Genomic DNA, 118598 nt, shown 5'->3' on the forward strand with positions numbered 1-118598 from the left:
TGCACTGTCATGCAAAGCTCCCTTCCTGGTGTTTCACCAGGACAAGGTGGTTCTGCGTCCGGTTCCGGAATTTCTCCCGAAGGTGGTATCCCCTTTTCATCTCAATCAGGATATCTCCTTACCTTCTTTTTGTCCTCATCCAGTTCACCAATGTGAAAAGGATTTGCACTTGTTAGATCTTGTGAGAGCACTGCGGCTCTACATTTCTCGTACGGCGCCCCTGCGCCGCTCGGATGCGCTCTTTGTCCTTGTCGCTGGCCAGCGTAAAGGGTCGCAGGCTTCCAAGTCAACCTTGGCTCGGTGGATCAAAGAACCAATTCTTGAAGCCTACCGTTCTTCTGGCCTTCCGGTCCCTTCAGGACTGAAAGCCCATTCTACCAGAGCCGTGGGTGCGTCCTGGGCATTGCGACACCAGGCTACGGCTCAGCAGGTGTGTCAGGCAGCTACCTGGTCGAGTCTGCACACTTTCACGAAGCACTATCAGGTGCATACCTACGCTTCGGCAGATGCCAGCTTAGGTAGGCGAGTCCTCCAGGCGGCGGTTGCCCACCTGTAGGAAGGGGCCGTCTTTCGGCTCTATTACCGGGGTATTCTTTACCCACCCAGAGACTGCTTTTGGACGTCCCAATTGTCTGGGTCTCCCAATGGAGCGACAAAGAAGAAGGGAATTTTGTTTACTTACCGTAAATTCCTTTTCTTCTAGCTCCAATTGGGAGACCCAGCACCCGCCCCTGTTCCCTTCGGGCTGTTGTTCTTTTGTGTACACATGTTGTTCATGTTGAATTGTTCTTGGTTCATGGTTTAAGTTCTCCGAACATCCTTCGGATTGAATTTACCTTAGACCAATTTATAAGTTTCCTCCTTCCTGCTTTTGCACCAAAACTGAGGAGCCCGTGATGCACGGGCGGGTGTATAGGCAGAGGGGAGGGGTTTACACTTTTAAGTGTAATGCTTTGTGTGACCTCCGGAGGCATAAGCTATACACCCAATTGTCTGGGTCTCCCAATTGGAGCTAGAAGAAAAGGAATTTACGGTAAGTAAACAAAATTCCCTTCTTTTGCTTTGATTTATTTTTCTAGAAATTACACAAGTCTCCTGATATTTTCTCCCCATTCAGCATGATTGTCTTCTGGGCTGTCTTATTATTATTATTATTATAGCGCCATTTATTCCATGGCGCTTTACAAGTGAAAGAGGGTATACGTACAACAATCATTAACAAAACAGACTGGTATAGGAGGAGAGAGGATCCTGCCCGCGAGGGCTCACAGTCTACAGGAGGAGAGAGGACCCTTCCCGCGAGGGCTCACAGTCTACAGGAGGAGAGAGGACCCTGCCCGCGAGGGCTCACAGTCTACAGGAGGAGAGAGGACCCTGCCTGCGAGGGCACACAGTCTACAGGAGGAGAGAGGATTCAGCCCGCGAGGGCTCACAGTCTACAGGGGATGGGTGAGGGTACAATAGGTGAGGACAGAGCTGGTTGCGCAGTGGTCTACTAGACTGAGGGTTATTGTAGGTTGTAGGCTTGTTGGAAGAGGTGGGTCTTCAGGTTCCTCTTGAAGCTTTCCACGGTAGGTGAGAGTCTAATGTGCTGAGGTAGAGCATTCCAGAGTATGGGGGAGGCACGGGAGAAATCTTGTACGCGATTGTGGGAAGAGGAGATAAGAGAGGAGCAGAGAAGGAGATCTTGTGAGGATCTAAGGTTGCGTGCAGGTAGGTACCGGGAGACTAGGTCACAGATGTAGGGAGGAGACAGGTTGTGCATGGCTTTGTATGTCATGGTTAATGTTTTGAACTGGAGTCTTACATCGCATCTCCATTGTTTCTTCTTTTTCCTTCAGGTCAGTTCATCCGTATGAAGTCTGCGAGGTGATCAGCGTGCCCATAGAGCAGGGGAACGCTCCTTATCTGTCCTGGGTGACGGACACCGTCCCGGAATAAGACTCTCTGCCATGTCTTCGAAAATGGAGGAAAAATGTCTGATTTAGAAATAAATCTTTTTTTTTGGATGAATTGTTGGGTTTTTCATCTTTTACTTAGTAGATCCTGCAGCGCTGTGATCTCTGGAGATCTCTGCGGCACATGTGGTGGGTTCCTCGCTGCAGTACATCACCACAATCACCCAGATGTTACAATCGTATCAGTGCAAGTTTACAGCTTATTTTTCAAAAACATAATTTTTTTTTTGCATAAAAATAGTTTTATTATGGTAATAAAACTGCAAAAGTGATATTGTGGCATTGCCTTTGTAAGATAATGCAGGAATTGCTTTTGTCCATCCCATCTCCCCAAAAAAATAAGAATAAAAGGAAATTAAAAAGTTGTCTACACCCTATAACTACACCAACGACATCCGTGTTTCCTTCAAGAATTGCTGTTTTTGTTAATTTTTGCCAGAGCTGTATATTCTTTAAGAGACCACTAGAAAATTTTCACTTTTTCTGATTTTTCTCTTTATTTTTTTTGAGTAAACTGTAAATTGTTCTTTTATTCTATAAACTACTGATAACGTCTCCGAATTTCCAAGCAATAAATTTTGTATTTTTTTTTTTTTTATAACTGTTTTATTACATTTTTTTAAACAGACACGGAAAAAGTACATGAATGCATAGATATGTCTCACAACCATATGAGCAATAACTGTAAACCGAGAATCAGTATACATATCATACTATCACTAATACAATAAAAACAGGGAATGTGACAAGACAAACAAAACAATACGAGACAAGGAGATATAAGGAGCGGGGGGTGGATATATCGGGCTTCCATCAAAACCATACCTTACTATTATTCTTTATTGGCCCAATAGGTGTCCCAAAGTGACCAAACGCTCTCAACATGATCTACCGTGTTTAAATTTTGTATTTATTTTCTGAAAATGAGAAATGCTTTCAGCCCTGAAATAATGCAAAGAAAACAACATCATATTCATTTAGAAACAACAATACTAATAATGTTTTATCGCAGGAAGATTCAGAAATCAATATTTTGTGGAATAACCATGATTTATAATGACAGCTTTCATGCGTCTTGGCCGCTTTCCACCAGTCTTCACACTGCTTTTGGGTGACCTTATGCCACTCCTGGTGTAAAAATGTAAGCAGTTCTTTATTTGATGGCTTGTGACTATCCATGTTCCTCTTGATTACATTCCAGAGGGTTTTCAATGGGGTTCAGGTCTGGAGATTGGGCTGGCCATGAGAGGGTTTTGATGTGGTGGTCCTTCATCCACACATTGATTGACCTAGCTGTTTGGCATGGTGCATTGTCCTGCTGCACAAACCAGTCCTCAGAGTTGGGGAATAGTGCCTGAGCAGAAGGAAGCAACTGTTTTTCCAGGATAACCTTGTATGCGGCTTGATTCATATGTCCTACGCAAAATTTAATCTGCCCAATTCCAGCCTTGCTGAAGCATCCCCAGATCATCACTGATCCTCCACCAAATTTCACAGTGGGTGCACGTCACTGTGGCTTGTATGCCTCTTCAGGTCTCCGTCTAACCATTATGCGACCATGTGTTGGGCAAAGCTGAAAATTAGACTCATTAGAGAAGATTACCTTACTCCAGTCCTTTATGGTCCAATTGGGCAGATTAAACTTTGCTAAGGATGTATGAATCAAACTGCATAAAGGTTATCCTGGGAAATCAGTTCCAAAACCCTGTCATGGCCAGCACAATCTCCAGACCTGAACCCCAGTGATACTACAGCTAATGTTCCAAAAACTGAAAAATCACTATATTTACAGAGACAGGAGAGCAGTAATCCCCTATGTTTGTGAGTGCTTCGTATGGGAGACATCATAGCCGCTTGTGTCCACCAGTCAGCTCAGAGGTAACTGAAAAGTTGATATAATGTGGAGTCTGCAGAGGGGAACTGGTGAAAATGCTAGCTGGAAGTCATCTATTGTACAGAAATAGTGTTATACTTATTCCAAAATAACAAGCAAATGTCCGTAATTATTTTTTATTGTGAATGTTGGAAAGAATATAGTTCAATATATTGTGTGCAAGGAGAATAGACTACAAATATTGTCCCTGAAAACTTACATCAAGCTGCTGTAGCTGCGCTGCCGGTGACGATGGAATCCAATGGTCCCCGGGCTGTAAAGGGTTAATGACGCCGGTCCACTGTGTATCCTTAGAATGATCCTTGAAACCGATGATCAATGTCAGTACAGAAACTTGTGCCTACAACATATATCCAGTCATCCCTGTGTTCACCACTAGATGGCGCAGTTGCTATTTTAATATTTATTTAATTTAATAATCACCTCTGCTAATGGGATTTCTGAGCAATTTTAACCTCTTCAGCTCTGATGTATTTTGAGCACCAGACACCGTGCAGCTATTTGAAGTGTTTGGGCGAGCACCATGATTTTGCTGCATATTTAGATATTTCTTGCTTTTTAGAAAAAAAAATAAAAAATGTGGTACTAATATTGTGTATTTCCAAATGATAGTTTATTTTATGGTACTAATATTGTGTTACCCTAAATTGTAATTTTTTTTTTTTGTTGGTGTTCATCACTGTTCACCATCATATTCCTATATTACATGTCTATTTTACAGAATCAGTGACATTGCGACCGGAAGAATATTACCGAGTGTGGCACTTCATAGGGTCGTACATCTAAACACGTAATACACAGTGGCTTACCGACAGGTGTACTGCTCCCGATAGGCACAACCCTATCATATAGCATCAGAGGTGATCTAGATTGTGCGGCTCCTGGATCCACAACTCTCCGAGGATCGAGCAATGAATTCTACTAGATTAAAACCTTTTTTTACTTCTGGTCTGATGGCTGAAATCTCCCAAAAACCTATGATGGGTCAGAACTTCTCACCGGGAGGTTGTAGGGAGGCGTGAACAATCTATATCGTGTTAATATGTATTAGGAGTTTCTCAAAAAAAAGGAAAGGAGAACCTTGCCTTTAATAAAAAATGCCACGTGAAAGGTAAAGCACTGTATCGCCCTTAGAGGACTGCAGAAGGGCCCATACACCCTATCATCTGGCATAAACAAACAAACAAACACAAAGGCCGGTTAATTATAACAACTGAACCAGGAGCACATGATTAAATTGGTATAAGCAGAACTCCAGACCTCAGGGTCATCTCACCCTAGTACTGCCTGCCTACAGAATTATACCGGACCACATCCTCATATACCTGGTAAAGAGGATTGGTACACCACCACCTGTAAAGGTGTTGGAACAATCAAAATAGTGCTCAAAGATTCAAATCAACAAAGCTTCAGGGTTAATAGTCAAAGCCCCATTGTATCTTTGTCTGATTAGTAAAATGGAACGATCTCACCCATGTTGGTGTGTTTTGTTTCCATACAAACAGTTTGCCACCATCAACGACGTATCCACGGACCCTTCCACTCTGGATCCGGGACCCCTTCCAAAGTGACAAGAGCTGTTTTTATCCCCAATTCTCCTTCTCCCGACGCGTTTCCTATATGCTATTCTTCAGGGGAGTACAGTACGTGTACAGCGAAGAGGATTCTAGCTGTCACCATCTGTGAACCCTCTGAGGTTTTTTCATTAAAACCTGCATCTCCTTATATAGACTCCCCTGAAGAATAGCATATAGGAAACGCGTCGGGAGAAGGAGAATTGGGGATAAAAACAGCTCTTGTCACTTTGGAAGGGGTCCCGGATCCAGAGTGGAAGGGTCCGTGGATACGCCGTTGATGGTGGCAAACTGTTTGTATGGAAACAAAACACACCAACATGGGTGAGATCGTTCCATTTTACTAATCAGACAAAGATACAATGGGGCTTTGACTATTAACCCTGAAGCTTTGTTGATTTGAATCTTTGAGCACTATTTTGATTGTTCCAACACCTTTACAGGTGGTGGTGTACCAATCCTCTTTACCAGGTATATGAGGATGTGGTCCGGTATAATTCTGTAGGCAGGCAGTACTAGGGTGAGATGACCCTGAGGTCTGGAGTTCTGCTTATACCAATTTAATCATGTGCTCCTGGTTCAGTTGTTATAATTAACCGGCCTTTGTGTTTGTTTGTTTATGCCAGATGATAGGGTGTATGGGCCCTTCTGCAGTCCTCTAAGGGCGATACAGTGCTTTACCTTTCACGTGGCATTTTTTATTAAAGGCAAGGTTCTCCTTTCCTTTTTTTAGAGAAACTCTTAATAAAAGTTAAATTTTATAATCTGCTGTTTTTGACATTTGATAATTTTTTCACCAGTGGCTGTATTCTATTAATATGTATTAGGCTACGACCGCACTTTGCATTTCCAACTGCGTTTCCATTGCTTTTTGGTTGTGTTTACAGAAGCACCTTTTTCATGCCAAAATGCATGCGTTTCCATTTTCCATTAAAACCAATGGCAAAAGTAGTTTTCCCGACCGCACTTTGCGTTTCTAAACACTAGTTAAAATTTGCATATTTTGTGGCAAAAACCATGCGTTCAAAGAAGTAACTTGTCAATTGTTTTTGCCATTTTCGGTCAGTTTTGCTAACATTGAAGTCAATGAGAAACGCATGAGTTTGTGTCTTTTGCGAAAATCCAGCGTCTTACATTCGTTTGGATTGCGTATCAAATGCGTTTCCAAAAAAGTAAACGCATGAACTTGCTTCCTGTTTGTGACCTCAGCTAATCATGGCTGAACGTCACATCCTTTTTTCTATAAAGATATCGTTTGTTCGTCCAAAACTCATCGTCCGCATTGCAAATCCATTTTTCTAGTCTATAAACCAAAGAAAACGTGACATGTCTTGGTATAAGCGCCTCAAATTAGACGTTTCAAAGCTAATAAGTCTGGTAAGTTTTAGTTTTATTTTTTATAATGTATTAAATTATTTGGATATTTTTTTCGTTTTTTTTTTTTTAAATATTATTTTTGGCAAAAAACAATTTTCATTTTATTTTGCTATTTTTTTTTTATTTTTTTTTTAAATCAAATTTAACTAACATAAATTATTTTCAAATTTTTTTTAAAACATTTACGAGTTGCATTTTATAAAACATTTTAAATTAAAAAAAAAATATTAAAACATATACCGTAATGTCACAATGAGCCTCTCCTCTGAACTTATTGCCTGTCGCATGAAAGTATCCTCATGTTTAATATGACTTCGCACTAGTTTCAGTAAATTATCGAAGGCTTGGATTGGTAATCTGCAGAAACTCATGAATTTATCCTCATACCTATATTCAATAGAAAATTAAAGCATGAAAAATAATAATTTAATAATTTTATTGTTAAAAAATTTTTAAAAAAATAAAAGTAGAAAAAATAGTCAAACTATTTTTTAAAAAAAAAAACCCTGACAATTTTTAAAAAAAGGTATTAACATAAAATATAACTCACTTCCTCAAATCTGCATATAAGACGTTAAAATGGCCTTTTTGATGTCTCTCCGCTAATAAAGGGTGCACCCACATTCTTCTAATATTTTCAAACTGCTGTGTAAAATAAAATTGACAAATGCAAAATTTTTTAAATTTTATATTAACATGAATTAAAAATATTTTTAGAAAAAAAAAATATAAAATTAATAAAAAATTACCAGATATCTTCTCCGACGATGCATCAACATCAAAATCAATAATAAACGGTTCCTTTGTGATCCTCGCAACCTTAACGCCAATCTATTATCTGACATGTTGCAAACGATTTGAGCACAACCAAATAACAACCAACATGTGTCGGGAAGGAAATGACATCAGTAAAGAACTATTTAAACTTTTTTTCTAACATGACGAGGGCAAGACATACAAAATAAATTAAACTTTATTGTGTCAAAAGCAAAAAGGAAAAACGCAGATATTTGGAAACGCATTATGAACGCACATACGAAAAAAGCAAAACGCAACTTTTTCCCGTTGAAAACGCAGGAGAGAAGCAATGGAAACGTTTTCATGACTATTTTGGTTAAAAACAACAAAAAAGCAAAAGCATCTTGAGCATCAATTAGCCATAACACTTGCGTTTTCACAAACGCAAAGTGCGGTCGTAGCCTTATACAGTCATCGTTGAAAGTGTTGGCATCCTTGAAAGTGTTCTAGAAAATGAAGTATTTCACCGATGAAAATTATTGCATTTACAGTACATGTTTTGTTACACATATGTTTATTTCCTTTGTGTGTATCGGGACAACCTCCCACCAAGAATACAAACAAAAAAACCCAGAAAATAAAGCAAATTCGACATAACTTCACACACAACTCCAATAACGGTCAGGACAAAATTGTTGGCACCCTCAACTTAATATTTGGTTGCACCCTTTACCCTTTGGAATAAATAACTGCAATCAGTCGCCTCCTATACTTGTCCACAAGCTTCTTCTTCCTCTCACCTGCAATTTCGAACTCTTCTTTATAAACGTCTCCAGGTCTCTCATATTTGAAGGCGTCTTCTCTTCTCCCAACACCAATTTTCAGATCTCTCCACAGCTGTGAATGGGATTTAGATCCGGACTCATAGCTGCCTCTTTAGAACTCTCCAGCGCTTTGTTTCCATCCATTTCTGAGGTTTCTTGAAGTGTTTGGGGTCATTGTCCTGCTGGAAGACCCGTGACCTAGGTGCACTCCCAGCTTTATGACACTGGGTACTACATTGCTACCCAAAATCCTTAGGTACTCTTCAGATTTCATGATACCTTGCACACAGTCAAGGCTCCCAGTGCCAGAGACAGCAAAATATCTTTCCACCTCTATGATTGTAGATACTGTGTTTTGGTTTTTTTTTTCTTTTTAGGCCTCATTTTGTTTCCGGTAAACAGTAGAATGATGGGCAAAAAAAGCTCTATCTTGTTCTCATCTGTCCACAAGACGCTTTCCCAGAAGGATTTTTGCAAACTGCATTCTAGCTTTTTTCTGTCTCTGTGTCAGCAGTGGGGTCCTCCTGGGTCTCCTCCATATCATTTCATTTCATTCAGATGTGGACGCACTGATACTGATGCACCCTGCTCCTGCAGGACAGCTTGACTTTCTTTGGGGCTTGATTGGGTCTTATCCACCATCTAGACTATCCTGCGTTACAACCTTTCATCAATTTCTCTCTGACATCCAGGGCGATTTAGTTACAGTGCCATGGGTTGTAAACTTCTTGATTATGTTGTGCACCATGGACAAAGGAACATTAAGATCTCTAGAAGATGGACTTGTAAGCTTGAGATTCTTGATATTTTTCAACAATTTTGGTTCTCAAATCCTCAGACCGTTCTCTTCTCCTTTTTCTGATCTCCATGCTTACTGTGGCACACTCAGACACACAATGCAAAGATGGAATCAATTTCTCTCCTTTATATTTGGTTTTCAGGTGTGATTTCATATTGCCCACTCCTGTTACTTGTCATAGGTGATTTCAGTTATTTCTTCCAAAGGGTTGGCAACCAAATATTAATCTGAGGGTGCCAACAATTTTGCCTGGCCCATTTTTGGAGTTTTGTGTGAAATGAAGTATTTTTCCTTTTTTTTTTTTAATGTTTTTTTTGTATTGTCCTAATGCACACAAAGGAAATAAATGTGTATAACAAAACGTGTGTAACTGAAATAATTTCCTAGGAGAAATACTTCATTTTCTGCAACCGGTTTAAGGGTGCCAACACTTTAGGCCATGACCGTATGACGTTTTTTGAATTATGTGTGGGCGGCACGGTGGCTCAGTGGTTAGCACTGCAGCCTTGCAGCGCTGGGGTCCTGGGTTTGAATCTCACCAAGGATAACATCTGCAAGGAGTTTGTATGTTCTCCCTGTGTTTGCGTGGGTTTCCTCCCACACTCCAAAGACATACAAATAGGGAATTTAGATTGTGAGCCCCAATGGGGACAGTGTTCCTGATGTATGTGAAGCGCTGTGGAATATGTTAGCGCTATATAAAAATAAAGTTTGTTTTTTTTTTTTATTTATGTGCAGTTGTTATACGTATTAATTACATTTGCCCCCTGATGGGTGTTAATATGTTTATTCTTTACTCCATTTTCAGATTTGGGAACCTGCTTAGAAAAAAACCAACATCCTATTTAGGATCACAAGCCACTCATTGGTTAGTGAGTTGTGACTGTAATTGATCCCTGCGCCGCCTCATGACTGGAAGTCAGCGGCTGCAAGAAGAATATATATTTTCATTTTCTCTCTGTAACTGCACTTCCAGTAAACCGGCTAACATGTCACAATTTAAAGCAAAGCTAATGCTATATACAGTGCCTACAAGTAGTATTCAACCCCCTGCAGATTTCGCAGGTTTGATAAGATGCAAATAAGTTAGAGCCTGCAAACTTCAAACAAGAGCAGGATTTATTAACAGATGCATAAATCTTACAAACCAACAAGTTATGTTGCTCAGTTAAATTTTAATAAATTTTCAACTTAAAAGTGTGGGTCAATTATTATTCAACCCCTAGGTTTAATATTTTGTGGAATAACCCTTGTTTGCAATCACAGCTAATAATCGTCTTTTATAAGACCTGATCAGGCCGGCACAGGTCTCTGGAGTTATCTTGGCCCACTCCTCCATGCAGATCTTCTCCAAGTTATCTAGGTTCTTTGGGTGTCTCATGTGGACTTTAATCTTGAGCTCCTTCCACAAGTTTTCAATTGGGTTAAGGTCAGGAGACTGACTAGGCCACTGCAACACCTTGATTTTTTCCCTCTTGAACCAGGCCTTGGTTTTCTTGGCTGTGTGCTTTGGGTCATTGTCTTGTTGGAAGATGAAATGACGACCCATCTTAAGATCCTTGATGGAGGAGCGGAGGTTCTTGGCCAAAATCTCCAGGTAGGCCGTGCTATCCATCTTCCCATGGATGCGGACCAGATGGCCAGGCCCCTTGGCTGAGAAACAGCCCCACTTCATGATGCTGCCACCACCATGCTTGACTGTAGGGATGGTATTCTTGGGGTCGTATGCAGTGCCATCCAGTCTCCAAACGTCACGTGTGTGGTTGGCACCAAAGATCTCGATCTTGGTCTCATCAGACCAGAGAACCTTGAACCAATCTGTCTCATAGTCCTCCAAGTTATCATGAGCAAACTGTAGACGAGCCTTGACATGATGCTTTGAAAGTAAAGGTACCTTACGGGCTCGTCTGGAACGGAGATTATTGCGGTGGAGTACGTTACTTATGGTATTGACTGAAACCAATGTCCCCACTGCCATGAGATCTTCCCGGAGCTCCTTCCTTGTTGTCCTTGGGTTAGCCTTGACTCTTCGGACAAGCCTGGCCTCGGCACGGGAGGAAACTTTCAAAGGCTGTCCAGGACGTGGAAGGCTAACAGTAGTTCCATAAGCCTTCCACTTCCGGATGATGCTCCCAACAGTGGAGACAGGTAGGCCCAACTCCTTGGAAAGGGTTTTGTACCCCTTGCCAGCCTTGTGACCCTCCACGATCTTGTCTCTGATGGCCTTGGAATGCTCCTTTGTTTTTCCCATGTTGACCAAGTATGAGTGCTGTTCACAAGTTTGGGGAGGGTCTTAATTAGTCAGAAAAGGCTGGAAAACGAGATAATTAATCCAAACATGTGAAGCTCATTGTTCTTTGTGCCTGAAATACTTCTTAATACTTTAGGGGAACCAAACAGAATTCTGGTGGTTTGAGGGGTTGAATAATAAATGACCCTCTGAATAAACTTTTCACAATTTAAAAAAAAAAGAAAAAAAGAAATAACATTCTTTTTTGCTGCATTTCACACTTCCAGGCTGATCTACAGTCCAAATGTCACAATGCCAAGTTAATTTCAAATGTGTAAACCTGCTAAATCTGCAGGGGGTTGAATACTACTTGTAGGCACTGTATCTGCAGAAAGAAGGGAATTTTGTTTACTTACCGTAAATTCCTTTTCTTCTAGCTCCAATTGGGAGACCCAGACAATTGGGTGTATAGCTACTGCCTCCGGAGGCCGCACAAAGTACTACACTTAAAAGTGTAAGGCCCCTCCCCTTCTGGCTATACACCCCCCCGTGGGAGCACGGGTCCCTCAGTTTTAGTGCAAAAGCAAGAAGGAGGAAAGCCAATAACTGTTTCAAAAACAAATTCAATCCGATAAACAATATCGGAGAACGTAACTTATCAACATGAACAACATGTGCACCCGAAAAACAAATACCCTATGAAAAAACAGGGCGGGTGCTGGGTCTCCCAATTGGAGCTAGAAGAAAAGGAATTTACGGTAAGTAAACAAAATTCCCTTCTTTTTCGCTCCTAATTGGGAGACCCAGACAATTGGGACGTCCAAAAGCAGTCCCTGGGTGGGTAAAAGAAATACCTCGTGGTCGGGCTGTCAGGCAGCCCTTTCTTACAGGTGGGCCACCGCCGCCTGCAGGACTTGTCTACCTAGGCTGGCATCCGCCGAAGCGTAGGTATGCACCTGATAATGCTTGGTAAAAGTGTGCAGACTCGACCAGGTAGCCGCCTGGCACACCTGCTGAGCCGTAGCCTGATGCCGTAATGCCCAGGACGCACCCACGGCTCTGGTAGAATGGGCCTTCAGTCCAGAAGGAGTCGGAAGCCCAGTAGAACGGTAGGCGTGAAGAATTGGTTCCTTGATCCACCGCGCAAGGGTGGATTTGGAAGCTTGCGACCCTTTATGCTGACCAGCGACCAGGATAAAGAGTGCATCCGAACGGCGCAGAGGCGCCGTGCGGGAAATGTAGATCCTGAGTGCTCTCACCAGGTCCAACAGATGCAAACCGTTTTCAAGTTGGTGAACTGGATGCGGACACAGAGATGGTAAAGTGATATCCTGATTGAGATGAAAGGAAGATACCACCTTGGGAAGAAACTCTGGAATTGGACGCAGTACTACCTTGTCTTGGTGAAACACCAGGAAGGGAGATTTGCAAGATAACGCCGCCAGCTCTGACACTCTCCGAAGAGACGTGACCGCCACCAGAAAAGCCACTTTCTGTGAAAGCCGAGAAAAGGAAATCTCCTTCATAGGCTCGAAAGGTGGCTTCTGGAGAGCAATTAGAACCTTGTTCAGATCCCAGGGTTCCAATGGCCGCTTGTAAGGGGGAATGATATGACAAACCCCTTGCAGGAACGTGCGTACCTTAGGAAGTCGCGCCAGGCGCTTCTGAAAGAATACGGATAGCGCAGAGACTTGTCCTTTAAGGGAGCTAAGCGACAAACCTTTTTCCAACCCAGACTGCAGGAAGGAAAGAAAAATAGGCAATGCAAATGGCCAGGGAGAAACTCCCTGAGCAGAGCACCAAGATAAGAATATCTTCCACGTTCTGTGGTAGATCTTGGCGGAGGATGGTTTCCTAGCCTGTCTCATGGTGGCAACAACATCATGAGATAAACCTGAGGTCCCTAGGATCCAGGACTCAATGGCCACACAGTCAGGTTCAGGGCCGCAGAATTCAGATGGAAAAACGGCCCTTGAGACAGCAAGTCTGGACGGCCTGGTAGCGCCCACGGTTGTCCTACCGTGAGATGCCACAGATCCGGGTACCACGACCTCCTTGGCCAGTCTGGAGCGACGAGAATGGCGCAACGGCAGTCGGACCTGATTTTGCGGAGCACTCTGGGCAACAATGCCAGAGGTGGGAACACATAAGGTAGTCGGAACTGCGACCAATCCTGAACTAAGGCGTCTGCCGCCAGAGCTCGGTGATCGTGAGACCGTGCCATGAAAACCGGGACCTTGTTGTTGTGCCGTGACGCCATCAGGTCGACGTCCGGCATCCCCCAGCGGCGACAGATCTCCTGAAACACGTCCGGGTGAAGGGACCATTCCCCCGCGTCCATGCCCTGGCGACTGAGAAAGTCTGCTTCCCAGTTTTCCACGCCTGGGATGTGAACTGCGGATATGGTGGATGCTGTGTTTTCCACCCACGTCAGAATCCGCCGGACTTCTTGAAAGGCTTGCCGACTGCGTGTTCCCCCTTGGTGGTTGATGTACGCCACCGCTGTGGAATTGTCCGACTGAATCCGGATCTGCTTGCCCTCCAGCCACTGTTGGAAGGCTCGCAGAGCAAGATAGACTGCTCTGATTTCCAGAACATTGATCTGAAGGGTGGACTCTCTCTGAGTCCACGTACCCTGAGCCCTGTGGTGAAGAAACACTGCTCCCCACCCTGATAGGCTCGCATCTGTCGTGACCACCGCCCAGGATGGGGGTAGGAACGACTTTCCTTTTGACAATGAGGTGGGAAGAAGCCACCATCGGAGAGAGTCCTTGGCTGCCTGAGAGAGGGAGACATCCCTGTCGAGGGACGTCGACTTCCCGTCCCATTGGCGGAGAATGTCCCATTGTAGAGGGCGCAGATGAAACTGCGCGAAAGGGACTGCTTCCATTGCTGCCACCATCTTCCCTAGGAAATGCATGAGGCGCCTCAAGGAGTGGGACTGGTTCTGCAGGAGAGATTGCACCCCTGTCTGCAGAGAGCACTGCTTGTCCAGTGGAAGCTTCACTATCGCTGAGAGAGTATGAAACTCCATGCCAAGATATGTTAGTGATTGGGTCGGGGTTAGATTTGACTTTGAAAAGTTGATAATCCACCCGAAACTCTGGAGAGTCTTCAGTGCCACGTCCAGACTGTGTTGGCATGCCTCTTGAGAGGGTGCCTTTATAAGTAGATCGTCCAAATACGGGATCACGGAGTGACCCTGCGAGTGCAGGACAGCTACTACTGCTGCCATGACCTTGGTGAAGACCCGAGGGGCTGTTGCCAGCCCGAAAGGTAACGCTACGAACTGCAGGTGTTCGCTTTCTATAACGAAGCGTAGAAAACGCTGATGCTCTGGCGCAATCGGCACGTGAAGATAAGCATCTTTGATGTCTATTGATGCTAAGAAATCTCCTTGAGACATTGAGGCTATGACGGAGCGTAGAGATTCCATCCGGAACCTCCTGGTTTTTACGTGTTTGTTGAGCAACTTTAGATCCAGGACGGGCCGAAAGGACCCGTCCTTCTTTGGCACCACAAACAGATTGGAGTAAAAACCGTGACCTTGTTCCTGAAGAGGAACGGAAGTCACCACTCCTTCCGCTTTTAGAGCGGCCACCGCCTGCAGCAGAGCATCGGCTCGGTCGGGCGGTGGGGAAGTTCTGAAGAAACGAGTTGGAGGACGAGAGCTGAACTCTATCCTGTACCCGTGAGACAGAATGTCCCTCACCCAACGGTCTTTGACCTGTGACAGCCAAATGTCGCCAAAGCGGGAGAGCCTGCCACCGACCGAGGATGCGGAGAGAGGAGGCTGAAAGTCATGAGGAAGCCGTCTTGGTAACGGTTCTTCCTGCTGTCTTTTTTGGGCGTGACTGAGTCCGCCAAGAATCTGAGCCTCTCTGATCCTTTTGAGTCCTTGGACGAGGAGAATTGGGACCTGCCTGAGCCTCGAAAGGACCGAAAACCAGACTGACCCCTCCTTTGTTGGGGCTTGTTTTGTCTGTGCTGAGGTAAGGATGAGTCCTTACCCTTGGAGTGTTTAATGATTTCATCCAAACGCTCCCCAAACAATCGGTCACGAGAAAAAGGCAAACTGGTTAAGCACTTCTTGGAAGCAGAATCTGCCTTCCATTCTCTCAACCACAGGGCTCTGCGCAAAACCACGGAGTTGGCTGACGCCACCGCCGTACGGCTCGTAGAGTCCAGGACAGCATTAATCGCGTAAGACGCGAATGCAGACATTTGAGAGGTCAATGGTGCCACCTGCGGGGCAGATGTACGTGTGACCGAGTCGACTTGTATAAGCCCAGCTGAAATGGCTTGGAGTGCCCATACGGCTGCAAAAGCTGGCGCCAACGACGCTCCAATAGCTTCATAGATGGATTTCAGCCAGAGCTCCATCTGCCTGTCAGTGGCATCTTTAAGTGCCGCTCCATCTTCCACTGCAACTAAGGATCTAGCTGCAAGCCTGGAGATTGGAGGGTCCACCTTGGGACACTGGGTCCAACCCTTGACCACGTCAGGGGGAAAAGGATAGCGTGTATCTTTAAGCCGTTTAGAAAACCGCTTCTCAGGATAAGCGTGGTGTTTCTGGATTGCATCTCTAAAGTCAGAGTGGTCCAGAAAAGTGCTTAATTTACGCTTGGGATATCTGAAATGGAATTTCTCCTGCTGTGAAGCTGCCTCCTCCGCAGGAGGAGCTGGCGGGGAAATATCTAACATCCTATTGATGGACGCTATAAGATCATTCACTATGGCGTCACCATCCGGTGTATCCAGATTGAGAGCGGTCCCAGGATCAGAATCTTGATCAGTTACATCCGCCTCATCACCCATAGATTCGTCCCGCTGGGATCCTGACCAGTGAGACGAAGTTGAGAGCCCCTCATAACGAGCCCGCTTAGGTTGTCTGGGACTGTTGTCTGAGTCAGAATCGTCACCCTGGGGTGCATGTGACACCCCCGGAGCTTGGAAGTGTTCCAGCTGAGGGGGACCAGGGAGCAATGATGCCACAGTGTCCATGGTCTGAGTTACTGGTCTAGACTGCAATGTTTCAAGAATCTTTGACTTGTCATAGACAATCTGTCAGCAAAAGCTGCAAACTCCGTTCCTGTCACCTGGACAGCATTCACAGGTGGTACACTCTGGGTCACGTCCAGCAGAGGCCCCGGCTGTGCAAGTTGCACAGGGGCCGAGCACTGCACACAATGGGGGTCAGTGGAACCTGCCGGTAGAGCAGCCCCACATGCGGTACAGGCAGCATATAATGTCTGTGCCTTGGCACCCTTGCGTTTTGCGGACGACATGCTGTTGCCTCCTTGTAATCTAGGAGGGTATATAGCCGAGAATCACCAGCGACCGTACAGTACAAAGTATTTGCAAACACAAAATACTCAGTATACAAACGGCACAAGTGGGGGTGAGCCCTTGAGGGCTACTTACCGCCCGCTGAACAGCGGGTATGAGGCCGTAGAATCCCGTGTCTGGGTCTCCCCGTCTCCCCTCTGCAGCTCAGCGTGCAGGCAGGAATGGCTGCCGGCGTTCTGTGAAGAGGGGCGGACCGTGGGCGTGCCACAAACAAAGTGCGGGAAACTGCGTCCTACTGTGCCTGGTGTGAGGGCTGGAGTATGTAAAAAAGACTCCAGCCCTCAGCGCTGATGCTCTGTACAGCGTCCCGCCCTCCTCCTGACTGGCAGGTGCGGAGGCGGGAACGAACGAACTAGGCCGCAAAAGCCGGGGACTGTAGTAATAAGCGCGGCCGTGATATATGCACGGTCAGCGCGGAAGTCCCCGGCGCACCACAAGTCCCAGCCGCGTCGCAGTCCCAGCGGCCGGCGCGACCGTTCTCCCTGAGTCTACCCACTCAGCTAAGCTGAAGTGAGGAAATGGCACAAGCGCAACAGCGCTGTTGTCCCCGGCGCACTAACACACCCAGCAATGCTGCGGTGTGCGCGCGTATGCACGGGGACACAGAGTACCTTGACGGAGCAGGGCCATGTCCCTGACGATACTCAGCTCCATATCCAGCGGCTTCTCCAGGGGCTGCGGATGGAGCACGGTCTCAGTGCCTGGAGACCGGTAAAATCCCACTTCGCCCAGAGCCCTAATGGGGATGGGAAGGAATCAGCATGTGGGCTCCAGCCTCCGTACCCGCAATGGGTACCTCAACCTTAACAAGCACCACCGACAGAAAGTGGGGTGAGAAGGGAGCATGCTGGGGGCCCTGTATGGGCCCTCTTTTCTTCCATCCGACATAGTCAGCAGCTGCTGCTGACTAAATAGTGGAGCTATGTGTGCGTGTCTGACCTCCTTCGCACAAAGCAAAAAACTGAGGGACCCGTGCTCCCACGGGGGGGTGTATAGCCAGAAGGGGAGGGGCCTTACACTTTTAAGTGTAGTACTTTGTGCGGCCTCCGGAGGCAGTAGCTATACACCCAATTGTCTGGGTCTCCCAATTAGGAGCGAAAAAGAAAGGTTGTAATCTTTAAATAGTGACAGATTCTGCTCGTTCACATGCAGGTTTTACCTTTCAGACCTCAGGTCTGAGTCTATCATTTATGGGGCTTTAAACAAAGCACAACCTTGGTTATTCGACATGCTTTGGATAAGCCAAAGGTTTCTAAATTATTTAGATTTTTCTCTGCTCCTGGTTTCCAGTTGTGGCCACCAGTTTCCAGTTCATTTTCTATTTTAGGGTGATGGGTCACAGCTAGTGCTATAATAGCGTTTTACCATAGGGCGGTCTTTTTTTTGGTCTGTCGCTCAAAGAATGTCAGCGGCTTCAGTTAAAGGGGAGATCGGCATTGCTGCAGTGACAGGTGCTACTGTCGGGGGCGAGGATTGGTGGCACCAGCCTCTGACTATTGGCAATCACCACCAATCACTGCCTCATTGAGAGCAGAGAAGATGAGCAATGAAACTGCTGGCTTGTTCTGGTCACCAGCTTATACCAGTGCTGTATATATCTTGGTGTAGCCCTGGCATCACTGCCGTGGCCAGGTCGCGTCCTCCCCTGCACTCCCCGGCCATCCACGTGTGGCTGCCTCCTTCCCCTCCTGGGGCCTGTGTATGCAGCCCAGGTGTTACGTCACCACCGGAGTCCACTCCAGCGACTTCTGCTCCGATCGCCAGGCGACGCCGTGTTCCTGCCGTGGATGGTGCTGGTGATGGTATAGGAGTCGATGCCAGCGGCATCGGTGAGCGCAGGCTCCGATCATACACTGGGCTGGGTTATCTTGGGATCTGCAGTACCACTGGCTGACTGTGGGTGGCGTGTGTCTTCCAGCTGAAGTTGCCAGCGTTCAGCTACAGCCAATGGGAAGACACCACACCCTTCTTAGTTCCCCTCCTGTCTGCTGACCTCTGCCAGAGATAGTTCTGATTTCCTGCCTCCTGGGCCGCCCTATTCTGTTTTGTGATTCCTGTGTGCTGACTTCTGCGTGTTTCTGACGACCCTTCTGCCTGCTGTTTTTGTACCTCGCTGCCCGATCCGGATTTGACCTCTGCTACGTTTTCTGATTACGTCCTTGTCTGCCGATTCTGTCCCTGTTCTGCTATTCCTGGTTTGACCCTGACTGACGACTACTCTCATCAGACTGCAGCCTTCCACAGATAGTGATCTCCAGGGCCCTGTGTAATTCCAAATCCCTGTATAGGGGTTAATGGGTTTCAGGGTTCTGGGGGTACTGCTTGGTGAGTGGCTTCCCTCTCGCCTGTCCATTACATCCCATCTGAGTCTGTTGTTCCAAGCAGGCGTTACACCAGGTCTCCCAGGAGCATGCTTAGGGCGCGCACGCATGCACACTGGCCCTCTTCTTAAAGGGTCGGTGTGCTATTTCAAGGAAATGCCTCTCAGCCTATGCCTGAGAGGCACAATGTATTCAAGGCACCCTTCCACTAAAGGAGGTACCTGCACAATGCTCCTAGTTAGTGAGTGTTTTAGTCTGCTAGCTAGTTATCAGGTCCTGTTACCCTTGCCTTCCTATAGCTGTCTGTCCCTGCCGTGCCCACTATTCCTGTCTGTACCCGCCGATTCAGCCTGCCTCAATCACCCTACCTAAACCTGTCTATTCCTGAGTCCGTCACCAGCTCTGGGGGTCAGCTGCCATAGTCCTGGTCGCTGCCCTGGGAGTGCTACCTGGCGTCTTAGTTAAGCCCTTCCCACTAAGGGGTAAGCCCGGGCCCCCCCTGTGGTCCAGTGGGTCCACTAATCCCGCTCGCTGCCTCTACATCGGACCTGAGTGTTACACTTGGCTTAGAGAAAAGGACCAGGACTGTCTGTCGTCAGTTTACGGCAGGATGTTCATTACAGGCAGCTCAGAAGTATCTACATGATCCTCCATCACATTTTAATGTGGCCCCAGATCAGCCCTGTTCCCGTCTCCTGTATAGCCGCACCTCCGACCTCTTTCTTATCACACATTTACCTTTTTTTTGCATTATTATATTTCCAAGAATATGCACTTAAAATAACTGCAGGCAGTTGCATAGCAACAACCAATGTGGCAGCGGGAACAAGAGAAAGCGATGATTTTTCACCATTTAATGGAAGGAGGGTTATTGCTGCATTTTATATAATGCATTGTGCTCACGAGATTAGCAGTCGCTCCCTGCAGGCGGCTGTGGAAGCAATGGACGGTTATACATATATGGCACTGTGGACGCACCATGAAAACCAAACACAAGCGCTTTTTTCTTTTTTGGTGAATATTTTTTGACCACTTTATGATGTTTTTCAAAAATTGTGCCTTGTATTTTTTGGTGGCGTTTTTAACATTCAATCTTGTGATCCTACAAGGAATCTCGGAATCACAGATCCTAGGGGTCGCACGGCTTATATTGTGGAAAATACAAAAAAAAACAAAACACTAAAACAGGGATGTCAAAATTGTGAAAGAATCAAGTGTCGTAATGTCAAAAACTCCACAAAAAAACCCTGTAAATACAGTATACCGTATATCACAGATAACAAGACTTCGGCTATCACCGGTGATTGCATACATTATTGATAAGACTTTGGTCTAAGGCCATTTTACCATCCGTTACACTTTGTCACGGCCTCGCGGAAATGCAAAAAAAAATATTAATAGACGTCTATAGAGAAGAGACCCAAAGTAGGAAAAAAAAACAAACAACACATCATGTCTACAACATGCAAAAAAAAATATAGAAAAGAAGGGAATTTTGTTACTTACCGTAAATTCCTTTTCTTCTAGCTCCAATTGGGAGACCTAGACGATTGGGGTGTATAGCTACTGCCTCCGGAGGCCACACAAAGCATTACACTAAAAAGTGTAAGGCCCCTCCCCTTCTGGCTATACACCCCCCGTGGGATCACGGGCTGCTCAGTTTTAGTGCTAAAGCAAGAAGGAGGAAAGCCAATAACTGGTTTAAACAAATTCAATCCGAAGAAACATCGGAGAACTGAAACCGTTCAACATGAACAACATGTGTACCCGAAAAAAACAAAAATCCCGAAGGAAACAGGGCGGGTGCTGGGTCTCCCAATTGGAGCTAGAAGAAAAGGAATTTACGGTAAGTAACAAAATTCCCTTCTTCTTCGGCGCTCCATTGGGAGACCCAGACGATTGGGACGTCCAAAAGCAGTCCCTGGGTGGGTAAATTAATACCTCAAGTTAGAGCTGCAAAACAGCCCTCCCCTACGAGGAGGCAACCGCCGCCTGCAGGACTCTTCTACCTAGGCTGGCGTCCGCCGAAGCGTAGGTATGCACCTGATAATGTTTGGTGAAAGTGTGCAGACTCGACCAGGTAGCTGCCTGGCACACCTGTTGAGCCGTAGCCTGGTGTCGTAATGCCCAGGACGCACCCACGGCTCTGGTAGAATGGGCCTTCAGCCCTGATGGAACCGGAAGCCCAGCAGAACGGTAGGCTTCAAGAATTGGTTCCTTGATCCATCGAGCCAGGGTGGATTTGGATCCTGCGATCCTTTGCGCTTACCAGCGACAAGGACAAAGAGTGCATCCGAGCGGCGCAGGGGCGCCGTGCGGGAAATGTAGATTCTGAGTGCTCTCACGAGATCCAACAAATGCAAATCCTTTTCATACCGATGAACTGGATGAGGACAAAAGGAAGGTAAGGAGATATCCTGATTGAGATGAAAAGAGGATACCACCTTAGGGAGAAACTCCTGAATCGGGCGCAGCACTACCTTGTCCTGGTGAAAAACCAGGAAGGGAGCTTTGGATGACAGCGCTGCCATCTCGGATACCCTCCGAAGAGACGTGACCGCTACCAGAAAGGCCACTTTCTGTGAGAGTCGAGAAAGTGAAACATCCCTCAGAGGCTCGAAGGGCGGCTTCTGGAGAGCAACTAGTACCCTGTTCAGATCCCATGGATCTAACGGCCGTTTGTACGGAGGGACGATGTGACAAACCCCCTGCAGGAACGTGCGTACCTGAGGAAGTCGTGCTAGACGCTTTTGAAAAAATACCGATAGCGCTGAGACTTGCCCTTTAAGGGAGCCGAGCGATAAGCCTTTTTCCAAACCAGATTGCAGGAAGGAAAGAAAAGTAGGCAATGCAAATGGCCAGGGGGACACTCCCTGTGCCGAGCACCAGGATAAGAAAATCTTCCACGTTCTGTGGTAGATCTTAGCAGACGTGGGCTTCCTAGCCTGTCTCATGGTGGCCACGACCCCTTGAGATAATCCTGAAGATGCTAGTATCCAGGACTCAATGGCCACACAGTCAGGTTCAGGGCCGTAGAATTCAGATGGAAAAACGGCCCTTGTGACAGTAAGTCTGGCCGGTCTGGTAGCGCCCACGGTTGGCCGACCGTGAGATGCCACAGGTCCGGATACCACGACCTCCTCGGCCAGTCTGGGGCGACGAGCAGGACGCGACGGCAATCGGACCTGATCTTGCGTAGCACTCTGGGCAAGAGTGCCAGAGGGGGAAACACATAGGGCAGCTGGAACTGCGACCAATCTTGCACTAAGGCGTCTGCCGCCAGAGCTCTGTGATCGCGAGACCGTGCCATGAAAGTTGGGACCTTGTTGTTGTGCCGGGACGCCATTAGGTCGACGTCCGGCCTTCCCCAGCGGCGACATATTTCCTGAAACACGTCCGGGTGAAGGGACCATTCCCCTGCGTCCATACCCTGGCGACTGAGGAAGTCCGCTTCCCAGTTTTCTACGCCGGGGATGTGAACTGCGGATATGGTGGAGGCCGTGGCTTCCACCCACATCAGAATCCGCCGGACTTCCTGGAAGGCTTGCCGACTGCGTGTCCCGCCTTGGTGGTTGATGTATGCCACCGCTGTGGAGTTGTCCGACTGAATTCGGATCTGCTTTCCTTCCAGCCACTGCTGGAAGGCTTGTAGGGCAAGATACACTGCCCTGATTTCCAGAACATTGATCTGAAGGGTGGACTCCTGCTGAGTCCACGTACCCTGAGCCCTGTGGTGGAGAAAAACTGCTCCCCACCCTGACAGACTCGCGTCTGTCGTGACCACCGCCCAGGATGGGGGTAGGAAGGACCTTCCTTGTGATAATGAGGTGGGAAGAAGCCACCATTGAAGAGAGTCCTTGGCCGTCTGGGAAAGGGAGACTTTCCTGTCTAAGGACGTCGACTTCCCGTCCCATTGGCGGAGAATGTCCCATTGAAGTGGGCGCAGATGAAACTGCGCAAACGGGACTGCCTCCATTGCTGCCACCATCTTCCCTAGGAAGTGCATGAGGCGTCTTAAGGGGTGCGACTGGCCTTGAAGGAGAGAGTGCACCCCTGTCTGTAGTGAACGCTGCTTGTCCATCGGAAGCTTCACTATCGCTGAGAGAGTATGAAACTCCATGCCAAGATATGTTAGTGATTGGGTCGGTGACAGATTTGACTTTGAAAAGTTGATGATCCACCCGAAAGTCTGGAGAGTCTCCAGCGCAACGTTCAGGCTGTGTTGGCATGCCTCTTGAGAGGGTGCCTTGACAAGTAGATCGTCCAAGTAAGGGATCACCGAGTGTCCCTGAGAGTGCAAGACTGCTACCACTGCTGCCATGACCTTGGTGAAAACCCGTGGGGCTGTCGCCAGACCAAATGGCAGGGCTACGAACTGAAGGTGTTCGTCTCCTATAACGAAGCGTAGAAAACGCTGGTGCTCTGGAGCAATCGGCACGTGGAGATAAGCATCCTTGATGTCTATTGATGCTAGGAAATCTCCTTGAGACATTGAGGCAATGACGGAGCGGAGAGATTCCATCCGGAACCGCCTGGTTTTCACGTGCTTGTTGAGCAGTTTTAGGTCCAGAACAGGACGGAAAGAGCCGTCCTTTTTTGGCACCACAAACAGATTGGAGTAAAAACCTTGACCTCGTTCCTGAAGAGGAACAGGGATCACCACTCCTTCTGCCCTTAGAGAGCACACCGCCTGCAGAAGAGCATCGGCTCGGTCGGGATGTGGGGAAGTTCTGAAGAACCGAGGCGGAGGACGAGAACTGAACTCTATCCGGTACCCGTGAGACAAAATGTCTGTTACCCACCGGTCTTTGACCTGTGGCAGCCAAATGCCGCAAAAGCGGGAGAGCCTGCCACCGACCGAGGATGCGGAGAGAGGAGGCCGAAAGTCATGAGGCAGCCGGCTTGGAAGCGGTTCCTCCGGCTGCTTTCTTTGGGCGTGAGTGAGTCCGCCAGGAATCTGAGCTCCTCTGCTCCTTCTGAGTCCTTTTGGACGAGGAGAATTGGGCCCAGCCCGAACCTCGAAAGGACCGAAACCTCGACTGTCCCCTCCACTGTTGAGGTTTGCTTGATCTGGGCTGGGGTAAGGAAGAGTCCTTACCCTTGGACTGTTTAATGATTTCAGCCAATTGCTCACCAAACAGTCTGTCTTGAGATAATGGCAAACTGGTTAAGCATTTTTTGGAAGCAGAATCTGCTTTCCATTCCTTTAACCATAAGGCTCTGCGTAAAACCACAGAGTTGGCGGACGCCATTGACGTACGGCTGGTAGAGTCCAAGACCGCATTGATAGCGTAAGTCGCAAACGCAGACATTTGCGAGGTCAAGGACGCCACTTGCGGCACTGATGGACGTATGACAGAGTCCACCTGCGCCAGACCAGCTGAAATAGCTTGGAGTGCCCACACGGCTGCGAATGCTGGAGCAAACGACGCGCCGATAGCTTCATAGACAGATTTCAACCAAAGGTCCATCTGTCTGTCATTGGCATCTTTAAGTGAAGCCCCATCTTCCACTGCAACTATGGATCTAGCCGCAAGCCTGGAGATTGGGGGGTCCACCTTTGGACACTGGGTCCAGCGTTTGACCACGTCAGGGGGAAAGGGATAACGTGTATCCTTAAGACGTTTGGAGAAACGCTTATCTGGATAAGCATGGTGTTTCTGGACTGCTTCTCTGAAGTCAGCGTGGTCCAGAAAAGTACTCAATTTACGTTTGGGATACCTGAAATGGAATTTCTCCTGCTGTGCTGCTGCCTCCTCCGCTGGAGGAGAAATATCCAGCAGTCTATTGATGGCCGCTATAAGATCATTCACCATGGCGTCACCATCAGGGGTATCCAGGTTGAGAGCAGTCTCAGGATTAGACTCCTGATCACCTAGCTCTGTCTCATCATACAGAGAATCCTCTCGCTGAGACCCTGACCAGCGTGATGACGCCGAGGGTCTCTCCCAGCGAGCTCGCTTAGGCTGCCTGGGACTGTCGTCCGAGTCAGAGCCTTCAGCCTGTGATGCCTGGGACCCCCTTGGAGCACGGATTAGTTCCAACTGAGGGGGACCGGGGAACATTGAATCAGCAGTGCCCATGGTCTGAGTGACCGGCCTGGACTGCAAAGTTTCTAGAATTTTTGTCATAGTCACAGACATCTTATCAGCAAAAACTGCAAACTCTGTCCCCGTCACCGGGGCAGGTTTCACAGGCGTCTCTGCCTGGGCCACTACTAGCATAGACTCCGGCTGACGAAGTGGCACAGGGACCGAACATTGCACACAATGGGGGTCAGTGGAACCTGCCGGTAGATCAGCCCCACATGCGGTACAGGCAGCATATAAAGCCTGTGCCTTGGCACCCTTGCTTTTTGCGGATGACATGCTGTTGTCTCCTCAGAGCAATATAGGGGTATAAGCCAAGAAGCGACCGTACAGTGCAATATATAGGTACAGACAAAAGTACACAAAACAACACTGTGGCACTAGTGGGGTCAGCACCTAGGTGCTGCTTACCGCCCGCTTAACAGCGGGTGTGTGGTTGCCAGAATCCCCTGTCTGGGTCTCCCAGGGCTATGTCCGTTCTCCAGCTCAGACTGCGTGCAGGAATGGCTGCCGGCGTCCTGTGAAGAGGGGCGGGCCGTGGGCGTGCTGCAGACAAAGAGCGGGAAACTGGCGTCCCACTGTGCCCAGTGAGAGGGCTGGAGTATGTAAATAAGACTCCAGCCCTCGGCGCTGACTATTGTACAGCGTCTCTCCCCTTCCCTGACTGACAGGGCTGGGGGCGGGAACGAAACGTAACTAGGCCGCAGAAGCCGGGGACTAGATTTATAAGCGCTGCCGTCGTAAAAGCACGGTCGGCGCGAAGTCCCCGGCGCACCACAAGTCTCAGCCGCGCCGCAGTCTCCGGGGGCGGCCGGCGCGGTAGTTCCCCACACATAAACTCACTCAGCTAAGCTGCAGTGAGTATAACCCAAGCGCGTAGCGCTACTGTCCCCGGCGCACTAGAACACCCAGCAACGCTGGAGTGTGTCTGTGCCTGTCTGTACGGGGACACAGAGTACCTGAATGTTGCAGGGCCTTGTCCCTGACGGCACCCTAGCTCCGTATCCAGCAGGATCTCCGGGTCTGTGGATGGAGCCCGGCCTCAGAGCCTGGAGGCCGGTAAGATCCCACTTCACCAGAGCCCTCAGGGGGATGGGGAAGGAAAACAGCATGTGGGCTCCAGCCTCCGTACCCGCAATGGGTACCTCAACCTTAACAAACACCGCCAACAAGAGTGGGGTGAGAAGGGAGCATGCTGGGGGCCCTTTAGCATGGGCCCTCTTTTCTTCCATCCGATATAGTCAGCAGCTACTGCTGACTAAACAGTGGAGCTATGCGTGGATGTCTGACCTCCTTCGCACAAAGCTTGAAAACTGAGCAGCCCGTGATCCCACGGGGGGTGTATAGCCAGAAGGGGAGGGGCCTTACACTTTTTAGTGTAATGCTTTGTGTGGCCTCCGGAGGCAGTAGCTATACACCCAATCGTCTGGGTCTCCCAATGGAGCGCCGAAGAAAAAAAAAAAAGTACAAAAACCTAAGATTTTTCTAGTGACTTGCAGCAACAGAGGAAAGGCAACGAAAGACGCCGCATGCTTTAAAAAAACATGATAAATATAATGGAAAGACTTAGCTTAGGGACACGCAGTGTTCATGGCCACAGGCCGGACCGATGACTAGAGATCTGTCCACTGTGTGGATCCATTGTAAAAAAAATAATTATGACCCCCTATACTGCATGAGATCCATCATTTTGTGGTGGCCTCTGTAATTGGAAGCACAGTCTGGTGCACTCCCCTGTACAGTTAAACATTCGATGTGCAGCTAAAAAAGTCATCCTCAGTCGACAGTGTAAGCCGTCACCTCCTTCGTGTACTGAGGATTCCCGGCCGTGTCCCTGCTCCCAGCCGTATGGTCTCCTGACACTTCTCCGCTTACCAGCGTGTATAATGACATGACAGCCGGCAGCGGTGACGTCTCGATGGACCGCAGGCTGAGAGGTGACTGAACACAGAATTATATTCCCAGAAAACCGTATTTCATGTATAATGTTACTAGAGGCAGAAATCCTGGCCCGGGGCACGAGCGCATAATCTTCCTTTCAAGTCTCCACAGTGGACACCGATCTCCATGTGCACAGTTGGGTGGATGACATCTTGTGCCCCTCCACTGAGATATTTTCAGTATCAGCCTGTACTATGCGGTCATCCATTACTGCCAAGGCAGTCCCTGCAGTGTTCAGCAGATTGCAATAAAGAAGGGGTTAATTAATCCTTCAATTCACTATATACACCATCCTGAGGTCTTTAAAGGGAGCCTGTCACTAGGTTTTTCCCTTATGAACGTAAAAGACACCTTTATTATACTCACCTGCAGGGCTGTCCAGTATGATGGGTGTCGCTGCTCTCGGTCCGGCACCTCCTCCCGTGAGGCTATGGATTCTTTCATGTACAAGCAGGGAGACTATAGATTTTTTTACTGTACATGAAGGGAGACTGTGGGTTCTTTATTGTACCAGCAGTGAAACTATGGATTCTTTACAGTACCAGCAGCAATACTATGAATTATTTAGTGTATGAACAGTCAGACTATAGACTCCTTATTGTAACAGCAGCGATAACATGGATTTTTTATTTTACCAGCAGTGAGAGTATGAATTCTTTACTGTATGGTCAGTGAGACAATGGATTCTTTACTGTGCAAGAAGTGAGCCTAATGATTCTTTACTGTACAAGCAGGAAGACTATGCATTATCTATTGTACAAGCAGGAAGACTATGCATTATCTATTGTACAAGCAGGGAGACTATGCATTATCTATTGTACAAGCAGGGAGACTATGCATTATCTATTGTACAAGCAGGGAGACTATGCATTATCTATTGTACAAGCAGGGAGACTATGCATTATCTATTGTACAAGCAGGGAGACTATGGATTATTTACTGTACTGGAGGAGAGACACTGAATTCTTTACCGTACTGGCAGCAAGACTATGGATTCTTTACTGTAAGTGCAGAGAAATGATGTATTCTTTAGTGTTTCAGCAGTAAGATTTTGATTTGCTGCATAAGCAGTGAGATGATGGATTTGTTACCACAAACTTGCGACACTGACAAGGGGGCCATCCTCTACATCTAATGGTTAGAAGGTTTCGACATTTTACATACAAACAATGGAAGGAAGAACAGGGGTTAAAACCAGTCCAGATGATGTAGATCAAATATGATTTTAGATACAAATTCTTCAGTGCACGAGCAGTGAGAGTATGGATTCTTTACTGTAAGAGCAGTAAGACTCTGGAATTCTCAGCTACACAATGTTGGTATAATCGCTTCAGTGCACACGTTCTATAAGGGTTAAGATGCTTGTCTTGATAAATATATTACAAATTCTGATTACTAGACATGAGACATTGATCCAGGGAAGTGGTCTGATTGGCAGAAGGAAGGAATTTAGCTTCTGTCTCATGGTGTTTCTGCCTTCCTTTGGATCAACATGTTAGCATTTAATGTTGGACCTGACGCATCTCTGTATTTTTTTCAAACTTATCAACTATGTAGAAAATAAGTGATGAGCGAATGGCGCAACACGCAACAGATCAGAACAGAGAAGGAAAGCTTGTGTCTCTTTTTTAATAATCCCAGACAGACATGTATGTGATTTTCCATGAAGAGTCTAATAGACAAAGAACCAAACAGACACCATCTTAAACCAGAGCCTAGAACGGACAGAACATCGGACCTTCAATCCCACATAGTAAATTATGAAATACAAAATAAAAAGCTCAGATTTCCTTCATGTCGTCAATCTGTCCATGTGTGATGTGATGCAGCCTCGGCGAGCTGACGCTGTATAAACACGTGACACGACGAGAATCACAAGCAGCGCTATGTACACGCGTGTACAGAAAGTTCAGGATCGGCCTTGGAGAACTGTATATACAATAAGCCAAGATCGTGGGATCCTCGCAGGTAGCACATGGTTGAGTAGAGCGCGTGATCCGTGTGGATTTCCATGATACCGAGGAATCAGAAGATTTCCCCTTCTTCCCTTTCCACTAAATATTCAATCGCCCCCTCCGCAGTGACCCTCCGGGCCAGCACCTTGGTGCCCTGCTCTGGTGACCCTGACCACTCGCAGCCATCGGAGGAGGATGAGGATGGAGGTGCGGGAGGCGAGGACGGTTCTGGAACAGGAATCTGTGGCTCCACCACCTCGGGGAGCAGAGGAGACACTTCTGAGACTGCAGGAGACACCTCACTGAAATACAGAAAACGGAGAACTGTGAGAGGCTCACCCACAATGGCGTCAGCGGTCTGAGACATAGAACCCGTCTTATCATCATTACGCCACCTCTTGGACGGCTTACTCTACTTCAGTCGTTTGCAATGCGGCGTATCGGTTTCTGCATTTCAAACATTTGATGCGATTTACGACTTTTCATAGTCACGTACCCTTTTTTCTTTAATGAGGTATGAAACTGTTTACCGCATATAATAAGCTGCATTTGCGGCTTCTACACCGGTTTATGGACCAATGTGAGACAGTTTTTGGTGCATTTTGCTTAGTAAATTCCCTCATTATTTTGAAGGTTAGCAGAGAAAACATTCAGATTTCACCAGAGATCGCCTCGTCATTAGGATCTAGGGTGCTGGATGCTATTTTAGATGTTAATTTTAGCAACATTTTTCACACCGGTCTTGTTTAAAAGGAGCCTGTCAGGTCCCCTATGCAGCCAGGACCGCGAGCAGTTCCGGGTGCATATTGCTAATCCCTGCATAACTGTCCCTGTATCTAGCAGCACTGATAAAGACATTTTAGGAAAAAGTATTTCTAAAGATCCTTTATGAGATGCTACTGAGCGCAGGGACTAGTCACACGGGTGTCAATTCCTGCACTCATTCCACCCTTTTAGCATGTTCGCACGCCCACAACATGCTATTAAATGTCCATTGTCATCAACAGTGACGAGCGCATCTGTCTCTGTTAACCAGAATATAGAATCCTGTTCACACTAAATAGTCAATAGACAAAAATCTTTCCAAAAAAAATTGTATTTATTGTGGCACATTCAAAGAAAACTTTAAACTGACGTTTCAGCAAATTGCTTTCATCAAAGTTTTTATCTAAGAATGTAAATCACCGTATAAACGCGATAAATGACAGAAAAAACTTGTTATGCCGATACAAGAACAAAATCCGTCCAAATGACTTAATGAGACCATGTAGCGATGTGGACAACGCCGCAATCAGGATAAACGAACCACATCTAAATAGGCAAATACAGAATAACTATTATATTCTGTCTCTGTTGTCACCTCTTGAGAACGCCAGGCTTAGGGTCAGTGTGCGCATGTTCTGAATGCCCGGCACTTTCGGTCATGCGCACTAGACCTCTCTGAATCCGGGACGCGTACACCCCGCTTCATAGGAAGTGCTGGGCATTCTGATCATGCCCACTGACCCTAAGCCCGGCGTTCTCAAGAGGTGACAACGGACACAGATGTGCATCACCGCTGATGACGCTGGGCATTGAATAGCCCTTGTGGGCGTGCTAACATGCTAAGAGGGCAGAATGAGCGGAGGAACTAACAACCTTGTGACTAGTCCCTGCGCTCATTAGCATATCATAAAGGATCTTTAGAAATACTGTACTTTTTCTAAAGAACTCTTTATCTATGCTACTAGATACAGGGACAGTTAGGCAGGGATTAGCAATATGCACCCAGAACTGCTCGGGTTATGGGTGGATATTGCACCTGACAGGTTCCCTTTAATAGGCGAGGATCAGTCTCAGTATGAACAGTATCTAATTAAAAGGTATTTTCCACTAGTTACTAGAGAATATTGATACTTATAAAATAAACAAACCATACCAAACTGCCAGACCAGAAGTGACCACCAGTGACCGGACCAGTGAGGCCATCCATGTTCTGTAGGGTGCAATGATGGGTGTCGTCTCTTCTGGTCTAAGGCTATGTGCGCATGTTACGATTTCATGCATTTACACTGCATATTTCACTGCAACGTAAACGCATGCATCCTGCATCCCCAGCACAATCTATGAAGATTGTGTATAATTCATCCGCACGTTGCATTTGAGCGCAGGGATTTGCATGCTGAAATTTTGATCCAAATCGCTGCGCTCAAAAAAGTAACATGTCACTTATTTCGTGTGCTTTGGATGCTGCTCCCACTCGGTCTATGGTGGGGGCAGCATCCAGAGCGCATGAAATCGGCATCTATTCTGCAGACACACTGCATCCATTACGCAGTGTTTCTGCAGCGATTTGAAGCGCACATGCACTGCCAAATCGCAGCAGATTTTTCAGCATTGACACTACACAACGTGCGCACATAGCCTAATGGAGACAGTTAGAGCACAGCACTGGACCAGGATCAGATCCCAAGGATAAATGTGGCTGGATTAGTTCTTTAAGTATCTCTATTCTCTGGTAACGTTATAAAAAAAGAAGTGGAAACTCCCTTTTAATATCAGATGCGAAATAATAAAGTTGTAGTCCTCAAATTCCTGTCCGGTCACTGAAAACTGACCGCACGCACCTAGATTGGAGGGAAGCAGCCACAGTCCCAGAAGTGTTTGCTGACGGATGGAAAGAGGCGAACATCCTAATTGGAGGGCTGGAATAAGAAGAAGACAATTAATGGATGTTTCGCTGGTAAAAAGAGACAAAAACCAGGAAGCGGTGGTGGATCAGTGACTTCTTTTAAATTTTCCAAGCTATTCTAACCCATTTAATAAAATAAATAAATATTTCGCACATGGGCAATCCCTTTAACAATGTACAGTATGTGGAAACATACAAGCAGACGATGTTATATTGCAGCATAAACTGCCATTACAGGAATCACCAGACCACATACAATGCAATCAGTTATTTATCGGTCGGGTGTCTTACCTCTGCAGGCAGCGTGCTCCAATACGTCGGAAGTTGTAGGCGCTACTGCGAAATCCCAGGTACTCCTGGTTACAACTGAAAGGATTTTGTACCGCATCCTATAACAAGGACAGATGTCATGTCGATCTCGCAGCACATCCACTACCTGCCACGCTCCATACACCCCTCCACGTTACCTGGGTAAGAGCTCTCTGCAGCTTCTGCCTCTCCTTCCGAGTCCGTTTCTCTGTGTTTGGTGTTTTTGTTTTGTGTGGGGGACTTCTCAGGACCCCCATCCTCCCTAAAAGGGAACTGCAAGAGATCTTTATATCCGCTCGCTGCGGAGGTGAAGGGAGACACTGAATGCAGCATGATCTATATATATATATACACACACACAGTAATGTTTCATATGAGTATTGCATGGAGCACCAGATCACCCAGCAGGTCGGGGTCCCTCACCTTACACAAGGAGTGGAGCCTCTCACGTCTGTCTCTTGTAGCCTCAGCTCAGTCACCGTCGTCTGTGGGGCGGGAGGGGGGACGCGACTCTGCAGCCCAAAAAGACACTTCTTCTTCTTAATCTCCTTCCCAGAGATAAATCTACGAGCAGGAAGGAAACGTTATTTAATGGCAAAGCTTAAAATAAATAACTACATCTAGCCATGCCCATAACATACAGAGATGCCCAGCAGTTATCAGACATCACTTGATGAATATTGTCACAAAACAATGGGCCGGAACAGTCACAGTCGACCATGTGTGTGAACACGGACCCCAACCAGCCGCTTCTTACCTGTCTTTCTCAGCTGTCAAGGCGTGAAGCAGATGGGAGTACCTGTCCGAGCGAGGGGTATCTGTAAGCTGAATGTAATAAAAGGACAAGGTTGAACTAGACAGACCTAGGTCTTTTTTTTTCAACCTATATAACTATGACAGCTTGATTCTGTTCTAGGTGATAGAAGGGGGTCTCAAGCGACAGACCCACCTATATGATTGCCAAAGTAGTGAGTATAAATGGGAGGTCTTTATGGGACAATCCATGAAACTCAACCACAATATCATAGTGTTCTCTGTATCACAGCTTCACAGAAATGGTATACAAAGTCTGGGAGGCTGAGGAGAAGGCTGAGGAGGAGGCTGAGGAGGAGGAGGCTATGGAGGAGGAGAAGGCTATGGAGGAGAAGGAGGCTGAGGAGGAGGCTGAGAAGGAGAAGGCTATGGAGGAGGAGGCTGAGGAGGAGGAGGCTGAGGAGGAGAAGGCTATGGAGGAGAAGGCTATGGAGGAGAAGGCTATGGAGGAGGAGGCTGAGGAGGAGAAGGCTATGGAGGAGGAGGCTGAGGAGGAGAAGGCTGAGGAGGAGAAGGCTATGGAGGAGGAGGCTGAGGAGGAGGAGGAGGCTGAGGAGGAGGAGGAGGCTGAGGAGGAGAAGGCTATGGAAGAGGAGGCTGAGGAGGAGAAGGCTATGGAAAAGAAGGCTATGGAGGAGAAGGAGGAGGAGAAGGCTGAGGAGGAGAAGGCTGAGGAGGAGAAGGCTGAGGAGGAGAAGGCTATGGAGGAGAAGGCTGAGGAGGAGGAGGCTATGGAGGAGAAGGCTATGGAGGAGAAGGCTATGGAGGAGAAGGCTATGGAGGAGAAGGCTGAGGAGGAGGCTATGGAGGAGGAGGCGGCTATGGAGGAGAAGGCTATGGAGGAGGAGGCTATGGAGGAGGAGGCTATGGAGGAGGAGGCTATGGAGGAGAAGGCTGAGGAGGAGGAGGCTGAGGAGGAGAAGGCTGAGGAGGAGGAGGCTATGGAGGAGAAGGCTATGGAGGAGAAGGCTATGGAGGAGAAGGCTGAGGAGGAGGCTATGGAGGAGGAGGCGGCTATGGAGGAGGAGGCTATGGAGGAGGAGGCTATGGAGGAGAAGGCTGAGGAGGAGGAGGCTGAGGAGGCTGAGGAGGAGGAGGCTGAGGAGGAGGGGGCTATGGAGGAGGAGGCTATGGAGGAGGAAGCTGAGGAGGAGGAGGCTGAGGAGGAGGAGGCTGAAGAGAAGGCTATGGAGGAGGAGTCTCAGGAGGAGGCGGCTATGGAGGAGGAGTCTGAGGAGGAGGAGGCTGAGGAGGAGGAGGCTGAGGAGGAGAAGGCTGAGGAGGAGAAGGCTGAGGAGGAGAAGGCTGAGGAGGAGAAGGCTGAGGAGGAGAAGGCTGAGGAGGAGAAGGCTGAGGAGGAGAAGGCTGAGGAGGAGAAGGCTGAGGAGGAGAAGGCTGAGGAGGAGAAGGCTATGGAGGAGGAGTCTGAGGAGGAGGCGGCTATGGAGGAGGAGTCTGAGGAGGAGGAGTCTGAGGAGGAGGAGAAGGCTAAGGAGGAGGAGAAGGCTGAGGAGGAGAAGGCTATGGAGGAGAAGGCTGAGGAGGAGAAGGCTATGGAGGAGAAGGCTGAGGAGGAGAAGGCTGAGGAGGAGAAGGCTGAGGAGGAGAAGGCTGAGGAGGAGGAGGCGGCTATGGAGGAGGCGGCTATGGAGGAGGAGGCTGAGGAGGAGGAGGCTGAGGAGGAGGAGGCTGAGGAGGAGGAGGCTGAGGAGGAGGGGGCTATGGAGGAGGAGGCTATGGAGGAGGAGGCTATGGAGGAGGAGGCTATGGAGGAGGAAGCTGAGGAGGAGGAGGCTGAGGAGGCTGAAGAGAAGGCTATGGAGGAGAAGGCTATGGAGGAGGAGTCTGAGGAGGAGGCGGCTATGGAGGAGGAGTCTGAGGAGGAGAAGGCTGAGGAGGAGAAGGCTATGGAGGAGAAGGCTATGGAGGAGGAGTCTGAGGAGGAGGCTGAGGAGGAGGAGGCTGAGGAGGAGGAGGCTGAGGAGGAGGAGGCTGAGGAGGAGAAAGCTGAGGAGGAGAAGGCTGAGGAGGAGAAGGCTGAGGAGGAGAAGGCTGAGGAGGAGAAGGCTGAGGAGGAGAAGGCTGAGGAGGAGAAGGCTGAGGAGGAGAAGGCTGAGGAGGAGAAGGCTGAGGAGGAGAAGGCTGAGGAGGAGAAGGCTGAGGAGGAGAAGGCTGAGGAGGAGAAGGCTGAGGAGGAGAAGGCTGAGGAGGAGAAGGCTGAGGAGGAGAAGGCTGAGGAGGAGAAGGCTGAGGAGGAGAAGGCTATGGAGGAGAAGGCTATGGAGGAGAAGGCTATGGAGGAGAAGGCTATGGAGGAGAAGGCTATGGAGGAGAAGGCTATGGAGGAGAAGGCTATGGAGGAGAAGGCTATGGAGGAGAAGGCTATGGAGGAGGAGGAGGCTGAGGAGCCCAGGCTGCACCTTTATACAATAGGACCTGCGATAACTTACTTCTCCCAGTAGCAGACTCTCCCAGTTCTCATTCACAAAAGACAAGATTTCACGCTCAAAATCAAAATATTTCTTCTTACAACAAATACTGAGGTGATAGAGGACGAGGTGCGACACATCCACCCTGCCGGAGAGAAGACGTCCCGTTATGTATCTGCAATGTCACCTAACAACATCACTTTGCCTTATTTGTTACTGTGAAAGTGGGAAAGGTAGAAAGTAAATAGGAGGTCGATAAAACAAATGTGCAAAAAAAAAAAAAAGCTGCAAAAATATCAAAATTACATAAAATATTTGTGTAGATGCTTAACAGTGGATTGATGTGATATAATGTAGAGGTTAAGGGCACAGGGAATTTTTTTCATTACTCTCACTTACTGAACTTACAATCACCTTCTGCCTTATGCCTGATAACAGGGAATAATAGATGGCACTGACCTGTTATCCAAACAATGCACATGAAATCTGAACGTGCGTGTCATCCAGAGTCCGGATGGGAGGGACGGTCATTATACAAACCTCTGAATATATAGTTATTATCTGCGTGATTAATCCTGTAACACTCACCATCCCAGAGGAAGTCTCCAGGCGTTTTCTGGACCTCTCGTACAGACCGAGCACTCAAAAACATAAAACCTGCCAAACAGAAAAGTGGACTTTTCAATAAACACCAAGGTCACATCCCCTTTTCCTGCAGGCGTTTGTCAGCATCTAATGACACATTTTTTATTATCTAGCGTCTGGGCTCCAGACTGTGGCTCCGCACAATGTCTGGAAGGCTTGGAGGCCCTGTATTTGGAACTGGGAATCTATAATGTCCTTTCTATACATCTCACACTCACCTGTCTCCGTATAAAAGAGGTTTGCTCAGACACTGTGTACAAGCTTCATGAAACCACTGCAGACAGCGACAGCACTGAAGCATCTTCATGTTCCATCTGCGGGGACAGAGATCTATGTGTATATATTGGGGTAACGGCCTAAGGACACCGCCTGTGTGCACGTCTTATACTTACTCTGCTGTACCCACCCACCCTATCCCTATGGATACCGCCCCCCACCATTTTTACTTACGCCATACTTACTCTCCAGGCCCCCCGCAGTAGCAGTAACACTGCTGTTTATTGATTAGGTGCAGTGGATCCCACTCTAAAGACTTCAGCTGATAGGGCAAAGACAGCTTCATCTGCAGCATGGAGCGTGCAAAGGGGCCCTTCTTGAGCGCACCACCTCTCTGTAAGAACGACAGATGGTTGAATAGGAGGATCTCATAGTGAGAATGGCAGGAAGATGAGGGATGGCACAAACCTTGGTTGCCACTGCGAAGACGCATTGTCTGCACATCCAGGAACTCCCTGCACTATCTGTTTCGCATGGCACACTGGGCACGTGACATTCCTGATGATAAGCTGTGAAATAAAGCAGAGCTCAGTACCACAGGGGTGCAAATGCTTGTGCCAAACACCTCGCCTCACTTACCGTGCTTACACTTCCCACAATGCACCAGCCTATTGTCGGGGGTGCACGCCTGCGAGTTGCACACACAGCAGAGCTGCTCCTTTCCGGGCACAGCAGCTGAGGGAGTGAAGAACAGGTTACGGCGGCTTCCAGGATACACAGCAATCATCCATTAATCATTCATAAGGGAATGAATTAGATTCTTACGGGGGAAGATGTCCTTCCAGAGCACGGAGAACTGGGAATTATCTTCAAAGCGAACTAAGCACGTCTCCTGTGAGCTATCCACCTGCTCGTGAACCAGAGAGAAGAGAACGGCAGGAAAGATAGAGTAGATGGAAGACCGTGCAGGACGTACATACATATATTCATGCTGGCGCATTGTCCACTTTATGTGAAAGGTCTTAGCCCTTACAGAGGTTTTCTGCACTTCTAAAATTACCCTTTCAGATCTACAGCACTGGTGAACTCTCCGTTTTATGCTTACTTGGCTGCACTGACGACGTGCTGCCTACACGTGACCGCTGCAGCCAATCACTGGCCTCAGTGGTGCATGGTATAAGTACTGCTGCAGCCAAGTAAACCTAGAACGACAGGTGCAACAGAACGGTGGCTAAATCTATTACATCTTCTATTATTTTATCACATTTCCTTTCTTTGTCTTTTTTTAAAAATGGAAAACTCTTTTGCAGCCGTCTACATAGTATAAGTCCAGCACCGGTGTCCTGTGCCGCCCTGGAGCTGCTGCTCCTCCTAATGGCAGCCAATGGCTCACTAACGCTCTGCTGACCCTGGAGGCTGCTCTCCTCTCAGCCTGAAAGATTTTTTTCCCCATTTTACTGCACTTTTTAATTATTTTCTTATTTTTCAAAACATTACGTAGTAAAATGAAGGCTGTCTGTCAAAACTATAAGGCTGTGTGCGCACGTGTGCTTTTTTTTCCATGCTTTTACGCTATGTTCTGCACCGCAGCGTAAATGCATGCGTCCTGCGTCCCCAGCACAATCTATGAAGATTGTGCAAATTCCATCCGCACGTTGCGTTTTAGAACACAGCGTTTCGGCTGCTGAAATATTTTGCCAAAATGCTGCGTTCTAAAAAGCAACATGTCACTTCTTTTGTGCGTTCCGGATGCTTTTCCCATTCTGTGTATGGCAGAGCAAGCATACAGAACGCATGATTCCGCACGCACAATGCTTTCAAAACGCAGCTTTTCGGCTGCGTTTTGAGACGCCCATGCAGTGACTTAAACGCTGCGGAATAGAACGCAGAGACGTGCGCACATACCCTAACTCTTCCTGCAAAAAGCAAGCCCTCACACAGCCATGTCGACCAAAAAATAAAAAAAAAAAGGTTATGGCTCTTGGAAGAAGAGGAAAAAATGGAAACGTAAAAATGGAAATTGGCTCTACGGAATCAAGTGATTAAAACTAAGAAACAAAACTCCTATGCTTGTATTTGCACAACCACAATAATTTGACACGACACAGAAACATGTATGACTTTTTTTTTTTTTCTTTAAAATCGGGAAGACCTCAACGATCACTAAAACAGGCAGAAACCATCAGGTGCACGTCTCAACTCCGAACCTAAAGGATGGATCACAGCCTTTAAATTCAGACAATCTCCGGGCTCATAGCGCGGCCTCCGGGCTCAGTACAATGTCTAGGATCCATCCTTCAGTTTTGGAAGTGAGCAGTGTACAGATCGCGTCTGTCTCTCTATTTTAGATCCTTAGCAGTTGATCGCACGGATCACAACCTCTGACACATTTCTTTTCTGGAGTTGCAATTCTTCCTTAAGGCTTTTCACCAGCCCCAAACTGGGGCATCACCGGACTTGAGCGCAGACCTGTCCATCACACGTAAGCGTGCACACTGTAGGCTGCAGCTAGTTCACTATCCCAGAAGGAAGCCATTACTAAATCATAGAATGGTAGAGTTGGAAGGGACCTCAAGGGGCATCGTGTCCAACCCCCTGCGAGTGCAGGCTTTCCTAAATCATCCCAGCTATTTGTTTATCCAGTTTCCGCTTGAAGATTTCCACTGATGGAGGGCTCACCACCTCCTGTGGTCGCCTGTTCCACTCCCTGACTGCCCTCACAGTCCGAAAGTTTTCCCTAATGTCTAATCTGAATCTCCTTCCTTTAAGTTTTGTCCCATTGCTTCTTGTACTTCCTTGTGCTAATGAGAATAGGAGGTTCCCTCTGCACTGTGACTTCCTTTCAGATATTTGTAGACCGCTATTAAGTCTCCTCTCAGCCTTCTCTTTTTTCAAACTAAACAATCCTAGTTCTTAAAACCACCTTAAAATTAAAAGTTACCTTTTTAATAATGCCTAGATACAGGAGTCCATCTGTCCAGCGAGCCAACACATCCTGACCCTCCCAAAAACGCGCCAGAGTCTGGAAGCGAGGTCGTTTCACCAGTGCAGGGGTCACCCTTGGGCTGACAGGTGTGGTACGGCTGGGTCGGGTCGAGGGCTCCCGCCCCTCCATCACATTTTAAAAAGAACCTGAAATTACACAGACGTGTAAAGAAAAGAAACTCTGATTCCCTTAAAGAACGTAACACATAAATATGGATGTGATATCTGCAAGCCACCTAAAGTTGTGCCACCAAAACAGCTCCGACCCACTGAGGTTTGGACGACATTAACCCTATGGTTTCCAGCACCAAAATGTCAAACGAGTCTTAGAAGCTGCACACGAGCTGAGAAAAATTATGGATTCTGCCCATCTCCTGCGATCATTGATTGAAAATTATATATGGACACAACAGCGGATGAGGCCACTGCTGACCACATATTCTGTGTACTCGCATCTTTTTTTGACCATTTGTCCCTTTTTGCAGTTCACTCTGTTATTTTTCATTTTTCCTTTTCTGATCTGCTGGTTTAGTCTGACATCATGATTGGATCATTGTTACAAACCATCTTATTTATGGTGGTTCATCGACATTTGAGCCATTGCTTGTCGGATGTTTGGGCGGGTGAAGTCCTGTAAGTGAGGCCGCATGGATCAGGCATCAATGAGTCCTGGGTGCTCACAATCCTGTCATCACTTGCTTCTTCCGGACCAGATTTGGTGATGCTCAGTACTGTCTACAATATACCAAGAACACCCTACAAGACCTGCCCTTCCGGAGATGCTCAGCTTCACTATTTGGCCCTTCTCTACGTCACTGAGCTCCTTACTCTTGGCCCATTTTTTCTGCTTCTAACAAATCAGCTTGATCACTGTCCCCTTGCTGAATAATAAACCCCACTTCTGAGGGGCGCCGCTGTCACCAGTGTTATTTAAATCGCCCCTTGGTGGTTTTTTATCATGGCTGATTGGTTTAAGTTATTTTGGGTGCCTGTAAATGTAGCAGTTGTGACACGGCAGCTGCAACATGGCTGAAAGGCGCCATATTTATGCCATTTTTTTATTGGCTGAATGTTTTTGTTTTTGCGAAACCAAACAACTCTAACAACAGAAGTATCACAGGTGGAAAACCTATGGCACAGGGAAAAATAACCAGAATTTAATAGTGTAGTGGGTTCTTTGTGGGCACCAAAAATCACCCACTAAAGTCATAGTCCTCTACTATTCACTTACATTATTACTGTAGACCCTGTTGTTCCTGTTACAGTTGTATATTGGGGTCTGCCACTAATACAAAGGTATCTTGGGGCCGTGCCTGTCACTATTATGAGGGTCTTGTGGCTGCCACTTCACCTTATCCATGTGGAATTATGTTAGTTTTTTAGTGACTGTAGAAGGGTTGCAACTTTTTCCTTGGTGCCCTATAGTCATAATCTTACTGACAATTTCTCACCAAAAAGATCAGAAATTACGGTCAAAAGCGTCCACTCGAGGATATAATAGAAAGGTATATAATTCCTCTGACTTCTCCATCACCTATACCTCCAGGGTGTGGGGAATGAGAGGGGAAACGTCTTGATGCATTCACTTCTGAACACAATTTTACGGTTTATATAAAAGGTCAGTAAATTCTTCTATTGGTCCATGAGACGCCAGTCTTATACTGTCGGTCAGCAGGTTAGTGGTTTAACAAATTCCTAGTCAGGCAGATAAATGTTTATCTCTCAGTGGTCAAAAGAGCATCTTGATCCTAAGAGTTCGGACCCTGCCCTGTATTAGACTGCTTCCCTGTATCCCTAATGTGTATAACTTATCCAAATCTGTGTGTAGCAAGAAGCTGCTGCAGACAGGACACAAGCACGGACACTGCAGGCGATCAGTGAGTGCACGCACACCGTGCCAGTACAGCCATCCTCTCACCTGTCTGCGGCAGTCATACTGGGCATTTAATTCAGGCAGCATTTGCTCTGGATAAGAGAATGCTGTCAGGTGAGCTACAATGGAAAGACAGGTGTGAGGCCTTTTGATGGAAGGGGCAGAGAAGAGCACTATGCCAGCCACACCGAGGGTGCACCCAGGAGCCCTCATCCGTGTATGCAATCAATTAATGCTAGGGGCTACACAACGACACGACAGCAATTCTCAGACAAGTTGAATGACCAAAAATATCTGTGCAAGTTTCTCTCGCACGACTATTTTAGTGCCGAGATTTCGCCGTAACTAAAACAACCAAATCTCTGAGAAGTTGCAAATAAGTTGCAGTTGCTTGAGACTTGCATTGAAGTCTATGACGAGCAAGTCGTATGACATCACAGGAAATCGTTAGATGTGATATCATAGCGAGATACTGCAACTTCAGTGTCATGTGACCCGTCAGCGTGTAGCCTTAAGGCCCGTTTACACACAACGATATCGTCGGGGTCACGGTGTTGGTGACGCACATCCGGCCTCGTTAGCGATGTCGTTGTGTGTGACACCTTTTTGCGATCAGTAACAATCGCAAAAAGGTGTCAAATTGTACGTCGTTTACACGTCGTTCATTTTTTAAAAAATCGTTCCTCGTTTGGAACGCAGGTTGTTTGTCGTGCCTGCGGCAGCACACATCGCTATGTGTGACACCGCAGGAACTTGGAACAACATCGTACCTGCAGCCGCCCGCAATGAGGAATGAAGGAGGTGGGCGGGCTGTACCGGCCGCTCATCTCTGCCCCTCCGCTTCTATTGGGCGGCCGCTTAGTGACGCCGAACGAATCTCCCCCTTAAAAGGAGAGATTGTTCGGCGGCCACAGCAACGTCAATGAACAGGTAATTGCGTGTGACGCTGCCGTAGCAATATTGTTCGCTACGGCAGCGATCACCACGTGACGAGCCACCGACGTTGGCGGGTGCTATCGCTCGCGATATTGCTAGCGATGACGCAGCGTATAAAGCTCGCTTTAGCCTAAGGGTACTCTCACACGAGCGTGAAAATCGGAAAAGTGCAATGTGAGAAAATCTGGCATTGCACTCGGAGCTATGTTAGTGAATGAGGGAGAGTAGTTGGTAAGCTTTTCTCGCATTCAGATTCTGGATGCGAGAAAAGCGGTAGCATGCTGCGATTTTCTGCTAGAGCCGTTTCCCTCACACCTATTCAAGTGAATGGGTGCGAAAAATACATCGGACTGCACTCGGATGTTATCCCAGTGCAGTGTGATATAGCACAGGCTGACAATGAAGGAGATGGGGGATTAACCCCTCCCTCTCCTCTGCAGCGCCCGCCCTCAGCTTCACAGCTGTGACCTGATTGCAAGATCGGGTCAGTCGCATGACACTCGGCTCACGCTCGCAGCAGAACCTGAGAGTCCGGGGGTCATTAGCCTGTCGCATCGGATGCCATACGCTCGTCTGAGTCCAGCCTAAAGCAGGGAAACAGGGGTGATGGAAAAGGAAAAGATTCCATGCCTGCTAGACTTTTTACCCAAGTCAGAAAGGTCTGATGTAGGTTTCCCGTTAATGTCAATTTCCTGTCCCCAGGGGCCAACTCTACTCTTCCATGGACATAGATCTGGCAAACCGTCCCGCTACGTAAATGCAAAGAGACAAACCTGGACTGTCGCATGACCCCATAGCAAGTCCATTAACAGGATTCACTCCTCCTACACCTTCTTGGGCACTGACATATACCACAATGAAATAGCTGGTCATTGTACCTTGCAGAATAGTGACAGCACATGCGCCATCATTTTTCATAAAAGATTATGGAAAATCCTAAAAAACCTGCTGTAGCAGTGAAATAGAAACCAATATAAGAAATGGTGCAGATAACCATCACGTGGTCTTCCAGATCAGCTGGTTTTGTAGGTTTTTTTCCCTGGCTTTAGAGATTGCCAGTATTGCACAAAATAAGTAACGTAATAAAAAACAGGCAACTGTAACTTCTTTGGCTTTCTGATATACTTAGTGGTACAATTCCTTGCAGTGAATGGAAGCTTTTACTGTTTACATCGATAGGTTGAATCATGTTCTGCTTACAAAGCTGCAGGGCTCGTTACAAGAGAGGCCGCTCATATTCCCTCATACACTTGGATAGCTGTCGGATGAACTATCGTTTGGCCAACAGCCATCTGTCCCGATACTCCAATACCCAGGAAACCCCGGCCCAGTGTCTCGCAGAGGTTTATCTCTCGGGGAAAAAAAAAATGATCGTCCATTGAAACACCGACAGGACGGATCTTTCTCTCCCCGACATCATCTACTGTATGTAGGTTGCTTCTTTCATGTCTTTTTGCCACATTTTTGCAAAAATTAATAAAAAAATACCTTTGTAAACTGCAGTTTTATTTAAGATCCACTGCCTGTCAAGTTATGATCCAGATTTTTACTGTAGATTTCATCCTTTGCAATGTATAAAGTGAGATTAGTGGTAAACCTGCAACAATTTAGTCACAATTTGCACTGGTTTGCTTAAATGGGTGGTTAACTACTCTACAATAGTGGCCACATCTCTGTAAAACTGCTAGGGAAGGCTTTTTTCTAAATGCCTTGTTCAGCCAATTCTGCCTCTGAGCAGTGCTATTGCGGTCCACTCATCCCCATGAATTGACCCCCCCCCCTCCCCAGGCTCCGTAGCCTCTGAGATCCGGTGAGGTCACGTCAACTTCCAGTTGACCTGACATCATCACCTAGGCCGACCCCAGTCTTCCTCAGTGACTGGGCTGTGGGCAGAGTTTCATTGCTCGTCACAGCCCAGCATTCCTCCTGGTTGTGGCACTCTGCAGTGAAGGAGAGTGTGGGACATGCTGCGCTGAGATGAGCGGTGAAACGACAGCCACAGCCCAGTCACTCAGGAAGACTGGGGCGGCCTAGGTGATGTCAGGTCAACTGGAAGGTGACCTGACATCACTGGATCTCAGAGGTCACAGAGCCTGGGGGGGTGGGGGGGTGGGGGTTGGAGGGCACTTCATGGGGATGAGTGGATTGAAATAGCGCCACTCACAGGCAGAATTGGCTCAACAAGGTATTTGAAAAAAGCCATCCCTATCAATACCCATCAGTTTTACAGGGATGTGGCTACTATAGCAGAGTAGTGAACCACCCCTTTAATGCCCTGCATGGATGTGTGAACACCTCCTTACTCTGCACTATGCACCTGTGTCTGATGTGTCTGCCCTTTCATGACTTCTAAAAACATGTATTTAGTTCCAAATATATGTAGAAATCAGATCCCATCAGGCAGAAAACCATTTTGATTGGATTCAATTTTTTGCAGTTAAATCTTGTTAGGTCCAGAAATATTTGGACAGTGACACACGTTTTGGAATTTTAGCCATTTAACAAAACATATTCCAAATCCAGTTCTATAATGATTATGGGCTTAAAGTGCCGACTTTCAGCTTTAATTTGGGGGTATTCACATCTTAAATGGAGGAAGAGTTTAAGAATTACAGCTCTTTAACTTGTAGCTGTTTTTTTGGTTTTTTTTTTAAGGGACCAAAAGTACTTGGAGAATTATCTCAAAAACTCTGTCATGGGCTGCATTGGCGATTCCCTCATTAATCCATCATCAATTAAACAGGTAAAAGGTCTGGAGCGGATTCCAGGTGCGAATTTTACATTTGGAAGCTGTTCTGTGAGCCAACAACATGCAGTTAAAGGAGCTCTCCATGGAAGAGAAAAAGACCATCATTAGGCTAAAAATAAAAGAAATCCATCAGAGAGATAGCAGAACTGGTAGAAGTGGTGAAATGAATAGATTGTGTTTTGTTTTGTTTTTTTTGCAAACTGTACCAAACACTGGGGAGCTGGGAACATAAAAAAGGTCTGAACATCCCTGGAAGACAACAGTGGTGGATGATTACAGAAGCATCTCCATGGTGTAAATAAAAACCTCACAACATCCACCCAAGTGAAGACGTCTCTCCAGGAGGATGGTGTTTCAGTATCTAGGTCTCCCATAAAGAGAAGAGTTCATTAAAGGGAACCTGTCATCAGAAATTTGGCTTTCAACCTAAACGTTTCCCCCTCTGCAGCTCGTGGGCTGCATTCTAGCAAGGTTTCTATACTTTTTGTGCCCCCTTTTAAACCAAAATAAATACTTTATAAAACTGTACCTTTCGGTTTGAAAATCTTGTAAATCATCCATGGGGGCGGGCCGTGTGGCGTCCGTTGCTGTATCTTACGCCGTCCCCCATGCTCCATATCATCCCTCAGGACGCCGCCCACTGCGCCTGAGGTCCCGTGCACGCCGGGACACCTAGTGACGTGGTCGCAGGCACGAGGTTATGGGCGGCGCTGTGATTGCATCGCAAGTGCCCGCCCATACTCTCGTGGGCGCACTCTCCCCTCTGTACGTCGCTCAGATCCTCCGCTTCTCCTGTGGTGGCCTGCTCCGCTCCTCCCATCTATTTCCTGCTGCAGGGTACGATGGGAAGGAGGTGACGTCAGGCCGGCGCAGAACGCTGGAGGCAGTGGGGGAAAGGGCGGGCACGGGAGTATGGGCGGGCACTTGCGATGCAATCACAGCGCCGCCCATACTCTCGTGCCTGCGACCACGTCACCAGGTGTCCTGGCGTGCACGGGACCTCGGGCGCAGTGGGCGGCGTCCTGAGGGATGATTTGGAGCATGGGGGGACGGCGTAAGATACAGTAACGGACGCCACACGGCCCGCCCCCATGGATGATTTCCAAGATTTTCAAACCGAAAGGTACAGTTTTATAAAGTATTTTTTTTGGTTTAAAAGGGGGCACAAAAAGTATAGAAACCTTACTAGAATGCAGCCCAGGAGCTGCAGAGGGGGAAACGTTTAGGTTGAAAGCCAAATTTCTGATGACAGGTTCCCTTTAAAGCAAATACTGAGGGGTCACCACAAGATGCAAACCATAGATCTGCCTGAAAAATAGAAAGGCCAGATTAGGTTGTCGAATAACATTTAGAGAAGCCGCCCAGTTCTGGAAAATCATCAGAGAACAGATGAGACTAAGATTAACCTCTACCAGAATGATGGAAGGAAAAAAACTCTGGAGAAGGCTTGGAGCGGTTCTTAAACACATGGCGGAGGCAGTGCGCAGGCCGGGCATTCAGAGACCCTGGGGCACTAGTGGTTATTGATGATATGAGTTTAGACAGAAGCAGCCGGATGAATTCTGAAGTGCACAGGGAGAGACTTTCTGCTCAGATTGAACAAAATGCAGCAATGATTGGATGGAGTTTCACACGATAGATGGACAAAGAACCAAAAAATCCTGTGAAAGCAAAAAAAACTGGAATATTCTGCAATGGCCGAGTCATCACCAGATCTCAGCCCATCGAGCAGCATTTCACATGGCCGGAAAACTTCAGGCGTCACTGCTGCAAAGGATTCTCAACATAGATAAAAAATTAATATTTAAATTATGGTAAAGTTACTTTTGAGTCCCTGAAATGAGGAGTCTTTGTAGGAAAATGGTTGCAATTATTAAACATTTCACAGGATATTTTTGTTCAACCGTTTTAAAGGGAACCTGTGAGGTCCAATATGTACCCAGAACCACGAGCAGTTCTGGTTGTATATTGCTAATCCTTGGCTAACTGTCCCTGTATACACTAGCATAGATAAAGATACCTTTACAAAAAGTATTTCTAAAGATCTTTTACTGTATGCTAATGAGTGCGGGGACTAGTCCTCTGGGCGTTAGTTCCCCTGGCTAGTCACTCCTATTAGTATGCCCCTGTGGGTGTGCTATCATGCTAATGAATGTGCAGCGTAACAGGATGATATCACTCACCTCTCTGCTGCCATCGCGTCCAACGCTGGATTTTGGCTCAGTGCGCATGACCCCGGAGTTTGGGTCATGCGCACTACTTCAGTTTGAAGCCAGGACGTGCACACCCGGCTTCATAGTGCACATGACTGAACCTCCGGGATCATGCGCACTGAATCGAAATCCCCCTCGGACGCGATGGCGGTGGAGAGGTGAGATCATCCTGTGACGCTGCGTATTCATTAGCATGATAGCACGCCCATAGGGGCTCACATTGGTGTACTAACATGCTAATAGGGCCGACTCCAAAGGGGAACTAACGCCCAGGGGACTAGGCCCCTCACTCATTAGCATAAGGTTAACGATCTTTAGAAAATACTTTTTCTAAAGATCTCTTTGTCCATGCTAGTATATAGAGGGACGGTCAGGCAGGGATTAACAATATGCACCCAGAACTACTCGTGGTTCTGGGTGCATATTGGACCTCACAGATTCACTTTAAATAAACCTGAAAGTCTCCACTTCACCTGGATTTTAAATCCAATATAGTGACCTGCAGAGCTGAAATTATGAGGATTCGGTCACTGTCCAAATATGTATGACCCTAACTATATAAGGCTTATTATGGCAGATTTTCTGAGGCTAAATATATGTTCCTTTCATCTGAACAGGGGTTGTCTTGGATGTAGCACGTGGATTTCTGCAAGCACCATTGAGATGAATTGGACAGTCAGAGAAATTCCTGCAACACATCTGCAGTTTTGCAGTGTCTGAATTTACCCCAAGGGTACGTCAACAATAGGTTTGATACGAACCAGATTTTCCATCCGGACAGCACAAAATTTGCACTGTATTAGGCTACTTTCACACATCAGTTTTTTCCATCAGGTACAATCCGGAAAAAAACGGGTTAAACGGATCCGGTACCGCATCCGGTTTATCCCCATAGATTTGCATTGTTACTGGATTGTACCTGATGGCTTTGCGTTGCATCCGTTTTTTTCCGGATGTGGCAAAATTTATCAAAGCGGCGGCTGGAGGCAACGTGTCTTGCAACGTTTTTTTGTCCGGCAAAAAAAACCGCATCGCGCGTGATACGGCATGTTTTACAATGAAAGCCTATGGACGCCGAATCCGGTAAAAAATGGATGCGGCTACCGGATCCGTTTTTGTAAACTGCGCATGCACCAAATTAATTTAAAAAGCTGATCCTTCAAAAAAAAAAGGACAAACCGGATGCAAACCGTATCCACCGGATCCGGTTTTGTACGCATCCGGCATAACGGATCCGTTAAAAACCGGATCCGGTGGATACGGTTTTACATTTTTTGGCCGGATCCTTTGTATCAGGAAAAAAAAGGATTGTGCCTGAATGCAGAAAACTGATGTGTGAAAGTAGCCTTACAGTACTAGAAAAATGGATGATATTTACTCCAAAATGCTGTAGAAAAAAAAATCTGCAGTGGATAACAGATTGCAGTGTGCAATTTAAATATGCAGTACATATTTTTGCAGTTGATTTAACCCATTGTTAAGGGGGAAATCGACAACAAAGCTTCATATAATTAGTTGCAAATTTTTCCCACTGATATCCCCGTATAAACCTGAATATTCCTTCCCATTCACTGCCATCAAGCAGAGATTGTGACCACTGTGTGAAATCACACACAAAGAATATCAGAAAAAATCTCTGCCCCAGCTCCGTAGATCTGTTGTGACTTCACACTTAGCCTTCTCGGAATAGAAAACAAGATTATTGGACTAATGACATTACATAGATGATACAGTTCAGAAAATACAAGATTGAATGTAGCAAAATGTGATTATATGCAGAATGTGATGATCCGCATGCAGTGATGAATGTGTTCTCGGCCACGTTTTGTGGTATTAAAGGTGCAACCCGTCTTCCACAGAGAAACGCAGAGCACACCACAAATCAGAAGCGTTTATTCGGATTCACCTGCCACATGGGGCACACATCAGCCACAATCCACGGCCACCCGTGACCTACAGGGCAGCGGGCGCGATGGACAGCCGAGTAACAAGGATTGCACCTTTAATATTTCATCAGGTTGAGTCCGCTATGAAAAATCTTTATGTAAAAATGTCAGACAGATGATCATACAGACGACACAATGATCATAAAATATTGACAGTGTGAGCCCACAAGACAGTGATACAGCAAAGAGAGGAATAGCGGAGGCCGCGCTTCTCCTGGTCGATGTGCCGACCTCATGCCCCAGGCGTCTGTCTTCCTCCAAGTCTCTAGCTAAGTCAATTCGTCCTCCTAAGCCTTTTATCATAGTTTACAGCTACGTTGACCCCCAAGTCGCAGAGGAGCCGTAAACTTACAGCAAAGTCTATGTAAGGTATTGCAAATTGCAGCCATTAATCTAAATCCTGCAGTACAGGATCTTTCTGCCGGGCGGTATTCTTCCACCCAGCCTCCCTATACTCCCAGCACTAACTGTATAGGCCTTATATAGACTCATCTAAAAACATTTGTGAGTGATGTAACAGGCCGACTTTTCATCAGATTTCAGACCGGGCAGATGATACCTCCTTGGCGTCTCTACAATTTCCCGAAATATCCATTTGGCTAAAAACACATCACATAGGGAACCTCCCTCTTTACTCTGTGGCCCACACGGATCCCTTTAATCTAGTGGATTAACACGTCGCTTTGGTTCAAATAACCGGATCCAGAAAGGACGAGAGAAATTACCTTGTACCTGACCCATAAATTTTTCTATGTGGCGGAAAAGAAAAAGTGGCTAAAAATATTAGTTGTGTGATCACAGCATGAGCCGGAGGGGAAAGAGTAAGGCTAGGTTCACACTTCCGTCTTTTTACATCAGTCACAATCCATCGCCTTGAGGAATTACGGTATCTAGCAATAGATTTTGCAGGAACCCATTTTTTCCCCATAGACTTATTACCGACAGACTGACTGATAGCATTGCGTTGCATCCGTCCCGCGACGGATCCGTCGTGGAGTGACTGACCCGTTGGACGGGAGCAACGCACAATGCAACTTTTTTTGTGTGCGGCAGATTGTTTTTTTTCTGTGAGCATGCCCACAGTAAAAAAACATGATCGACTGTAAATTCAGTTCCAGCGGCTGGAACAATCAGCTGATCGCTCGGCTTTTGTGAACGATCAGCCGATACCCTCTCAAACAGTAAAAAAACAAAACAATGGATCCTTTTTTTTGCAGCATCAGGCTATGTGCACACGTTGCGTAATTGCATGCAGTTACGCTGCGATCTGCACATCAGCGTAACTGCATGTGTCCCCTGCACAATCTATGGAGATTGTGCAGGAGCCGTGCGCACGTGGCGTATTAGAGCGCAGCGCTTCGGCTGCTGCCCGAAGCACGCGTTCTAAGAAGTGACATGTCACTTCTTTCCTGCGCTTTGCCTGCATCCCCCGCCCTGTCTATGAAAGGAGCTGCAGTCAGAGTGCATGGAATCGGCTTTTTTTTTTTCCATTACGGACTGTTTCTGCAGCAATTTGAAGCGCACGTGTGCTCTTTAAATCGCTGCAGAAATTTCTGCAGGGCCAGTACGCAACGTGCGCACATAGCCTCAGTCACATCAGTTGTGCCACTATCTGCAACGCATCTATTGCATCAGTCACACAACTGATTGTGACTGATGCAAAAAGGCGGAAGTGTGAATGTAGCCTAATTCTCACCAAGTCCCATAAATGTTAGAATGCCTACATCCCTATAGGATCCAACTCCTTACTGTATAGGGTAACACTATAGGCTCACGCTGTACTCTACATAGTAATGCCACAGATTTACTAATCTACATGGTAATGCTGCAGGTCCTCTTGGTAACATAGATGATAATGCTATAAGTGTAATCTCCATATCATACACAGAAATATTGCAGGTTCCTTCTCTCTACCACACACAAGAACACTATAGGCTCTGGACCATCCAACAAATAAAGGGCAGTGAAGTGCCAGGAGGCCCAGACAAATAAACCTGATGCCCAGAGCCGGGATCACAGTCAGGACTCGAATAAAACCCGTCTGTCATCATCCGTGAAAAAGGAAAAGCTTTATTAGGAATCCATGACAACACGCAGCACGTGTCCGGCTTCAGAGGCCAAATAAAACTTTTCCATTTTATGGATTTTCTCCACACTGTATATGGTAATAGTATAGGTTCTTTCTACAGTATAATGTTATATGTTGTCTAACATATATTTTTAACTGTAGGGTCATGCCAATATATATATATATATATAGCTTCAGGGGTTTTTTCTATAGGCTCTCTCCAGACCGTACATGGTATTGACGTAGGCTGCCTCCATAGGGGCTCTCCATACCATATACTGTAGTATCATGGCTCCCCTCCCATATATGGCAATACCATACAATCCCTACATATCATATATGGTAATACTATATGCTCCCTCCATATCGTATATGGTGATACTTTGCGCTCTGTCCATATCGTATTACTATACGCTCCCTCCATATCATATTTGGTGATGCTATACGCTCCCTCCATATCATATTTGGTGATGCTATACGCTCCCTCCATATCATATTTGGTGATGCTATACGCTCCCTCCATATCATATTTGGTGATACTATACACCACCTCGATATTGTATTACTATAGACTCCCTCCAGATCGTATTTGGTAATGCTATAGGTTGCTCCCTACCATGTGTGGTAACACTATATTTTCCCTCCATGCTATATATGGTAGCAATATATGCTCCCGCCATACCATACATAGAAATATATAATTTTACATGTATACTACATGATTATAGGTCCCCTCCAATATATATATGTATATACACACACGCACCAATCCTAACGTCTTTCTCCATACCCTATTGGTAATACTAGGAGTTCCTGACATACTGTATGTGGTAACACTACAGATTCCCTCCCATACTGTATATGGTATTTCAATGTCCTCGCCATACAATCCTCCCTATACAATACACTGTAATTCTATAGGTTACCTTCCATATATAGTAATTCTATAGGTCCTCCCTACACAATAATACTGCAATTCTATAGGTTACCCCCATTTATAATTTTATGGGTTCTCGCCACACCATATACTGTAATTCTATAGATTCCCTTCCATCTATGGCATTTCTATAGGTCATTTCCATACCTCATAGGGTAATTCTATAGGCACCCTCCTATATATGGTAGGGCTACAGGTTTCTTACATAACATATGGTGATTCTATAGGCTCCCTCTTATATATAGTAAGTCTATAGGCTTCTTACCATATATGGTGATTCTATAGGGCCTCTCCATGCCATATATGGTAATTCTGTAGGCTCCCTCTTATATATAGTAAGTCTATAGGCTTCTTACCATATATGGTAATTCTATAGGGCCTCTCCATACCATATATGGTAATTCTATAGGCTCCCTCATATATGGTAAGTCTATAGGTTTCTTACATACCATATATGGTAATTCTATAGGGCCTCTCCATGCCATATATGGTAATTCTATAGGCTCCCTCTTACATAAGGTAAGTCTATAGGTTTCTTACATACCATATATGGTAGTTCTATAGGGCCTCTCCATACCATACATGGTGATAATATAGGTCTCCCCATACCTTACGCGGTAACGCTACGTATTATCCTCCGGTACCGCAGGGATCACACTGCAGCTCCATAACACCGCACGGATCCGGTGAGCCCCGTCCATTACCTGCAGATTAAGCAGCCTCACTAATTAGCATAGTCTCCTCATTTGCCTACATTTGCATATTGTCCTGTCAGAAAAGTGCAGCGTCCTGTCACAGCCGGGACTGCAGTCACTTCTGTCCTCCCGCCGGACTTAACCCGTTCACGGTCGCCTAGACTTCATTCATGAGCGGAGATTAGCGGCGGATCATTAGCCCAGGACCGTCCTTCTGAGGTAATTATTCTCCCGCGGCCTCTCCTGCTCCCGCCCCCCTGTCCTGGTAATTGGCCTCTGCTATTCCTCTCACACGGTGCTCCCCTCACCCCGGGGTCCCCTCAGATTCCTCCCCCGGCTCCTCCTCTTCTTCTTCCCCTCACAGTGGCTCGGTGTCTTCCTCCCCCGCCTCTCCCGGGGGGGTCCGGGCAGGAGCGCGTCCTCCTCCTTCTTATCCTCGGGCCGCACCTCGGCCCGAGTGACGCAGCAGCCTAAAGGCAGGAGGAGCCAGGCAACGACCCCGGCGACGTCACCACACCCACCCCCGGAGCCAGCCAATCGGAACCGTTCGATAAAAGAAAAGGCAGATCTCATGTTCTGCAAAATTTTCCTATAGAAGAAGGCGGGGCTTATAATACGTCAGTCACGTTCAGTGACAGCCAATCAGCGAGCGTCGGTAGAAAGCGGGAAAACCCTGAGGTACGGAGGAGCCAATTAGGGGTGAGGGCAATAAATAGTTACAGGGTCTCTTGTGATCTGGGCGGGAAAACCAGCAGCCAATGAAATATTTGCTAGAATTTTTCAATGAAAATGTCCCTCTGTGAGAGTAGACACGTCTATTATTTTTTTTTTTTTAAGGATTTGGATTTTTACAAAGGGCGTTAACAAATTTACTAGGGTGGAGTGACCGTGGGGGCTGCGGATTTTAATAACTACAGTGGAACCTCGGTTAACGAGTTACCCAGCGAGTATTTCGCTTAACGAGCAAAGCTTGCTGTAAATTTGTAACTCAGTTTACGAGCAATGCTTTGTTGTACAAGCAAATACCGCACACACTTCCGGTTCCGTACTTTAACCGCGCTCTAACCCGCTCTTACAGTCCACACAAACACACGCGCACACACACATATTATGCTCACCTTACCTTCCGTTCCATCACCGGCCTCCTGGTTCTTGTAGTTCGCCGCTGCAGGATGTGTATCGGGTAAAAATCACGACGATGGAGGAACTTCCGCTGTCAGCCGCTACTCAAGGGCAGCGCGCTGGCCAATCAGAGGCAAGCAGCTCCTGCCTTTGACGTCAGCGGAAGTTCTTCCATCGTCGCAATGGTTACCTGATACACATCCTGTACTGGCGAACTGCAAGAACCAGGAGGCCGGCGATGGAACGGAAGGTAAGGGGACCATAATATGTGTGTGTGTGTATGCGCGCCTTTGTGTGTGTTTGTGCGTGTGTGCGTGTTTGTGCATGTGTGGAATGGCACAATTGTGGAACGAATTCTATCCATTCCAATGATTTCCTATGGGAAATCTTGCTTTGCTAGACAAGTAACTTGGTTTACAAGCACACTCCCAGAACAGATTTTTCTCGTTAACCAAGGTTCCACTGTACTATTTTTGTGTTTTTTCCACATTCTGAATATTATAAAGGACAGAGACATTTCTCGTGAGGCAAAATAGAGAAATAAGTAAAATTGGCTCGAAACAAAGAGAACACAAAAGTAAAATCCGTAATCGTGACAGAAATATGCGATCGTATAGAAAAATAATGATTATTAACCCTAGAACGCATACCTGGGGCCTCGCAGGCCTGCTAGGTCATTTGTTTTCTATGGTAGATTGAATTGCTTGCGCGTTCTAGGGTTAATTAGAAAAGTTACAAACTTAAGGCCCTGTCACACACAGAGATAAATCTTTGGCAGATCTGTGGTTGCAGTGAAATCATGGACATATTGTTCCATTTCTACACAGCCACAAACCTGGCATTGATTGTCCACAATTTCACTGCAACCACAGATCTGTCACAGATCTGCCACAGATCTGCCACAGATCTGCCACAGATTTATCTCTGTGTGTGACAGGGCCTATAGGATAAAACTGTTCTAGTCAGACATTAAATGCGCCACATTTATTGCAATGGCGCAACCCCGAAAGATAAATGTGGTGAGAACCCTCAATATTTCACACAAACCATTATTTTATAAAAACAAAGTAATTTTTTTGTCAATTGCTGTAATTTTTTGCAAGCTGCATTTTTTGTAGCCCTGGACTTTTTTTTCAATTGCCGTATGCCTAGGTGTGGCGCTATTCATACATTTTTTCATAGTTTTTTCTATTGGAGAAAAAGTGCAGAAAAAGCGTATGTAACATAGAAAAATGCTTGTATAACACTTGACATTTGTGGCTTAAAAAATGTCCCTGTTCATGATTTTCATTTTTTAAGTCACTTTTATGTATTGTGTATTCGTTAACGCTTTTTTTTAGATGATTTCTTCAAAATGATGCCAATTAGGTTTATGAATGTTGCCTAAGATAAAAATTGCTCTTTATTTTTTACATTTTGTTTCACCAATTTTGTGTCACATAGTGGCTAACGGACGTCCGGCATACGGCACAATACACAACTAAACAAGGGGTACATCGGGGATAGGGGATACTATAATAGCAGTGGACGCTACCGTTACTGAGTGGTGAAGATGGTACACCTGCTCTCACCTGCAGCTGTACCTTGCTCTCCTAGCCAGTCCCTATATAGGCTCCGCACCTGTTGCCGAACAGGATGCCTGAGACCCTGGCAGACCCTGTAACAACCCTGGCTAGTGAGCTGGCAGGTGAGGGACGATAGCCCCACCGCTGAATGAATACAACACTAGGGAAAGGAAAGACAGAGAGTGGATGACAAAGGTCCAACACACAGCTGTAGACAGAATCAGGACTGCAACCTACTCAGCAACTTGTGATAAGGGCTCTACCAGCTCCTTCCATCTCAAGGCCCAGGTTCCAAATGGATCAGAATTACCGGTACCCTCCACTGGGAGAAGAGGGTATATATATGGACTGGAAGTGGTCCCAAGTCCATGCATCTGAGGGGGGTGGAGAGAGGGGGTAATCAAAATCCTGCTGGCAAGAAGAAACCTATACCAGTATACCAGCTACCACTACAGCCAATCACTGGCTACCACTACAGCCAATCACTGGCTACCACTACAGCCAATCACTGGCTACCACTACAGCCAATCACTGGCTACCACTACAGCCAATCACTGGCTACCACTACAGCCAATCATTGGCTACCACTACAGCCAATCACTGGCTACCACTACAGCCAATCACTGGCTACCACTACAGCCAATCACTGGCTACCACTACAGCAAATCACTGGCTACCACTACAGCCAATCACTGGCTACCACTACAGCCAATCATTGGCTACCACTACAGCCAATCATTGGCTACCACTACAGCCAATCATTGGCTACCACTACAGCCAATCACTGGCTACCACTACAGCCAATCATTGGCTACCACTACAGCCAATCACTGGCTACCACTACAGCCAATCATCAGCTACCACTACATCCAATCACCAAGCTAACACTACATCCAATGACAAAGCTAACACTACAGCCAGTCACCGGCTACCACTACAGCCAATCATTGACCTCACCGTCTTTGTTGTTCTTGCTATTATCACTGTTGTGGTCACATGTGATGTCATTACTGCAGGGACGTAAACACAGTGGGGACCACCAGAGCATCTACACAGGAGTTGTGGAGACTGAATAGTTATATAATTATTTGTATATTGTTGCAACTTTCCTGCTTTTAGCTTTTATCCATTTATTTTTAAATAATGGAACAACCTCTTTAATAAAATTTAAAACACGAACCAATTTTTTTTGTATACAAGGTTCTTATGAGTCTGGTATCACCGTGATTAGACAGACCTTTCAGTAAATAAAATGTACTCTCTGTGTAATGTAAAGGTTTTCTCTTATGCTTTTTTATACATTTCTTATGATTTGTAAGATCTTTGCAGGCGTATAGCGAATGGGCAACTTCATAGTTTAATTCAATGATGAAAATCTATAAAATTTAGCTATGACAAAACTAATTAAAATGCATAAAAGCAAAGCTATGTATTTATTTCCAATATATTATTGATAAAAATAAATTATTTGCAATCACAATAATGTTTTATTGATGGCTTTGTTCAGAATCTCCAGAAATTTCAGAGAATCGCAGGAATTTAATAGATTGTATGTCGCCACCTAGTGTTCGAAAACCATATCACTGCCGGTAAATGCTCAGTGTAGATGACAGCCTTTGTAAATGAAGGAGATCCAGAGGGATCAGGGATCAACAGAGGTCTCTAGGAGATCTGCAAGCAATGCAATGCTACAAGCTCTGGTACTAATGCAGTCACAGTACCGTTCAGGAAGTGGGTATTCTGGGAGGAAGAGGAAGTGATGATAGTGAAGATAATGGGAGTGATTATAGCAGAGCTAGGATTTATTCATGGGATGTGTCATGGGCTCATCCGCTATTATTGAGAATGCATACAAACATGCAGCTCTGAAAATACCCAATTCACGATGAATGTGTTATATGCAGAGAGCATACATCAATAATAACAAAACAAAAACTGCTAAAAACCATATATCAAATTTTCGTATAACTCAGTGATGGATACAGAACACAAAATTGGTGGAAATTTTAATCAAAACATTAGAAACTTAGATTAAAATAATATTTCAAATGAGTCTCCTTGTCAGGAACATTTTCAAGACGTGCAGATCTCTGTGTGCAGCCGTTGCCCTATTCAGTGAAAGCAGAATCATGGTATGGATGGAATAATCCGCAGTAAATCCAACTGTGGACTTCTATGTAAATCTATACTACACATCATACTGTGTGGGTAGCTGTAGGGGCATTATACTGTGTGAAGGACTGTGCGGACCATCATACTGTGCGTCTGGCAAGGATGTGATGTTGATCATATTGTGTGTGGGGGGGGGTTATCATACTGCATGGGGGTGCTATGGAGGCACCAGACTGTGCGGACCATCATACTGTGCGTCTGGCAGGGATGTGAGGTTGATCATATTGTGTGTGGGGGGGGGTTATCATACTGCGTGAGGGTGCTATGGAGGCACCAGACTGTGCGGACCATCATACTGTGCGTCTGGCAAGGATGTGAGGTTGATCATATTGTGTGTGGGGGGGGGTTATCATACTGCGTGAGGGTGCTATGGAGGCACCAGACTGTGCGTTGCAAACTACTGTGACACTATTACACTTTGGTGTTCAGTGGGGGCCATCATACTGTGTGTGTGTGTGTGTGTGTGTGTGTGCGTGCGTGCGTGCGTGCGTGCGATCATGCCATAGGGGCATTATACTGTGTGGGTAGGATATAGGGGCATTATTACTGCATGTAGTGGGGGATTCAGGGGTCAACCTAGATGCTGGAATTCAGGACATTATTTCAATTTGTAGAGATTTGGTTCAATATTACTTTTCTTGAAACCCTCGGGAGATTATTAATTGCTAAGGTGCAACACGGAACATTCATTTTTAGTGCCACTAAAAGGGCAATAATAAATTTTAAGTGGGCATTTAAGAATCATCATAATGTTATAGGGGCACTCAGGGTATTGTAGCTGTCCAAGGAACACACAGAAGGTTAATTACTATGGGGCAAATTGTGGGCACTGTTACTTTTTGGGGCACTTATAGAGGGCAATAATATTTTCTAGGGAGCAATTTTAATACATAAAAGGCACAAAGTGGGCTCACAGTGGCGGGCATTATGTGTGGTGCCACAACAGATACAGCAATAGGAACACATATGGCAGGAGCGGCTCAGCATTGGGGATCAGCAGGTTGAGGAGTTTGTGCAGGTTGGGAACAGATGGGAACGGAGCAGGAAATGTGAGAAGTCAAATGTGTCTTTGTAAACTCTGTGGATGAGTCGTGGCTGGAAGAAGTTGTGTTGGTCTGAGGCAGATGGAAAAGATGGGGAAAATGAAAGGTATTTTAATACTTTATAATATGTTTTGGTATATGGTCACTGTATAGCGGTGATATCAGTCTTGGTCTTTGTATATTGATTTATATTCAGTTAAAGCACAATTATCTGCTGAGGTTCCCTTTTACCCACCATGATTATGGTGTGCCTCCATACATGTACGGTATATATGGTGACCTAGGTTAGATGTCCATCAAAATGTGTTATGCCACCCTTTGCTGGACCACTAGCTAAGCCTCTGGTAATCTCTACAGAACATTGAGAAAATTGGAAGATTTAATAAAAAAAAAAAAAACCAAAACAAAAAAAAACACGGAAAGTGAAAGTGTTTTCAACAATAGGTTATTTTCTGATGTCACATTCCCTTTTAAGGCTATGTGCGCACTAGAAATGTCCTTTTTCTCAAGAAACTTTCTTGAGAGACATTTTGGGAGTTGAAGATTCCCGCACGGGAAAAAAACGCACCAAATCCGCGGTAAAAACGCATGCGTTTTTTACCACGGATTAGCCGCGATTTTACCGCGGATTTTCCGCAGGTTGTTCCTGACACATGCAAGTATAGAAATTCCGGGGGTATTCCACAGGTAATAATGGACATGCTCATTTTCTCAAGAAAGTTTCTCGAGAAAATTTTCTCAAGAAAATTTTCTTGAGAAAAATCCACAGCATGCGCACAGCTATTTTTTTTTACACATAGGTTTTGCTGGGAAATGTCTGCAGAAAGATTTCTAATCTTTCTCAAGAAATTTCCGCGGCAAATCCGCGGGTAAAACTGTCTAGTGCGCACATAGCCTAAGACCTCCCCTCTGGTCTTCTAATTACTTTCAAACTTCACAACCCACATTCCCCACTTGATATTTGCAACCAATCATGTCTCAGGCCGTATATCACCGAGGCCCAAAAGAAGCATCAGGGACATGGTGAAAATGGCCAGGATTTGAAAGGGTGAGTACGTATTATTTAATTACTGTGCATATATTATGTGCAACTTTTTTTATTATATTGGACAACCCCTTTAACTGAGTGTTTTATGTGTAATACTCATGTGCCTTGCCTCTCCCCTATGTTACCATCTTAAAACCTTCAGATTGGTATTGCCATAATCATATTGGCAAATAGTTAATGGCAGAGTTGTATGCTTTCAGTAGACACATGGTAAATGGCTAATGTATGCTCTGTAAATAAATGGTTAACTACAAGACAGCACTGATGAACAGGCAAACTGGATACTTGCTTGTAGCAATGTAGTAGTGTGAACAATACAACTATTCACAGATAAGAGTTCTGTATACTTGCAGCAGACAAATGGATAACTGCAGGTCTGAGCCAGGAAGTAAATGCAAATAGATGGAAAACACACAGAAGTTTGATGAAAAGAAGATTAGCCAGCTGAGATAAACAGATATGGGGTCAACCCATGGTGAATGAATGCAAAGCTTACTGTATACTCAAACAGGACATGGCGGAGTCGGCCTTAAAAGACCTCTGTAATAATGTCAAAGGAGGTTGCCAGATTACCACACTAATGAATAGGGATTATCGAATACCTCAAATATTCGGCTTCACGAATATTTTCCGAATAGGTCGCCGCTATTAAAATATTCGATGCGCAATGTAAGTCTATGGGAAGCCCGAATAGTTCTGAATAGTTGTTATTTGGGTTTCTCATAGACTTACATTGCGCATCGAATATTCGCGAATAGTCAAATAGCGGCGACCTATTCGGAAAATATTCGCAAAGCCGAATATTTGAGGTATTCGATCATCCCTACTAATGACCTGGACGTAGGGGAAAACACCTAGAGCAGGTACCTGAGCCAGGACTGGTGAGTGACATTTTAGCTTATTTACAAAGCTAAATGCTCAAGACGTCTGGCTTCATTTGCACAAAAAAGGTCTTGCATTCCTTGCTTTAAACACATTTTAAGCCACAAAATTTCTCAGCAATGCATTGATAAGCTGTGGCTTAAATAGATAGGACGTTGCCTAAAATGCAGCACCTTGCACAAGTTGGTGCACGTTATTGGTATAAAAGAAGCAATTTATTAGTTAGTCTAAAATTAGACTAGATAATCTAAAGATGCACCAAATTTATCCAACAGCTTGTGCTACTTTGGAAAATTTGGTGTAGTTTAAAGGCTGCTATACACGCAGTGATATCACTAGCGATGTCGCTGGTGAAAGCACCCGCCCCCGTCGGTTGTGCGTCACGGGCAAATCACTGCCCGTGGCGCACAACATCGTTAGGAGCCGTCACACGGACTTACCTGCCTAGCAATGTCGCTGTGGCCGGCGAACCGCCTCCTTTCTTAGTGGGCGGTTCGTGTGGCGTCACAGCAATGTCACTAAGTGGCCGCCCAATAGAAGCGGAGGGGTGGAGATGAGCGGCCGTAACATCCCGCCCACCTCCTTCCTTCCTCATTGCCGGCGGCCGTAGGTAAGCTGTAGTTAGTCGTTCCCGAGGTGTCACACATAGCGATGTGTGCTGCCTCGGGAATGACGAACAACCTGTGTCCTCAACAATCAACGATTTTTTGAAAATGAACGACGTGTCAACGATAGATGATTTAGTGATTATTTTCCATCGTTAACGGCGGCTCGGTGTCACACACAACGACGTTGCTAACGATGCCGGATGTGCGTCACGGAATCTGTGACCCCGGCGATATATCATTAGATACGTCGTTGCGCGTAACGGGGCCTTTAGACTGAGTAAGTTTACACTTCCTTCCTGAGATGATAATGGCCTACGGTGCTATGAATTTCGCACTAGGTGAGCAGACTATAAGGGTTTTTCGTGAGTATTGAAACTATTGGCCCCTCAAGAAGCCAGAAACCGCTAAATATTGTGTGCACGTAATAGTGACTCCGGACATGCGCACATCGGAGATCATATGGTCATGGCTACCATCTCTTGCAGATACCTCTAGAGGCCCACAGCATGCTCATGCTGGCTCGCAATATGGGGACACAATTAAGGCTTCTTTCCATGTGTGTAATATGAAATATGGGTGTCAACTACCTCCTATGGGCGTCTTCATCAATTAAGTGGCTTTTTAAACATGGACAATTCCTAGGATAGGGATGAACCGTTTGGGAAACGCAATGAGGCAGCAACTAGAGAGATGCTCTGATAAGTGCCATTTGTTTAAAATTGCTAGTACATTTATAGTTATGTCACAATGTTACTGTAGGAAAGCGAGGGACTCCTATGCTGTCCTTCACACTAGAGGTGCCTAGGAAATCCCTAACCTCAGGGTTACCCCTAATTGTGGAGATGCCTGAGTCCTGTGCCTGGTTAAGATTCTGACCAGAACTGATTCCCCTCTCCCACCAGGGACAGGAAGGGGAAGAAGAGATGAAATACTTTAGGCAATGTTCCTGTAAGCTCTGTAATAATGTTATACGTGTCAGCAAACAAGGCAGCAAAAATGACTGAAGTATTATAGGAAACATATGGAGGCCGAGCTGCTAATCTGCTGCCTGCTGACTATGGGTCTCTCGTCCTCAGATTAGACATCTCAGGATATTACCACCTCCCTCCATTCTTCTTTTGTCAGAGGTTCTGGACCATATCTCGCTCACATTCGTCCAGTTGTCTACTCCTGACCTTTATTTCTGACCCAGTTTCTTCTCTGTCTTCCCTAAATGTTTGTGCTGTACATTCTTCTGACAACTATTGATATTTGAGGCTATAAAAGTTGTCAGGGGCTCAGTTCCCTTCTCGTTGCACCCCTCCTTTCCATTTTTATTATTACTTCTCCATCCTCTCTGGACACGTGTAATGGACACCAATAGCAGTGACACTGAAGACCCCTCCACGTCACTCCTGCCCCCACCTCCCCCACCCGATGGTGATTATGAAGAAAACGCTTTTGAGATTATTGCAAGGCTGACACCTTCCCTGGACACTATCCCCTGGGAGCAGCGCAGTACCAAGATGAAGATTATACATGTGGCCGACAGAATATTTCTGGTATTTCTTGCCATCTTCTTCCTAATTCTAATGGGTGAAGTGTCTTATAAACTGTACCACATAGTGCCCTGGGCAGCAATGTTCTGGGGACTGAAAAATTGGCTTCTTATGCAAGAGGAGGGAGAAGAAGACCTAGAGCTCTGAGGTGAGAATAGACATTTTATTATTCGTGCCAGATACTAAGTAATTTCTTTTGTATGATCGGCCAAGAGGCGGAACGAGAAGAATTGACAACTCTCTTACTAGTTAGCAAACAGCTTTCACCTCCATTGAGCTAATGGTCTGACAAACTAAATGGAATGTTCCTTCTAAATGGAAACTATGAAAAGTACTGTACCATGATAATGTGGTATTATACTGCCCCAATGTACAAGAATATAACTACTATAGCACTGCCCCATGTACAAGAATATAACTACTATAATACTGCTCCATGTACAAGAATATAACTACGGTACTATAATTCTGCCCCATGTACAAGAATATAACTACTATAATACTGCCTCCTAAGTACAAGAATATAACTACTATAATTCTGCCCCAATGTACAAGAATATAACTACTATAATACTGCCCCTATGTACAAGAATATAACTACTATACTGCCCCCGTGTACAAGAATATAACTACTATAATACTGCCCCTATGTACAAGAATATAACTACTATAATACTGCCCCAGATGCACAAGAATATAACTACTATAATACTGCCCCAGATGCACAAGAATATAACTACTATAATACTGCCCCCTATGTACAAGAATATACCTACTAAAATACTGCCCCTATGTACAAGAATATAACTACTATACTGCCCCCGTATACAAGAATATAACTACTATAATACTGCCCTCTATGTACAAGAATATAACTACTATAATACTGCCCCTATGTACAAGAATATAACTACTATAATACTGCCCCAGATGCACAAGAATATAACTACTATAATACTGCCCCCTATGTACAAGAATATAACTACTAAAATACTGCCCCTATGTACAAGAATATAACTACTATAATACTGCCCCTATGTACAAGAATATAACTACTATAATACTGCCCCTATGTACAAGAATATAACTACTAAAATACTGCCCCTATGTACAAGAATATAACTGCTATAATACTGCCCCCGTGTACAAGAATATAACTACTATAATACTGCCCCCGTGTACAAGAATATAACTACTATTATACTGCCCCAGATGCACAAGAATATAACTACTAAAATACTGCCCCTATGTACAAGAATATAACTACTATACTGCCCCCGTGTACAAGAATATAACTGCTATAATACTGCCCCCGTGTACAAGAATATAACTACTATAATACTGCCCCGTGTACAAGAATATAACTACTATAATACTGCCCCAGATGCACAAGAATATAACTACTAAAATACTGCCTCTATGTACAAGAATATAACTACTATACTGCCCCCGTGTACAAGAATATAACTACTATAATACTGCCCCCGTGTACAAGAATATAACTACTATAATACTGCCCCTATGTACAAGAATATAACTACTATACTGCCCCCGTGTACAAGAATATAACTGCTATAATACTGCCCCCGTGTACAAGAATATAACTACTATCATACTGCCCCGTGTACAAGAATATAACTACTATAATACTGCCCCAGATGCACAAGAATATAACTACTAAAATACTGCCTCTATGTACAAGAATATAACTACTATACTGCCCCCGTGTACAAGAATATAACTACTATAATACTGCCCCCGTGTACAAGAATATAACTACTATAATACTGCTCCTATGTACAAGAATATAACTACTATAATACTGCCCCCGTGTACAAGAATATAACTACTATAATACTGCTCCTATGTACAAGAATATAACTACTATACGGCAACTCCATCCCTTCTCTCGATCTTAAGGTCCAGTCACACATAACGAGATCGTGAACGAGATCGCTACTACGTCACACTTTCTGGATCGTTTATGAGTCGTTGTTGAAATCGCATGTTGGGTGTCACACATAACGAGTTTATGAACGAGCATGCGTCCCGTATAACGATCTTTGAAATCGCTGGGACCCTGTCACACAGCTACTATGTTAACGATTCCAATCCCATTAGGGGCGTAGTAAAATGCAGTGAGTCACGTAGGCGTGCATTTGTGTCGCCTTTTCCGCTTTCATTGGCGGCCAATACTGCGTTCTGATTGGGCGGCCGGGCGGGCGTCGCCTTTTCCACCCCCTCCGCTCTGATTGATAAGGACCCTGTCACACAGCTACTATGTTAACGATTCCAATCCCATTATGCAGTGAGTCACGTAGGCGGAAATGGCGACGTAACTAAACACTATTGTTCTCAGCGCCAACCAATGGGCGCAGAAGGGGCGTGGAAACGGGGACGCAACAACACGCCTTCGTGCATCTCATCTAGGTCGTCAACGAAATCGTAAATAGGGTGTCAAACATACAGATTCATGCAGCCCAGCAGGACTCCAACGAGCCAAAAATGGCCCAAGCTGTTCGGCATCGATCAGCGATTTCGCAGCAGGGGGTGAATCGTTGGTACGTGTCAAACATGACGAGATCGCAATTGAAGTCGTTCTTGCGTCACAGAAACTGTGACGTAGTAACGATCTCGTTGTACGATCTCGTTATGTGTGAAGTGGCCTTTATTCTCCGTGGATGGTTATTGTCCTACTTTATTAGTCACGGTAGTTTTATTATCAGTTATATTGATACTGCAGGGAGCTGGAAGGTGATAAGGATGTATTTGCACAATAAGATACAGTACCGGTATATTACACAATTTATAACATCTTTGGAGTTACTTCTGATTATTACAAATAAATGATAATGACAAGTGCACATAAAGGGCTGATATTAGGTTATTAATGATCAGCCAATCACAGGGTAGATGATAACTTTCTGATTGTCTTGTCTGGATTGCCCAAGATAGTAGAGTACAGCGCTTGGCTATTGCTAGCCGCCCTGTAGACAATCATGGCAATCAACCATATAATTCCTTCCCAAATATTGACACACTACTGTATAATGTCACATGTGACCCATGGAAAAGGATGAGCCGCACCCAGAACCCGAGAGGTAAAGTAAACACCAAGCTTGTTGAATTTTAATTTTGGTCTATCTTCATGCAAGTTTTCTATACTGTGATTATAAATTGTAGAAAGATTGTCCAATAATAGAAAAATACCAAGGAACCTGGGAACTGAAACAACGTTATTTTACTATTGTATGAAGGTGTATTTAAAGGAATTGTCCCTGTTTAGAGATATATGGCTGCTGTCTGAGGCTGAGTTCACATTTAGTAATAATGCAATAGATCGGATCCTGTAGAGATCCGTTGGGAAAAAAGTTCTGCAGACAACTTTTTTATCCGTTAAATAACGGATGTCTGCCAGATCCGTCTTTTGAACATGGGAGTCTATGGAGAACGGATTTGTTAATGGATTGCTATTTAGCCATTTGTTTTTCTTTTCTTTGTAAAGGATCCGTTTTCCATAAACTCCAATGTTAAAAAAAAGGATCTGGTAGAAATCATGTTGCCAATGGATCTCTGCAGGATCCATTCTAAATGATGACTACAGGACATGTGAACTCAGCCTTGCAGACACAGCACCAGACCTGTCCACCTGCTTTGTTTTGTACTGTGGCTACATGCACTTCAAAGAAGCTGAGCTGCAATACCTGACACAACCTGTGCTCCTGTGTGGCGCTGTTACTGCATATCATAACAACCTGTCCTATCTACCTACAGGAATCAACCTGGAAGCCTCCTCAGATCCAAGGGCAGTATCAACACATGGCTGATGAACGCTGCGCACCAGATGTTTTTCTCGAATCTTATTGAAAATTATTAAACTATCCATTACGTAAATGTTAATATGTTACAGTGACAAAGTATTTATTCCTACTGCAGTTTTCAAGTCTGTTCCAATGTGGGTGGATGGTAGTTGGAGTAGTCTGATGAGCCTGTGTGTGTGTGTGTGGGGGAGTATGAGCGATAACTAATTGAGCATAGAATGCACCGGAAACATACAAGTATTAATATGCAGATGGTAAGGAATTGGCTAAAAGATACAAAGGAAACAGAGGCGTCGTAAATGGTGCATTCTCCAAGTTAGCAGTGGGGACTGCAGGGATCTGTGTTTGTGTTAGGACCAATTCTTTTTTAATCTATTACCTTGTAGATGGGATTAGAGTACAGTATAGGGTGCTTTACACACTGCAACATCGCTAGCAATCTCACTAGCGATATGAAATTCTAGATCGCAAATGCGATCTTTCGGGATCGCACGTGCGTAAATTGACCTATGTGCGATCCCGAAAGATCGCACTTGCTATCTAGAAATTCACATCGCTAGTGAGATCGCTAACGATGTCGCAGTGTGTAAAGCACCCTTATCAGTCCTTGCCAATAACACCAAACTATGTAGGATAATAAAAACTGAGCTTGACAGTACAATATCACAGAATGATCTGGATAAATGTCTGAATGGGCAGACATGGCAAATGAAATTTAATGTTGATAAATGTAGAGTAATACACCTAGGATGGAGAATTCCTCTTGCTGCATATACATTACTGTAGGTCACCCCTCCTTTATAGACTGTGAGCCCTCACAGGCAGTGTCCTCTCTTTTCCTGTACCTGTCTGTGACTTGTATTTTTCATGATTATTGTAATTGTTTTTATTATGTATGCCCCTTTTCACATGAAAAGCACCATGGAATAAGAATACAGAGCAGGAGAAAGACTTGGAGATTCTGGTTATGAGTAAGCTGAGCAGCAGCACTCAATGTCAGGCAGCAGCTGCAAAAGCAAACAAGATTTTAGGGTGTATAAAAAGAGAAATAAAATCCCTTGATCCCAATGTTTTGTTAGGCCACGTTTAGAATATGGGATACTATTCTGGACTCCACATTTTAAAAAGGATATTCGGTCGTTAGAGTCAGTTCAAAGGCAGCAACTGGATCATTACAAGGAATGGAGGCTGCCTGTATGAGAAGAGGATGGTAATGTTGGGCTTGTTTAGCTTAGAAAAAAAAAAAAAAAAAAAAAAAAAAAAAAAACACACCTCAGAGGAGATCTCATTTATATGTATAAATACATTTGTGGTCAATATAAAAGGACTGGAGCATGACATTCCTTTCAAAGACAATACTAAGGACCAGGGGCACTCACTGCGAGTGGAAGAAAGGCGATTCCAGCAGCTAAATAGGAAAGGGTTCTCTACAGTTAGAGCAGTCAGATTGTGGAATTACGACCACAAGAGGTAGTAATGGCAGATACTATAACAGCATTTATAAGGGGCTGGATACTTTCTCACAACTAATGGCATTGTGGGTTATCAATAATCTAGCAATGGAGAATGTAGAACTGGTGGAGAAAGGGTGAACTTTAGGGAGCAAAGTCTTTTATCAACCTATAAAGCTACATGTAATATTGAATTTGCTCACTTGCAGCCAGACTTTTGGTCTTAGAGGGGTTGTACCAACTGCTGATCCCGCACCACTCCTGTGTGTATGGAGTGGAGGCCGATCATGCTCACGTCCGCCCCATTAAGTCTTAATGGGAGTGGTGAAGACCAGCAATCCCATAGAGAATGAATGGAGCAGATGTGAGCATGACTAACTTTTGCTACACACTCGACTGTTCAGAGCCCCCGCTCTCAGGCTCAATGGGAGTACCAGCAATTGGGAAGTTACTCTTCTAAAATTTGTACAGCCCCTTTAAACTAGGGATTATTTAGTGAGATTTACTGATATTTTGCATAAAACTGTATACCAATCTGCTCCGCTCCTTCTGCTGCCTGCAGATTGGATTGTGTTGCCAATGTCATAAGTTCCCACTAACCCCTTAACAACCTAGGACGTATATATACGTCCTAAGTCACCTCCCTCCCTTTGCTGTTGGCTCACACGGTGAGCCCACATATTTCCCCACACATGTCGCCTGATCTGATCAACTGACATGTGTAGCTAACTGGCGTGGGTGGATCAGAGATCCACCCTCACCTGTTAACCTCAGAGTTTAACAGCGTGGTCTAATGCGCTCCGGTGGGGATCACGCTGTTCTCTGCCACCATCGGTGGCCCCGTGACAAGATCACAGGGAGGCAATGGGTTGTCATGACAGTGCGGAGTCAGCTGATGACCCCTGTCGTTGTCATGTTTCACTTACTGTAAATGCCAGTGTGACGCCCTGGGCAACCCAGGGGTCACAGGTCATGCACCAACACACCCTACATCCCAGTTAGGAACACCAAAGCTAAACTAAAATCCTTGTTGCCTTCCTCCAGAGGCTGATGTTCACACCAGGGGGTGGGCCAGGCGGTTGGCTCCGCCCACCGAGGAGTTCGCAGCTCTGGAGGCGGGAGAAACCAGGCAGTCAGCTCAGGGGGAGCTTGAGTGAGGAGCTAAGTGGAGGAGTAAACAAGGAGTGAAGTAAAGGAAGTAAAGTGGTAAAGGAGGAAAGCAAGAGTGGTGACAGGAAAGAAAGAGAGTGGAAAGCCTGAAGTTGGTCCAGCTGTGTGCAGGACCGGGTCAGCAAGGTCAGCAACGACGGTGACTGTCCAGAGGGGTGACTGTTCGGGAGTTCCTGGAAGGACCGCGGACGGGTAGTGACCCGGCGGTCTGGAGCAGCGTGCAAAGGACAGTCAGCACCAGGGCAGGAGCCTCTCGGACCCCGGCAAGGCTAGGAGTCGCCATAATTTTCCGAATCCGTCAGTGAAGGGGACGTCGATCCCCCAACAACCAAGTCCCGATTGAAGGCAACAGTCCAACCATTAAGGAGGAACACCGCCACCGCCAAGGCACCAGTTCCTCAGGGCCAGCGTCTGCGGGCAAAGTAGAGCTCCTCCGGTCCAGCTTGAAGCCGGGGAGCGGGTTACCGGTGGGGACCCATCGCTACCAACTTAGAAACATCAGGTGCAGGTCAGAGGGACATCACCGTTACCTACTGGGAGAGCAAGTGCAGCCGTCCGTGGGAACCGTCTTTCCAGCCGTGTGGTTTACCGTAAAACTGTGTCAACGTCTCAGGCTGAGTGAGTACCACAGTGCCGCAAGGCACAGCGCTCCCCCCGCGTCCCTGCGCCCACCAGGCCCTGCATCTCCCATCTCATCACCGGGCCCCGGGATCACCAACCCCTACCCACGGAGGGGCAACGCAACACCTGGCTGCTCCGCATCACCATCCCCGGGATCCCCATATTGAGCAGCGGTGGTGAAATCACCACAACTGTGGGTGGCGTCATGGACAATAAACTATCCCCACACCCAACAACCCCCCTTTCACTCACGGGCGAGGAGTGCCGCTCGAGAACCCCCGGGATCCGGCCCACAGCTCGAGCCACCACTGAGCAGCAGCCGCCGGACCCGAGCAGAAGGGGTGAGCGTAGTGTGCTGACACCCTCCTCCCCGCCCGTGACACCAGCATTCACTGGACAACAGCATTTCAGCATTTAGATGGATGCCTAAGCATTGCACTGAACAGCAAAAGTGAGCAGAAGGTGCATGCATAAAGTACCCTAAGGGGACTAGTAAAACCAATAGAAAATGTAAACATTTAAAAAAAAAAAATATGAAAAAAATTAAAAAAAACCCTAAACGCTCAAATTACCCCTCTTTTGCCCAATTAAAATTAAAACAATAATAAAAAACACATATTTGGTTCAGAAATAATATAATAATAATTTGTTATTTCTATAGCACCAACATATTCTGCAGCGCTTTACAATTCAGGAGGATCATATACAAACAAATAACAGTTGTAGAAAATACAATGAAGTGTGGAGAAAAAAAAAAAGACAACCCTGCTCGTGAGAGCCTTACAATCTACAATGAGATGGGGGGAAACAAAGAGCAAGTGCTTATTTACAATGACAATCCAGCCATCTCAAGGAAATGGGGGATAGATAAGGGATGCCTTAACCAGTCAGCCAGAACCTTAAGATGCATTTGACGGGGAGTTATGTTCTGAGAAGACGTAGAGGGACTATGTAAATTTAATTCGGCTAGTGATAGGCCGTCCTAAAAAGATGAGTTTTTAGGGAGCGTCTGAAGCTGAGTAAGTTATGACTTGTCCTAGCTTCTTGGGGTAGAGCGTTCCGGAGGATTGGTGCAGCTCGGAAGAAGTCTTGGATCTGGAAGTGGGAGGTTCGGATTAGTGTTGATGTTAGCCGAAAGCCATTTGCAGAGCATAGGGAACAGGTAGGGTGATAGACAGAGAGTAGGGTGGAGATGTAGGGGGTGCCGCACTGTGGAGAGCTTTGTGGTGATAGACAGAGATGAGGGTGTAGATGTAGGGGGGTGCCGCACTGTGGAGAGCTTTATGGGTGAGAACAAGCAGTTTGAATTGGATCTTGTGATATATGGGCAGCCAGTGCAATGACTGGCACAGAGCAGAGGCATCCGAGTAGCGGTTGGCCAGATAGGTGACCCTGGCTGCTGCATTATGGATTGACTGTAGAGGGGAGAGTCTAGTTAGGGGGAGACCAATTAATAGAGAGATACAGTAGTCAAGGCGAGAGTGGATCAGGGCCACGGTGAGGGTTTTTGTTGTTTCCATTGTGAGAAAGGGGCGGATTCTAGAGATGTTCTTGAGGTGCAGGCGGCAGGTGCGGGCAAGAGATTGTCTATAGGAGGTGAAGAAGAGATCGGTGTCAAGTATAACCCCCAGACAGCGGGCCTGTGGCCTAGGACTTATCGTTGTGCCACACACAGAGAGGCAGATGTTAGGTTTAGGAAGGTTGGGAGATGGAGGGAAAAGCAGAAGTTCAGTTTTGGAAAGGTTTAGTTTCAGATAGAGAGCAGACATGACGTTGCAACCTGCAGTCAGGCAGTCACTGGTGTTCTGTAGTACAGCGGGGGTGAGCTCAGGGGATGAGGTGTATAGCTGTGTGTCATCACCATAAAGATGGTACTGGAAGCCAAATCTGCTGATGGTCTGTCCAATTGGAGCAGTGTAGAGGGAGAAAAGAAGAGGGCCAAGGACTGAACCTTGAGGGACCCCAACAGTGAGAGGAAGAGGAGAAGATGTGGAGCCAGCAAATGATACGCTGAATGAGCGGCCAGAAAGATAGGAAGAAATGCCCGATCTATCAAAATATAAAATCAGTTAATCTGATCAGTACACGGTGTAGTGAGAAAAAAAAAATCAAACAGCCAGAATTACGGTTTTTGGGCGCCGCAACATTGCATTAAAATGCAATAACAGACGATCAAAACATCAAATCTACCCAAAAATGGTTTCATTAAAAATAAAAAAAATAAGCCGTCACTAAGCCCCAGATACTGAAAAAGGAGAATGTCATGAGTCTTGGAAAGTGACAACAAAAGCGTCTTTTTTTTTTTTTTGTTACAAACTCCTGAATGTTTTTACACCCCTTAGCTTAGATAAAAGTAAATCTACAGGTTTGGTGTCTACGAACTCGTCCTGACCTGGGGAATCATAAAGTCAGGTTAGTTTTACCATATAGTGAACATGGTAAATAAAACCCCCAATAACATTGTGGAATTGCACTTTTTTTATGATTTCACTGCATTTGGATTTTTTTTTCACGTTTTCCAGTGCAACATGAGGCAGAATGAATGGTGACATTCAAAAGTACAACTCGTCCCACAAAAGACATATGGCATTATTGACAAGAAAAATAAAATAAGTTATGGGAGGAAAAAAAATAGAAAATTGCAGGGTGGAGGAGGGGTCAATGTCACCGGAAGCCTTCATGGCTGATCCCTTACATGAGTAAGGTGCCCTCCCATTTTTGACACATTGTAATCTCACATAAATCTACACAGGTGCCAGTTACATTGATGCCCACTGTCAGGAGCGCACGCTGAGGTATGTGCCCACAGAGAGCCATCTTAATGAACCACATGGTCTACGTTTTTCTTTTTTTTTTTTTCCACTCTCTGTAGGAAAGTGCAATCTGCTGTCTTCACAGTAACACACTTTTGTCCTCCGCCTTGTGGACAGGGACCAAAGAGAACGTTACACCACATCTGGACACTCTCCTGCCATGACCTGTGGGATCAGTGCACAGACGCGGAGCGCACCGAGCATTACTGACACACGAACCCCTCTGTTACTCAAAGGTAAGTCCCAAAAATTGGGAGATTGGGCGGCCCTATCCATCCATGTGCATGTCCGCCCACTGTCACATTGACGACTTCAGCGCTTGGCTATTTTCGGCAATCCTGTAGACTGAATAGACGGCGGTCATGCATGTTCACCTCATTGCAAAAAAAGGAAACTAACCTATGGGAAAACAGCATTGGAGCGGACGACGGTGCAATGTGGGAAAAATGCAACAAAACCGGGCTTTGTGCCCAGAAGTCCCCGGTGATTGGGGCCACAGTCCCCTTAGGTGGAGCGGCGACTGCCCATCAGTGCGGTTACCTGACGAGTACACGGAACGTCTGGTCGCAGCGTGAACGTGGCGTCACCATCATTGACCGCAGTCCACGTCTAGCGTCAACTATCTGTAAAAAAGATTTCCACAGTCAAACCAGCCATATTTTCTGCCTTTTATACATAGGAAACCTGAAATATCCACATTTAATCTGTAAAAAAATGAGGGGTAAATAGCAGCAACTACAAGTCCCAGCATGCACCACACAGCAGCAATTACAGTGTGTCATATGCAGGGAGGAACTACAAGTCCCAGCATGCACCACACAGCAGCAATTACAGTGTGTCATATGCAGGGAGGAACTACAAGTCCCAGCATGCACCACACAGCAGCAATTACAGTGTGTCATATACAGGGAGGAACTACAAATCCCAGCATGCACCACACAGCAGCAATTACAGTGTGTCATATGCAGGGAGGAACTACAAGTCCCAGCATGCACCACACAGCAGCAATTACAGTGTGTCATATGCAGGGAGGTACTACAAGTCCCAGCATGCACCACACAGCAGCAATTACAGTGTGTCATATGCAGGGAGGAACTACAAATCCCAGCATGCACAACACAGCAGCAATTACAGTGTGTCATATACAGGGAGGAACTAAAAGTCCCAGCATGCACCACACAGCAGCAATTACAGTGTGTCATATACAGGGAGGAACTAAAAGTCCCAGCATGCACCACACAGCAGCAATTACAGTGTGTCATATACAGGGAGGAACTAAAAGTCCCAGCATGCACCACACAGCAGCAATTATAGTGTGTCATATACAGGGAGGAACTAAAAGTCCCAGCATGCACCACACAGCAGCAATTACAGTGTGTCATATACAGGGAGGAACTAAAAGTCCCAGCATGCACCACACAGCAGCAATTACAGTGTGTCATATACAGGGAGGAACTAAAAGTCCCAGCATGCACCGCACAGCAGCAATTACAGTGTGTCATATACAGGGAGGAACTAAAAGTCCCAGCATGCACCACACAGCAGCAATTACAGTGTGTCATATACAGGGAGGAACTACAAGTCCCAGCATGCACCACACAGCAGCAATTACAGTGTGTCATATACAGGGAGGAACTAAAAGTCTCAGCATGCACCACACAGCAGCAATTACAGTGTGTCATATGCAGGGAGGTACTACAAGTCCCAGCATGCACCACACACTGAGCAGAGCTACAAGTCCCAGAGTGCAAAGAACACGAGCAACATTATAACCGCTGTACACGCCCCGCCTGCTGCAGCGACATCAGCGCTTGTTTATCCCATCTCGCGACCCGTAAGTGCTGGCAGCTGAGGTCCTGTCAGATTCCCGCCACTTCCGCCCGTACTTCATCTCGCGATATTTGAACCCGGATTATATTGTGCCACGTCTGAGCCGGGTCCATAGAAAGAAACGAGCAGAGGTGAGGGCATGGTAATGGTAAGAGGCAGACTGTCTGCCGGAGTAATGGTGAGGAGGAGGGAGAGAGGGAGGCTGCCGGAGTAATGGTGAGGAGGAGGAGGGAGAGAAGGAGGCTGCCGGAGTAATGGTGGGGAGGAGGAGGGAGAGAGGGAGGCTGCCGGAGTAATGGTGAGGAGGGAGAGAGGGAGGCTGCCGGAGTAATGGTGAGGAGGAGGGAGAGAGGGAGGCTGCCGGAGTAATGGTGAGGAGGAGGAGGAGGGAGAGAGGGAGGCTGCCGGAGTAATGGTGAGGAGGAGGAGGAGGGAGAGAAGGAGGCTGCCGGAGTAATGGTGAGGAGGAGGGAGAGAGGGAGGCTGCCGGAGTAATGGTGAGGAGGGAGAGAGGGAGGCTGCCGGAGTAATGGTGAAGAGGGAGAGAGGGAGGCTGCCGGAGTAATGGTGAGGAGGGAGAGAGGGAGGCTGCCGGAGTAATGGGGAGGAGGGAGAGAGGGAGGCTGCCGGAGTAATGGTGGGGGGGAGGAGGGAGAGAGGGAGGCTGCCGGAGTAATGGTGGGGGGGAGGAGGGAGAGAGGGAGGCTGCCGGAGTAATGGTGGGGGGGAGGAGGGAGAGAGGGAGGCTGCCGGAGTAATGGTGGGGGGGAGGAGGGAGAGAGGGAGGCTGCCGGAGTAATGGTGGGGAGGAGGAGGGAGAGAGGGAGGCTGCCGGAGTAATGGTGGGGAGGAGGAGGGAGAGAGGGAGGCTGCCGGAGTAATGGTGGGGAGGAGGAGGGAGAGAGGGAGGCTGCCGGAGTAATGGTGGGGAGGAGGAGGGAGAGAGGGAGGCTGCCGGAGTAATGGTGGGGAGGAGGAGGGAGAGAGGGAGGCTGCCGGAGTAATGGTGGGGAGGAGGAGGGAGAGAGGGAGGCTGCCGGAGTAATGGTGGGGAGGAGGAGGGAGAGAGGGAGGCTGCCGGAGTAATGGTGGGGAGGAGGAGGGAGAGAGGGAGGCTGCCGGAGTAATGGTGGGGAGGAGGAGGGAGAGAGGGAGGCTGCCGGAGTAATGGTGGGGAGGAGGAGGGAGAGAGGGAGGCTGCCGGAGTAATGGTGGGGAGGAGGAGGGAGAGAGGGAGGCTGCCGGAGTAATGGTGGGGAGGAGGAGGGAGAGAGGGAGGCTGCCGGAGTAATGGTGGGGAGGAGGAGGGAGAGAGGGAGGCTGCCGGAGTAATGGTGGGGAGGAGGAGGGAGAGAGGGAGGCTGCCGGAGTAATGGTGGGGAGGAGGAGGGAGAGAGGGAGGCTGCCGGAGTAATGGTGGGGAGGAGGAGGGAGAGAGGGAGGCTGCCGGAGTAATGGTGGGGAGGAGGAGGGAGAGAGGGAGGCTGCCGGAGTAATGGTGGGGAGGAGGAGGGAGAGAGGGAGGCTGCCGGAGTAATGGTGGGGAGGAGGAGGGAGAGAGGGAGGCTGCCGGAGTAATGGTGGGGAGGAGGAGGGAGAGAGGGAGGCTGCCGGAGTAATGGTGGGGAGGAGGAGGGAGAGAGGGAGGCTGCCGGAGTAATGGTGGGGAGGAGGAGGGAGAGAGGGAGGCTGCCGGAGTAATGGTGGGGAGGAGGAGGGAGAGAGGGAGGCTGCCGGAGTAATGGTGGGGAGGAGGAGGGAGAGAGGGAGGCTGCCGGAGTAATGGTGGGGGGGAGGAGGGAGAGAGGGAGGCTGCCGGAGTAATGGTGGGGAGGAGGAGGGAGAGAGGGAGGCTGCCGGAGTAATGGTGGGGGGGAGGAGGGAGAGAGGGAGGCTGCCGGAGTAATGGTGGGGGGGAGGAGGGAGAGAGGGAGGCTGCCGGAGTAATGGTGGGGGGGAGGAGGGAGAGAGGGAGGCTGCCGGAGTAATGGTGGGGGGGAGGAGGGAGAGAGGGAGGCTGCCGGAGTAATGGTGGGGGGGAGGAGGGAGAGAGGGAGGCTGCCGGAGTAATGGTGGGGGGGAGGAGGGAGAGAGGGAGGCTGCCGGAGTAATGGTGGGGGGGAGGAGGGAGAGAGGGAGGCTGCCGGAGTAATGGTGGGGGGGAGGAGGGAGAGAGGGAGGCTGCCGGAGTAATGGTGGGGGGGAGGAGGGAGAGAGGGAGGCTGCCGGAGTAATGGTGGGGGGGAGGAGGGAGAGAGGGAGGCTGCCGGAGTAATGGTGGGGGGGAGGAGGGAGAGAGGGAGGCTGCCGGAGTAATGGTGGGGGGGAGGAGGGAGAGAGGGAGGCTGCCGGAGTAATGGTGGGGGGGAGGAGGGAGAGAGGGAGGCTGCCGGAGTAATGGTGGGGGGGAGGAGGGAGAGAGGGAGGCTGCCGGAGTAATGGTGGGGGGGAGGAGGGAGAGAGGGAGGCTGCCGGAGTAATGGTGGGGGGGAGGAGGGAGAGAGGGAGGCTGCCGGAGTAATGGTGGGGGGGAGGAGGGAGAGAGGGAGGCTGCCGGAGTAATGGTGGGGGGGAGGAGGGAGAGAGGGAGGCTGCCGGAGTAATGGTGGGGGGGAGGAGGGAGAGAGGGAGGCTGCCGGAGTAATGGTGGGGGGGAGGAGGGAGAGAGGGAGGCTGCCGGAGTAATGGTGGGGGGGAGGAGGGAGAGAGGGAGGCTGCCGGAGTAATGGTGGGGGGGAGGAGGGAGAGAGGGAGGCTGCCGGAGTAATGGTGGGGGGGAGGAGGGAGAGAGGGAGGCTGCCGGAGTAATGGTGGGGGGGAGGAGGGAGAGAGGGAGGCTGCCGGAGTAATGGTGGGGGGGAGGAGGGAGAGGGGGAGGCTGCCGGAGTAATGGTGGGGAGGAGGAGGGAGAGGGGGAGGCTGCCGGAGTAATGGTGGGGAGGAGGAGGAGGAGGAGGAGGAGGGAGAGAGGGAGGCTGCCGGAGTAATGGTGGGGAGGAGGAGGAGGGAGAGAGGGAGGCTGCCGGAGTAATGGTGGGGAGGAGGAGGAGAGAGGGAGGCTGCCGGAGTAATGGTGGGGAGGAGGAGGAGGAGGAGGAGGGAGAGAGGGAGAGGGGGAGGCTGCCGGAGTAATGGTGGGGAGGAGGAGGAGGGAGAGAGGGAGGCTGCCGGAGTAATGGTGGGGAGGAGGAGGAGGAGGAGGGAGAGAGGGAGGCTGCCGGAGTAATGGTGGTGAGGAGGGGGAGGGGGAGGGAGAGGGGGGAGGCTGCCGGAGTAATGGTGGTGAGGAGGAGGAGGGAGAGAGGGAGGCTGCCGGATTTGCCGCTGGCGGTGTCTCGGTCTTTCATACTCGGTGGTTTTGTATTTTCTCAGGTAGGATGGAGTCGCGCTGGCTGAGGAGATTTGCGGCTCTTGCCGTTGTCGGCTTCCTGATAACTGTTGCGTTTGCTCAGGATGTGCACCATGGTCACAGCCACGCAGGACACCATCATGGCCATAGCCATGGTCACCATGGACACAGTCATGAGGGTCATCACCATGGACACAGTCATGAAGGTCACCATGGACACAGTCATGAAGGTCACCATGGACACAGTCATGAAGGTCACCATGGTCACAGCCATGAAGGTCACCATGGTCACAGCCATGAGGACGTCCACCACGGCCATGAACACGGTCACGATGATTTTGAAGAATTTAAGAACCGCTGGACTATGGGGGACGCTCCACCCCAGGGAGCAGAGGAGGAACGTGTCAAAAGAGAGGCCTTGAAGGACTCAGTCGCACACCCGCCTCATGACTCCAGAGAGAAGATGGAACCGGTCACACTGTGGACCTACGTAAGTAAGCGCTGACCTGAGCGTATGGACTGGAGCAGCCGAACCATGCCGGAGTGTATGACTGCACGTGTGGGCTTTGTGTACTGCTCAGCTGTTTGTCTTTTCTAGGCTTTCAGCCCCTAGATTAAAGGGATCGGGCCATCTGATGGATGTGTCAGATTAGCCTGGTCACCTCTTGGATACTGATTTCTCCAAAATGACGGAGGATTTCATAAGAAAAAAATACCTGACTGTAATCGTGCTGCCCGGCTCTGACTCCTGCTACATGCGGTGTGGGCGGCATAAATCGGTGACTGGTTCCCTTGAATATTTGGTCCATTTACTGACAGCAAGCAGAAATGTTCAATTACTAGACCAGAAAAGCTGTGATGTTCCAGAGCTGCACTCATAAATCTGCAGACTAAAATTTTAAACTTGTTTTGAGGGTCTCAACAAGCAGAATAGTGAGTAAAATACAGGAGGGAACTGGGGATCAATAATGTATGTACACAGTGACTGCACCAGCAGAATAGCGAGTGCAGCTCTGGAGTATAATACAGGAGGTAACTCCGGATCAGTAATGTATGTACACAGTGACTGCACCAGCAGAATAGCGAGTGCAGCTCTGGGGTATAATACAGGAGGTAACTCCGGATCAGTAATGTATGTACACAGTGACTGCACCAGCAGAATAGCGAGTGCAGCTCTGGAGTATAATACAGGAGGTGCATCAGTAATGTAATGCATGTACACATTGACTCCAGTTTTTATGTGGCTTATATCTGTATGTGTATATACTGTAGATTAAAGCTAGATATATATACCCTTCAGGTACAGGGTGTATGTCTTTGCTGACAATTCTTAGTTTTACAGTCCTTGGTCCCTCGTACCACCTGTCCGGCCCCTCTTGTACATGTGGTTTTGATCTCACGCTTTCCTTCCCTCTTCTGGTATTTTTATCCTGCGGTGCAGACTGTTCCCCACCTCTCGGACATCTGCCTCCTTCTCACGTCTTGTTCTTTCTTGCAGGCGATATGTGCCACGCTGCTGATCTCGGCTGCTCCTTTCTTCATCCTCTTCCTGATCCCGGTGCAGTCCAACAGCAGCCAGCACCAGTCCCTGCTGAAGCTGCTGCTGAGTTTCGCCTCCGGGGGGCTTCTGGGAGACGCCTTTTTACATCTTATTCCCCATGCGCTGGGTATGAAGCAGCAATTATTTGTTTGGTTGTTGACTTTCCTTTTTTAATTTTTCGTTTCAAACAGTTTATCCTCTGCAGCTGCCAATGTGTCTTTACACTACAGGCTCCTCTGTCTCCATGCTGCCCAAATTCATCACTCCAGCTCACGGACAGGTGTCCCCCCCCGACCCCCACTCCTCTGCTGGTACCGCTTTGATCTGTGAAGGAATGACTTGGGGCATATGCCCAGATCTATCAACTCGCCACCTGGATATTGCCGCTCTCCTTCTTTTGCCATCATCCTGCACAGTGAACTTGCGCATTTGTCATGCTCTCATGAGCCGGCTTAATAGACATGCAAGTGATGGCCAGCACCAGGCCATCTGCATGATCCAATGTGCTGTTTCATGTTGCGAGTGACGGAGCACAACTCGTGTGCACATTAACTGGAAAAGAGTTTGGGCTTTTTCATTATTTTCCTAAAAAAAAAAATAAGAAAAATCTGACTAAGTTCATGTTCTCCTGATTGCAGAGGGAGGGCGCTCAGCTGACTGATTTGGGCAGCAAAGTGACAGAGCAGCCTTCAATGTATAGAAACTCCTGCAGACTGTAAAATGCATAAAAGAATAAGTGCCATAATGCACAACAAAAAAAAGAAATATTACAAAGGTAAACCTTGCCTTTGAAGGGGACCTGTCACCATGCACATGCAGTCCAATCTGCAGGGACCTTGTTATAGAACAGGGAAAGCTGAGCAGATTGATATAGTTTAGGGATAAGATTCAATATAACTTGTAGTTTCATCATTTAATCCTCTGCTTTTTCTGGCATTTTCAGTCCTATCAGTGACCGCTTTATCTACATGTAGACTTAGAAGAAAAGCTGACAGCCTCCCCATCTCCTCCCCGGCCTGTCTCTGCATATATCACACTGCAGTCGCATAACATGTGAGTGCAGTGCGATGTTTCACACGCTCCTATATACTTGTATGGGGGTGAATGAGCTGAGACTCGCTGCCAAACGCAGCATGCTGGGATTGCACTGAAAGTATGATGCGTGTCGAGAAATAAAAGGATGACATTGCCTCATTGATTAAAACATTGGATTGCACTCGCACCAGAAAATCGCAAGTGGGGTAAAAAAACCTTTTACTAAATGATTTCTCACCAAACTATATATCCACCTGCTCAGCAACCCCCCCCCCCACTCTATATAACAATGGTCCCACAGATTGGACTGCATTTCATGGTGACAAGTACCCTTTTAAATCAGCCGGTGGGGGGTATGCTGGGAGTTGTAGTTTTAGCGCAGCTGTGGCGTTAATTTCTCATTATTGTATTATAACTTGTATGTTTCCGCAGAGCCGCACTCTCATCACCCGCCTGAGGAAGAGGCTCATGAGTCTCACGGACATGGACACTCTCACGGTGAGCATTCAGCATTGGTTGGAGGTTTTCCCAGCTCCACATTATTTTTATTTCTAATGGATGTTAATGCATATCTGACAAGTATCTCGGGCCAAGAGGAATTTGGTCACCAGTCGCTCTGATTTCCATTACATACAAGAACAGAAGAAGGGAGCGAGCAGCCATTACCGGCTTCTCTGAGATGAGCGGCATCGGTGGAGTCTCAGCCGCTCCGCTCTTGTCCCCGGCATCCAGGAGATCGTTGCTGACATGTTAGATCTATCACTGCTCCCTTATGTTGGTGACACGATGATTACATTGATGAGCGGTTTCCCTTAATTCTGACACATTCCATTTTCCTTCTTCCAGATCATAGTCATGCCCACATGATGTCTGTTGGTTTATGGGTTCTGGCGGGAATCATCGCTTTTCTTGTGGTGGAGAAGTTTGTGCGTCATCTGAAGGGACATGCCGGTCACGGACACAGCCACAGCCAGGGTACATCACTATCTCATCAGTCATTGGCTGCTGTTTACTGTACAATGCTGATGTGTCTCGTGCCTCATAGAGCCCAAACAAAGCCCGTCCTCAAAGGAGAAGGATGACAAGCAAGATGGCAAGGAGGGAGTGAGACAGAGGACCAAGGAGACCAACAGCAAGAGCAGCAGCAAGTCTGGAAAAGAGAAGGCACACACAGGTTGTATCACAGTCAGCCATACTCAGATCTTCTCCCAATGATAATCTGCCTCCTAACTGCCTCCTTCCCCTCCCCCTGCAGACATGACTGTTTCTGGATACCTGAACCTCGCGGCCGACTTCACACACAACTTTACAGACGGTTTGGCAATCGGAGCCTCTTTCCTGGTTAGCAGCAACGTGGGAATCGTCACCACAATCACCATCCTGCTGCATGAAGTTCCCCACGAGATCGGAGACTTTGCTATTCTGGTGCAGAGCGGCTGCACTAAGAAAAAGGTATTGGCTATAAGTAAAATGAAATGGGACACACGAAAAGTAAAACGCCTCAATACCAAAATGACCCCCACATATGGGATTGTGAATAAGAAATTAAAATAGTATTTAAATTGAGTACAAAAACAAAAAAAAAAAATCTTATTTCTAAGAACCCAAATTCAGTGTCCATTAGAAAATGGTTTGGCTTAAAAAAACAAACAAAAAAAAAAAACTCCACAGACCAGGTCTCCTAATTAAAGGGGTTGTCAGGAAGGGAGCGGTGTCGATAACTTTGGTCTGCACACCTGATGCACGGTGCACTTGTCCAAACCCGGGGATACATTTTTTTTCTTAAAGAATTTGGTAAGAGGGGAAAAAAGTGCATGCGTGTGTTATATTTTAGTGTGTGTTGGTATCTGGGGGAGGGCAAACACCATGTTAACGGCCCAGTAGCTGATTATTGTGCTCAGCGGGCGACTGCACAAGACACTGAGCCCAGTGATTTGGCTGCAGCGCTGTTGACATGATTTTTCTTCAGCGCTCTATTGGGAGACCCAGACGATTGGGGTATAGCTACTGCCTCCGGAGGCCACACAAAGCACTACACTAAAAAGTGCAAGGCCCCTCCCCTTCTGGCTATACCCCCCCGTGGTATCACGGGTTCTCCAGTTTTCAAGCTTTGTGCGAAGGAGGTCAGACATCCATGCATAGCTCCACAGATTTTAGTCAGCAGTAGCTGCTGACTATTTCGGATGGAAGAAAAGAGGGCCCATATAGGGCCCCCAGCATGCTCCCTTCTCACCCGTTGATGGTGTTGTAAGGTTGAGGTACCTATTGCTGGTACGGAGGCTGGAGCCCACATGCTGCTTTCCTTCCACATCCCCCTGAGGGGCTCTGAGGAAGTGGGATCCTGCCGGCCTCAAAGCTCTGACGCCGGGCTCCATCCACAGACCCATTTGAACCTGCTGGATACGGAGCTGGAGTACCGTTCAGGGACATGGCCCTGCACCATTACAGGTACTCTGTGTCCCCGGACACACAGACACAGCACACTCCAGACTTGCTGGGTGTGCTAGTGCGCCGGGGACAGTAAAGGGTTACAGTCACTGCAGCTTTGCTGAGTGACTTTGTGTATTGGGAACTACCGCGCCGGACGCTCCGGGAGCGGCGGCGCGGCTGGGACTTGTAGTTCGCCGGGGACTGGGCGCCGACCGCGCTTTTACGGCGGCGGCGCTTATAAATCCAGTCCCCGGCTTCTGCGGCCTAGTGCCGCTTCGTTCCCGCCCCCTCCCTGTCACTCAGGGAAGGGGACAGACGCTGAGCAATCAGCAGCGCCGAGGGCTGGAGCCTTTTTACATGCTCCAGCCCTCTCACTGCACACTGTCGGACGCCGGATTCCCGCTCTGACTTGGGGCACGCCCACGGCCCGCCCCTCCTCACACGAGCTGGGGAAGACGCCGGCAGCCATTACTGCAGTCCGAGCTCGGACTTTCGGCAACCAGGCAGGACGGTGGCGACCATACACCCGCTTATAGGCGGGCGGTAAGCGGCACACATAGTGCTGACCCCAATATATACTGCAGTGTATACATGTGTATTTTAACTGCATAGGTCGCTATATGCCCGCTTGGAGAGCGACACATCAGCAGCAGGAAAGCAGGTGTGCTAAGGCACAGGCTTTCTATGCTGCTTGTATTGCACGTACTGAAGTGTTCATTTGTATTTATGCTTGTATGCTATACATTGCACTGTACAGTCGCTAGTCTTAGCTATATTCTCCTGGAATGGCTAGACTACAGCAGCAGAAAACCAAGGGTGCTGGGGCACAGGTTTTTTTCTATGCTGCTTGTATTGCATGGGCTGCAGTGTGCATTTGTACTCGTGCTTGTATGCTATACATTGCACTGTATGGTCACTCTTCTGGGCTATATTTCCCTAGATGACTAGTCTACAGCAGCAGAAGAGCAGAGGTGCCAGGGCACAGGCTTCTATGCTGCTTGTATTGCTTGTGCTGCAGTGTTCATTTGTACTTTATGCTTGTATGCTATACATTGCACTGTACGGTCACCAATCTTGGCTATATACTTCTAGATGGCTAGTCGGCAGCGGCAAAAAAGCAACACAGATTTTCAGTGCTGTTTTTACTACATGGGATGCTGTTCATGGCACCGTCCCATTGTGTGCATGCTCCCCTGTAGCACTTCGTCTGCCGGGGTCTCTAGCACTTCGTCTGCCGGGGTCTCTACTAGTCGTGGCCAAAGAAACCACCTGTCATCCCTGTCCAAGGACAGGGACGGAGTTGTAGTTTCGACAGATATATTGTCATAAGATAGAGACTTGCAGTCCAGACAGGCCATGGGCAATCTTCCTGACCAACCTCATTTGGAACGGGGGGGTCCCAGGAGGACTCTCTGTATGATAAGGCAGCTCTCCAGGACTTTGATCCTGACATCGCTATCAATCCGGATACACCGGATGGTAACGCCATACGGAATGATCCTATAGCGTCCATCAATGGAAGGTTGGATCTTTCTCCCTCAGCTCCCCCAGTGGAGGAGTCGGCTTCCCAGCAGGAGAAGTCCCTTTTCAGTATCTCAAACGGATATTGAGTATTTTTCTGGCCACGCTGACTTCAGAGAAGCAGTCCAGAAACACCACGCTTACCAGATAAGCGTCTTCTCCAAACGTTTTTTAAGATACACGTTATCCCTTTTCCCCTGACGTGGTCAAGCGCTGGACCCAGGGTACAAAGGTGGATTTTCCAATCTCCAGGCTTGCGTCTAGAGCCATAGTTGCACTGGAGATGGGGCTTCACTTAAAGATGTCATTCACAGACAGATGGACTCTGGTTGAAATCTGTCTAGGACGCTATCGGCGGCCGTATAGGCAACCTAACCTTTTCAGCTGTTCTTGCGCAGCTGGCCTTGAGCACATGTACATCTGTACCGCAGAGGCGTCCGTAATCCCGCAATGTCTGCACTGCGACTTACCCTATTCATGCTGTCCTAAAAGTACAGTCGAGGTTTCGGTCCTTCCCATGCTCGGGCAGGTCCCAATTGTCCTCGTGCAAAAGGGCTACAAAACCTCAGACGGGCTCAGATTCCGGCCGGGCTCAATCACGCCCAAGGTAGGCAGCCGGAGGAACCGCTACCAAGGCGGTCTCCTCATGACTCTCAGCTCTCTCTCTCTCTCTCCGCATCCGCGGTTGATGGCAGACTCCCCCGCCTTTGGCGACATTTAGCTGCCACAGGTCACAGACCGGTGGGTGACGGACATTGTGCTCACGTGCACAGGACAGTGTTCTGTTCTCGTCCTCCGACTCCATTCTTCAGAACGGCCCCACCTCCCCACCGAGCAGATGCCCTGCTGCAGGCGGTGGACGCTCTAAGAGCAGATGGAGTGGTGATCCCTGTCCCCCCTCAGGAACGAGGGCGAGGGTTTGTACTCCAATCTCTTTGTGGCTCCAAAAAAGGACGGCTCCTTCCGTCCTGTTCTGGACCTAAAACTGCTCAACAAGCATGCGAACGCCAGGCGGTTCCGGATGGAATCCCTCCGATCCGTCATTACTTCAATGTCTCGAGGAGACTTCCTTGCCTCAACAGACATCAAAGATGCCTATCTCCACGTGCCAATTGCTACGGAGCACCAACGTTTTCTACGTTTTGTGATGGGAGACGACCATCTTCAGTTCGTAGCTCTGCCATTCGGTCTGGCGACAGCCCCACGGGTGTTCACCAAGGTCATGGCAGCAGTGGTAGCAGTCTTGCACTCTCAGGGACACCCGGTGATCCCTTACTTGGACGATCTACTCGTCAAAGCACCCTCCCTCGAGGCATGACAACGCAGCCTGAATGTTACGCTGGAGACTCTCCAGACTTTCGGGTGGATCATCAATTTGGCAAGGTCAAATCTGTCACCGACTCAATCACTAACGTATCTCGGCATGGAGTTTCACACTCTATCAGCGATAGTGAAGCTTCCGCTGAACAAGCAGCGTTCACTGCAAACAGAGGTGCAGTCTCTCCTTCAAGGCCAGTCGCACCCCTTAAGGCGCCTCATGCACTTCCTAGGGAAGATGGTGGCAGCCATGGAGGCAGTTCCCTTTGCGCAGTTTCATCTGCGCCAACTGCAAGGGGACATTCTCCGCCAATGGGACGGGCAGTCAACCTCCCTGGACAGGAAAGTCTCCCTTTCCCAGACGGCCAAGGACTCTCTGCAATGGTGGCTTATTCCCACCTCATTGTCACAGTGAAGATCCTTCCTACCCCCATCCTGGGCAGTGGTCACGACAGATACGAGTCTGTCAGGGTGGGGAGCAGTTTGTCTCCGCCACAGGGCTCAGGGGACGTGGACTCAGCAGGAGTCCACCCTTCAGGTCAATGTTCTGGAAATCGGGGCAGGGTATCTTACCCTACTAGCTTTCCAGCAGTGGCTAGACAGAGGGCAGTTCCGAATCCAGTCGGACAACTCCACAGCGGTGGCATACATCAACCACCAAGGAGGGACGCGCAGTCGGCAAGCCTTCCAGGAAGTCCGGCGAATCCTCATGTGGGTGGAGGACACAGCATCCACCATATCCGCAGTTCACATCCCGGGCGTAGAAAACTGGGAAGCAGACTTCCTCAGTCGCCAGGGTATGGACGCAGGGGAATGGTCCCTTCACCCGGACGTGTTTCAGGAAATCTGTCGCCGCTGGGGGGTGCCGGACGTCGACCTAATGGCGTCTCGGCACAACAACAAGGTCCCGGCATTTATGGCACGATCGCGCGATCACAGAGCTCTGGCGGCAGACGCCTTCGTGCAAGATTGGTCGCAGTTCCGGCTCACATATGTGTTTCCACTTCTGGCACTCTTGCCCAGAGTACTGCGCAAAAAATCAGATCCGATTGCAGCCGCGTCATACTCGTCGCCCCAGACTGGCCGAGGAGATCGTGGTACCCGGATCTGTGGCATCTCACGGTCGGCCGACCGTGGTCACTACCAGGCCGGTCAGACTTACTGTCCCAAGGGCCGTTTTTCCATCGGAATTCTGCGGCCCTGAACCTGACTGTGTGGCCATTGAGTCCTGGATCCTAGCGTCTTCAGGATTATCCCAAGGGGTCGTTGCCACCATGAAACAGGCTAGGAAGTCCACCTCTGCTAAGATCTACCACAGAACGTGGAAGATTTTCTTATCCTGGTGCTCGGCTCAGGGAGTGTCTCCCTGGCCATTTGCATTGCCTACTTTTCTTTCCTTCCTGCACTCGGGGTTAGAAAAGGGCTTGTCGCTCGGCTCCCTTAAGGGGGAAGTCTCGGCACTATCCGTGTTTTTTTTTTTTTCAGAAGCGTCTAGCACGTCTTTCTAAGGTGCGCACGTTCCTACAGGGGGTCTGTCATATCGTACCCCCGTACAAGCGGCCGTTAGATCCATGGGATCTCAACAGGGTATTAGTTGCTCTCCAGAAGCCGCCTTTCGAGCCTCTGAAGGAAGTTTCCTTTCTCGCCTGTCACAGAAGGTGGCGTTTCTCGTTGCGATCACATCGCTTCGGCGAGTGTCTGAGCTGGCAGCTCTGTCATCCAAGGCTCACTTCCTGGTGTTCCACCAGGACAAGGTAGTGCTGCGCCCCATTCCGGAGTTTCTCCCTAAGGTCGTATCCTCATTTCATCTTAATCAGGATATATCCTTGCCTTCCTTTTGTCCTCATCCGGTTCACCGGTATGAAAAGGACTTACGTTTGTTAGATCTGGTGAGAGCACTCAGAATCTACATTTCCCGCACGGCGCCCATGCGCCGTTCCGATGCATTTTTTGTCCTTGTCGCTGGTCCGCGCAAGGGGTTGCAGGCTTCTAAAGCCACACTGGCTCGATGGATCAAAGAACCAATTCTAGAGGCCTACCGTTCTGCGGGGCTTCCGGTTCCTTCAGGGCTTAAAGCCCACTCAACCAGAGCCGTGGGTGCGTCCTGGGCATTTCGACACCAGGCTTCGGCTCACCAAGTGTGCCAGGCAGCTACCTGGTCCAGTCTGCACACTTTCACCAAGCATTATCAGGTGCATACCTATGCTTCGGCGGATGCCAGCTTAGGTAGAAGAGTCCTGCAGGCGGCAGTGACACCCCCGTAGGGGAGGGCTGTTTTGCAGCCCTAACATGAGGTATTTCTTTACCCACCCAGGGACAGCTTTTGGACGTCCCAATCGTCTGGGTCTCCCAATAGAGCGCTGAAGAAGAAGGGAATTTTGTTACTTACCGTAAATTCCTTTTCTTCTAGCTCTTATTGGGAGACCCAGCACCCGCCCTGTTGTCCTTCGGGATGTTTTTGTTGTTTGCGGGTACACATGTTGTTCATGTTGAACGGTTTTTCAGTTCTCCGATGTTACTCGGAGTTAATTTTGTTTAAACCAGTTATTGGCTTTCCTCCTTCTTGCTTTGGCACTAAAACTGGAGAACCCGTGATACCACGGGGGGGTATAGCCAGAAGGGGAGGGGCCTTGCACTTTTTAGTGTAGTGCTTTGTGTGGCCTCCGGAGGCAGTAGCTATACCCCAATCGTCTGGGTCTCCCAATAAGAGCTAGAAGAAAAGGAATTTACGGTAAGTAACAAAATTCCCTTCTTTTTTTTTTCTTCGGCGCTCCATTGGGAGACCCAGACGATTGGGTGTATAGCTACTGCCTCCGGAGGCCACACAAAGCATTACACTAAAAAGTGTAAGGCCCCTCCCCTTCTGGCTATACACCCCCCGTGGGATCACGGCTGCTCAGTTTTCAAGCTTTGTGCGAAGGAGGTCAGACATCCACGCATAGCTCCACTGTTTAGTCAGCAGTAGCTGCTGACTATATCGGATGGAAGAAAAGAGGGCCCATACTAAAGGGCCCCCAGCATGCTCCCTTCTCACCCCATGTTGGCGGTGTTTGTTAAGGTTGAGGTACCCATTGCGGGTACGGAGGCTGGAGCCCACATGCTGTTTTCCTTCTCCATCCCCCTGAGGGCTCTGGTGAAGTGGGATCTTACCGGCCTCCAGACTCTGAGGCCGGGCTCCATCCACAGACCCGGAGATCCTGCTGGATACGGAGCTGGGTACCGTCAGGGACAAGGCCCTGCAACATTCAGGTACTCTGTGTCCCCGTACAGACAGGCACAGACACACTCCAGCGTTGCTGGGTGTTCTAGTGCGCCGGGGACAGTAGCGCTGCGCGCCTGGGTTTTACTCACTGCAGCTTAGCTGAGTGAGTTTATGTGTGGGGAACTACCGCGCCGGCCGCCCTGCGGCGCGGCTGAGACTTGTGGTGCGCCGGGGACTTCGCGCCGACCGTGCTTTTACGACGGCAGCGCTGATAAATCTAGTCCCCGGCTTCTGCGGCCTAGTTACGTTCGTTCCCGCCCCCAGCCCTGTCAGTCAGGGAAGGGGAGAGACGCTGTACAATAGTCAGCGCCGAGGGCTGGAGTCTTATTTACATACTCCAGCCCTCTCACTGGGCACAGTGGGACGCCAGTTTCCCGCTCGTTGTCTGCACACGCCCACGGCCCGCCCCTCTTCACAGGACGCCGGCAGCCATTCCTGCACGCAGTCTGAGCTGGAGAACGGACATAGCCCTGGGAGACCCAGACAGGGGATTCTGGCGACCACACACCCGCTATTAAGCGGGCGGTAAGCAGCACCTAAGTGCTGACCCCACTAGTGCCACAGTGTTGTTTTTTGTGTACTTTTGTTTGTACATATATATATATATATTGCACTGTACGGTCGCTTCTTGGCTTATACCCCTATATTGCTCTGAGGAGACAACAGCATGTCATCCGCAAAAAGCAAGGGTGCCAAGGCACGGGCTTCATATGCTGCCTGTACCGCATGTGGGGCTGATCTACCGGCAGGTTCCACTGACCCCCATTGTGTGCAATGTTCGGTCCCTGTGCCACTTCGTCAGCCGGAGTCTATGCTAGTAGTGGCCCAGGCAGAGACGCCTGTGAACCCTGTCCCGGTGACGGGGACAGAGTTTGCAGTTTTTGCTGATAAGATGTCTGTGACTATGACAAAAATTCTAGAAACCTTGCAGTCTAGGCCGGTCACTCAGACCATGGGCACTGCTGATTCAATGTTCCCCGGTCCCCCTCAGTTGGAACTAATCCGTGCTCCAAGGGGGTCCCAGGCATCACAGGCTGAAGGCTCTGACTCGGACGACAGTCCCAGGCAGCCTAAGCGAGCTCGCTGGGAGAGACACTCGGCGTCATCACGCTGGTCAGGGTCTCAGCGAGAGGATTCTCTGTATGATGAGACAGAGCTAGGTGATCAGGAGTCTAATCCTGAGACCGCTCTAAACCTGGATACCCCTGATGGTGACGCCATGGTGAATGATCTTATAGCGGCCATCAATAGACTGCTGGATATTTCTCCTCCAGCGGAGGAGGCAGCAGCACAGCAGGAGAAATTCCATTTCAGGTATCCCAAACGTAAATTGAGCTCTTTTCTGGACCACGCGGACTTCAGAGAAGCAGTCCAGAAACACCATGCTTATCCAGATAAGCGTTTCTCCAAACGTCTTAAGGATACACGTTATCCCTTTCCCCCTGACGTGGTCAAACGCTGGACCCAGTGTCCAAAGGTGGACCCCCCAATCTCCAGGCTTGCGGCTAGATCCATAGTTGCAGTGGAAGATGGGGCTTCACTTAAAGATGCCAATGACAGACAGATGGACCTTTGGTTGAAATCTGTCTATGAAGCTATCGGCGCGTCGTTTGCTCCAGCATTCGCAGCCGTGTGGGCACTCCAAGCTATTTCAGCTGGTCTGGCGCAGGTGGACTTGATTATACGTCCATCAGTGCCGCAAGTGACGTCCTTGACCTCACAAATGTCTGCGTTTGCGACTTACGCTATCAATGCGGTCTTGGACTCTACCAGCCGTACGTCAATGGCGTCCGCCAACTCGGTGGTTTTACGCAGAGCCTTATGGTTCAAGGAATGGAAAGCAGATTCTGCTTCCAAAAAATGCTTAACCAGTTTGCCATTATCTCAAGACAGGCTGTTTGGTGAGCAATTGGCGGAAATCATTAAACAGTCCAAGGGTAAGGATTCTTCCTTACCCCAGCCCAGATCAAGCAAACCTCAGCAGTGGAAGGGACAGTCGAGGTTTCGGTCCTTTCGAGGTTCGGGCAGGACCCAATTCTCCTCGTCCAAAAGGACTCAGAAGGAGCAGAGGAGCTCAGATTCCTGGCGGACTCACTCACGTCCAAAGAAAGCAGCCGGAGGAACCACTTCCAAGCCGGCTGCCTCATGACTTTCGGCCTCCTCTCTCCGCATCCTCGGTCGGTGGCAGGCTCTCCCGCTTTTGCGGCATTTGGCTGCCACAGGTCAAAGACCGGTGGGTAACAGACATTTTGTCTCACGGGTACCGGATAGAGTTCAGTTCTCGTCCTCCGCCTCGGTTCTTCAGAACTTCCCCACATCCCGACCGAGCCGATGCTCTTCTGCAAGCGGTGTGCTCTCTAAGGGCAGAGGGAGTGGTGATCCCTGTTCCTCTTCAGGAAAGAGGTCAGGGTTTTTACTCCAATCTATTTGTGGTGCCAAAAAAGGACGGCTCTTTCCGTCCTGTTCTGGACCTAAAACTGCTCAACAAGCACGTGAAAACCAGGCGGTTCCGGATGGAATCCCTCCGCTCCGTCATTGCCTCAATGTCTCAAGGAGATTTCCTAGCATCAATAGACATCAAAGATGCTTATCTCCACGTGCCGATTGCTCCAGAGCACCAGCGTTTTCTACGCTTCGTTATAGGAGACGAACACCTTCAGTTCGTAGCCCTGCCATTTGGTCTGGCGACAGCCCCACGGGTTTTCACCAAGGTCATGGCGGCAGTGGTAGCAGTCTTGCACTCTCAGGGACACTCGGTGATCCCTTACTTGGACGATCTACTTGTCAAGGCACCCTCTCAAGAGGCATGCCAACACAGCCTGAACGTTGCGCTGGAGACTCTCCAGACTTTCGGGTGGATCATCAACTTTTCAAACTCAAATCTGTCACCGACCCAATCATTAACATATCTTGGCATGGAGTTTCATACTCTCTCAGCGACAGTGAAGCTTCCGATGGACAAGCAGCGTTCACTACAGACAGGGGTGCACTCTCTCCTTCAAGGCCAGTCGCACCCCTTAAGACGCCTCATGCACTTCCTGGGGAAGATGGTGGCAGCAATGGAGGCAGTCCCGTTTGCGCAGTTTCATCTGCTCCCACTTCAATGGGACATTCTCCGCCAATGGGACGGGAAGTCGACGTCCTTGGACAGGAAAGTCTCCCTTTCCCAGACGGCCAAGGACTCTCTTCAATGGTGGCTTCTTCCCACCTCATTATCACAAGGAAGGTCCTTCCTACCCCCATCCTGGGCGGTGGTCACGACAGACGCGAGTCTGTCAGGGTGGGGAGCAGTTTTTCTCCACCACAGGGCTCAGGGTACGTGGACTCAGCAGGAGTCCACCCTTCAGATCAATGTTCTGGAAATCAGGGCAGTGTATCTTGCCCTACAAGCCTTTCAGCAGTGGCTGGAAGGAAAGCAGATCCGAATTCAGTCGGACAACTCCACAGCGGTGGCATACATCAACCACCAAGGCAGGACACGCAGTCGGCAAGCCTTCCAGGAAGTCCGGCGGATTCTGATGTGGGTGGAAGCCACGGCTTCCACCATATCCGCAGTTCACATCCCCGGCGTAGAAAACTGGGAAGCGGACTTCCTCAGTCGCCAGGGTATGGACGCAGGGGAATGGTCCCTTCACCCGAACGTGTTTCAGGAAATCTGTCGCCGCTGGGGGATGCCGGACGTCGACCTAATGGCGTCCCGGCACAACAACAAGGTCCCAACTTTCATGGCACGGTCTCGCGATCACAGAGCTCTGGCGGCAGACGCCTTAGTGCAAGATTGGTCGCAGTTCCAACTGCCCTATGTGTTTCCCCCTCTGGCACTCTTGCCCAGAGTGCTACGCAAGATCAGGTCCGATTGCCGCCGCGTCCTGCTCGTCGCCCCAGACTGGCCGAGAAGGTCGTGGTATCCGGATCTGTGGCATCTCACGGTCGGCCAACCGTGGGCGCTACCAGATCGGCCAGACTTACTGTCACAAGGGCCGTTTTTCCATCTGAATTCTGCGGCCCTGAACCTGACTGTGTGGCCATTGAGTCCTGGATACTAGCATCTTCAGGATTATCTCAAGGGGTCGTGGCCACCATGAGACAGGCTAGGAAGCCCACGTCTGCTAAGATCTACCACAGAACGTGGAAGATTTTCTTATCCTGGTGCTCGGCACAGGGAGTGTCCCCCTGGCCATTTGCATTGCCTACTTTTCTTTCCTTCCTGCAATCTGGTTTGGAAAAAGGCTTATCGCTCGGCTCCCTTAAAGGGCAAGTCTCAGCGCTATCGGTATTTTTTCAAAAGCGTCTAGCACGACTTCCTCAGGTACGCACATTCCTGCAGGGGGTTTGTCACATCGTCCCTCCGTACAAACGGCCGTTAGATCCATGGGATCTGAACAGGGTACTAGTTACTCTCCAGAAGCCGCCCTTCGAGCCTCTGAAGGATGTTTCACTTTCTCGGCTCTCACAGAAAGTGGCCTTTCTGGTAGCGGTCACGTCTCTTCGGAGGGTATCCGAGCTGGCAGCGCTGTCATCCAAAGCTCCCTTCCTGGTTTTTCACCAGGACAAGGTAGTGTTGCGCCCGATTCAGGAGTTTCTCCCTAAGGTGGTATCCTCTTTTCATCTCAATCAGGATATCTCCTTACCTTCCTTTTGTCCTCATCCAGTTCATAGGTATGAAAAGGACTTGCATTTGTTGGATCTCGTGAGAGCACTCAGAATCTACATTTCCCGCACGGCGACCCTGCGCCGCTCGGATGCACTCTTTGTCCTTGTCGCTGGTAAGCGCAAAGGATCGCAGGCTTCTAAAGCCACCCTGGCTCGATGGATCAAAGAACCAATTCTTGAAGCCTACCGTTCTGCTGGGCTTCCGGTTCCATCAGGGCTGAAGGCCCACTCTACCAGAGCCGTGGGTGCGTCCTGGGCATTGCGACACCAGGCTACGGCTCAGCAGGTGTGCCAGGCAGCTACCTGGTCGAGTCTGCACACTTTCACCAAACATTATCAGGTGCATACCTATGCTTCGGCGGACGCCAGCCTAGGTAGAAGAGTCCTGCAGGCGGCGGTTGCCTCCTCGTAGGAGAGGGCTGTCTTGCAGCTCTAACTTGAGGTATTACTTTACCCACCCAGGGACTGCTTTTGGACGTCCCAATCGTCTGGGTCTCCCAATGGAGCGCCGAAGAAGAAGGGAATTTTGTTACTTACCGTAAATTCCTTTTCTTCTAGCTCCTATTGGGAGACCCAGCACCCGCCCTGTTTCCCTCGGGATTTTTGTTTTTTTTCGGGTACACATGTTGTTCATGTTGAACGGTTTCAGTTCTCCGATGTTACTTCGGATTGAATTTGTTTAAACCAGTTATTGGCTTTCCTCCTTCTTGCTTTAGCACTAAAACTGAGCAGCCGTGATCCCACGGGGGGTGTATAGCCAGAAGGGGAGGGGCCTTACACTTTTTAGTGTAATACTTTGTGTGGCCTCCGGAGGGCAGTGCTATACACCCAATCGTCTGGGTCTCCCAATTGGAGCTAGAAGAAAAGGAATTTACGGTAAGTAACAAAATTCCCTTCTTTTTACCCTGCTATGAAAGTGTTTAACCCCTTCACGACCATGGACGGATATATCCGTCATGGATCGTGTCCCGGTAAGCCCCGCCCCCTGCCGCGGGCAGGCGGCGTGGATCGGCACACATATCAGCTGTTTTCAACAGCTGTGCCTACATGTTCCGAGTGGAATCGCATTCCACCCGGAACATTAACCCCTTAGATCTCGCTGCCAAAGTCTGGCAGCGAGATCTATATGCGCGCGGCCATCTTTTTTTACTTACCGCCGCCCCCTCCGGACGTCACGTGAGTGATCACGTGACGTTCGGTGGTTGCCATCGTAGCACAGGGTCATGTGATGACGCCTGGTGCTACGAAGTTTCACTTTCATTCTTCCTCGGCATGGAGCAGAGGAAGAAAGAAAGTGACTATTTCTGCTGTTTACAGCGGTCTAGCTGTGATCAGCAGATAGCGATCAGCAATCGGATTGCTGATCGCTATAGCCCCCTAGGGGGACTAGTAAAATAAAATAAAAAAAGTAAAAAAAAAGTTTTAAAAAATTAAAAAAAAAACAAAAAACCTAAAAGTTCAAATCACCCCCTTTTCCCCCCATTGAAAATTAAAGGGTTAAAAAATAAATAAATATACACATATTTGGTATCGCCGCGTTCAGAAATGCCCGATCTATCAAAATATAAAATCAATTAATCTGATTTGTAAACGGCGTAGTGGCAAAAAAATTCCAAACACCAAAATTACGTTTTTTGGTCGCCGCAAGTTTTACGCAAAATGTAATAACAGGCGATCAAAACGTAGCATCTGCGCAAAAATGCTACCATTAGAAACATCAGCTCGAGACGCAAAAAATAAGCCGTCACTGAGCCATAGATCCCAAAAAATAAGAACGCTACGTGTTTCGGAAAATGGCGCAAAACGTGCGCCACTTTTATTGGACAAACTTGTGAATTTTTTTTAACCCCTTAGATACAAGTAAACCTATACATGTTTGGTGTCTACAAACTCGCACCGACCTCAGGTATCACACCCACACATCAGTTTTACCATATAGTGAACACCGTGAATAAAACATCCCAAAAACTATTGTACCATCACACGTTTTTTGCAATTTTTCCACACTTGGAATTTTTTTGCTGCTTTCCAGTACACCATATGGTAAAACCTATGGTTTCATTTAAAAGTACAACTTGTCCCGCAAAAAACAAGCCCTCATATGGCAAGATTGACGGAAAAATAAAAAAGTTACGGCTCTCGGAAGAAGGGGAGCAAAAAACAAAAACGCAAAAACGGAAAGTGCCCCGGGGCTGAAGGGGTTAATGAAGGGGAAACTCCCTTTAAATTTGGGTTATTTGGTGTTCAAAATAAGGGCAGTTTCACATTTGCGCTATTTCAACGGATTCGGGCTCCGTTACAAATACAGTACAGATCATTTTACAGTGGAAGCATGACATCATGTGGACACAAGCGGGTACTGCATGACACACACGCCATAGTAACGCGCTTCAAATGTAAATAAAAATGAACTGTACTACATTAATGACTCATTCCGTTTGCGTCAAAACAACGCAAGTGTGAAACTAGCCTTAGTGAAACAACCAACCCTATAGCCCCATTTTCCCCCCCCCCCCCCTCACAATGGCTGCAAGGAAACTCCAGCTGACCAGTGGTGGATCACTGTCTTGGCACAAAGTTGTTGTCATTGGGAACCTATAGGATGTCCTGTGAGGCTTGAATTTAAGGAGAATGTTTGGCAGATGGAAATCCTCCACTCTAGGCCTCGGTTGCATTTGCATTTTGCCCGGACTAGTGCAATCCGATAAAACGTTGGATTGCTCTCTCTAGTGTAAATCTATGGGGGCAGTGTCCATTTGTGATTGATTTCTCATGCCGTATTAGCCTGAGAAATGAATCGCAGCATGCTGCCTTTCGAAGAGTCTCGGCTCACACACCCCTATACAAGTTTATGGGAGCGTTTGAAACCTCGCACTGCACTCGCATGTCATCCGACCGCAGTGTGATGTATTCAGACAGGCCGTGGAGGAGGGAGAAAGTGCTCTGTCCCTCTATTCTGCAGCTGTGATCGGATCAGTCATTTGACCCTCGCCTCGCAGCAGAGGGACATTAGCATATCGGTTCCGTGTCGGTCGCTATGTCCAACTGGAACCAAGGCCTTAAAGTGAGAACTTTTTGCCATATTTTTGTCTTGTATGTAAAAGTGGTGATGATGGCACAGGATTAGATTTCTTGACTCCCATTAACGTCTTCTGTCTCTTGCAGGCGATGATGCTGCAGCTCAGCACGGCTCTTGGCGCTCTCGCGGGCACCGCCTGCTCTCTCCTGGCAGAGGGAATCGGTGAAGCTGCCACCTTGTGGATCCTTCCGTTCACTGCGGGTGGTTTCATCTACATTGCCACAGTCTCCGTCATCCCCGAGCTCCTGAAGGACTCTCGCCCCGTGCAGTCCGTCATGGAAACATTCGGCCTGCTCCTGGGAGTGGCCATGATGGTTCTGATCGCACAGTTTGAGTAGATCAGTCATTGTGTGAGGCGGGAGCCCTCGCTACGTCCTCTGTGAGAAGGGCACCGCGGTGCTTCGTTCCCGGGTGACGTCCTCTGTTGTAGGAGAGCTTGTGACTGACAATGGAGCCCTGCGCCCCTCACCCCGGACACAGTGATTCTACAATGTGATATCATGGTCTGCTCCACGTCATTAATTTTCTTTTTTTTTGGCCCAAACTACAATCATGAAAGTCTCCCCTTCCCCGGCCAACATCTTGGTAATTTTGCTATTGACCCTTTTATACCAGTAGAAAAGTTAGTAACGCCACCATAGGTCAGACTTATAGTGCACCGTGATATATACAGAGCGAACTATGAGAGATTAGAGGTGGTGATGGGACGTTCCTACTGCTTTGTATATAACTAGGACATATAATGAGCTTGTATTGTGAGAACATGCTACAGTCGTCTGTCCGCCGCCATCGCAATATAATGCTGCCCAATTGTCTATTACTTGGCAAGGAATTGTTTGGTTTTTTTCCCCCTTCTTGTGCAAAGTGACAGCGCCACCTGGTGTGCGGGCTGTATGGTCGCAGCTCTGCACTCCTGCCTGCTCTCTGTATCCAGGTGCTTTCTTTGGGCTGATGGAAACTTTTGATTTAGGTCCTTGGATATTTCTCCCTATATATTTTTATTTTTTAGTAATGGGAATAAAGGAATGAAAATGGTTTTCTAGACTGTGTATTTGTGTGGTCATTGGAAAATACAGTAAACCTAGGAAAAGACTCAGTATTCTGCACATTACATTACTAATCCTGAGTTACCTCCTGTATTATACTCCAGAGCTGCACTCACTATTCTGCTTGTGCATTTACTGTGTACATGCATTACCTTAGGCTAGTTTCACACATCTGGCTATTTGGTGGACTCCAGGACAGTGTGATACAGTACAATGGCAGCACGGTAACTTCTGGGTCACATATATACGCTGTACTGGATGCGCTGCCATTGTACTGTATACACTGTGCCGATACCGCCGAAAAGCTGGATTTGTGAAACTAGCTTTACTGATGCTTTGACACTGCAAGAGCTCAGAATTGTGTGCACACACACACACACACACACACACACACACACACACACACACACACACACACACACACACACACACAGTCTCAGTGCAGGTGTGCTCCAGTCCTGTCTGATACCAGCTACTGAAACCTGTGTGCAGAGATGCACTTTACCCTAATAAGTGCTGTGAGCCAAGCTAAGAGGAAATGGAACAGATATTAAAGGGCCTCTGGCAGCGCAGAATAACTGTTCGAACCAAGTGCAGGTGCTTGGTGCATCATGGTGGGCTTGATCAGTGCACCTTCCCACCTGATAGATGGGAAAACAATAATATAGTTCATTTATATATCGCTATTAATTCCACAGCGCTTTACATACATTGGCAACACTGTCCCCATTGGGGCTCACAATCTAGAGTCCCTATCTGTATTTTTTTGGAGTGTGGGAGAAAACCGGAGAACCCGGAGGAAACCCACGAGGAGAACATACAAACTCCTTGCAGAGTTATTGGTGGGATTTGAACCCAGGACCCCAGTGCTGCAAGGCTGCAGTGCTAACCACTGAGCCACCATAAGACTGCAGTGCTAACCACTGAGCCACCTTGCCGCCCTCAGTCGCCACCTTTCTCTTACTCTATAGATTGAGGAGGGAGATGGAGGGGAAAACAAGCAGGTGGGAAGGTGTACAGAAATGATCATGCCCGCCATGATGCACAGAGCACCTGCACTTGGTTTGTACAGGCATTCTGTGCAGAGATGCTGTTTATGCTGGACACTGGGGGGAAGCAGATGTCCCAGTACATCTGATCTTTATAAATGTATAGGAATCTGTAAATAACTGCTGAGTGAAAAGGGGAGAAAAAGTTCTACTTTTCTAGATTTAAAAAAAAAAAAAAAAAAAAATGTATATAGTATTTTAAAATAAGTATTTGATCATCCACATTTTTGCAGATTTTCCCAACTAGAAAGAATGGTGGTCTGTAAATTTTATCGTAGGTAACTTCAACTGTGACAGAATAAAATAAATCATAGAATGGGACTTCCTGAATTTTTTTTTTTTTTTAATTCGCTTACTTTATGCAATAAAATGCATTTGATACAAAAGAAAACAGAACTTAATATTTGGTAGAAACCTTTGTTTGCAGTTAGAGGTCAGATGCTTCCTGTGGTTCTTGACGAGGTTTGCACACACTGCAGCAGGGATTTTGGTGACTCCTCCATATACAGATCTTCTCCACATCTTTCAGGTCGCTCCTCCATACACTGATCTTCTCCAGATCTTTCAGGTCGCTCCTCCATACACTGATCTTCTCCACATCTTTCAGGTCGCTCCTTCATACACTGATCTTCTCCACATCTTTCAGGTCGCTCCTCCATACACTGATCTTCTCCACATCTTTCAGGTCGCTCCTTCATACACTGATCTTCTCCACATCTTTCAGGTCGCTCCTTCATACACTGATCTTCTCCAGATCTTTCAGGTCGCTCCTCCATACACTGATCTTCTCCAGATCTTTCAGGTTGCTCCTCCATACACTGATCTCCAGATCTTTCAGGTCGCTCCTTCATACACTGATCTTCTCCAGATCTTTCAGGTCGCTCCTCCATACACTGATCTTCTCCACATCTTTCAGGTCGCTCCTTCATACACTGATCTTCTCCACATCTTTCAGGTCGCTCCTTCATACACTGATCTTCTCCACATCTTTCAGGTCGCTCCTTCATACACTGATCTTCTCCAGATCTTTCAGGTCGCTCCTCCATACACTGATCTTCTCCAGATCTTTCAGGTCGCTCCTCCATACACTGATCTTCTCCAGATCTTTCAGGTTGCTCCTCCATACACTGATCTCGAGATCTTTCAGGTCGCTCCTTCATACACTGATCTTCTCCACATCTTTCAGGTTGCTCCTCCATACACTGATCTCCAGATCTTTCAGGTCGCTCCTTCATACACTGATCTTCTCCACATCTTTCAGGTCGCTCCTTCATACACTGATCTTCTCCAGATCTTTCAGGTCGCTCCTCCATACACTGATCTTCTCCACATCTTTCAGGTCGCTCCTCCATACACTGATCTTCTCCATCTTTCAGGTCGCTCCTCCATACACTGATCTTCTCCAGATCTTTCAGGTCGCTCCTCCATACACTGATCTTCTCCAGATCTTTCAGGTCGCTCCTCCATACACTGATCTTCTCCAGATCTTTCAGGTCGCTCCTCCATACACTGATCTTCTCCAGATCTTTCAGGTCGCTCCTCCATACACTGATCTTCTCCAGATCTTTCAGGTCGCTCCTCCATACACTGATCTTCTCCAGATCTTTCAGGTCGCTCCTCCATACACTGATCTTCTCCACATCTTTCAGGTCGCTCCTTCATACACTGATCTTCTCCACATCTTTCAGGTTGCTCCTCCATACACTGATCTCCAGATCTTTCAGGTCGCTCCTTCATACACTGATCTTCTCCACATCTTTCAGGTCGCTCCTTCATACACTGATCTCCAGATCTTTCAGGTCGCTCCTTCATACACTGATCTTCTCCCCATCTTTCAGGTCGCTCCTTCATACACTGATCTCCAGATCTTTCAGGTCGCTCCTTCATACACTGATCTTCTCCACATCTTTCAGGTCGCTCCTTCATACACTGATCTTCTCCAGATCTTTCAGGTCGCTCCTCCATACAGTGATCTTCTCCACATCTTTCAGGTCGCTCCTCCATACACTGATCTTCTCCATCTTTCAGGTCGCTCCTCCATACACTGATCTTCTCCAGATCTTTCAGGTCGCTCCTCCATACACTGATCTTCTCCAGATCTTTCAGGTCGCTCCTCCATACACTGATCTTCTCCAGATCTTTCAGGTCGCTCCTCCATACACTGATCTTCTCCAGATCTTTCAGGTCGCTCCTCCATACACTGATCTTCTCCAGATCTTTCAGGTCGCTCCTCCATACACTGATCTTCTCCAGATCTTTCAGGTCGCTCCTCCATACACTGATCTTCTCCAGATCTTTCAGGTCGCTCCTCCATACACTGATCTTCTCCACATCTTTCAGGTCGCTCCTTCATACACTGATCTTCTCCAGATCTTTCAGGTCGCTCCTTCATACACTGATCTTCTCCAGATCTTTCAGGTCGCTCCTTCATACACTGATCTTCTCCAGATCTTTCAGGTCGCTCCTCCATACACTGATCTTCTCCAGATCTTTCAGGTCGCTCCTCCATACACTGATCTTCACATCTTTCAGGTCGCTCCTTCATACACTGATCTTCTCCACATCTTTCAGGTTTCGGGGCTGTCACTGGGCATCGAGTTTCAGCTCCACCAATGATTTGCTATTGATATCACTTCTGGAGACTGAATAGGCCACTCTAGGACCTTGAAATGCTTCTTACGAAGCCAATACTTAGTTGCCCTGGCTGTGTGTTTCAAGTCATTGTCATGGTGGAAACAAAACAATAGGATACCAGTCACAATGTATAGGGGAATAATGAAAAGCAGAACTACTACGGGAATGCTATACTGAAAAATACAATGGACGATCTGAAAAAAGTGAAAAACATGAAAATGGAATGTGCATAACTTATTTTATTGTTATTATTATTATTCATAGCAGTTATGCACATTCCATTTTCATGTTTTTCACTTTTTTCAGATAGTCCATTGTATTTTTCAGTCTAGCATTCCCGTAGCAGTTCTGCTTTTCATTATTCCTCTATACATTGTGACTGGTGTGCAACTCTTTATCCTATTGTTTAGTTGTATATTTTTGAGTCTTGCACCATGTTCACACCATAGGTGTTTCAGACGTACATTTTTTTAATTGTCATGGTGGAAGACCACCCAGCCATGACCCATCTTCAATCCCTCTTACTGAGGGAAGGAGGTTGTTGGCCAAAATCTTGCGATACATGAGTCCATCCATCCTCCCTTCAATACAATGCAATTATCCTGACTTAGAGCTGATCGAACGGCCAATAATCCGGGGCCGGCGGATCACTAACAGATTTAAAAAAATAATCCGATCCGCTCCGGAATCCGGTGCCCATATAAGTCAATGAGGACCGGAATCCAGAGGGTTAAAACGTTTGTGGAGGGGCTAGGAGCGAGCGCGGCATACTCACCGAGGCGCTGTCATGGCGGCACACTTCTTCCGGGTCACGCTGTTACCTTCTGAAGCCGACAATTCACGCTTCATGGTTTTCCCTGCCCACCAGAGCGTGTTGGTTGCAGCTAGACACGCCCCCATCCTGAGTGGCAGCGTGTCAGCTAACTGCAACCAATCACAGGCACCAGGACAGCCGGTGGGCGGGGAAAGCAGTGCACTGTCGGTCACGGTGGAAACACACTCGGCCGCACAGTTATAGCGCTCGGCTGCAGCCCCATCCGTCACGCAGTATCTGTGCTGTGTATACAATGCCTGGAGTCACACATGCGAGGCCACCGGGTGCTGCCATGGCAGACTCGTGTGAGCCCCTCGCACGTGTGATTCCGGTGAAAATAAAAAAAAAAAAAAAACAACAAAAAACGACGTGCGGTCCCCCTTAATCTTCACATCCAGCCAAGATAACGCCGGCTGGGGGGCTGGTATATTCTCAGCCCGCAGCCGCCCGGTATGGTCGCATCTGCAGATACCGTCTCTTCCCGCTGGCGTGATGCGGTGCCAGTCGGGGTAATAGCAGGGGTTAGCAGCGGCGCATGGCTGCTGCTAATCCCTAGGTTTGTGTGATGGCAGGCGTCTGTCAGATACCTGCATCACACAAACCTGTAAGTGACAGTAAATAATCACACACAGAGAAATCCTTTATTTGAAATAAAGTACAAAACACTCCTCCTTCACCACTTTATTAAGCCCCAAAGAAACCCTGCAGCTCTGACGTAATCCACAGGAGAAGTCCCGCGGCGACACATCCGGCTCTGCTGCATCTCAGAGCGAGCAGCCATAAAGCACAGCTGCCCGCTCTGAGTGCAGCCCATTACTGAGCCTAAGCGATGACCGCGGAAGAGACTGTCACAGGCTGGAGGCGCGTCAGCCAGGAACCAATCACAGCTGAGAGGACGGCCGGTGGGCGGGGAAAGCACGGAAAGCAGTATGACTGCGTGCACAGCACAGGAAGTGAAAGCGCGACCCGGAAGCAAGTGTGCCGCCATGACAGAGTCTGGTAAGTATGTAGCGCTCATTTATTTATTGTTTTTTTTAACATCAATTGCCGATTCCGGATCGTGCAGCCGGAATCCCGCGCCCGGGTCCGGGCCAGGGATAGCGCTGAAACCGCACGGATCCGGACTTTTACAGGTCCGGGTCCGCTCAGCACTAATCCTGACCCTATTGCAGAAATACACCCCCAAAATATGTTTCCACCCCATGCTTCACTGTTAGGATGGTGGTCTACTCATCCTTAAACCAAACACGGCGAGTGGAGTTGATACCAAAAAAGTTCTATTTTGGTCTGATCTGACCACATGACCTTCTCCCATGCCTCCTCTCGATCATCCAGCTGGCCATTGCCAAATTTCATGCTGGCCTGAACATGTGCTGGCATGAGCAGGGGAACCTTGCGTGCCATGCAGGATTTTAATCCATGACGGTGTGGTGTGTTACTAATTGTAATCTTTCACACTGTGGTCCCAGCTCTCTTCAGGTCATTGACCAGGTCCTCCTGTGTAGTTATGGGCTGATCCCTGACTTTTCTCATAATCCTCTTAACACCATGAGGCGAGATCTTGCATGGAGCCCCAAAACAAGTAAGATTTTTTTTCATGGTGTGTTTCTTCCATTTTCTAATAATTGTTCCAACAGTTGCTGCCTTCTCACCAAGCTGCTTGCCTATTGCCCTGTAGTCCATCCCAGCTTGTGAAGGTCTACAATTTTGTCTTTAGTGCTTTGGTTTTGCCCAGGGGGCAGTGTGTGGACAGGGGTCTTTTATACACGTAACAAGTTCAAACAGATGCAATTAATACAGAGAGTAGAAGCTTATTAAAGAAGAAATAACATCTGTCAGTGCCAGAATTCTTGCTGGTTGGACGGTGCTCAAATACTTCAAGCAATAAAATGCAAATTATTTAATAAAAAAAAAAAATGTGAGTATTCTGGATTTTTTTTTTTTTAATTTGGTCAGAGTTGAAGTTACCTATGAAAAATATTACAGATCTCTCCATTCTTTGTAGATGGGAAAATGTGCAAAATCCACAGCAGTGCACGCACGCACGCACGCACGCGGCCCTATAGTCATAGAATAAGAATGGACAGTTCACAGCTGTGCGTGCTCAGTGGGCGTAGACTTACGCTGTTTTAGACATTATTTTTTTTTTTGCTGACCACTTATTCCATAAAAATATGTTGCCGTGAACAGGCACATAAACTATAAATGTGCTTGTGCTTTTTTTATGAAAAAGGGATGTCTAGTTGAAGCCGAGACTGTGATATTAAGCTTGAGACTAAGGGGCACTTTGCACACTGCGACATCGCAGGTGCGATGTCGGTGGGGTCAAATTGAAAATGACGCACTTCCGGCATCGCATGCGACATCGTAGTGTGTAAAGGCTCGATGATACGATTAACGAGCGCAAAAGCGTCGTAATCGTATCATCGGTACAGCGTCGGCGTAATCCATGATTACACTGACGCAATGGTCCGATGTTGTTCCTCGCTCCTGCGGCAGCACACATCGCTGTGTGTGAAGTCGCAGGAGCGAGGAACGTCTCCTACCGGCCTCACTGCGACTTCCGTAGGATATGCGGAAGGAAGGAGGTGGGCAGGATGTTTACATCCTGCTCATCTCCGCCCCTCCGCTCTGATTGGCCGCCTGCCGTGTGACGTCGCAGTGACGCCGCACGACCCGCCCCCTTAACAAGGAGGCGGGTCGCCGGCCACAGGGACGTCGCACGGCAGGTGAGTGTGTGTGTGAAGCTGGCGTAGCGATAACTTTCGCTACGCCAGCTATCACCACATATCGCTGCTGCGACGGGGGCGGGCACTATCGCACTCGGCATCGCAGCATCGGCCTGCGATGTCTTAGTGTGCAAAGCCCGCCTAAGGCTATGTGCGCACGTTGCGTAATTACATGCATTTACGCTGTGTTCTGCACTGCAGCGTAGAAGCATACGTCCTGCGTCCACTGCACAATCTATGTAGATTGTGCAAATTCTATCCGCACGTTGCTTTTTAGAACGCATGCTGTCAAAACGCTGCGTTCAAAGAAGTAACATGTCAATCGTTTTGTGCGTTCTGGATGCTTTCTCCACTCGGTCTATGGCCCGTTTCACACGTCAGTGAAAAACACTGACGTTCTTCACTGACGTGTAAAACACGCACATGTCCCTCCGTGATTCATGGCACACGTGGGTTGTCCACGTGCAATCCGTGATCCCACATGGACATTACTCACCTGCCTTCACTGCTGCTGTCCATGGTGCTGAACTCCTTGGCTCTGCAGCGTCTGCCCACCGCTCTCAGCACCTACTTCCTGCTCTCATGAATATTCATGAGCCAGGCAGGAGCTGCCAAGAGCGGAGGCTGCACAGCGAATCGCAGGCAAGGTAAGTTGAAAATTTTGAATATTTAATATGTCCGTGATTTTCTTGTACGTGTTTCACTGATCTCACACGGATCACACCATAGTGTGGTCCGTGGGTCATCAGTGATGCCAGACAAAAACTGACATGTCTCTGTGCAGAATCACGGCCAAGGGTGCACGCTGCACGGAGATACGGTCAGTGAAAAATCACTGATGTGTGAGCAGACCCTTTGATTATAATGGGTCTGCGTATGTCAGTGATTCTGGTACGTTTTAAAAAAAGCACAAACGTCCCAGAATCACTGACGTGTGAAAGGGGCCTATGGGAGAGGCAGCATCCAGAACACATGAATTCTGCAGACACCGAACTTTCAGAACGCAGCTTTTCAGCTGTGTTCTGAATCGCACAAGCAGTGACTAAACGCTGCGTTGCAGAGCGTACTTACGTGCGCACATGGCCTTAGTGTGAACTCTAATATCTGTGGGACCCACCAACAAATGTGAAGGTGGAGCTGCTCAGACTTTCCCAGTGATGGATGCGCGTGGTCCCCGGTGACTGACGTACAGGTAGAGCTGCGCGGACATCACCGTTGACTGATGTACAGGGTTAGCGTAGCCGACATGCCAAGGGACAGGTGCAGGTGGAGCGGCGCAGACATCCTAGGTGGAGGAGGTGGAGCGGCGCAGACATCCTAGGTGGAGGAGGTGGAGCGGCGCAGACATCCTAGGTGGAGGAGGTGGAGCGGCGTGGACATCCCCGGTGACGGATGTGCAGGTGGAGTGGCGCAGACATCTCCTGGTTACTGTGTGCAGGGGGAGTGTAGCCCATGTCCCAGGTGATGGAGGTGCAGGAGGAGCGGCGCGGATGTCCATGGTGACAGATGTGCAGGTGGAGCAGACGTTCTAGGTGATGGGATATGCAGGTGGAGCAGATGTCCTAGGTAATGGATATGCAGGTGGAGCAGATGTCCTAGGTGATAGATGTGCAGGTGGAGCAGACGTCCTAGGTGATAGATGTGCAGGTGGAGCAGATGTCCTAGGTGATAGATGTGCAGGTGGAGCAGATGTCCTAGGTGATAGATGTGCAGGTGGAGCAGATGTCCTAGGTGATGGATGTGCAGGTGGAGCAGACGTCCTAGGTGATAGATATGCAGGTGGAGCAGATGTTCTAGGTGATAGATGTGCAGGTGGAGCAGACGTCCTAGGTGATAGATGTGCAGGTGGAGCAGATGTTCTAGGTGATAGATGTGCAGGTGGAGCAGACGTCCTAGGTGATAGATGTGCAGGTGGAGCAGATGTCCTAGGTGATAGATGTGCAGATGGAGCAGATGTCTTAGGTGATAGATGTGCAGGTGGAGCAGACGTCCTAGGTGATAGATGTGCAGGTGGAGCAGACGTCCTAGGTGATAGATGTGCAGGTGGAGCAGACGTCCTAGGTGATGGATGTGCAGGTGGAGCAGATGTCTTAGGTGATAGATGTGCAGGTGGAGTGGCACGGATTGTCACTTTAGAACTGCTTTGTAACTACAGCTCCCAGCATGCTGCAGGGTCACAGGTCTCCAGCAACTGTCCATAGAGACGCATGGACACGGGAGGAGCCGCTCTTTCCCTCCTTCTCCTCTCTGATCGGGCACTTCCGGTCCCCTCGTCTCTATGGTTCTCGCTCTGGAGGAATCATGGCGGCGCCCATCAGGCTGCAGTCTGTTCTGGCTCTTGTGACAGGTCATTCTATATTGAACCCCTTTATCTTGTGTCCCTTCATTATCCGCGGATCCTGGGGATCTGTACAGGATCTAGTAGTGATCTCAGGCTGGATTACTGGTCGGGTCACCTGTGCACGCAGATAAGTGACAGCAGAGGCCGCCGGCGCCGCTTATCTCCCCGATCCTCAGGAATAACACGTCTGTTAGGAAATAGCTCTTTTCTTTGATCTCCTGCAGGGATTGTGTTTATACACAGCAATCGGTGCTGCAGTGTAAAGTATTGTGGACAAATCCCAAACTACAGTGCAGATAATGCGAGATATTGATTGGAGAAAAGTGTAACACCGGATAACACCGGATAACACCAAGCTGATAACGCCTAAACACTGATGACCTCCCTACATCAATACATGGAGCCTCTGACTCCAATGTTCCTGACAGCACTTCAGCAGATACTAGCCAATGTTAGTAGCCACATAGTCATCCTCCACCCCTCGGGGCCCCGCACAGTCCGCGGCAGAGGTGTCATCCTCCACCCCTCGGGGCCCCGCACAGTCCGCGGCAGAGGTGTCATCCTCCACCCCTCGGGGCCCCGCACAGTCCGCGGCAGAGGTGTCATCCTCCACCCCTCGGGGCCCCGCACAGTCCGCGGCAGAGGTGTCATCCTCCACCCCTCGGGGCCCCGCACAGTCCGCAGCAGAGGTGTCATCCTCCACCCCTCAGGGCCCCACACAGTCCGCGGCGGAGATGTCATCCTCCACCCCTCAGGGCCCCGCACAGTCCGCGGCAGAGGTGTCATCCTCCACCCCTCGGGGCCCCGCACAGTCCGCGGCAGAGGTGTCATCCTCCACCCCTCGGGGCCCCGCACAGTCCGCGACAGAGGTGTCATCCTCCACCCTTCGGGGCCCCGCACAGTCCGCAGCAGAGATGTCATCCTCCACCCCTCAGGGCCCTGCACAATCCGCGGCAGAGATGTCATCCTCCACCCCTCAGGGCCCTGCACAGTCCGCGGCAGAGGTGTCATCCTCCACTCCTCGGGGCCCGCACAGTCCGCAGCAGAGGTGTCATCCTCCACCCCTCGGGGCCCCGCACAGTCATCGGCAGAGGTGTCATCCTCCACCCCTCGGGGCCCGCACATTCCTCGGCAGAGATGTCATCCTCCACCCCTCGGGGCCCGCACATTCCTCGGCAGAGGTGTCATCCTCCACCCTTCAGGGCCCGCACAGTCCACGACGGAAGTGTCATCCTCCACCCCTCGGGGCCCCGCACAGTCCGCGGCAGAGGTGTCATCCTCCACCTTTCGGGACACCGCACAGTCCGCAGCAGAGGTGTCATCCTCCACTCCTCGGGACCCCGTACAGTCCACGGCAGAGGTGTCATCCTCCACTCCTCGGAGCCCGCACAGTCCGCGGCAGAGGTGTCATCCTCCACTCCTCGGAGCCCGCACAGTCCGCGGCAGAGGTGTCATCCTCCACTCCTCGGAGCCCGCACAGTCCGCAGCAGAGGTGTCATCCTCCACCCCTCGGGGCCCCGCACACTCCGCAGCAGAGGTGTCATCCTCCACTCCTCGGGGCCCCGCACACTCCGCAGCAGAGGTGTCATCCTCCACTCCTCGGGGCCCCGCACTGTCCGCGGCAGAGGTGTCATCTTCCACTCCTCGGGGCCCGCACAGTCCGCGGCAGAGGTGTCATCCTCCACCTCTCGGGGCCCTGCACAGTCCGCGGCGGAGGTGTCATCCTCCACCCCTCGGGGCCCTGCACAGTCCGCGGCGGAGGTGTCATCCTCCACCCCTCGGGGCCCCGCACAGTCCGTGGTGGAGATGTCATTCTCCACCCCACAGGGCCCCGCACCGGACACAGCACAAGATGCAAGATAGCAGTGGAATATTTCTGTTCACTGACAACAATCTCTATGACATTGGAGCATAAAGTCATTGGAGCGCTGAGTGATGTGACGGAGTGAGATGATCCAGCATTTCTCTCTCCCTCTCTGGTGACTCCTCAGGTGGTGGCAGCGGCATCGGTCGTGCTGTGTGCCGGCGGCTGTCACAGGAGGGCGCTTCAGTTGCTGTCGTTGATCTTAACATTGAATCCGCTAATGAGACCGTACGGAGCCTGAGCCGTGATGTCCCCGGACAGGAGCACGTGGCCCTCACAGCTGACGTCTCCAGATCTGAGAGTGTCGCTGCTCTAATGGAGCAGATACAGGTAGACAGGACCCCGGAGCTTTTCTTGCACGTAGTCCGCCGGCGCACACAGTAATGTAACGCTCACTGACTGCTCTCTGTTTCCCCCTCAGTCTCGATTCTCCGCTCCTCCTCGTGTAGCTGTGAACAGCGCTGGAATCACCAAGGATGACTTTCTCCTTCGTCTCTCAGAGGAATCGTTTGACTCTGTGCTGAATGTCAACCTCAAGGTATCAATCCGACCTTCTAGGCTTGAGAAAGGCTCAATGTGTGTGAACTGAAATGTTACATTGCACTTCATGAGCTAATAAAGAGTATGACTTTTTTTTGCACATTAAAGAGAATTTGTCACCAGGTTTTTGCCACCTAATCTGAGAGCAGCATAACGTAGGGGCAGAGATCCTGATTCCAGCAGTGTGTCACTGACTGAGCTGCTTAGTGTAGTTTTGATACAATCACTGATTAATCAGCAGGAGATTATCATTACAGGGCTACTTGGCGTGCTGCAGGTAGCCCAACATATTCGTGACTGCTAGATCTACAGCAGAGAAAACATTGATTATATCAAAATGACAGCAAACAGCTCAGTAAATGACACATCGTTGGAATCAGGGTCTCTGTCTTTACATTATGCTGCGCTCAGATGAGGGCGCAAAAACCTGGTGACAGATTCCCTTTAAATCCCTATTCATACCTTCAGTATTTGTAGCCAAAACAGGAGTAGAACAATCAGAGGTAAACTATAATAGAAACACGGGCACCACTAATGCATTTTTTACCTGGTTTTGACTTACAAATATTGAGGTAAAAAATTCACCAAATACTCATCGTGTGCACGGGGCCTAATGTTGGAGTTCTGCTTTCTTTATTTTGAGCTAGTTATATATGGGGTCATTGATAATCCTCTGAACATGAGCACCCAGTAATAAGCGACTACAGCTGCCTCATTTTTCTATTTGTGTATCCTTCAGTCTATATATCTATATCATATCTGTGGGCAGCTCAGTGGATGATTGGGGTCCTGGGTTCAAATCCCACCAAGGAGTTTGTATGTTCTCCCCGTGTTTGAGGGTTTTTCCTGGTTCTCTGGTTTCCACCGGGTCCTCCACACTCCAGAGAGATACTGACAGGGAACGTGGATTGTGAGTGAGGACAATATCTGTACAGCGCTGTGGAATATGTTGGAGCTTTATGAGTATGATATCTCTGTGTTGATCCATCCACTCCAGCGTTTCTTATCTCCAGTCCACACGTTTTCCCCATCAGGTCAGGATTTCCTTAGTATTTTGCACATTAAGTCAGTTTTGTCAGCCCCTCAGAATTTGCCTTAAAGGGAACCTGTCACCAGATTTGGGGCCTATAAGCTGCGGCCACCACCAGTGGGCTCTTATATACAGCATTCTAACATACTGTATATAAGAGCCCAGGCCGCGCTGTAAAACATAAACACTTTATAATACTCACCTAGGTGGTCGCTCCGGTGCAGACTAGTCAAATGGGTGGCACTGTTCTTTTGTGCTTTGCGCCTCCTCTTTTGGCCATATTGGTCTTTCTTCTTCTGAAGCCGGCGTGCATGACACGTCCTACGTCATACACACAGGCCGGTATTGAGGTCCTGTGCAGGCGCACTACAGTAGTTCGATCTGCCCTAAGCAGGGCAGATGCCTGCGCAGGACCTCAGTGCTGGCAAGTGTTTATGACATAGGACGCGTCATGCACGCCGGCTTCAGAAGAAGGGAGACCAAGATGGATGAAAGAGGAGGCACCGGACCCAGAGAACGGCGCCACCCATTTGACCAGTCTTCACTGGAGCGACCACCTATTATAAAGTGATTTTTACATTCCACACAGCGGCCTGGGCTCTTATATACAGCATGTTAGAATAATGTATATAAGAGCCCATTGGTGGTGGCTGCAGTTTATAGGGCCCAAATCTGGTGACAGGTTCCCTCTCCTTAGGATGAGCTGTTGAGGGGGACTGTATTTGGGTAACTCTGCTCCATCAAGTATATATTATACACACTAACTTCTGGATCCAGAGCAAATCGCTCCACTAAACCTTGCTGGTAAAGGATTCAGTGATGTCCCATTTTTTCATCACCTGACTGATGAGGCCTGTGACTGACTGCAGCGGTCAGGATCTGGAATAGGAAGGTATTGCGTCCTCTCCCAACACAGACCAGAGTGGCCTGGATATATGGGGATTAGACCCACTGAATATTCTTTATTTATTATTATTATTATTATTATTATTATTATCATTATTAGTATTATTATTATTATTTTTACCTTGAAACCATTCCTGCTGCTTGTAATTTATTTTATTAATCAAAAAATACCTCAAAAAGGAATAGGTGTCTCTTTTTCACATTTAAAAATAATTTTTTATTCAGGAATTTTAGTTAAAATTACATCAAATACATATTTATAAATACTAATAAAAGGACTGGATCAAATGCCCATAATACAGCAGCGGTTAAACCATAAATTACAACCTTTTAATTATTAAACTGACCAGTATGTAATGTAATTTTGATGTTATTCAAAAAATAAAGCATAAAGTGCAAAGTGCTTTTTCATTATAGAAAACACCAAACAATTGTGGAAATGAAAGGCATTTAAGTAAAAAACCATTATGAAGCAAGTGCCAATAGACCGCAATAAATATTGCTAAATACAAAATACCTTGGAGATGGTCAGGGTTGTTAGGTATGCCGCAATATATCCCGACGCGCGTTTCAGCGTGCTTTCTTCAGGGGATTTAATTTATTTTGCATATTCTTTAAGTCTCCATGCACTTTAGGAAGCTCTTTCCACCTACATACACTCCTGTCTCCTCACCCCCCCATACACTTAATGAGCGCTTGTCTTATGTCAGACCCTCTTTGCCCCATACACATTGTTACTGCTGATATCTGATGATTTGCTCGACTTTTCTCTAATGTGCATGACGAAGTGTAGATTATGTAGACATAATAATGAGGAGCAATTCTCCGTTTGGAAGAGACACCTAGAATGGAACCCACACCCATCTCTGTCAGCACACAGTTAACAAAACAAGTTGTAGCCCCCCCCCCCTCATTTTGGGGAGCTTGTAGCTCTGATTTCCTCTTTCTCTGGAGACAAGGAGGTCAGCGGCAGAGATAATATATCACGTGATTCTTTATTTTTGTCTCCTGAAGGGTCCGTTTCTTATCACAAAAGCAGTAGCCCAGTCAATTGTAGCCAGCGGCAAAAATGGTGGCTCCATCATCAACATTGGGAGCATTGTGGGAAAGGTGAGACGGCCAAATAATCAATAGATAAAGATCTAATGACTGTATCTATGAGTATAAGACGGTCATACCTACCGGAGCATGGGGTCTACCAGCTGATACTATGGTGGTCCTCCACGCTCCGCGCTGACTAGGCACTAATATTCTACATATCTGTATATTCTACATATCTGTATATCTGTCATTTACTGCAGGTGGGTAATCTCGGTCAGGCAAACTACGCTGCCTCCAAAGCCGGGGTTGAAGGTCTGACGAGAACTGCAGCCAAAGAACTCTCCAAGTGAGTAGAAATGAATCATGAAAGGAAACATAACTTTCATCTATGATCTGTCTCCACCACAGCTGCGGGCTTGTTACAGTGTATCAGGGCTGTGTGTGGTGAACCCTGCAGCTGTATAAGCAGGAGGAGATCTGGATATATAATATAAAAGTAAAGCATTGCCATTCAGTGATTCCCTTTCTCCCTTCACAGGTTTGGTATTCGCTGTAACACAGTATTGCCTGGATTTATTGCCACCCCAATGACTGATAAAGTCCCACAGAAAGTGCTGGACAAAGTGAGCTGATGTCTGTCTGTCTTGTTTGTACAAGACCCAATGGCCCTTTATTGTGATACATTTGTGGTTCCACATTACTGATCTTGGGACCTATGATTGGTGTGAGGTCTGTGGTAGCAGAGGACCCGGCACTGTGCTGCGTCCCCACTTAAAGAGGTTATCCACTACTTTTACTTTAATGGCCTATCCTTAGAATAGGTCATCAATGTCTGATTGGCCGGGACCCTGCACCTCCGCTGATCAACTGTTCTTGGTGCCATCAGTGGGAACAGGTGGCCGGAAATGGTGAGATCTGGAGCTGCCCCGTCTTCTGAAATTGGATGCCGCCAGGTACTGCACATCCACCTCCTATTGATTTCAATGGGTGGCGGATGTGCAGTGCCCAGCCGCTGCCACTATTGGTTGACGGCGCAGATCCGAAACAGAGCATTTCCAGCCACCTGCTGTCATAGCCAGCACCGAAAACAGCTGATCAGCAGAGGTTCCGAATGTCATACTCCGGCCAATTAGACATTGATGGCCTATCCTAAGGATAGGCTATCAGTGTTAAAGTAGTGGACAACCTCTTTAACTGTAATGCTGTGACAGTGGCTCGCTGCTGTCACCATTAGGGTGAGCTCCCTGCAGCTACCACTTGTGAGAGCATTTTGCAGCCTCCACTAGTGGAAGCTCCCTGCAGCCATCAATAGGGGGAGCTCCCTGCAGCCGCCACTAGGGGGAGCTCCCTGCAGCCGCCACTAGGGGGAGCTCCCTGCAGCCGCCACTAGGGGGAGCTCCCTGCAGCCGCCACTAGGGGGAGCTCCATGCAGCCGCCCCTAGGGGGAGCTCCCTTCGGCCGCCCCTAGGGGGAGCTTTCTTCGGCCGCCCCTAGGGGGAGCTCCCTGCGGCCGCCTCTAGGGGGCACTCTTTGCAGCCGCCTCTAGGGGGCACTCTTTGCAGCCGCCTCTAGGGGGCGCTCTTTGCAGCCGCCACTAGGCGGCGCTCCCTGCAGCCTCCTCTAGGGGGAGCTCCCTGTAGCCGCCTTTAGGGGGAGCTCCCTGCAGCCACCACTAGGGGCAGCTCTTTGCAGCCGCCACTAGGTGGAGCTCCCTGCAGCCACCACTACGGGGAGCTCCCTGCAGCCACCTCTAGTGTGAGATCCCTGCAGTCGCCACTAAGGGGAGCTCCCAGCAGCCACCACTAAGGGGAGCTCCCAGCAGCCACCACTACGGGGAGCTCCTTGCAGCCGCCACTAGGAGGAGCTCCCTGCATGCAAAGGTATGCTGTAAATACTGACTGCAGATAAAATGTTATACTTTATGAAGTCAGACAAAGGTCTATATGGATAGATGTAGATTTTCAACTAAATACATAATGGTGGATACTAACCTCAAATATAGGAAAGTAAATGTATGTTGCGGTGCTTAGTGAGAAGGGGGCTCTGTGGGGTCCTTTGGGTCTGTGTTTTTTCCTGTTTAAAATTCCTCCCTTTTGATAAGACAGAGAACTACAGATATAACTGGTTCCCCTCGCTCTATGGTGTGTGCTGGGTGCAGTATGATTCCCACTTTCCCATGACATAACGTAACATGTGATGTGTGCAAGCGTGCAGTTCAGATCACGACTTGTGCGTATTGTGATGTCTTTATTTTCCCTTTTTTTCAGTTTGCAGGTATGATACCTCTGGGAAGACTCGGTCAGCCTGAAGGTGAGCTATTCACGAGCACTCGATTGTTCTGTGCAACCGTCATCCGTGCCCTACACCCAGAATACTTCATACACTAGTGTGGACACGGCCCTGTCCTTGTGGCTCTCTTACAGTTTTGCTGGTGCATGCGACATCACATCATTGTTCAGGGCTTGAATGACAGGGAGAGCAATAGGAGGACCGGGACAGTGCCAGGAAGACTAGAAGGAGTGATCAGGAAATTGTAGTCACCTATACGATGCAGCTCCAAGAGCTTCTATAGCGACCGCCAAAAGGTGTCCCTAACCACAGTTCTTATTATTACAGATGTGGCCGACGTTTGTGCTTTCTTGGCCTCAGACGAGAGCAAATACATCACCGGAGCGAGTATAGACGTGACAGGTAAATGTACGGACCGGAGAGATCGCAAAGGAACATCTACATCACATATGAAGAGTTTCACTTTCTTGCAGTTTTGTGTGGATATAACAGAATTTGCTCCCAATACTCTTCACTCTACTTTACACTGCAGCTCTGCTTGGTCAGATCGTGAATAAGCACAACTTTACCAGTTTAGTACTAGGAGAGTTGCTTTCGGTTACAACCAAGACATCAGATATGTTCTCTTGTCTCCCCAGGTGGCCTCTACTTATGATTTAGTCTGCCCGTCTGACATGCCGACCGCTGCCCGTGCCGTCCGCACACATGAAGTATCTGAAGTCCATGTCCCAGAGAACCCGGCCATGGCCACCGCGACTGTTAATTGTACCATTAATTGTAAATAATGACAGAAGTGATACTGATCTGAAATTATCATATATTAAATATATTTTATATTCATCTATTCCCTGGAGATTGGTATAATTGAGTGAATGGTGAAGACTCAGGTGGCGGGGAATGTGCGAAGCCCTTACCTATTAAGACTTTAAAGGGTTATTACCATTTTCATAAATAGGTATTATTGGATAGTTCCTATAAAAACAACCACTTTACAAATCTACTGTTTGCTAAAATTTTCAGCCATTCTTGAGATATTAACACTTTTCTTTTGTTTACAGCTTGTTGCCTTGGAAACCGACCACCAAGGCTACACTGCAGAACGTGCAAATCTTACAAGCTCTTTTCTGTTTAGCTTGTAAGTTCTGATCTGAGGCTGGCAGGATCACTGGAGCTCGGTGTTACCTCCTGATCCCAGCCAGCTTCAATGCAGTGTTTACAAGCTAGACAGCAGTGGCGATCGGCCTACTAGGCAATTAACTATTAATAAAAAAAAGTATTAATAGCTCAAGAACAGCTGCAAAGTTTAAAAAGCCATAAATTATGATGTTTGGTATTTAAACTGTATTTGACAATGTCTAGCTATGAGAATGGGAATATCCCTTTAAATCTCTGTTTTTTTCATAGATATCACACGTACCCATTATAACCTATGGTGCTGCTCACATGGCTGGTTTTTACGGCAACACGGATGACAAAGTCCAATACAAGTCTATGTGTCTTGGAAAAACACTTACAGCATCTGTGTACTGTATGTGTTTAAAGGGAACCTGTCACCAGTTTTTTCCCTCATGAGTTGCGGCCACCACCAGTGAGCCCCTATAAACAGCATTTCAGAATCCTGTATATAAGTTGCCAGGTTGCTATGTCTACCGTAAAAACAACCTTTATTATACTCACCTAGGGGGCGATCCAGTCCGATGGGTGTCGTCTGTCGCATCCTCCATCTTGTGCAATCATCGTCCTCCTGCTCAGCCCCGTGTGGATGACGCGTCTTATGTCATCCACACAGAGTCCTCCATTGTGCTCTTGCGCACTTTCTTCTGCCCAGTTGGGTATATAGCAAAGTATTGTAGAGCACATACGCGGGCGATCTTTACCTTTCCTCGCATCTACGCATTACAGTACTTTGCTCTGCCCTCGCCAGGACAGATCAAAGTGCACAAGAGCGCAATGGCAGCCTCTGTGTGGATGACTTAGGACACGTCATCCACTTGGGGCAGGGAAGGAGGACGGCGACTGCACAGGATAGAAGAGGCGCCGAACCGAGAGCAGCGACACCCATCAGACCAATCCGCCCCCCTAGGTGAGTATGATAAAGGTGTTTTTTTACGTTTTACAGAGCAGCCTGGACTTTTATATACAGTATTTTGGAATACAGTATATATAAGAGGTCTCTGGTGGTGGCCACAGCTCATGAGGGAAAAATCTGGTGACAGGTTACTTTTAACATTGCAAATAAAGGAGAATCTTAGTAATATCTTTATTTCTTTTAGTCATCTGTAAAAATAACTGATTGAAAACAGTGATGACACCGGTAGCGGTTTATAGGCATATGTGAAGGGGGTCTTGTAGCGTATACACAGCACTTGTTCAGTGCTGTTGTACAGTGATCAGGAGGGCAGGAATGCTGTCTCTGTTGGGAGTCAGTCTGTGTCTGTCTCCCCCACTTCTGCCTGATCTCATGTAAGCAGCTTACTCTGCACTGACATTTCAGAATGTCAGTGCAGAGTAAAGTGCGGTCTCTCCAGACGGTTTAAGCCTTGCACATACATCTACTGTTCAAACACATATCAGACTGCATCCAACCGTGTGTAGTCAAACTCCCTACTTGATATTGTAAATTCTGAAGATGTTATTTTCCTGTTTAGTGAAATTAAGTGAATATCTTTCAGTAGTTCTTATTAGGTGGTTATTATACAGCCTACAAGTATCCAATCTGGTGGATTAGTGCCCCAGGACCTAATAAAAAGTGTCACGTTAAGGCTAAGTTCACATTTCCGTTGTTTTGCATCAGTCACATGTGTCGCTTGACGCATGTGACTGATGCGCTTTACAACAGATGACAAAGGACAGAATTCTTTGTCAGACTCCGTTGTGTGCGGAGCGTGAGGGGGCGGAGTTTGGGGTGGGTGGAGCAGAGCGGGGCCGTGGCACTGAGGACGTCAGTGCCGCGGGGAATGCAGAGCTGGGGACAGGTGAGTGTGTGTGTGTGTACATGCTGAGTGCGGGAGGGGGCGGAGCCGAGCGGGGAAGTGTCGGGCTCTCTGCACAGCCAGGGTAAATATCGGGTATAAGCAAAGCACTTTTTGCTTGGTTACCCGATATTTATCTTGGTTACCAGCATACACCGCTTAGCGCTGGCTCCCTGCACACGTAACCAGTGTAAATATCGGGTAACTAACCAAAGCGCATTGCTTGGTTACCCGATGTGTATCCTGGTTACGGGTGCAGGAAGCCAGAGAGAGCATGCGCAGCAAAATCCTACGGATCGCGCTGCTCAAAAAACGTTACAGGCTGCGTTGCTCCCGCCCGGCGGTCAGTTAAAAAACGACTGACCGCGACGCAGAGGATGCAACGCAGCATCATCAGTCGCAATCCGTCACTAATAGAAGTCTATGGGGAAAAACTGGATTCCTGCAAAATATTTTGCAGGATACCGTAATTCCTCAAGGTGACGGATTGTGACTGATGCAAAACAACGGAAGTGTGAACCTAGCCTAATATAGATGCCATCAAGAGTGTTGAAGGATAATGTCCCACAACCTTGTCTCGTCCATGTCTACAACGGATGTGGATCCTTGTATGTGTACAGTACTGATGCAGGAGCTGTATACACCTGTGTGCAGAGAGCTCCCCCTCGTGGCATCGGCAGGGCGCCACACATCACTACCTGGCCCCTTCCACCACATGGTCCTTATTATTTATTTTAGCGCCATTAATTCCATGGTGCTTTACATATGAAAAGGAGTACACATAATAGGGACAAGTACAATAATCATAAACAATACAAGGCACAGACTGGTACAGGAGAGAGGACCCTGCTCCTGAGGGCTCTATTCATCTCCATCCTCTCCCAGACATTGACATGTGGCTGCTGCCGCCAATCACTTGTCTCGGCATTGACACATTGA

At 48.0% G+C, this 118598-nt stretch overlaps 5 protein-coding genes across 14 annotated transcripts in view; 4 read left to right on the forward strand and 1 right to left on the reverse strand.

The window, feature by feature from the left end:
* Positions 1–2013, forward strand: part of CUTA (cutA divalent cation tolerance homolog) — a 29323-nt gene extending 27310 nt beyond the window's left edge. For all 3 annotated transcript variants that reach the window (XM_075323185.1, XM_075323183.1, XM_075323186.1), the window contains exon 7: positions 1842–2013. In XM_075323185.1, coding sequence (XP_075179300.1) covers positions 1842–1941 — 100 coding nt within the window. In that variant the 3' untranslated portion in view covers positions 1942–2013. The remainder of the gene's footprint in view (positions 1–1841) is intronic.
* Positions 2014–28707: 26694 nt separating this feature from the next.
* PHF1 (PHD finger protein 1) lies at positions 28708–72953 on the reverse strand. Of its 7 annotated transcripts, none has more exons than XM_075323194.1 (15): positions 72929–72953; positions 39072–39264; positions 36958–37049; positions 36772–36867; positions 36601–36701; positions 36378–36526; positions 36135–36230; positions 35860–35928; positions 35293–35416; positions 32787–32854; positions 32453–32593; positions 32188–32302; positions 32012–32109; positions 31656–31733; positions 28708–29351 (listed from the first exon to the last, which is right to left on the reverse strand). In XM_075323194.1, the coding sequence occupies exons 2-15, from the start codon at positions 39245–39247 to the stop codon at positions 29120–29122; spliced, it is 1635 nt and encodes a 544-aa protein (XP_075179309.1). In that variant the 5' UTR covers positions 39248–39264; positions 72929–72953; the 3' UTR covers positions 28708–29119. The 7 variants fall into 7 exon arrangements, with proteins under 7 accessions (XP_075179309.1, XP_075179306.1, XP_075179311.1 ...); XM_075323191.1 differs by lacking the exon at positions 72929–72953 and adding an exon at positions 52897–53015; XM_075323196.1 differs by lacking the exon at positions 72929–72953 and adding an exon at positions 52843–53014 and having other exon boundaries at positions 36958–37039; positions 39074–39264.
* A 1303-nt stretch (positions 72954–74256) lies between these two features.
* On the forward strand, positions 74257–97446 carry SLC39A7 (solute carrier family 39 member 7). Its single transcript, XM_075323197.1, has 8 exons — positions 74257–74349; positions 77591–78057; positions 79066–79234; positions 80575–80640; positions 80989–81117; positions 81188–81316; positions 81398–81594; positions 96491–97446. The coding sequence occupies exons 2-8, from the start codon at positions 77596–77598 to the stop codon at positions 96740–96742; spliced, it is 1404 nt and encodes a 467-aa protein (XP_075179312.1). The 5' UTR covers positions 74257–74349; positions 77591–77595; the 3' UTR covers positions 96743–97446.
* A 9510-nt stretch (positions 97447–106956) lies between these two features.
* Positions 106957–115527, forward strand: HSD17B8 (hydroxysteroid 17-beta dehydrogenase 8). 2 transcript variants are annotated; one of them, XM_075322435.1, is made up of 9 exons: positions 106957–107023; positions 109009–109211; positions 109303–109419; positions 112372–112467; positions 112659–112744; positions 112937–113021; positions 114666–114708; positions 115015–115089; positions 115326–115527. In XM_075322435.1, exons 1-9 carry the CDS (start codon positions 106978–106980, stop codon positions 115340–115342), a joined length of 768 nt encoding a protein of 255 aa, XP_075178550.1. In that variant the 5' UTR covers positions 106957–106977; the 3' UTR covers positions 115343–115527. The 2 variants fall into 2 exon arrangements, with proteins under 2 accessions (XP_075178550.1, XP_075178549.1); XM_075322434.1 differs by lacking the exon at positions 112372–112467 and having other exon boundaries at positions 106963–107023.
* LOC142250873 (uncharacterized) lies at positions 107752–108968 on the forward strand. Its single transcript, XM_075323157.1, has one exon. It carries the CDS (start codon positions 107752–107754, stop codon positions 108964–108966), a length of 1215 nt encoding a protein of 404 aa, XP_075179272.1. The 3' UTR covers positions 108967–108968.
* Positions 115528–118598: the final 3071 nt, after the last annotated feature.

The sequence above is a fragment of the Anomaloglossus baeobatrachus genome, chromosome 9 (assembly GCF_048569485.1).
Source record: "Anomaloglossus baeobatrachus isolate aAnoBae1 chromosome 9, aAnoBae1.hap1, whole genome shotgun sequence".
Taxonomy (NCBI): domain Eukaryota; kingdom Metazoa; phylum Chordata; class Amphibia; order Anura; family Aromobatidae; genus Anomaloglossus; species Anomaloglossus baeobatrachus.

What these genes read in the sequence shown, in the direction of transcription:
- PHF1 (XM_075323194.1), bottom strand. Translation starts at nt 39,247, where the DNA reads ATGGAGGGGCGGGAGCCCTCGACCCGACCCAGCCGTACCACACCTGTC. An exon ending in TTGACAGCTGAGAAAGACAG is followed by an intron (nt 32,594 to 32,786) that starts GTAAGAAGCGGC and finishes TCCTGCTCGTAG; the next exon opens with ATTTATCTCTGGGAAGGAGA. An exon ending in GGCTCCACTCCTTGTGTAAG is followed by an intron (nt 32,303 to 32,452) that starts GTGAGGGACCCC and finishes GATCTCTTGCAG; the next exon opens with TTCCCTTTTAGGGAGGATGG.
- SLC39A7 (XM_075323197.1), top strand. Translation starts at nt 77,596, where the DNA reads ATGGAGTCGCGCTGGCTGAGGAGATTTGCGGCTCTTGCCGTTGTCGGC. An exon ending in CGGACATGGACACTCTCACG is followed by an intron (nt 80,641 to 80,988) that starts GTGAGCATTCAG and finishes TCCTTCTTCCAG; the next exon opens with ATCATAGTCATGCCCACATG. An exon ending in GCGGCTGCACTAAGAAAAAG is followed by an intron (nt 81,595 to 96,490) that starts GTATTGGCTATA and finishes TGTCTCTTGCAG; the next exon opens with GCGATGATGCTGCAGCTCAG.
- HSD17B8 (XM_075322435.1), top strand. Translation starts at nt 106,978, where the DNA reads ATGGCGGCGCCCATCAGGCTGCAGTCTGTTCTGGCTCTTGTGACAG. An exon ending in TGTTCTGGCTCTTGTGACAG is followed by an intron (nt 107,024 to 109,008) that starts GTCATTCTATAT and finishes GTGACTCCTCAG; the next exon opens with GTGGTGGCAGCGGCATCGGT. An exon ending in GCAGCCAAAGAACTCTCCAA is followed by an intron (nt 112,745 to 112,936) that starts GTGAGTAGAAAT and finishes CTCCCTTCACAG; the next exon opens with GTTTGGTATTCGCTGTAACA.
- LOC142250873 (XM_075323157.1), top strand. Translation starts at nt 107,752, where the DNA reads ATGTCATCCTCCACCCCTCAGGGCCCCGCACAGTCCGCGGCAGAGGTG.